Here is a 116405-nt window from a genome sequence, read left to right on the forward strand (position 1 = left end):
GGTTATTGAATCATGGGGGCAGGTTGTTCCTGTGCTGTTGTCGTGATAGTGAATAAGTCTCATGAGATCTGATGGTTTTATAAAGGGCAGTTCCCCTGCACATGCTATCTTACCTACTGCCATGTAAGACGTGACTTTGCTTCTCCTTTGCCTTCTGCCATGATTGTGAGGCCTCCCCAGCCATGTGGAACTGTGAGTTAATTAAACCTCTTTTTCTTTATAAATTACTCAGTCTTAGGTATTTCTTCATAGCAGTATGAAAATGGACGAATACACGAATTATATTTGCAAAGATGTGATTTCCAAATTAGGTCACATTCTTAGGTTTTGGGTGGACACAAAATTTGGGGGGACAGAATTCAACCCTCTACACTATACCATGAGATAGGCCTGTGAGGAGGGCTGGCTGGAAGATGGACAGCAGTTTCACAACATATAGTGGCTAATCCCAAGCCAGGAAGAAACCACTGTAATTGCAGAAATGCAGCATGTCCTTGGAACTGTCCTCATCTGGCTAGGCATGGCCCCTCTGAAGGTTCCTTTGCCTTGGCTGGTGGTGGCTGGAGGAGAGGAGGCGATGGTGTGTGGGCAGCCAGAGGGGCTGCTGAAGTTAGCCGCACGGCACCAGCATTAGCTCCCAGATCATCACACAGTTCTTGGAGGTATGAGGAAACCGAGGCACAGGGAGCATAAGAAACTTGCTCATAGTCTTAAACTTGCAGGTAGTAACTGACTGGGAGCTAGCTGGCTCCAAAGTCTGTGGTCCCACCCACTCTGATACCTGGCTGGAATCCCATCTTTACCTGGGGAACGTGGGCACATAGCGAGCCAGAACCTCGGTTTCCCAGGGCATAGGAGAAACTCCAGGAGCTCAAGTGAAGCTGGACCAAACTCACTCCATCCCTCCTCGAGGATGGATTTTTCTTCCACTAGTAAAAGGGTGAAAAGATGCACTTTGGGAGGGTGAAGTGGGAGAATCACTTGGGCCCAGGAGTTTGAGATCAGCCTGGGCAACATAGCAAGACCCCATCTCAAAAAAAAAAAAAAATGAAAAGACTTGCCACCTGACAGTCTGGTGAAGGTGGCAGGCGTCTGGCTTATCTTTTCTGAGCTCAGCTCTACCATGAGAGGTTGGACTGGGTCACTCCAACCCACAGGGGACCATGGAGACAGCTTGTGAGAGAGCCCTAAAGTAGAAGGGAAGATGAGGGATTTTGAGGTGGAGGCTTCAGTGAAAGAGAAAAGGATTTCTGGGCTTGACTGTGGTCCCCACCCCATGCAGCAGGTGGTCCCAGAAGGCCGCAATGGACAATAGGGGTAGGGGAGTCACAGGAGAGTGGACCTATTTTTATTTTATTTATTTTATTTTATTTATTTATTTTTTTGAGACAGAGTCTTGCTCTGTCGCCAGGCTGGAGTGCACAGGTGCGATCTCGGCTCACTGCAACCTCCGCCTCCCGGGTTCAAGCAATTTTCCTGCCTCAGCCTCCTGAGTAGCTGGGATTACAGACATGCACCACCACGCTCAGCTAATTTTTGTATTTTTAGTAGAGACAGGGTTTCACCATGTTGGCCAGGCTGGTCTCGAACTCCTGACCTCAAGTGATCCACCCGCCTCGGCCTCCCAAAGTGCTGAGATTACAGGTGTGAGCCACCACGCCTGGCCTATTTTTATTTTTTAATTTTTTTGAGATGGAGTCTTGCTCTGTTGCCCAGGCTGGAGTGCAGTGGCACAATCTCAGCTCACTGCAACCTCCACCTCCTGGGTTCAAGGGATTCTCATGCCTCACCCCCCTCCCCCCCCAAGTAGCTGGGATTACAGGCGTGTCCCACCACACCCAGCTAATTTTTGTATTTTTAGTAGAGATCACCATGTTGGCCAGGCTGGTCTCGAACTCCTGACCTCAGGTGACCTGCCCACCTTGGCCTCCCAAACTGTTCGGATTACAGGTGTGAGCCACCGTGCCCAGCCGGACCTATTTTTAAAAGCATGTTTATATAAGGCTGACTTGAGGGATGACATTTAAGCCAGTAGAGGCTTGAAATACAAAGAGAAGTGGAGGCAGGCATTTCAGGCACAGGAAATAGCCAGAAGGCCTTGAAATGGGAAGACCTGGGCTATTTGAGGAAGAGACAGACAGACACTCGTGTGGCTGGAGCTTTGTGCGGCAGCAGGCAGAGGGTGTGTGCTGAGGACAGACGGGAGTCTGAGTGTATTCACAGCACACCTGGGACTCCTCATCTGCATTTTAGAAAGCTCTCTGGATGCCATGTGGGCAATGAACTGTGGACAGAATCCTAGCCAGGCAGTGACTGCAATAGTCCAGACAGCGGGGACGGACCTGGGCCAGATGCTGGCTTGCGGGGTGGAGGGATAGGCGCATTTGAGGGGTGTTTTGGAGCTCAAGATGGCAGACATGACTGCTGATGATGTGAAATTTTAGGACTGTGTTATTGGAGAGGCCTTAGAGATTTGAATTTTACAGCCAGAAGCAGCCAACCCAGTGGGATTGCCCATGTCCGCCCAATTTCCCTGAACTCCCCTTCTGGGTGAAGAAGGGACTGAGGCCCGGGAAGGGTAGGTGCTTGTGTTGATCTGTCCAAGGAGCAGACACCAAATTCGCTTTCAAGGAAGTGGAGCCCAGGGCCGGGCTATTTTCCTCTTTTCCACAAGGGACACTGTTCACATAACCCACCCTCCTTCCAACACAGGGATACCGTTCACTCCATCGTGCTTCGTCTCACTCAGCCTCAGCTTGAAGCCCTCTGGCAACGGGGAGCTCATCACTTTGTGAGCTCAGCCCTAGACACTTTTCCCAGTCAGCCCTAGGCAGGCACCTCCTCCACATGTGGAATCAAAACCCAGCTCTATGGTCAGGCATGGTGGCACACGCCTGTAATCCCAGCACTTTGGGAGGCCAGGGCAGGCAGACTGCTTGAGCCCAGGAGTTCAAGACCAGCCTGGACAACATGGTGAAACCCTGTCTCTACAAATTACAAAAAATTGGCCAGATGTGGTGGCACGTGCCTGTAGTCCCAGCTTTTCAGGAGGCTAAGGTGGGAGGATCATCTGAGCCCAGGGAGGTTGAGGCTGCAGTGAGCCGAGATCGCACCACTGTGCTGCAGCCTGGGCAACAGAGTGAGAACAAAACCCCAGCTCTAGGTGTGCCCTCGGCCCCTCCAGGCAGCCTGTGTCCTCTCCCCAGGATTTAAGATCATGCCGCTCTTGTTTTGGGCTTTTTCAGGACAGTTAACTCTTAGGAAGAGGGGACCTCCAAACCTCTAAGTCGCCAAACCACCGCACCGCCCTGGGTGGAAGAAACCGCTTCGGCAGCAGAGGAAACAGCAGCTTCGCAGAGCAGCCTGGCCCCAGTGGCTACACAGGGTCTGTCTGGTCTCAGCTCTGGCCTCTGAGTCATTAGCGTTGTTTTCTTCTGAGGCCAGGGCTTCAGATTAGTCAGGGGCTCCTGTTTCCTGGCTGATGAAGCAGGTGGAAGAAACACAATCTGGCCGCCTAGAGGCTGCATGAAGCTCGTGACCCTGCGGGGTGACTACCGGAGCTCAGCTGGGTGGGACCAGAAACCACGTCTGGGCACTCCTGAGTCACAGGCTCAGAAGCCTTCACCTCCGCCTTCAGGCTGGCCCTCAGGCTTCCCTGCTCAGAGGCAGGGAATTGTGCAGCTGGAGTTTCATTTTCCAAGGTAACGTAGGGTTTTTATACTGTGCTAAATGAGAGAATGGGAAATGGAGCTTGGGTTGAGATGCCCACAGTGTAACACAAGCCTGCGGCGGGGGAGTCGGTTTCTCTGGGCGAGTACTTTTTTTTTTTCTTTGAGACATAGTCTCACTCTTTCACCCAGGCTCCAGTGCAGTGGTACCATCTCGGCTCGCTGCAGCCTCGACAGCCTGGGCTCAAGCAATCCTCCCACCTCAGCCCCACAAATAGCTGGGACTACAGGCATGTGCCACTACACCTGGCTAATTTTTGTATTTTTTGTAGAGACGGGGTTTCACTATGTTGCTGGATCAAATGACGTAAAGGGTTGAATTATGTACTCCCAAAAACATACTTGAAGTCCTAACCACCAGTACCTCAGCATGTAATGTTATTTGGAAATAAGGAGGGTCTTTACAGATGTAATCAACTTAAAATGGCACACCCTAAAGCAGTATGACTTGTGTCCTTCTAAAACAGGGAGATGTGGACACACGTAGACATGTATGGGGGGAGGATGTTGTGGACACCCAGGGAGAAGGTGGCACCAACAAGCCAGGGACGCCAAAAGCTGGGAGAGCCTGGAACAGATCCTTCCCTTGTGGAAGGAGCCAACTCAGCCAAGACCTTGATATCGGTTTGTTTTGTTTTGTTTTGTTTCTCAAGACGGAGTCTGGCTCTGTTGCCCATGCTGGAATGCAATGGTGTGATCTCATCTCACTGCAACCTCCACCCTCCAGGTTCAAGCAATTCTCCTGCCTCAGCCTTCTGAGTAGCTGGGATTACAGGCACCTGCCACCACACCTGGGTAGTTTTTTGTATTTTTAGTAGAGACAGGGTTTCACCATGTTGGCCAGGCTGGTCTCCAACTCCTGACCTCAAGTGATCTGCCTGCCTTGGCCTCCCAAAGTGGTGGGATTACAGGCATGATCCATAGTGCCTGCCAAGACCTTGATTTTGGACTTCCCACCTGCAGAGCTGGGAGACAGCATGTTTCTTTGTCTAAGCCACTAAGTTTGTGGTGCTTTTTTATGGCAGTCCTAAGAAACCAATTCTGTTTAGGTTTTTGAGGAACTGCCAAATCACTTCCCTCCACAGCTGCACCACTTTCATTCCCACCAACAATGTAAGAGGCCGCCAATTTCTCCACATCCCCGTCAAAACCTGCTATTTTCCATTTATTTATTTATATTTTGAGTCGGCGTCTTGCTCTGTCGCCCAGGCTGGAGTGCAGTGGTGTGATCTTGGCTCACTGCATCCTCTGCCTCCCAGGTTCAAGTGATTCTCCTGCCTCACCCTCCCAAGTAGCTGGGATTACAGGCGCCTGCCACCACGCCCAGCTGATTTTTGTATATTTAGTAGAATTGGGGTTTTGCCATGTTGGCCGGGCTGATGTTGAACTCCTGACCTCAAGTGATCCACTCGCCTCAGCCTCCCAAAGTGCTGGGATTACAGACGTAAGCTACCATGCCCAGCCTTCCTTAAAAAAATTTTTAAAAATTGCTGTCCTAGTAAGCATGGGGTGGGCTCTCACTGTGTCTTGATTTGCATTTCCCTAGTGAGCGCAGTGCTGAGCATCTTCACTGGCCATCTGTACGTCTTCTCTTATTTCTTATTTTTTTGAGATAGTCTCGCTCAGTCGCCCAGGCTGGAGTGCAGTGGTGTGATCTCGGCTCAATGCAACCTCCACCTCCCAGGTTCAAGTGACTCTCCTGCCCCAGCCTCCTGAATAGCTGGGACTACAGGCACCCGCCACCACGCCCAGCTAATTTTTTGTATTTTTAGTAGAGACGGGGGTTCACTGTGTTAGCCAGGATGGTCTCGATCTCCTGACCTCATGATCCGCCTGCCTCAGCCTCCCAAAGTGCTGGGACTACAGGTGTGAGCCACCACACCTGGCCCCTCTTCCTCTTATTTGTATTTAAGTCCCCAGTGCACAGCGCCCTGTCTGGTTTGCTCAGTCACTCCGTTTGGATGTGTGAGTGGATGGAAAGCCCTGGCCTTGGGCTTCCCCACCGCTTTCATTCAGTGTAGCCGGTTCATTAGGAACGTTACAGCAGCCCCATCCCGTTGCTTCTCAGTGGGCTTAGAATAAACCTGAATTCCTCACACAGTCGTCATGGGGGCTCCCCCGCTCCCCACCCACTTCACTTCTTACTATTCCCCTCTCATGATCAAGGGAGACTATGAAATATAGTGTGCACATGGGGATGTTTTTGAAAGATACACGAGGACAACAGACATCCACTGGGACTGTCTTAAGCACACCAGGAGGGGAGGTCAGCCTGGCCATTGCTCTCAGCCACACTGGCCCTAGTCTGTCCTTGAGCGTCTCAGCTCTTGCCCGTGTGGGGCTTTTCACAGGCTGCCCTGGAGCCCGGATGGCTGTTCTCTTGCTTTTCTCCCTTCTGGCTCTTTCCTGGCCTGCGGGTGTCACCTCCAGCGTCTCCTTCTCAGGATGCCTCTGCCAACATGCCTGTCTAGGGGAGACCTACCCTGTCACCCTCTCACTACTCCTTGCCTATTTTTTTTCATAGCATGGATCACAGTTTAGGATGATCAGTTCATTGCTTACCTGCTTTTTGTCTGCTTACTCTAGACTGTATTTATTTTTTATTTGAAACGGAATGGAACCAGCATGTTGCCCAGTGCCTGACAAAGTTAGATGACAAATCAATAGCTGTTGAAGGGATGAGTTACTCATAATGGTAAGAAAGGCACTGTCGGGTGGCTGTACAGATGACAGCTGGGAACTGATCAAACTTGTCTGAAGATCCACATTCTGTGAAGAGCAAACTCGCAAGCTGGAAAATATTAAACCAATGAGCAACGTTTGGCTCTCAAATTGTACTTTAACCAGGGCATGGGTTGGAATCATTGTCAATGGTGGTCATTTCTCCCTTAAGCTGTTGTGAAAATGGGTTTTTACAGCTCCTGGCTTCTTTCTTGTAGTTACTCATCCCCCCCCACCGCCATTCACTACCACCCCCACAATCCACCTGACACCTACCCATCCACCCACCCACCCACCATTCCAACCAATGTCCACACACTGTGCACCGTCTGCCTACCATCTAACCTCCCACCCCCTCCCGCACCCATGAAGCCAGCACACACCCACCCATCCGTGGCACTTGGGCGTGGTCGCGTGGCCCCACAGGAGGCTGAGTATTGCCAGTGGGGGGAGTGGTTGGCTTAGGGGAGCTCCCCTTCAAAGTGTCCAAAGATGAAGGTTATATGTGAATAAAACAATGAGGAGAGATACCTGAGATTTCTGTCCAGACCTGGTGATTTGGGGACACAGGAAGGCCCAGCCACAGAGGCAGGCATGGTTATTCCAAAGATCAGCCTGTGCCTCTATCTGCCTGGACCCAGTGGTTCTGTGCTTGACAATCTCCCACCCAAGGGGAGAGTCGTAGGGTGTCAGAAAGGGCCTCGAGGACGCTGCTGCTTTCACACGCAGCCCTTGCTTCTTTTTTTTTTTTTTGAGACAGAGTCTCGATCTGTCACCCAGGCTGGAGTGCAGTGGTGTAATCTTGGCTCACTGTAACTTCCACCTCTGGGGTTCAAGCAATTCTCCAGCCTCAGCCTCCTGAGTAGCTGGTATTACAGGCACACAACACCACGCCTGGCTAATTTTTGTATTTTTAGTAGAGACGGGGTTTCACCATGTTGGTCAGGCTGGTCTCAAACTCCTGACCTCGTGATCTGCCTGCCTCGGCCTCCCAAAGTGCCAGGATTACAGGCATGAGCCACCACCCGGCCAGCCCTTGCTTCTTTCTTGCCACCAGAAGATGAAAGAGAAAGTGTTTGGAGCCATAGAATGTTGAGCGTTACCAGGGCCTTCAGCTCCAGCCAATCCCTCCTTTGCAGAGGAGGAAGCCTGGGCCAGGGGCTACTGTTACCAAGGCCAAGCACAACCTTAGAGAGGATGCGATTCTGTTGTTTCATGGGATGTCCCCTTCTCTAACTCCGTAGTCTTTGGGAGATCACCATGCCTGCGTGCCATTTAGCTGGTAGTAAACGGTTACTTTCTTTGTGTCTTTTAAAGTTTTAAACGCTTGCTACAGACTAGGGAATTCTTTGTGTCTTAAACACAAGGGTGCTAACATCTATTGAAGAAGTCACACCAATGCTGTCAGGGGTTTTAATTTGCACTGGCTTATCTTATGCCTGGAGAGCCCCTTCTGGAAAAGTCTGCAGTCAAAGGGAAGCCAGAGCCCTAGTTCAAGGGAGGGAGGTTGCTGAGAATTAGCCAGGTGGTTTAAGCACCCGGCAAGCCTCAGTAATGGAGCGTGATGTATAACCCTGGGCTCTCCCTGCAGCCTCTCGGCATATCACTCACACCTTCTAGGCTGTCCTGTTGAGACTTGTGCCTGCTCCTGCAGAGCGCTGGGGCCTCTGAATGTTATTTCTCCTGCCTGACAAATCCAGACTTTCCCAAATTCAAAAGCACACCTCAAAAGAGAGATTACTTTATCGACGCCCTGGCAAGTACATTTTCCACCCCCACCATCCTGCCAAGTCCCCCATATTCTGCTATGGATTTGGCTTTTCACAGACTTATTTATTTAGTCCATTTAGAAAAACTGTACCTTTGGAGATAAAAGGTAGGGTAAAGAGAGGAAATAACAGTGGGAATACAGAAAAAAACAAAAGGCAGTGACCAGCATGCGTTAAAAGTCAATAAAATGCGGCCAGGTGCAGTGACTCACGCCTGCAATCCCAGCACTTTGGGAAGCCAAGGCAGGCGGATCACTTGAGGTCAGGAGTTCAAGACCAGCCTGGCCAACATGGTGAAACCCTGTCTCTACTAAAAATACAAAAATCAGCCAGGCATGATGGGGGGCGCCTGTAATCCCAGTTACTCTGGAGGCTGAGGTGAGAGAATTGCTTGAACCCGGGAGGCAGAGGTTACAGTGAGCCAAGATCACACCATTGCACTCCAGCCTGGGCAACAGAGCGAGACTCTGTCTCAGGGAAGAAAAAAAAAACCAATAAAATGCCTATTTGAAAGGGTTCTTCTTTGGTTCTCTTGTAATGGATTGACTGAGACTCCCCTCTCCGCAGTGCTAATGCTCAAAGGGAAAAGTGTCTTTACAAGCAGGCCCCATTTGCAGTGATATTCCAGAAGGCAGATGCCCCGGCCTGGGTATGTGTATGTCTGTGCTTCCTGGCCAGCTGCAGTTGAGGCTTCTCCTGCATGCATCTGTTATTGGTCCCCAGTTTTCTAGCGTGGGGATCAGAGGTGGTATCAACTGTTAGAGGGTTGGGGCAACTCTTAGAATTATGAATTTTCAGCCAGGCACTGTGGCTCATGCCTGTAATCCCAGCACTTTGGGAGGCTGAGGCGGGTGGATCACCTGAGGTCAGGAGTTCCAGACCAGCCTGGCCAACATGATGAAACCCTGTCTCTACGAAAAATACAAAAATTAGCCAGGTGTGGTGACAGACGCCTGTAATCCCAGCTACTCGGGAGGCTGGGACACAAGAATGGCTTGAACCTGGGACACAAGAATGGCTTGAACCTGGGAGGCGGAGGTTGCAGTGAGCCTAGATTGTGCCACTGCACTCCAGCCTGAGCGACACAGCAGGACTCCATCTCAAAAAAAAAAAAAAAAAGAATTATGAATTTTCTTTTTTTTTCTTTTAAAAGTCATTCTTGGCCAGGTGTGGTGGCTCACGCCTGTTATCCCAACACTTTGGGAGGCCAAGGCGGGCAGATCACCTGAGAGATCAGGAGTTCAAGATCAGCCTGGCCAACATGGTGAAATCCCATCTCTGCTAAAATACAAAAATTATCTGGGCATGATGGTGCACGCCTGTAGTCCCAGCTACTTGAGAGGATGAGGCACGAGAATCACTTGAACCCAGGAGGTGGAAGTTGCAGCGAGCCGAGATCCAAGATGGCACCACTGTACTCCAACCTGGGCAACAGAACGAGACTCCATCTCAAAAAAAAAAAAAAAAAAAAAAATCATTCCTTGCCAGACCAGCAATTCAGGCAGGTTACGGCAACAGGAGAGGATCCCACAGCTTGCTGAGCTTTGGGGTCATCTATAAATCTGTTTGCTGCTAATTTTCCTGGCACTTTGGTAGGTCAAGGCCGGCAGAGACCAGACTGGCCAACACGATGAAACCCCGTTCTACTAAAAATACAAAACAAATTAGCTGGGTATGGTGGCATATACCTGTAATCCCAGCTTCTTAGGAGGCTGAGGCATGAGAAATGCTTGAACCAGGGAGGCAGAGATTGCAGTGAGCCGAGATCACCCCGCTGCACTCCAGCCTAGGCAACAGAACGAGACTCTGTCAAAAAAAAAAAAAAAAAAAAAAAATTAGAAGGAGCCAGAAGCTAGACCTGGAATGCAGTAATGTCAAGACAGCTAATATTGGTCTCCTGGACAAATAATAACTGATCAAGTAAACTTTAAGTTGTGGCTTAAAAATGACACCCCACTATGTATGTGTGTGTGTGTGTGTGTATATATATATACACACACACATATATATACACACACACACACACACATATATGTATATATAAGTGAATACCAGATAGTTGAAAGATTTAAACATAAACTACTTCATGTCTGTTGCCTCATGGTCACAAAGTGGCTGCTCACCTCCAGCATCACGTTTTTTAGGCATTGTTAAAAAGCTGCTAAAATGACTTCCTCGAAGCCTTGGTAATTTCCACTTATATTTCACTGGCCAAGATCTAGCTGTAAGGGAGATTGGGAAAAACGAATGTCTTTATGTGGGTACATAGCTCACCCCAAACAATACTGGAGTTTTTTAAAGAAAAAATGATGGAAGGGATAATAGGTATACAACTAGTAGCATCTGCCCAGTGTCTCACTGACTAATTGTTGTAAGATGTTGGGGGAAGAGAGAAACAATGACATCTGGGCTCTAGGCCCCAGGGACTGGAAAGCCAATGACACTGTCTACTGATTTGGAAACATAAGGTTGGGAAATCAATACTTCTCTTTTAGCCATATTCAGTTTGAGATGCCTGTGAGATTTCTGAGTAGAGAAATCAAGGAGACAGTGGAACATGCATACCTGCAGCTCCAGGATATACAGATTTGAGAGAGCAGCATATGAATGAAATTTTAAAACCATGGACTGGATGACATCACCAGGCAGAGAAGAGGAGAAAGTCTAGGACAGGCTGGATACAGTGGCTCATGCCTGTAATCCCAGCACTTTGAGAGGCAGAGGTGGGTGGATCACCTGAGGTCAGGAGTTCAAGACCAGCCTAACCAACATGGCGAAAACCTGGTTCTACTAAAAATACAAAAATTAGTCGGGCATGGTGGCAGGCACCTGTAATCCCAGCTACTTGAACCTGGGAGGCAGAGGTTGCAGTGAGCCAAGATCGTGCCTCTGCACTCCAGCCTGGGCGATAAGAGTGAAACTCTGTCTCAAAAAAAAAAAAAAAAAAAAAAAAAAAAAGGTCAGGACAAAGACCTGGGTCTGGAGGGAGGAAGAGCAAACGAAGAGATTGCATCAGAACCTGCAGTGTTCCCCCAAGCCCCAGGAGGAAGGTTTCCAGGATGAAGAAGTGGTCAAATATGTGACTTGGCTGCTGCCACTGTGAGTAAGATAAGGATAGAAAACCAGCTGGTGGTTTTGGCAAAATACGGGCCATTCGTGTCCTTGATAAGAACTTTTACTCACTGTCTGGTGGACGTAGCCACTCCCTTAATGATGCACACTTGACTTGTCTATTTTTTTTTTTTTTGACCCCCCTAGATCCCATAGACTGAGAGTTGTATCTTTTTTCTCTGCTTTTTTGCTAATGAAGGCAATGCTACAATGAGAATCTTGTGCATATATGTTTGCAAACCTGTGAAAGTATTTCTTTTGGATAAGGCCTAGAAACCATTGAGTCAAAACATATGCATATGTTAAATTGTAATCCATATCGTCAGATGTCTACTAAATAGTTATACCGGTTTACATTCCCACCAGCAGTGTTTTTGAGTTTTAGTTTCACGTAAAATTGTATCTTTGCTAATCTGGTAGTTGAAAACTCTTGTTAACTTCATTTGAACTTCTTTTTTTTCCATTGGATATTTGCATTCATATTTTTCCCCATGTTTCTTTTCAGTTATTCTTTTTTCTTTTCTTTTTTTTTTTTTTTTGAGACGGAGTCTTACTCTTTCATCAGGCTGGAGTGCAGTGGCGTGATCTCGGCTCACTACAACCTCCACCTGCCGAGTTCAAGCGATTCTCCTGCCTCAGCCTCCTGAGTAGCTGGGAATACAGGCACCTGCCACCACGCTCAGCTAATTTTTGTATTTTCAGTAGAGATGGGGTTTCACTATGTTGGCCAGGATGGTCTGGATCTCTTGACCTCGTGATCCGCCTGCCTCGGCCTCCCAAAGTGCTGGGATTACCGACGTGAGCCACCGCACCCGGCTCTTTTTTCTTGTTGATTTATCAGAGCTCATATATATACATATATATTTATATATACACATACACATATATAATTTTTTTCCAGTTTATGGTTACCTTTTGATTTGTAAGTGGTTTTTCTTGCCAACTTTAAATTCTGTATTTATTACATAGTTAAATTTGTCAGTTTTGTTCTTTTTTGCTTGGAAAGGCCTTCATCACCCCAATATTATAAAAATATTCATTTTCTTCTATGTTTTATAGTTTCTTTTTAAGATCGAATATTTGATCTCCATAGAGTTATTCTGGTATCAGAAAAGAGGTTGAAAGCCAGGCTTTATTTTCCAAGTGGTTAGCCAGCTGTTTCAACACCATTTCTTGAACAATTTATTTTTCCCCAATCAATTTAAAATGCCACTCTTATTATTCAATGAATATCCACATATTGGTGGCTCCATTTCTGAATTATTTTTTGTTCCATGAGTCTACCTATGAATTTGTCTACTGCTGTACCAGTACCGTACTGTTTTAATCACTGTAGCTTTATGTGTCGGTTAGGAAGCCTTTCTGTTGCCAGTGCTGGAAAATCCATCTTAAACTGGTTTACGCACAGGGCAATGTATTGACTCAAATAAATGAAAAGACCGGGAGTGCTGAAAGTCACCAGGATCCTTTCTTTTTCCGTCACTTGACTTTGCTCCCAAACTACGCCAGAGCCTGTCTCTTTGAAGGTTCAAGTCCAGCTGCCTCTCTCTGGCTGCTGCACGAGCCCTGTTGGCTCTTATGGGCATTAATGGGATCACAGGCACATCCTGGGGCAGGCCTGAGTCAATGCCAGGGTGGAGTCAGCTTCACCCAAAGTACTTGGGCTAAGAGGGAAAATGGGGTCCCACGCAGGGAAAGTGGGTGTGTCACCGGAATGGAAGGTAAGAGCCAGTAGTAGCTGGGCAGTGAGACCAAAGGATGTCTTCCATTAGTGAATCACTGTCGGTCCCCTGCAGACCATGCGTCCCTTGTTTCTCCTCATTTCCATAAATTCCCTGGCTATTCTCATGTGTTAATTTTTTTTTTTTTTTGAGATGGAGTTTCGCTTTTGTTGTCCAGGCTGGAGTGCAATGGCACAATCATGGCTCGCTGCAACCTCCACCTCCTGGGTTCAAGCGATTCTCCTGACTCAGCCTCCCAGGTAGCTGGGATTACAGGTGCCTGCCATTACACCCGGCTAATTTTTGTATTTTAGTAGAGACGAGGTTTCACAATGTTGGTCAGGCTGGTCTTGAACTCCTGACCTCAGCTGATCCACCCACCTTGGCCTCCCAAAGTGCTGGGATTACAGGCGTGAGCCACCACGCCCGACCTCATGTGTTAATTCTTACATTTGAATTCAGAAAATAATTTTTTCAAGTTCTAAAAGAGAAAAATGAAAGCTTATATTCGATTGCATTGGATTTATAGATTGATCTCAGGGAAAAGGACGCCCTTACAGTACTGAGCGTATTGAGTCATCCTATCCAAACGCATGGGCTACTAAAAATACAAAACTTAGCTGGGTGTGGTGGTGGATGCCTGTAGTCCCAGCTCCTCAGGAGGCTGAGGCAGGAGAATCATTTGAACCTGGGAGACAGAGGTTGCAGCCAGCCGAGATTGCGCCACTGCACTCCAGCCTGGACAACAAGAGTGAAACTCCGTCTCAAAAAAAAAAAAAAAAAAAAAAAAATCACGATTTAGTTCTTCTTGAAAAACAAAGTAGAAAGATCACAAACTCGTTTTATCGTTTTTTTAAAAGGCAGGGGTCGGGAACACAAATAATAAAATTAGGATCAAGTAAGGGAAATAATTACAAGACAATATTTAGGCAACCTGTGCTAATTAAATGGTCTTCTAGGAAAGTATGTCTTACTAAAATTGACCACAGAAAAGATGGAAAGGGTTACTTAGTAATTTTGGTAAAAATGGAAATAGTTGTCAATGAACGATTCCCCCACAAAGACTTCACATTCAGATGGTTTCATGGCAATTCTGCCAACTTTTTGTTTTGAATTTCCAGCTTTTACTTTAAGTTCAGGCGTACATGTGCAGGATGTGCAGGTTTGTTACACAGGTAAATGTGTGCCATGGTGGTTTGCTGCACAGAGCATCCCATCACCTAGGTATTAAGCCCAGCATCCGTTAGCTACTCTTCCTGGTCCTCTCCCTCCTCTCACCCCTCACCCTCCCACAGGCCCAGTGTTTGCTGTCCCCGCCCCCACCCCCAGCCCCTCACCGTGTGTCTATGTGTTCTCATCATTTAGCTCCCACTTATGAGTGAGAACATGCAGTATTTGGTTTTCTGTTTCTGTGTTAGTTTGCTAAGGATAATGGCCTCCAGCTCCATCCATGTCCCTGCAAAGGACATGATCTTGTTCCTTTGTATGGCTGCATAGTATTCCATGGTGTAAATGTACCATATTTTCTTTATCCAGCATCTATAAGGAACTTAAATAAATTTACAAGAAAAAAACAACCCCATTAAAAAGTGGGCAAAAGGCTGAGCATGATGGCTCATGGCTGTAATCCCAGCATTTTGGGAGGCCAAGGCGGGAGGATCATTTGAAGTCAGGAGTTCGTGACCATCCTGGGCAACACGGCGAAACCCCATCTCTACTAAAAATACAAAAATTAGCAGGCATGGTGGCATGCACCTGTAATCCCAGCTACTCAGGAGGCTGAGACAAGAGAATCGCTGGAACCCAGGAGGTGGAGGTTGCAGTGAGCCAAGATCATGCCACTGTGCTCCAGCCTGGGTGACAGAGCAAGACCCTGTCTCAAATAAATAAATAAATATTGATACAAATGCTAAATAAAACATTAGAAAATAGATCCCATAAAGATAAATGTACACCATAAATGAATTTATTCAAAATCCATCCCAGAGGACTCAGTAGTTCAAAGGAGAAAAATAATACAAGCATCACAAGATGAGCCATTGAGACATTTGATAAACTTCCACCGCCTTTTCTAATCGGAAAGAGAAGGCAATCGTGAAGAAGTTCTTGCCTTCTACTCCAGTGACACACCCACTTTATCTTCCTGGTACCTTCTATTCCAGTGACACACCCACTTTCCCTTCATGGCACCTGTTTCCCTCTCAGCCCAAGCACTTTGGGTGAAGCTAACTCCACTCTGGCATTGACTCAGGCCTGCCCCAGGATGGGCCTGCGACCCCATGAATGCCAATAAGAGCAAGTGGGGTTCACGAAGCAGCCAAAGAGAGGCAGCTGGACTTGAACCTGGGAAGAGACAGGCTCTGGCTTAGGTTGGGAACAAGGTTGAGTGACAGAAGTTAGAAGTTCTTTATGCCTTTTTTTTTTTTTTTTTCTGAGAAAGAGTTTTGCTCTTGTTGTCCAGGCTGGAGGGCAGTGGCGCAATCTCGGCTCACTGCAACCTCCGTCTTCCGGGTTCAAATGATTCTCCTGCCTCAGCCTCCCGAGGAGTTGGGACTACAGGCATCTACCACTATACCCAGCTAAGTTTTGTATTTTTAGTAGAGACGGGGTTTCCCCAGGTTGGCCAGGCTGGTCTTGAACTCCTGACCTCAGGTGATCCGCCCGCCTTGGCCTCCCAAAGTGCTGAGATTTCAGGAGTGAGCCACCGTGTCCAGTGATAAATCATGAATTTGCTAACAATTCTTCTGTTTTCCCTTCTGTTTCCTTTAAGTTTTGTATTAATTTTTCTAAGTCCCTCCTCCCTGCAGAATACTGGGTTCACTTTTGCTTTCCGTGAAGTATTTAAGAATATAAATATCATTTTGCCTTCAGCTTTGACCTTGTCCCATGAGGTTTTGATATATAATATCCTCATTATTGTAATTTCCTAGATAGGCTGCAGTTGTAGTTTTATTTCCTCTTTAAAATGAGGAAAAACAAGATTTTTTTTACATTTCCGATAGGTTGAGTATTAATTTTCTTTTTGCTTCAACCTTATTATTTTTAGTTTTATTGTAGCTTGAGAACGTGGTTTCTATTTCACTTCTTAGAATTTATTGAGGTTTTCTTTGTGATCTAATATATTGTAAAATTGTGTAAGTCTCCTATTGTTTTTGAAAAGACAGTGTATTCTATTTTCTCTTTCCTTTCAGGACACAGAATTAGACATACATGTACAGTGTAAGATCAACCTTGCCCATCTTCTTATTCAGACCCTCTGCATCTTATTTTTTATTTTATTTATTTATTTTTGAGACGGAGTCTTGCTCTGTCGCCCAGGCTAGAGTGCAGTGGCGCGATCCCGGCTCACTGCAAGCTCCACCTCCTGGGCTCATGCCATTCTCCTGCCTCAGCCTCCCGAGTAGCTGGGACTACAGGCGCCCACAACCACGCCTGGCTAATTTTTCTATTTTTAGTAGAGACAGGGTTTCACCATGTTAGCCAGGAAGTTCTCGATCTCCTGAATTTGTGATCCACCTGCCTCGGCCTCCTAAAGTGCTGGGATTACAGGTGTGAGCTACCGTGCCTGGTCAGCCTCTGCATCTTTTTTACCCGCTTACTTGATGATAGGGACTGAGAGAAGTGAGTTAAAATATCCTACACTAATATGTTACTGTCCTGTTGCAGATCCTGAGAAATATCTTTTCACTGTGGATCATGAGGTTCATAATCAAGTGATCTTTTCGTATAACTTACTGAGTTTTTCTTGAATTCAGCTTTCTCAGATGTGACTATTATACACTTTCCCTTGCTTCCTTTTTATTCAGGGACCATCATTTATTTAGGTACCATCATATTATTTTGCTTGTAATTTGACTTTCAGCTGTTCTGAACCACCTTGTTTTAATATATCAGCATATATTTAGAGTTATCTTTTTAAATGTAATGCGAGGCCGGATGCGGTGGCTCACACCTGTAATCCCAGCACTTTGGGAGGCCGAGGCGGGCGGATCAACTGAGGTCAGGAGTTCATAGGCCAGTCTGGCCAACATGGCGAAACCCCATGGTGGTGAGCGCCTGTAATCCCAGCTACTCGGGGGACTGAGGCAGGGAGAAGTGCTTGAACATGGGAGGCGGAGGTTGCAGTGAGCCAAGATGGCACCATTGCGCTCCAGCCTGGGCGACAGAGCGAGACTCAGTCTCAAAAAAAAAAAAAAAAAAACAAGTAATGTGAGAATTTTTAGATTTTATCAAGCTTATTTGACTATATTATAATTGATTACCTCTATCTAAAACTCTCTCTGTGTATGTAATTTTAGTACTTTCTTGCTCTTTCTTTGGTTTCTATCTTTTGTTATGTTTTTCTCTTCTTTGAATTCAGAAGGCAGATAGTCTTTGGGGTTCTGCTAGTGATTACTTGCACAACTTTTTTTTTCTTTATTTCTTCTAAAAAAATAAAACCGAGATACATGTGCAGAGCGTGCAGGTTTGTCACATAGGTATCCGTGTGCCGTGGTGGTTTACCACACCCATCAACCCATCCCCTAATTCCCTCCCCTCACCCTCCACCCCTGACAGGCCCCGGTGTGTGATGTTCCTCTCCCTGTGTCCATGTGTTCTCATTGTTCGACTTCCACTTATGAGTGAGAACATGAGGCGTTTGGTTTTCTGTTCCTGTGTTTGTTTGCTGAGGATGATGGCTTCCAGCTTCATCCATGTCCCTGCAAGGGACATGATCTCATTCCTTTTTATGGCCGGCTACTTTCGCAACTTTAAATAGTATCCTTAAACCTATTTTTCACAATGTATGAAATTCAGTAACATAACCATCCCTCTTTATTTTCTCATATAAAAGATGAGAAAATGGGCCAGGTGTGGTGGCTTATGCCTGTAATCCCAGCACTTTGGGAGGCTGGGGCAGGAGGATCGTTTAAGCCCAGGGGTTCAAGGGTGCAGTTATCTATGATTGCACCACTGCACTCCAGCCTGGGTGACAGAGCAAGATGCTGTTTCAAAAAAAAAAAAAAAAGAGAGAGAGAGAAAATGTACTCTTGGAGCATCTATTTCTCCATTTCCTAATTTTATTTACTTGTTCTGGAGTGTTTGTCCTACTTTATATCATTGTCTGTTGAAAATAATGAAATAGTCCTCTCTTTCCCAGGAATTACAATATTCTTGTAATTAGAGCTTCTGCATTACTTGGATGTAATTTATAGTTAATAGATTCAATGCTCTGTGCTGATTTTTAATCATATGACTTCCTCATTTCTAATTTATTTATTTATTTATTTATTTTTAAAACAGAGGTGAGGCCTTGCCCTCAGACCCAGGCTGGTCTTGAACTCTTGGGCTCAAGCGACCCTCCTGACTCAGCCTCCCAAAATGCTGGGATTACAGTCATGAGTCACCTCATCCAGCCTAAGTTAATTATTTTAATCTTATCTTTAAAATAGATTGTGTCTTCAAGTAGATTTTTTGAATCTTATTGAGGTATACTTGCAGTATACTAAATTGCATGTATCTAAAATGTACAACTGGATCAGTTTAGGTTCACACACACCTATGAAACCATCACTGCAATAAAGAGAATAGCTATTTCCATCTGAGGAAAAGCAACTCTCTATATGGAGGATGGACAACCCAAATATCTAATGTACCGCTAATTTTATAGACCTAAAAATACAATAGAACAAAGGGAATAGAAAAAAATTAAAAGCATAATAAAAACAGAATTTCCTGAAATGAAGGAAGACATAAATGTTTACATCAAAGAAGTCCTTCATTATAATAAAGAACTATAAACTCTGAGTGAAATTTTTGAAAGACAAGCTTAAAAAGAATATGGCAAAAATAAAGTTATATGCTAAGAAAAGTAGTCTAACTTCAGATTTCTTCTTTTCTTTTCTTTTCTTTTAGAGGCAGGGTCTCAGTCTGTCACCCAGGCTGGAGTACAGTGGCACCATCTTGGCTCACTCTAGCCTCGACCTCCTGGGCTCAAGTGAGCCTCCTACCTCAGTCTCCCAAAATGCTGGGATTACAAGCATGAACCACTGTGACTTGCCTTCTTGGAAATTTTAAATGAAAGAAGAAGATGGAATAATGCCTACTGAGGACTATGTTTGAGGGGTGTTGTATGACCCCGTTTTCCATACCCAGCCAACTTGTCACGTGACAAGTCCACAGAAAGATATTATATGGCCAGGAATCTATGAACTAGTCTGCCCTAAAATGTACCTGACTACAGCTAACATCATATCACATGATGAAAGACCGCGTTGTTTTCCCCTGAGGTTGGCAGTAAGTACACTCACTTTCAATACTTCTGTTCCCCATGGTTCTGGAGGTTGCAGACATGGCAATAGGTAAGGAAAAGACATAAACATAGGAAATGACAAAATATAGAGTTTTATGTAAATGGAACCATATGGTAGTTACCTGGGGATGCGGTGGAGAGAGGGAGAGGTTGCCTAAACTTGTGGGTGATAGAAATATTTATCTTAATTGTCAAAAATAATATGGGAGAAATTTCCCTTTCCTGTCTTCCTGAGCACGGCTGGAATCATCCCCTTAGCATTTACTCTGCAAAGTGGCATCTCACCGTCTCTTTTCTCTTTAGATCTTTAGTTGTTTGAGTGGTTGCCTTAGTGTTTGGGAGGAGGACGGAGGCTGTGGTTTCTGGAAACTCCGGCCCTTTGGCTTCTCTCTGAATGTGTTGACTCCGTGGGAAACTGGCTGTTCTGTGCATGTGGGGGTAACCTTTGTATTTCAGTTTGTTTTTCTGCATTGGTGTGAGGCAGTCACTTCACTGAGGAGTTGAGCTGGAGTTGTGCCTTGCAGCCTGGCCTGGAGACTTCTGTTGTGTGTGTGAGCGCTTGTTTTTATCCAACAGTCGCCGCTTGCCTGCAGCTGCGAAGTATGTGTGTGTCTCCAGATCTCCCCGGTTGAGAAGGGAGGGCCTCTCTGAGGAGTCGACATTTGAGGAGAAACTTGAATGAAGGAAAGGAAGGAGCCATTTGGAGATTGTGGGGAAGAGCATGCCAGGGAGAGGGAACAGCAGATAAGGAAGCGCAGGGCCGTGGGGGCTTCGTGCTGTTTGGCCAAGAGCCTCTTCCTCCTGTCTCGCTGGTCTGCAGCGGGAAGAGTGTCCGAATGAGCCCACTCATGCCTTTAGCTCTTCTAGGCCAGCAGGGATTTCAGGGTTGCAGGGAGCCCTTCGGAACTTCCTTCTCTTCCTGTGACGACCCTCACCGTGCTCCCAATCACATGTCTGTGTGTATCCCTGGTGTGTTCTTTCTCACTTACACCCAGCCAGTGGCCTTTGATGTTTATGACAAGAGGCCGAAGCTCTTCGTATTTTCAGATGAAATGGAGTTTTCTTTCTCATGGAACTCAGTTATCCATCGTCCCTTTGTCCTTTTGCTCCTGAGAATACATGTGTCTGCTCCATGCTGCGCCAGCCCAGTCATGGAACTCAATGTTTCTGCAGTTTCCCTCCGAACATTTCTAGTTGCCCAAAGGCATTCGTGGTTTCACAAATTTTACTGAAGGTTTAGTATGGAGACGGCAGAGAGTTGCATCTTGTACTCCATTGCAAACAATGGAAAATCCTCCTTCGATGCTACTCTGTAGGTTACCCCTAGGTTACCCCTCAGTGGGTGCCACCCCTTAGAGATCGTTCTCACTCTGGGAGTGGTCAGAGAGGAGCGCAGGGCTGTCCATGTCCCTCCCACATGGCTGCTGCCTCCTCCTTCCTGACTGCAGCCTCGGGCTGGGAGCTCCCGTCTTCCTCCCTGGTCACAGCTTGGGAAATCATCTCCTATTACATGTTTTAAAAATTGAGGTGAAATTCACATAACATAAAATTAACCATTTAAAAGTGTACAATTCAGGCGTCCAACATGGTGAAACCACGTTTCTACTAAAAATATAAAAAATTAGGCGTGGTGGTGCACACCTATAGTCCCAGCTACTTGGGAGGCTGAGGCGGGAGGATTGCTTGAACCCAGGAGGTGGAGGTTGCAGTGAGCCAACATCATATGACTGCACTCCAGCATGGGCAACAGAGGGAGACTCGGTCTCAAAACTAAATAAATACATAAAAGTGTACAATTCAGTAGCATTTAGTACATACACAATGTTGTACAATCACATCTATCTAGTGAAAAATATTTTACTCTTGAAAAATGTCTTAATCATCCCCAAAGAAAATGCCATATTTCATTAGGAATTCACTGTCTATTCCTCTCCTCACAGCCCCTGGCAACCACCAATGGGACTGGGCTGATGCAGTGGGGCACACACATGGCACATGGGACATCTGTACATTGGACTATTATTCAACCATTTAAAAAAATGGGCCAGGTGCTGTTGCTCAGGCTGGTAATCTCAGCACTTTGGGAGGCCAAGGAAGGAGAATCACTCAAGGCTGGGAGTTTGCGACTAGCCTGGGCAACATAGAAAGAACCCATCTCTGCAAAAAAAATTAAAAAATCAGCCAGGTGTATGGTGCATGCCTGTGGTCCCAGCTACCTGGGGGGCTGGGGTGGGAGGATAGCTTGAGCCTGGGAGGTCCAGGCTGCAGTGAGCCACATCTCGCCACTGCACTCCAGCCTGTGTGACATAGTGAGACCTTGTCTCAAAAAAAAAAAAAAACAACTCTGTTTTTGAGACGGAGTCTTGCTCTGTCACCCAGGCTGGAGTGCAGTGGCATGATCTCGGCTCACTGCAACCTCTGCCTCCCAGGTTCAACCAATTTTCCTGCCTCAGCCTCCTGAGTAGCTGGGATTACAGGCACCCACCACCACGCCTGGCTAATTTTTTTTTTTGTATTTTTAGTAGAGATGGGGTTTCGCCATATTGGCCATGCTGGTCTTGACCTGCTGACCTCAGGTGATCCACCCGCCTTGGCCCCGCAAAGTGCTGGGATTACAGGCGTGAGCCACCGCGCCCACCAAAAAAGGTAGTTCGGATCTGTGCTACAACATGAATGAATCTTGGACATTATGCAACTTCATATAAATGCAGTCACATAATATGTGGCCTTTTGTATCTTTTTTTTTTCATTTAACGTAATGTTTTCTTGGAGGTCCAGCCACACTGCGGCATGTATCAGAATGCACGTGGAGAGTTTACTATCTCTGTATGGCTAGACCATATTGTGTTCCTCCATTGGTCTGTTGATGGACATTTGAGTTGTTTCTTCCTTTTGGCTATTGTGGGTAATGCTGCTATGAACATTTGTGTAGAAGTGTTTGTTGAGTTCCTGCTTTCACCTGTTTTGGATATATTCCTAGGAGTGGAATTGTGGGGTCATTATTGCATTTTAATTAGAAGGACTCTCTACTTTCTGAAATGTGTTGGTGACATCATTGTCTGTGGCTTTTTGAGGATTCCTGTCCATCATTTCACATTTTCTGAATTCTCCAGTTTCACCTACTTGAAGGTCTCCCATAGAACCACTCATGGACTCCAAGGTGCCTGTTGTGAAGGCCTTGACCCCTCTCACATGCTGCTCTTGTTTTGCACTGAAATACTAAATAAGAGGAACAGTGCTTTGCCGTTGTCAGGGGCCGAGGGGGAAGGAGGAGACAGAGATGGGGTGAAGCTGTCCTTTTTTTTTTTTGAGGTGGAGTCCTGCTTTGTCACCCAGGCTGGAGTGCAATGGCGCAATCTGGGCTCACTGCAACCTCTGCCTGCCGGGTCCAAGTGATTCTCCTGCCTCAGCCTCTCGAGTAGCTGGGATTACAGGTGCATGCCACCACACCTGGATAATTTTTTGTGTTTTAGTAGAGATGGAGTTTCACTATGTTGCCCAGGCTAGTCTCGAACTCCTGAGCTCAGGCAATCCACCTGCATTGGCCTCCCAAAGTGCTGGGATTATAGGCATGAGCCACTGTGCTTGGCTGAAGCTGTCATTCTTTAGCTGCCATTGGACCCTCCCTTGCCAGCAGAATCAGAGTCATTGCTGCAAGACCAGTGACCTGGAGCAGCCCTATGAGGGAAGGAAGGTCAGTGCTACCACCTGTGGCTCTTGGATCAGGCAGAGGAGTCTGATGAGAGTGTCATCTGCTAATCGGAGTGTGAACTTGAGCCTGCAAGAGGGTGGAGTCTATTATAGATGGACAGGGCAGCTAAGGAGCCCACTGCTCCTGGGCCTCCCAAAGTCTCCTTCTCGTCCCATTGCCCTCATCCCTGTGCTCCATTCTTCCTCCTCCAGACTTCATGCTCTAGGAAACCAGATTAATTTTGTAGTTAACCCAACCTCCAAAGGCAGCTTCTGGGCTGAGGCCTCTCCCAAGGATGTTCTTGGGTTGTGTAGGCTGCCAGGTGGTTCTAGACTTAAGTCTATCTCAGAGCCAGCCCCTGGTTGTCCCTTTTCGTGCCCTTTCCCCTCCACCCTCAGGCAGTTGAGCTTGCTGAGGCATCAGGCTCTATACCTTAGTGGGAGTCAAAGCTGGTTTGCTAGCTTTCCAAGGAACAACTCCAGCCTCCTGCCTTCCCTGCATCCCCCTCCAATTAAAATACAGACCTGGGTCGGCAGTGGCTCAGGCCTGTCATCCCAACATTTGAGAGGCCGAGGTGGGTGGATTGCTTGAGGCTAGGAGTTTGAGACCAGCCTGGCCAACATGGTGAAACCCCGTCTCTACTAAAAATACAAAAATTAGCCAGGCATGGTGGCGCAAGCCTGTAGTCCCAGTTACTCAGGAGGCTGAGGCATGAGAATTGCTTGAACCTGGGAGGTTGGAGGTTGGAGGTTGCAGTGAGCCAAGATTGTGCCGCTGCACTCCAGCCTGGGTGACAGAGTGAGACTCAGTCTCAAAAAAACAAAACAAAACAAAACAAAACACAGACCTGAAATTTAGCTGGGGCTATGTCTGGTCCTGCACATACAAGAGCGAATGACGTGGACAGTCTCTGAACTCAGACCCTAGAGTCTAATGGAAGATTCAGAAAAACGTGTGTTCCAATTAATAAAATACTTACACATTCTGAGAAAAACTGTGTGGGAAATGAACAGTGTGCTGAGATAATGACTCACTGGGATGTGGGGGCTGCTTTGGGTAAGGAGCCAGTCACTCCTTCTATATGATCTGTATTTAATCCTTCCTTCTGGAGTTTTTTCAGGTCCTTTTTCTTTTATGTTCAGAAATTTCATGAGGATGTATCTTAATTTTTTTTTTTTTTTTTTGAAACGGAGTCTCGTTCTGTCACCCAGGCTAGAGTGCAATGGCTCGATCTCGGCTCACTGCAAGCTCCGCCTCCCGGATTCACGCCATTCTCCTGCCTCAGCCTCCCGAGTAGCTGGGACTACAGGCGCCCGCCACCACGCCCGGCTAATTTTTTGTATTTTTAGTAGAGATGGGGTTTCACCATGTTAGTCAGGATGGTCTCAATCTTCTGACCTCGTAATCTGCCTGCTCGGCCTCCCAAAGTGCTGGGATTACAGGCATTAGCCACTGCGCCTGGCCAGGATGTATCTTAGTTCTTAATGTAGATCTTTGTTCGTTCATTCAATCTGATTCTTTTTAAGCCCTTTCAATTTGGAAATTCAGGTCCCCTTTTAGTTCTGGAAAATCTACTTCAATTTTTTTTTTTTTTTTTTGAGATGGAGTCATGCTCTTGTTGCTCAGGCTGGAGTGCAGTGGCACAATCTCAGCTCACTGCAACCTCTGCCTCCTGGGTTCAAGTGATTCTCCTGCCTCAGCCTCCCAAGTAGCTGGGACTACAGGCATGCACCACCATGCCTGGCTAACTTTTGTATTTTTAGTAGAGATGGGGTTTCACCATGTTGGACAGGCTGGTCTCGAACTCCTAACCTCAGGTGATCCGCACGCCTTGGCTTCCCAAAATGTTGGGATTACAGGCGTGAGCCATTGCGCCCAGCCTATTTCAACATTTTTAAAGATAATTTTCGCTCATCCGTTTTCTGTATTCTTTTCTTTTAGGGACTCCTACTTGTCAGATGCTCCACCTCCTACAGAGAAGTTCTGTGTCCTTCATCTTCTGGTGCATGGTTCCCTTTTATTTGTGTTGTAATCTTTGTTATGCTCTAGATTGTTTTCTCTGCTGTATATTCCAACCCTTTTGTTTACTTTTAAAAAATGTATTTATTTTATTTTAAACTTTTAAATATTTTATTTAAATTTTTTAAATTTAAGAGACTTTTCCATTTTCTAAGCTTTTCATAGCTCACTGCAACCCTCACCTCCCGGATTCAAGCAATTCTCCCACCTTAGCCTCCCAAGTAGCTGGGATTACAGGCACCCGCCACCACGCCTGGCTAATTTTTGTATTTTTAGTAACAATGGGGTTTTGCTATCTTGGCCAGGCTGCTCTCAAACTCCTGGCCTCAAGTGATCTGCCCGCTTCGGCCTCCCCAAGTGCTGGGATTACATAGCATTCTATTCTTATAGACAAAATGTGACCTTGAATTTTTCTGAGAATAGAGATTTTTTTTTTAATTTTTTTAGACAAGGTCCCACTCTGTCACTCAGGCTGGAGTGCAGTAGTGCAATCATGGCTCACTGCAGCCTCGACCTCCTGGGCTCAAGAGATCCTTCCTCCTCAGATCCCAAGTAGATGGGACTGCAGGTGCAAGCCACTACTCCCGACTAATTTATTTTTTGTATAAATGAGGGTCTTGCTGAGTTGCCCAGGCTGGTCTGGAACTGCTGGCTTAAAGTGATACTCCCAACTTGGCCTTCCAAAGTATTGAGATTACAGGCATGAACCATCACACCTGGCCTAAATTGAGATTTTCTTCCCTGAATCATCTGTTTCCTCTGGTGTCAGGTGTTTTCTCTTTGTTCGTCTTTTCTCTCCCTTTCATGATGCAGTATTTCCTCAAATGTCTGGTGACTCTTTGGTGTGTGAGGCAATACAGAGGCTGGCAGGGAGTGTTGCTTACATAAGCAAGGTTTGTCAAAAGGGGGGCTTCCCTTTAGCCAGAGAAAGTAGGAAACTGGGTTTACCCCCAAGGATTTCTCAAATGCCAGAAGTAGAGGGCTTCGTGGGGAGGTGCCAGCACTTGTACTACCCACCTTATAAGTTTCTTTCCAAATGGTTTATTTGTTTTTCTGTTTTGTTTTGAGACGGAGTCTCACTCTGTTGCCCAGGCTGGAGTGCAATGGCGTGATCTCGGCTCACTGCAACCTCCACCCTCCCAGGTTCAAGCGATTCTCCTGCCTCAGCCTCCCAGATTCAAGCGATTCTCCTGCCTCAGCCTCCCAGGTAGCTGGGATTACAGGTGCCTACCACCATGCCTGGCCAATTTTTTTTTTTTTTTTTTCCATAGAGATGGAGTTTTGCCATGTTGCCCAGACTGGTCTCGAACTCCTGAGGTCAAGAAATCCTCCCACCTCAGCCTCCTGAGTAGCTGGGACCATAGGAGAACATCACCATGCCCGGCTAATTGCTTTATTTGTGGAAACTGACGTCTTGTTACATTGCTCAGGCTGGTCTTGAACTTCTAGGTTCAAGCAATCCTCTCACCTTGGCCTCTCAAAATGCTGGGATTACAGGCCACCATGCCTGGCTCATTGTAGTTTTAATGGGAACCAGATTTGATTTTGGAAAAATAAAGGCATGAAATGTTCTGCCTGGGTACTATGGAGCAATTTGTAGTTATTACCAAGGTGAATGCTATTTTTTCTTTTTCTGAGATGGAGTTTTGCTCTTGTTGCCCAAGCTGGAGTGCAGTGACGCCATCTCGGCACACTGCAACCTCCACCTCCCGGGTTCAAGAGATTCTCCTGCCTCAGCCTCCCCAGTAGCTGGGATTATAGGCATGTGCCACGACACCTGGCTAATTTTTGTATTTTTAGTAGAGACGGGGTTTCACTATGTTAGCCAGGCTGGTCTCAAACTCCTGACCTCAAATGATCCGCCTGCCTTGGTCTCCTAAAGTGCTGGTTACAGGCGTGAGCCACTGTGCCCGGCCAGAATACTAAATTTTATAACAGAAGTATCTGAGGGGCTATAAATGGAAAAAGAGGATACCGCTTCCACTCAGAGGGTTGTCTGGGATGTCACCACCATGCACACATATCAGGAGGGAGCTGGGAATCACTTGCCATCCAGGTTCAAGGTCATCCAAGTATAGCACTGGATGTTCCCATTCTCACAACCTCTTCCCCATTCTGGGCCTTCACTGCCTCCAACTCATGTCAGCAAGATCATGATGAGCTCCTACCTAAGGCGGGCCTCAGCTTCCCCAGATACCTGTTGAAGCCACTAGACCAAAACTCTCCTATATTTTCCGGGCTGGTCAGTCTTACCTTCTGGCTATGTCTTATGCTGGTTGGGAACTTACACAAATGCTTTATTTTGGAAAAATGCCTGGGATGACAAAAAACAAATCCGAGACCTCCCCAGAGCTGGAGGCCTTGGAGGCTCCCCGGCAGGAGCTGGTGGGCTCCCGGCAGGAGGGAGAGCTTGAGCCAGTCAATCATTTACCCAGCAGGCATGGGGAAGGTGGTGAGCTTTTCAATAGAAAGCCCTCAGGAGAAAGGAATTAAAGTGCGTATTGTGCTGGGCTTTCCTGGGGTGAAGCTGGCAGAGCAAGAAGTGAGGCGAGGAAGAGGCAGGTGATTAGCCCCCGGAGGGGCTGGGCCTTCCCTGATTTATGGGGTGACCCTCACTGGCCTTTCCCAGGCAGGAAATGGGCTGTTTACTAATGCCTTCCCCCTGCCACACACCTGTGAAAGCCAGTTGGTAGTATTTTAAAATAATTTACTAGAATGAAGTTTCTGTGTTTTCCTTTGGATAGTTGCCCAGTAACTGGCTTTGTGTTTTTTATTTTTTAAAAAATGGCTTAAAATATGCAGGATCTTAAGCTTCAATATTTCTGTTTGTCTCTGTCTTTGTCTCACTATCTGTCTCTCTCTCATACACACACACACACACACACACACACACACACACACACACTCACCTGTGTCTCAGGCAAGAAAGGGGTCCTCACCCTAGGAGATGTAAGATGGCTTTTCTTTAAATCATGGAAGTCTTAGTTAATTCTTTTTAAACTAATTCGCCGCTGGCTCTGGGGCTTCTCTGCTTTCTCCTCCTTCCTGCCACAGTGACCTTAAGCCACAGAGCATTGCCAATTCTAATTTTGTCTAAAATTGGTGCTTCTGGCAGAAGAAATGTGCTGTTGGCTTGCCTTTGAGCTTTGCCTGCCTCGGGTTAGCAAGGCCTCGGTCAGGGACTCTGTCTCCAGTCTACGCAGCATGCAAAGACAGCCATGCTACCTGCCCTGACAGGGGCATCTGATGCCAGGTGAGGAGCCACCCATTCTGTTTGTAAGAGATGCAAAAACTGCCTTTGGGGGAATTGCAATTCATTCCCTTCAAGGCACTGAGATGGCCCTTACAGTGCACAGATGAAAAACCACTGCCAACTTAGCATTGTATTCTAGGACAAATAGGGGAAGGCTCACTCTGAGAATGAACGATGGGCCCAGGTGCTTGCTGGCCTCAGGAAAGGTGCTCAGCTCCACCTCCTGTTCTGCTGCCCTCTCCTCCCCTGAGACCCACACACATGAAGTCCTATTGGGTCTCCATGTAGCTCTTAGGAACTATTTTACTAAACTGTTGCTTATATGCAGTAGGATATTTGAAGTTCCAGTTGCATGAAAGTTTTCTCATGGTGAAGGGACTTTACGGGCATCTTCAAGTCACGCGAGCAAATGCTTTACTTTTCTCAGCCCCAGTTTTCCCGTCTGTGGAAGGAAGGTGAGGATGGTGCTGACTTCTTGTGTGGCTGTGAAGATCAAAGGTGGTAAATCTGTGCTGTTGATTGCTCCCTCCTCCTTGAAACAGGCTCTGCCCTTGGCTTCCAGGACGCTGCTCTTTTGGTTCCCCTTGCCCCCTGGGCATTTCTCACCTGGCTCCTGTGCTGAATCCCCCGGCCTGTGCTAGCTTCTATATGCCACTCTCTCTAGGGCTCGGCCCGGTCTCTCGGGTTCCTCATCTATATTCACTTCCAGTGTGATCTTTTCTAGTTGCATGGTTTAAATTCCATCTCTGGGCCAATCTCTCCAGCTCAGGGCTGTCCCTGAACTTATATATCTAAGTACCCACTCAACTTCTCCACTCAAGGCAGCTCACACCAAATAGATGAGAGCAAACTTGATCTACCTCATCAACACCCATTCTTTCTGGAATCTTCTTAATTTCAGAAAATGGTAATGCTCTTCTTCCAGTCGATCCAGTCCCAAGCCTTGGCGTCATCTTTAAAGCATCTTTCTTTTTTCACTCTGCATGCCTGGCCATCAGGAAACCCTATCAGCTCTACCTGCAGACCCATCCCCATCTCTTCCCACCTCTCCACTGCCACCACCTAGTCCAGACCCACATGGAGTCTACCTGCCTGGATTGTCACCATCCATGCTTCTCCTTCTGCCTGGCAGTGGGGGACAGGGGGACTAAGGCAGGGAGGCAGGATGGCATTGTGGCCAAATGTGGGACTTTGGGGCCAGGATTTTTGGGTGCAAATTCTGGTGCTGTCTTTGATTTATTACTATCAAGAAATTGATTGTTATTATACACATTTCAAATTGTGCTGTAGTTTTCAAATTATTTCCATTCAGGACCACAGTGGTTGACATGAAAGTGGGATTTCTGGGACATTTCAGAAGCCTTTGATTTCAAGAGGCTAAATCTATGAAATCAATTAGGGCGTGTTGTCCAAGAGGGGAAACAGGTGCTTTCAGTATAGGAGGGGGCGGCTCCATCTCGGGAAACAGCTTCCCAGAAATTGCCTGGGAAAAAGGTTACTTTTTCTCTAGGGTCCTACAGGGTGGAAGATTCCAGTGCCTATTTAAAGGGAGGGATGAGGAGCACTGGGAGCTCCTAGGCTGTGAAGGCATCAGGCCTGGCAATCAGTGGGAAACCAGGGCGACCCCAAGGACTGAAGACCGACGCCCCCTTCCCTTCTAAGTCTAGAGCCTCCCTTAGTGCTGGGCCCCTGAGACCCCCTCAATGCAGGGGTAGGGGACCAGAAAACATGGCTGACTTTAATTTACATTTTTTCCCCATAATGACTTTAGATCTCTCTGGATTGGAGCCAAATTTGATTTGATTAAGAGAAATAAAGAAATGCAGCATTCTTAATCCATAAGAGTCATGCTGTAAATTTACGCCTATAACAACGGTTTTCTGGAACACATGAGTCAGACTCATGTTCCCTTTTCAGTCTGAAATGTGGGGTTGTGCATTGTACTTCCACAAGGAGATCATGCTTGTGTTGAAACAACCTTGGTTAAGAAATCCTAGTCCCAAAGATTTGGGTGGATACAGGCATCTCTCATGGCCAAGGTTGTAATGTGGCAAAGAGGGGCTCAGAGGACCCGAGGAATGGCGAGAGCCAGAGAGAAGGGAGAGCCGGGTGCTGCATTCTTACACCTGTTTCCTGAGTGTGGGAACCAAGGTCTTACGAAGGTCAACTTCCTGTCTGAGCTGGCCAGCTTTTGGATGACGGAGCCACGCATATCCCTTCCTGTGTGCCAGTTCCTGTTTCCCATGGGATTCCATCTTGGCCCTCTGGGTCTGACATCACCTTTCATCCAATCCAGCTAGGACCCAGTTAACACAAGCCCTGTAGAGTGATGGTTCTGCCAAGAGCCGAATATGGCCACGAAGCAATTCCCTGAGTTATTTGGATATAGTCTGGACATAAATGTGCTTAGATTATAGGTCACATGTCTTCTTGAGTTAATGTATTCACCCCTTGCCTACCTGTCTGGGTTCAAATCCTGGGTCTTTTTCTCACTTGCTCTGTGACCCTGGGCAAGTAACTTAATCTCTTTGTGCTTTAGTTTTCTCCTTTGTAAAATGGGGTTAAGAATAATATTTAGCTAGTTCGGTGGCTCACCCTTATAATCCCAGCACTTTGGGAGGCTGAGGCAGGAGGATTGCTTGAGCCAGCCCAGGAGTTGGAGATCAGCCTGGGCAAAACAGTGAGACCCTGTCTCTACAAAAAAAAAAAAAAAAAAAAAAAAGTCAGCTGTGTGGTGGTGGACACCTGTAGTCTCAGCTACTCAGGAGGCTGAGATGGGAGGATTGGTTGAGCCCAGGAGGAGGCTGGACTGCAGTGAGCTGTGATTGAGTCACTGAACTCCAGCTTGGGTGACAGAGCAAGACCCTATCTCAAAAAACCAAAACAAAACAGAAAAAAAAATACTATTTATCTCACATTGGATCAAATTAGTAAATGAAAAGTATGCCTGATACATAGTAAGTGATCAATAAATAGTAATCACTATTACTTTCACCTGAGGAGGAAAGCGAGCCATATGTTATTTCAGTAGTGACAGAATTCAGAGAAAGAGTTTGAAAAAGCTATTTTTTCATGGCAGGGTGCGGTGGCTTGCTCTTGTAATCCCAGCACTTTGGGAGGCCAAGGTAGGTGGATCACTTGAGGCCAGGTGTTCCAGACCAGCCTGGCCAACATGGTGAAATCCCGTCTCTACTAAAAATACAAAAATTAGGCAGGCATGGTGGCAGGTGCCTGTAATCTCAGCTACTCAGGAGGCTGAACTGGGAGGATCCCTTGAACCTGGGAGGTGGATGTTGCAGTGAGTCAAGATTGCGCCACTGCACTCCAGCCTGGGTGACAGAGCGAGACTCCATCTCAAAACAAAGTTATTTTTTCTTTCATTTGTAACAGGTCTATTAACTAGAATAACTTCATAAAACGCTTTCTGGATGGTGCCCATCAAGCCAAGACTGATAGTATCATTCTGTTGGTAGAAAATTTTTTTTCTCCTCTTTATGGATTCAGATTTATTCCTTTTTTATAACTTAAAGAATAGATGACAACTGCTTGTTTTATCCTAAATAAATGAGGACCTCTCAGATCTCAATGCCTGGCCTAAATAGCATGGCAGATCCCAGCGTCCTCAGCTTCTCTGTGGTCAGATAAAGGCCAAGATGTGTGGCACCCACTCCTTCCAGAAGAGTCATCTGTTGCCTGGGGTCTAGAGGTTCATACAAAACAAACAAGAAACCAGAAGCAGTGGCTCATGCTGGTAATCCCAGCACTTTGGGAGGCTCAGGCAGGAGGATCATTTGAGGTCAGGAGTTCAAAACCAGCCTGGCCAACATGGTGAAACCCCATCTCTACTAAAAATGCAAAAATTAGCCGGGTGTGGTGGCGTGCACCTGTAGTCCCAGCTACTTGGAAGGCTGAGTCAGGAGAATCGCTTGAACCCAGGAGGTAGAGGTTGCAGTGAGTGGAGACTGTGCCACTGCACTCCAGCCTGGGCACACAGAGCAAGACTCCATCTCAAACAAACAAACAAAAAAGAAATATGTAAGTATGTGTACAGCTGTTCCTTCAATCCTCCGCTCTTCAATATTGCTAGGAGGCCCCTGAGGGATTTTATCACAACATAGTTTATTAGGTATAAATCAGAGCCTAAAGCAATCAGAAGAGGGCTGCCTGGTGGGCACATGTTACTGGTGTGAGCCTTGGCCAGTGGAGAAGCAGGTGCCTGACCCACTCAGGCCAGGAGGAGGCACCAAGTCAGGAGAGCATTAGCAGGCCTCAGGCCTTGCTGATTCCAGGGCTCTGGGCTGTGGGCTGCTTGGCCTTCCCTTTTGACACCAGTTCTCAAGCCTCTTGACCACTGTACTAGAGCCTCCCTGGCACTGATGCCAGGGTCTCAGCAGGCCACTCAAGCGAGCCTGGCCAGCTGGCTACCGGGTCTCTTCCCTGCACGCAGTGACTGCTGGAACCCTGACTCCCAGACCGCAGAGAATAGAGGGACTTCACGTGACAGCCCCTCTGTGTGTAGGTCTCAGGCCAAGCCCTTCCATGGAGTGAGCTGTTTCCTTCCACATTCAGAGCCTCAGGTTCGGAACAGAGGCATGAGCAGATGCTGTCCGAGGTGGGCCAAGGACATGAGCCCATGTCAATGTGAGAGCAGGCCCAGGCTCCCTGGGCTGCTGGGGTTTGTGTGTTACCATGTGACTTAGATCACTGCCAGCAGGGATCAGCAGTGTTCTCAGAGCCATCAGGCTTCCCCCAGCTTCCCAGACATTTTTCGCAGCTGCAGGAAGAGCCACAGATGCTAGGACCTGTTCTCATGGCAGCCAGGATTGGCCACCCCAGAAAAGAAGCCAGTGAAGTCCCAGTGGGGCCCTTGGGGGCAAGCGGCGCTCCTAACTGGGCTTTTTGCCAAAGCCTAGAAAGCTAAGACACCGGCCATGTTTCACTCCGTTTTTCCTTTTTTTTTTTTTGAGACAGAGTCTCACTCTGTCGCCCAGGCTGGAGTGCAGTGGTTCAATCTCGGCTCACTGCAACCTCTGCCTTCTGAGTTCAAGTGATTCTCCTGTTTCAGCCTCCTGAGTAGCTGGGATTACAGGTGCCCATGACCGCACCCAGCTAATTTTTGTATTTTTATAAGAGATGAGGTTTCAGCATGTTGGTCAGGCTGCTCTCAAACTCTGACCTCAGGTGATCCGCCCGCCTCAGCCTCCCAAAGTGCTGGGATTACAGGCATGAGCCACCGTGCCCGGCCCCGTTTCCTTCTGACTCTTGTTTTTTTACCAGTGGGGACCTATTGCTCACAGGAAGAAAACAACATCGTCCTTATTTAGTGACTTCTGGCAACTGTCTTTTTCCGAGGAAGCCCCTTCCCTTCTGCCCTGCCTCTGAGTTCAAGCCGGGATGCAGCTCCTAGTGTTTTCAAGCGTCTTACAGATGGAGATCAGCCCCGTCTTCCTCCAACATCCCCATCCCACATCGGAGTCAGGACTCCACGGTGCTGTGGTCAGCACGGCTGCACGGTCCTGCAACCCTGAGCCCCAGTGGGCTCTGACTGTGGTTACCAGCGCCTTAGGAGACAGAATAACAGTCTGGAAGCAGAAACAGAGACTGTCCATTTCATAAACAGCCACATCCACAAGGTTTATTCCTGGATCACAAACCAACCCCACTGACCAAACTCCCAAGTCACTTTATATTAAACTTGTTATCAAATCGCCCACATAAATATATATAATAAATACAAAAACAGACAGGATTTTTTTTTTTCAGTCTTTGGTATAGAGAGCTTTCTCCTCTTATTTCCCCCTCTGTCCCTGTGCTCTAAAGACATTTCCTCGCATTCACATTATTTCCTTGGATACAAAAATTGCCCAGAAGTAAACTTTGTGCTGGAACCCCTGCCTCCATTGACAGTCCCGCCGGGGACCCAGCCCACAGCAGCCCAGGGGAGAAGCAGGCCATGGGGACTCACACGTAGTCGTTCAGCCTGTACCCGCTGTGCGTGGCCGAGGTCACTGAGGGGGCCCGATTGTCTTTGTAGGCAGCTGGTGGCTGGTAGGCAGGTGCGGTGTTTGCAGTGGTCATGGTGGCCCTGGGCGGGGCCTGGTAGGGCCTGTAGGGTGCCTCGTCCTGGCAGGACAGGCAAAGCAGGGTGCCACCAATGAGCGAGAGGGACGAGGAGATGAAGCCCAGGTACAGGGCCTGGCCAATCTCGAACTTCATGCCGCTGGGCAGCAGCGGGTTGTAGAAGCTCTGCACCACGTCGTTGGTGGTCCAGGAGACGGCCACCATGCACAGGAGGCCGGCCAGGATGAAGAGGGTGCCACCGAGGATGGCAAAGGTGGTCTTGGCGGGTGTGCCCTTGGCACAGCGCGTACACTTCATCCCGATGACGGCGCAGGCGCAGGCTATGCCCGAGAGCAGGCAGGAGATGACCATGAGGGCACGGGCAGCCTGGAGGTCTTGGGGCAGCGCCAGCAGGGATCGGTAGATCTGGCACTGGTAGATGCCCGTGCTGTGCCACACACACTCCATCCAGAGCCCTTTCAGGTAGGACACGGCCGTGAGGATGTTGGTGCCCACGTGCGCCGTCCTCCGCCAGTGCGGCAGGATGGTGGTGATCAACGTGCCCACCATGCCCAGGAAGCTGAGCAGGAAGCCCAGGAGCTGCACGGCCGTGCTGGCCATGGTGCGGCTGCCTGCCTAGGCCAGCCAGGCAGCTCCCTGGGCCCTCGGGGTCACGCCGCTCCTCAGGTGCCAGCCGGAGCCCTAATGAAGCCAAGGGAGGCGGGAGCAGGGAGAGAAAGGAAATGGGTTAAAGATTATCTCATGCACTTATTTCTGTCACCGAAACCAAGTTTTTCATAGGCGGTTGGTGTGGCAATTAGCATGTTCTCAAAAATAGTTTCTGAGACTTCACTGGGTGGGAGAGTAACTGCTTTCCTGGGAAGGCGGGATCTGAAGGGATGACAGCTGGACGCTGGCCTCAGGGAAGGGTTCCAGCCACCTGCCGGAAGTTCTGCTTATGTCCACCCTTGAGCACTGCTGCTGCATTGGCATCTCCTGTCCTTCCTGGTTCATCAGTAACCAGGAATAACAGTTGTTAAATCAACATGTATTATTCATGCCTTGGACTGACAGTGCTAAGGTGTGTGCCAGCTGTGACTTAGAATATGCCCCTGGGTGGTTGTCGGGATGAGGGGTTTTCTGAAGTAGGCAACTTCCCCACCCACGTGCTCGGGCAGGGAGAGGTTTAGTTCCCTCGGCAAGTCAGATGCTGCCTTCAGAATTCCAGAGCTGGATGTGACCTAGAGATTGTCAGCTGATGCCGGGGCAGGAATTTCCAAGGTCACAGCTCCTCAGGAGCTGCTGCAGGAGCACGGGCCAGCATCCCTCCTCTCCAGCACGGACCTCCGCTCCCAACACGCTCCCCATTCACTATGCCTGCTTGTGACTGGTGAGGGCTGTCCGAGGGTGACTTTATTATAAAACAGAGGCTGCTACCTGGCTTTCAGGGATATGGGAATGCCGAGCCCTTTCAAAGGCTTTTAAAGAATTCTTAGCATACCAACATCCAGGATACTTTTTCGGGACAAGGACCCAGCATCTATATAGGGCCAGGCATATAGAAGACACTAGGGGCCAGGCACGGTGGTTCACGCCTGTAATCCCAGCACTTTGGGAGGCCGAGGCAGGTGGATCACCTGAGTTCAGGAGTTCAAGACCAGCCTGGCCAACATGGTGAAACCCCGTCTCTACTAAAAATACAAAAATTAGCCAGGTATCCCGTAATCCTAGCTACTCGGGAGGCTGAGGCAGGAGAATCGCTTGAACCAGGAAGGCTGAGGTTGCAGTGAGCCGAGATCGCACCACTGCACTTCATCCTGGGCGACAGAGTAAGACTCCGTCTCAAAAAAACAAAACAAGCAAACAAAAAAAAAACCACTAGGAAATATAGAAGGAAGGAAGGAAGGAGAGAGGGAGGAAGAGGAGGGAGGGAGGAAGGAGAAAGCAAGGAAGGGGGAGCACAGAGAAAGGAAGGAAAAAAAGGAAGGGATGAAGGCAGAAAGGGAAGGGAGTGGAAGTCTTGAGTGGACCACTAGCTTTTCTCTCCTGCCTGGGGCAAGGTAATCAGCGAGACCGGGCATTAGCAGCGAGCATTAGGAGGTCCCGGCCCTGGCTGCGCCCATCCAGTGGGCGACCTGGGGCTCAGCTTCTTTTTTGGTTCTGAAGGGAGAAAAGGGAAGCGTCTCTGCTGATGACAAGTCACTTCAGCGTCCCAAACCAGCAAAGAATCAGTAGGCAAAACCTGCTTCTTCTTCTGCAGAGAGCTGAGCCTCAGTTAAGCAGTGCAGGCTGCAGGCAGGAAAAGCGGGGCTGCAGGGTGTTGCCCATGAGACCCTGGGACATTGTCAAGAAATCCCCAGCGGGGCTCGGCGGCTCACGCCTGTAATCCCAGCACTTTGGGAGGCTAAGGCGGGTGGATCGCTTAAGGTCAGGAGTTTGAGACCAGCCTGGCCAACATGGTGAAAACCTGCCTCTACTAAAAATACAAAAATTAGCTGATCGATGGTGGTGTGCACCTGTCATCCCAGCTACTCAGGAGGCTGAGGCAGGAGAATCGCTTGAACCAGGAGGCGGAGGTTTCAGTGAGCCTGGATCGTGCCACTGCACTCCAGCCTAGGCAACAGAGCAAGACTCTGTCTTGAAAAATAAAATAAAATAAAATAAAATAAAATAAAATAAAATAAATCAATAAATAAATCCCCTACTAGATGTAAATCACTTGGTAAGTAAAAAATTAATAACTGATGCTTCCACTGGGAGTCTAAACCATCATCTTGCTAATTTAAAAACATATACTGGGTTTAAATACTTTGGCATTGTAGGGGGTAATTGGTTCTGTCCTGGTGAATGAACAAACAAAAATAAATAATAACAAAACAACGTGGTGCCTCACAGGACACGGAGTGGACTGAAGGCGTGTCCAGGTGATAGGGTTTGGATTTGTGTCCCCACCCAAATCTCATGTCGAATGGCAGTCCCCAGTGTTGGAGGAAGGGCCTGGTGGGAGGCAAATGAATCATGGGGGTGGACCTCCCCCTTGCTCTTCTTGTGACAGTGAGTGAGTTCTCACGAGATCTGGTTGTTTAAAAGTGTGCAGCACCTGCCTGCTCCCCTCTCTCTCTTCCTCCTTCTCCGGCCGTGTCATGCCTGCTTCCCCTTTGCCTTCTGCCATGATTGTAAGTTTCCTAAGGCCTCCCCAGCCACGCTTCCTGTACAGCTTGTGAGAGCCAATGAAACCTCTTTTCTTTATAAATTACCCAGTCTCAGGTAGTTCTTTGACTCAGGTTGCATTGCGAGAACGGACTGATACACCGACTATTTTTCTGCTGCTGTTTTTCTGCTGCTGCTTTGGATGACTATTTGTTCACAGCCCAGAATTTGCCACACGCACTATGCACGATGCTGGCTTTGCACAAAGCCTCTCTTCCCTCCACTCAGCAAGCACTCACTCTGTCCAGGGGCTGGGGATGCCATCACAGTCCTTGCTGGCCAGAGAAGGACCGGGGCCGGCTGTCCTATGGTCACTGCCCTGGGGGAGGTGCTGGCAACAAGGCCAAGGTGGCCACCCTGATAGGCACAGCCAGAGGGGGTGCCAGCGGACCCACCCTGCACCCTGAGCACACCGATGGCACCAGCTGACTGAGCCTGAGCATGGTTTGAACACTGACACATTTCCTAGTTTATTCCCAACAACCTAATGTGGCAGTGACTGTTACCATCCCCTTTTTACACATGGGGAAACGAGAGGAGCAGAGGATGAAAGTTCTATGCCTGGCCTGGCTAGTGTTCTTCTTGGTGTCATTTCCCCTTTAAACACTACCTGCTTCAATGACATAGGACTGAAGTTAGTGCAAGGGCTGAGGGATGGTGTGAGCGACAGATTCTCCTTCCCACAGAGATCTCAGAACAATGGCCTTGCCCCTTTTGCAGTGGTTTGGGCAGCCAGGGCAACCAACTGCCCTGCTTTGCTAGGGACTGAGGGGTTGCCCAGGACAGGGACCTTCAGGGCTGAAACTAAGACAGTCCCAAGGAAACCAGGACCAGAGGCTCCTCCAGGTGCCCAGATCTCCGAATGGCCTCTGAGATCTCTTCCTGCCCTGCTTTGAGGCTGCCTCAGGGCTGACGGCCACACAGGGTGTCCCTGGTCCAAGCATAATGGGGCTTCTTGCAGCTCTCACTGTCAAGGTCAATAATTAAGTATACAGACCCTAAAGAATGTGGCATAAAAGCCAAGCCCATTCGGCTAGGCAAGTGGACCAGAGGTTTATTGGATGTCTAAATATTTATGGAGAGCAATGATGGCTAATTTTAGAAACCATTAGGTTGCTATTTTTAAACGTGTGCTATAAGGATTTGCTAATTTAAGAAGTGAGTGTTAATGAGCCCCCAACTCCCAGACACAAGCTCCCCAACCTGCTTTCCTTCTTCCTTACCAGCAGCTGCTATTGGCATTAGGTAATAATTCAACTTCCCCGCAACTACTTTTCACTTTGGGGCCTTTCAAGGGAAAAACAACTTTAACTGAACGCATCTCCCTGGAAGCCACATAAAATTCCTCCGTGATGCTCCGGAAGCGCCCTGCCCTGCAGGGCTGTTTGTATAGGAAGGAACTAGCCCAAGCCTGGCCTCCCAGGGGGAGCAGCCCATGCAGGGCTGAACTGGTGTTCACCTGTGGGCTACCATTTTCCTGCAGCCATGTGTGTGCATGTGGGAAGATTTGCTAGAGAGATACGGGTCCAAAACAAATAGGGTTCCAAGCATCAAGCTCTAGAAAGCCCTCGACAGGCTGAGTAGTGGTGGGAAGGCAGAATCTAACAAGATGTGTTAGAGGATCAGTGCTGGGTCCTGCATTTGGGTTCACAAAACCCCAAAAGTACAATCCTGGGTGGGGAGTATGTGGCTTAGCTGCACCTGAGAGCAGGATTTAGGGCTGAGTTTCCCAACGACAGCATCTTGGAATGCTGCATTTGCAGGATGTCTTGTGTGGAGGACACAAATGTCAAATATGTTTAAGAAAACCTGCGTGACTGTAGGACTTCTCATAGCTGGAAACGTGTCAATGTGCATCGTGACTCTCCCAGAAAATGTCTCATGTGCAGCATCCGCTAAACTTATTTGAATAGGGACACCCCCCTGCACCCCCTTTACCAAAGAACAATTTGCAATGAAATCACTTTGGCACAATAACTTGGACTTGGCAATGGTGAGATAGAGTGGGTTGCTGTATTAGTTTGTTCTCATGCTGCTATGAAGAACTGCCCGAGACGGGTAATTTATAAAGGAAAGAGGTTTAATTGACTCACAGTTCTGCAGGACTGGGGAGGCCTCAGAAACTTACAATCCTGGCAGAAGGTGAAGCAAACACATCCTCTTTACATGGCAGCAGGAAGGAGAAGAATGAGGGCTGAGCCGAGGGTGAAGCCCCTTATAAAACCATCAGATCTCGTGAGAACTTACTATCATGAGAATAGCATGGTGGAAACCACCGACATGATTCAATTACCTCCCACTGGGTCCCTCCCCACGACACGTGGGGATTATGGGAACTACAATTCAAGATGAAATTTGGGTGGGGACACAGACAAACCATATCATTCTGCCCTGGCCCCTCTCAAATCTCGTGTCCTCACATTTCAAAACACAATCATGTCCTTCCAACAGTCCCCCAAGGACTTAACTCATTTCAGCATTAACTCAAAAGTCCGAGTCCAAAGTCTCATTTGAGACAAGGCAAGTCCCTTCTGCCTATGAATCTGCAACATCAAAAGCAAATTAGTTACTTCCTAGATAGGATGGGGGTACAGGCATTAGGTAAATACCCCTATTCCAAATGAGAGAAATTGACCAAAACAAAGAGGCTACAGGGCCCATGCAAGTTCGAAATCCAATAGGGCAGTCACTAAACCTTAGAGTTTTGGTCGGCTTCATCCCCAGCAGAGAGAGTATCAGAAAACGACAGAGCTGTAAAGAATTTTGAAAATCTGTGAAAGGCACTTGTGAAATGCCAGAGCTACTATAGGCGCTTCCAACTGGCTCTGGTTTCAGGATCACCAGCTCTGAAGGGAGGGGGTTTTTCTGTGTGTGTCCATATAAACTTTTATGTTGTCTCCCTCTGTTTTCTCTGAGCTATGTTTTTCTTTAAAAAAAGCAGGGTTCTGGAGCACACAGTAGGGTGCCCTCATTTTGCTCACCTCCTGGCCCACCTGGACCCCAGCTGCGTCAACTTTGGCTCCAAATTAATCATCATTTCAACAGCAGTGGCCATGGGGATCGCCTGGCCAGGACTGAGGGGTGGACGTGTTGTTTACCAGCCTGCGTCTTGACTGCCTGGGGTCCCTCCCTGGGCATGTCTGTTTCATCCTTCACTTTGTCCTATCTTCGGAAGTCCTTTCTCTAGTTCTTCAGGGTGTGTGCTGGGGCCTCTGTCAGTCCAGGCTTCTTGGAGGGGTGCGGGGGTGGGACGGGGCCACCCTATCTCACCATTGGTCCAAGTGACTGTGCCAAAGTGATTTTACTGCAAGTTCTTCTTTGGTAAAGGTGGTGGTGGGGGGTGTCTCTAGTCAAATAAGTTTAATGGATGCTGCATATGAGACCAGGCTTCTTGGAGGGGTGCAGGGATGGGATGGGTGGGGTGTTTGAGTCCCTTACTCTCCTTAACGCTCAGCAGTCTCACCTGCTACTGTCACCTCATCCCTTGCAAAATCAGCCCCTGTGATGAAAGCTTTCCTATGGACACGCATTGCTCCGTGGCCCTTGTCTACCCACCTTGGTGAAAGAAATGTCAGCCCCAGATGGGAGGGGTGGAGGTCATCAGCGGGGAGCTGGGGCACAAGCCAGGTGTGTGGTGGAAGTTTCTTTACCCAGAACTGCCCTGAGCCCTACTGTGCAGGTAGAGAATTGGAGGATGTGGCCACCAGTGCCTTTTGCCTGCCATGTGGTCTGAACGGCTCTCGAGATGTTTGGGAATGAGCCATTATATATGTTTGCCCTCAAATGCTCTGACATGATGTTGGGTCCATTATAGAAACAGCGTAAAACTTGATTTGCTTTCTGTAAACTTATTAGAGAAAAATGAAGTGCCACCTTCAAATGAACATAGTCATTGGCCCTTCAGCATTGATGTTCAGCCACTTAAGAAAATGTCTGGTTCAAAAACCTGAATGTCCTCACTGTCACCCCAACCAAATGGCCTCTTCATTACTGTTTAGCTATTTCATAAATGCTTTAGGCTGGAGATGGTGGCTCACACCTGTAATCCCAGCATTTTGGGAGGCTGAGGTGGGCAGACTACCTGAGGTCGGGAGTTTGAGACCAGCCTGGCCAACATGATGAAACCCCGTCTCTACTAAAAATACAAAAATTAGCCAGGTGTGGTGATGCATGCCTGTAATCCCAGCTACTTGGAGGCTGAGGGAGGAGAATCGCTTGAAGGTTGCAGTGAGCTAAGATTGCATCACTGTACTCTAGCCTGGGTGACAGAGTGAGACTCTGTCTCAAACAAAATAAAATAAAATCATAAATGCTTGAATTTAGGAACTAAAAATAAACTCAAGGGAGATTTGGATTCATTTAGATAAGACATATTAGCAAAACTACCTAACACAGAGAAAAGAAAGTAACTCTTACGCTATGATGTATCTGCATGAAGTAACTTCAACTAGTATTACTTTTTTCTTTTTCTTTCTTTCTTTCTTTTTTTTTTTTTTTTTTGAGACAGAATCTCGCTCTGTCACCCAGGCTGGAGTACAGTGGCACAATCTTGGCTCAGTGCAACCTCTGCCTCCCAGGTTCAAGTGATTCTCCTGCCTCAGCCTCCTGAGTAGCTGGGATTACAGGCCCCTACTACCACGTCCGGCTAATTTTTGTATTTTTAGTAGAGAGATGGTTTCACCATATTGGCCAGGCTGGTCTTGAACTCCTGGCCTCAAGTGATCCACCCACCTCTGCCTCCCAAAGTGCTAGGATTACAGGTGTGAGCCACCGTGCCCGGCCTCAGCTAGTATTTCCTAAGGGCATCTTGGACACTGTGTTTCTTGATCATCTGAGAAACAAATGCATATCTTTTCAAGAAGCTTAGGGATACTTTAGAGGGGCTATTTTTAGCACATCTTCTTACGGAAATATGTAAGAATGATGAGAAAGCGATCAAGCAATACCTTGGAAAAACCACTTCATATTCATTTCAGATGGGCTATACTGTGGGGTGTTGGCTCTAAAAATAATATTTTCTTCATTACTATTCCAAACTTTCTGTAACTTTCCTTGGGTTATTTTTCAGATTGGCAGGCATCTAGATTTTAAATGTGTGAGGACTTTCTATACCATCCGCATAGAGTCTTTGATGCACTCTTTGCATGAGAGGCAGAGACGGGATACTTACATGACTACGACTTATGACTATCATGATAGTTACTGCTTGCTATTGTTATTTAGGAAAACCAATGTGAAATATCTTACTCAAAATCACACGGAAATGACACGTTCCATGAATTCCTCCTGTCTCTTTTGGATGAAGAAATAAAAATCTATTTTTTTATAACAAGAACTGATTCGAAGAAAAGTTTATGTGAATACAAATGAAAACCATGGATGCAGTTAAATGCTAACAGAGGCTATTTTCAACTCAGTAAGACTGAATGACCTATTGATTTACCGAAAACTACAAACTTAAGTCACCATGACCACAAAAATTAAAACCCTTCCCGGAGGCATTATCTCTCTCATTTCAACTCACCAAATTTCATTAGAATTCATTTAAAATGCAGTAGACCAACATTTAGAAATGAAATGAGTTTCATTTACTTAAATACATGGGTGCCTTTTCGGAGTGATTTTTCCCGACAAGACAGTCAGGCAGGTTTGCTGTGTTGCTGGTTTTTTGTTGTTGTTGTTGTTGTTGTTGTTTTTCATTTTTCAAGGTGCAGGTCATTAAAAACTTGTCATCTGAGATAAAAAAAATACTAGAAAAGTAAAACAAAACAAAAAAACAAAAACAAAAAACAATACCCCCAAAAAACCCAGGTGGACATACAAACATTTCCTCAAGCCTTAGCTGATTATTGGATGACTTATGGTTAAGTGTTCTGTGGGAACACTTTATCTAGGGGATGCGATGGATTGACCTGGTCCCCCAAAAGAGATATGTTGAAGTCTTCCCCGCTCCCAGTGCCTCAGAATGTGACCTTATTTGGAAATAGGGTCATTGCAGATGTAATTAGTTAAGATAAGGTCATATGTAAAATAGAGTGGCCCCTAAACCAATAGGGCTCGTGTCCTTATAAGAGGATGGGCATATGAAGACGGAGATAGAAAGAACATGTGCAGACGGAGGCAGAGAGTGGAGCGAGAAGTTACCAAGTCAAGGAACGTGGAGGATCGCCAGCAACCCGCGGAGAATCGCCAGCAACCCGCAGAGGCCCAGCAGGAGGCCCAGGACAGATGCTCCCTTACAGCCCTGGAAGGAACCAGCCTGCCCACACCTTAGTTTCAAGCTTCCAGCCTTCAGAATCATGAGAGAATAAATTTCTGTTGTTTCAGGCCTCCCAGGTTGTGGTGCTTTGTCATGGCAGCCCCAGGAAACAAACACAGCAGAGTAGCTGAATGGCGGCACGGGGAATTACAGAGAAAATGCTCGGCCAGGCCCCATGGCACAGGCCTATAATCCCAGCACTTTGGGAGGCTGAGGTGGGAGGATCACTTGAGCTGAGGAGTTCAAGACCAGCCTGGTCAACATGGTGAAACCCTATCTCCACTAAAAATAAAAAAAAATTAGCTGGGCATGGTGGCTCAAGCCTATAATCCCAGCTACTTTGGAAGCTGAGGTGGGAGGATGGCTTGAGCCTGGGAGGCATAGATTGCAGTAAGCAGAGATTGTGCCACTGCACTCTAGCCCGAGTGAGAGAGCAACATCGTATTTCAAAAAGCAAACCAACAAAAAAACCTCATTTGTGATTATAAGAACTGCGTCCCCTTCCAGGACAGGCATTGAGTGTGATCTGGTGGCTTCACATTTGTCATTGATAAAAACAGGCCAGGTGCAGTGGCTCACACCTGTAATCTCAGCATTTGGAAGGCCAAGGTGGGAGGATTGCATGATTCCGGGAGTTCGAGGCCATTCCTGAGCAGCATAATGAGACCCTGTCTCTACAAAACACAAACAAACAAACCAAAAAAACAAAAAACAAAGCCATGGTTAGCTTCATGTCCCACAGTGTGGAGGACAAAATCTAAGGAAAAGGTAGAGGACATGGAGAAAGAAGAATCTGGAAAGTCCCCTGCAAATTTGAAAATTCAAGTGCAAACACAATCTATAGTAAGTAAGCCATATAGTAATCAAATGACTCAGCTTCTCCAGGCTTAAAAAGTGTGTGAATTCGCTTAGCTCACAGAGAGTTTGGGGGGGCTCATGTCTCCAGCTTGTGTGCAATTGGCTGGGGTGTACCCAAATTGGTGACTGACCTTTTCAGGCTGGGTGTCTGGTTTTCTTAAGTCAACATGTCTTGATTTCATAGACCATAAAAGCCCCAAATTTGGGGCAGAGTCCAGATTTGAATAAGGTGACTCAGAAGCCTGCTGAAGCTTTACCTTGGAAATCCAGCAGAGCCCACTGGGCTCCCCCTTTAGTCAGGACTTACACCAAAATAGAAAAACAAAGCAAACCCCAAACAAGCAATAGGACATTGTCACACCTGGCTGAAAACCTTCATGAATAAGACAACTATTCTGTGAATTTCGTAAGCCTCTGAAAATTATTTACTTGAGAATTGAACTGGGGATAAATTGCAGTGGTTAAAATGTGGTGTCAAATGAAAACATAAGGCTAAGATTTTCTAATGGTAAGGAAAATACTATTAAACATGAGGTTTAAAACTCATTCTCTGTAAATTTAGCCTTTGAAGCCCAGGTGCTCCAAAGCAGTTAGTTGTTAATGATAAGAGTAAAAACAGTCATAGTTAAAGTTCCAGAGTGTTTATGATATGCCAAACATGTGCTAAGTGCTTCTATGGGCATGTAATGAACTCTTAAACAAATCTCAATATGCATTTTGCCATCTTTATTTACAGATAGGGAAACTGAAGTGTAGAAAGGTTACATAACTTGTCCAAGGTTACGTCTGGGCTGAATTAGGGAGACCCAACAGGAGGTTCTTGTGATCTTTCAGGTAAGAGATGCCAGGAGGCCGAGCCAAGGTGGTGGAAATAAAGGTGGGTGCCAGGAAGAGGTCAGTTTCTATATTCAGGTGAGGCTAGCGGGATGTGCTGATGGTTTAGCTGCGGGGTGTGAGACACAGGTGCCTAAGGTTATTGTCTTGGGCAACTGGAGGAATGGAGTTGCCACTTATTGAGAGCTTGAAGAGGGTTGGAGATCTGGGTTTGGAGGATGTGATGATCAATTTTTTGTGTCAACTTGGCTGGGCCGTGGGGTGCCCAGATATATGACTGAACACTATTCTTCATGTTTCTGTGAAGTTAGTCCTTGGACAAGGTTAACATTGAAAGCAGATTGCCCTCCATAGTGTGGGTGGGCCACACCCAGTCAGGTGAAGGCCAGACTGGAACCAGAAAAAACTGGTGTCTCCATCAGCTCAGGCTGCCACAACAAAATACCACAGACTTGCTGGATTAAGCCACAGAAATTAATTTTCTCACAATTCCGGAGGCTGGAAAGTCCAAGACCAAGGTTCTGGCTGCTTGGATTCCTGGTGGAAATTCACCTGACCTCTTCTTTGCACGCAGGCAGAGAGAAATCTTTCTCTCTTTCCCTTCTTTTTAGAGCACGAATCTCATTGTGAGGGCACCCACCCTCATGACCTCATTGAACCCTAATGACCTCCCAAAGGTCCCGTCTCCAAATACTATCACATCGGGGCTTAGGGCTCCAGCATAGGAATTTTGGGAGAATGCACATGTTTAGTCCATAACATGCAGCCTCCCCTGAGCAAGAAACTCTCTCCAGCAGACTGTGTTTGACCTTTATTTCCAACATCAGCCCTTCTCAGCTCTATAGCAGGCTGCCTTCCAACTGAAACTGCAGTGTCAGTGATCCTGGGTCTCCAAACTACTAGCCCACCCTGCAGAATTTTATTTTATAGATGGGGTCTTGCTATATTGCCCAGGCTGGTCTTGACCTCTCAGGCTCAAGTGATCCTCCCACCTCAGCTTCCTGAGTAGCTGGGACTACAGGCATGTGCCATCACGCTTGGCTAATTTCTAAAAATGTTTTGTAGAGATGGAGGTCCCACTATGTTGTCCAGCCTGGTCTTGAACTCCTGGGCTTAAGCAATCCTTGGCCTCCCAAGGCTGTTGGAATTACAGGTGTGAGCCACTGTGCCTGGCCCACCCTGCAGATTTTGGACTTGCCAGCCTTGAGAATCATGCAAGCCAATTCCTTAGAATAAATAGATCTCTTTCTATATAAATGCACATCCAATTGGCTCTGTTTCTCTGGAGAACTCTGACTGATACAGAGGATGAAGGGCAGAAGAGAGGAATTTTCTTTTGGACTTGTTCAGTTTGAGATGTCTGTGCCTACCCACCTGGGGATAACCATGGTTGCATATGTAAGTGCAGAGTTCAGGGAGGGACTGAACTGGAGGAGTCTGTTTGTGTCACCACCGCATGGAGATGGGATTAAAATATGGGATGGAGTCTCTTAGGAGGGAACGTTAGATAGAGAAGAGCAGGGGCTCCAGGGCTGATTCTAGGAACCCTCCAACATCAGGGGAGGGATGAGGATAGAGGTAGGAAGAGGAGCCAGCCACGGGCTGTAGGAATGGGCGATAGTGAACGATCGACCCAGAGGAGACTGGTGAGGGAGGACAGAGCTCCATGTTGGAGAGAGCAATCTACTGTGTCAAGTCAAGTAATCTGATAAATCAAGTCATCTGATTGCTGAGAAGTGATCGCTGGATTAGCAACATGAAGGAAATTGGAGACCTTGATAAGCTCAGTTTCGGCGGAGTTGATTGGAGTGGGTTCAAGAGAGAATAGGGACAGAGGGACAGGAGAGAATGAGCCCAGAGAATTCTTTCAAGAACTTGGACCCTCCAGGGGAATCAGGAAATGAGGCAACAGTTTTAGGACGGGGTCCAGGGCCCATAGACCTCAGGATATCTGTCAACTCAGCTAGGAAAAAAAGTGACATCTTCTATTTCATCTACCTCTCACTGACAATTAGCATTTCCTTCAATCCTGAATGGAGGCAGCCACCTACAGCAATATGACCAGTGCCTGTGCCTTAATCAGCAATAGAGACCATGATATTTTGCATCGCATTACAGGCGTTGCAGATACCTGCAAAGGACATTTATCACTGTAACAATTTCAAATGGTACTTATAAGATGCTTGCTAGACCTCATGATGTAATGCATTAATAAGGAAGGTCATCCATTACTAGGAACAGAATTGCACTAAAATATTTTGATAACTATGTTTTACTATAATTCACTTCCTTTATAATCCTGCCTGTTATGTGTTATATTACACATTTAAAAGCATTGTGCCGAGAAGAATACATCAGCTTCGCCAGATTGCCAAAGGAATCCCAGGCAATCCCCATCCCGCCACCCAGAACAACACCGATAACAAAAAACAAAACCAAAAGAGTTAGAAACCTCTGCCAGTGGGATGTGTAGGCAAGAGAGGACCCTTGTTTTGCTGTTGTTTTGAAGATGAGAGACACGGAAGCATGTTTGCATGCCTGAGGAAATGGTCCAGCGAGGAGGGAAACATCTGTAGGGGCAGTAGGGATCCTGTGTGCACATGGAGAGACCAGCTCTGACCGGCATGCAGAGAGCTCACTCCAGAACGGCAGGGGAGGCAGGAGCAGGAGGCTGGGGGAGATGTCAGTGGGCAATAACGCATGTTCTGAGTTTGCTCTAAGTTTCTCAGGGAAATAAGAAGCAACATGATGTCTTGAGACAGGAGATGGGGGAGGAGGTGTGGGAGGCTTGAGCACAGAGGAGGAGACCACGGTCATCCAGGAGAATGACAGCAGGCCTGGACCAAGTCAAGGGGTCAAGTGCTGGTCAGTGCCGGGTGCAGGTGGGGCAAGTGGTCCTGCGGGTACCATAGACTATCACGCCGGACAGCCTTTCCCAGCACCATCAGCTGCACTGTGAGGGTCCCAAGTGGACAAAGGGGTGGACTGGACCTGGTGGGGATTTTCCTAGGGGAAAATGATGAAGGCAGACAGCCAAGGGAAATATGCGTGCACACAAAGGTGTGGACATCATGGCGGGCCGTGGAGTCAAAGCTGGGATGGAGGGACATTGAGGACAATAGAGAAGGTCTGTTCATCCTGGAGAAGTCACCTGGATCAGTGGCCCTCCACCCTCCTGCTGTAGCTTCAGCCCTTGGAGATCTTTAAAAAGATCCGGATGCCCTGGCTACCTCCAGAGATTCTGATTCGCTGACTGGGGTGGGGTCCATGCATGGGAATTTTCTAGCTCCTCTCCCGCACTCGGTGATTCTGATGTGCAGGCAGGTTTGAGAACCACTGGCTTATTTATTTCATTAAAAATTACTTTTCACTCTGTTGGCCAGGCTGGAGTGCAGTGGCGCAATCATGGCTCCCTGCAGCCTCGACCTCCTGAGCTCAAGTGATCCTCCCGCCCCAGCCTTCCGAGTAGCTGGAACTACAGGTGTGAGCCACTGCACCCAGCCCCGCTGGCTTCATTGATTTAACTTTATTTTATTTTATTTTATTTATTTTATTTTATTTTTTTGAGACAGAGTCTTGCTCTGTCACCCAGGCTTGGAGCGCAGTAGGATTACAGGTGCACGCCACCACACCCAGCTAATTTTTGTATTTTTAGTAGAGACGGGGTTTCACCCCGTCTAGGCTGGTCTCAAACTCCCGACTTCAAATGATCTGCCCTCCTCGGCCTCCCAAAGTGCTGGGATTACAGGCATGAGCCACCACCGTACCTGGCCTGATGTAACTTTTAAAGGTCCTATTAGGAGCTTTAAAGAGTCCAAAACGGTTTAACAGAGAGTCATAGTTCAGATGTCTGTTCTGCTGGGCCTGCCTGCTGAGTGCAGGCTCTCTTTGGGATCTCCTGAGATGGAGACAGGTGTCCCTGGCCTGTCCCTGGAATATTGTCTCACCTACCCATAAGGCTAGGCTCTCCCACTCCCTTTGCTTGAGATCCTCTTCTCCAGCTACAATCTTACCTTCCCTCATGTGGCCCTGCACCCTTGCCTTCTGCCATCTAGAAAAAGTGGTTAGGGGGAGGTTCTTTATTTATCTTGTTACCTTCTGGCTCTTACCTTCCCAGAGCCCCACGGAAGCCTGTTCTTACAACCTGGGTCCTCTTCCTGGGACCCCAGCCCACTGTGGGCAATGAGCCTCCCTCATTGTTAATCTTGGCCAAGAAGTTACCCCGCAGGCATTTATATTCTAATGGATGACTTTTTTTTTTTTTTTTTTTTTGAGTCAGAGTCTCACTTTGTCACCCAGGCCGGAGTGCGGTGGCGCGATCTCAGCTCACTGCAACCTCTGCCTCCCAGGTTCAAGTGATTCTCCTGCCTCAGCCTCCTGAGTAGCTGGGATTACAGGCGCCTGCTACCATGCCTGGCTAATTTTTGTATTTTTAGTACAGACCAGGTTTCACCATGTTGGTCAGGCTGGTCTCTAACTCCTGACCTCGTGATCCACCCGCCTTGGACTCCCAAAGTGCTGGGATTATAGGCGTGAGCCACCGCCCTCGGCCCATGGATGACCTTTGAAAACAAATCTCCTCCTGGCCCAGGCCCCAAAGGATACACTCACAGTGGTGAGAATGATTGGGTCAGTCTTCCAGAAAAGCCTGTGATACTTTGATATAAAGACATTTAGAATTAATTGGGTCAGGTATGAGATTTCAGATTGCAGAAATCCTTGTGTAAGCAAAGGCCTTGCAGATAAAGTAGTGCGTGGCAGGTGTGGCTTAGTCTTTAGACATACACACAGTGGCCAGGTTGTGCATTTGCTCTGAAGAGTACCAGGCCCTGTAGGTTACCTTTGCCTGCCCTCAGGACTTGCTAGATAATTTGCAGAACCCAGTGCCAAATGAAAATACAGAACCCCTTGTTCAGAAATTATTAAGAATGTCAAGATGGCGTCTGCAGAACATCAAGCCAAGTGCAAGCCCGTCTGAGCATGGGGCTCCCTGTAACTGCACAGGTCACGTGCCCATGAAGCTGGCCCTGCCTGTTATGGACATGCTGGGAACTGGACATAGGGATTTTCCCCCCTTAAAACAATGAGTGCATCGAGTTAGGATGTTGAAAGGAACAGAGACACTCTTGCAGTGTTCTGTAGAATCGAAAATATGGTTTCATATGTTTACTTTACCTTCATTTAAGTGTAGCCCTGATGCCTCTGCGAATATCTGCCATGGAAGAGCCTTTTGAAAACAAAGCTCTTGCTGGTCTCCAGTGCCCAAGAGTGGCCGCCGGTGGAAACAGACCTGGTGTTCTAAATCTCAGTTTTTGTTTCTTTCTTCTTCCAAGAAAGCTGTAGACGAGCATGTGCACTTCCAGGCCTAGAAAGGAACAGCTGCCTCCAAGTGGCTTGCCTCTTTGCACAAGGGGCTCAGCTCAGAGCTTCCCCTAAGCCTGGCAGGTCCCCCTGGCACTTCTCTTGGGAATCAAGTGGACAAAGTGAGTGAATGAGCCTCAGTTTCTCCTGTCTTTCTTTTTATAGAGTCACCCAACAGAGACAGATAAAGGAGGTGGTAGCAGCTTAGGCCCAGGAGCCCTCTCAGCAAATGGCCCGGAGTAGAAAATTCCCCACACGATGTTGCTGTTGGTCACCCAGTGAAAAGTCCTTGGCCCTGGCAGCCACTTGTCCTGCAAATGGTGCGAGTGAAGAATCCACAGATTAGCTGGAAGGAGGAACGTTTGAGTTTGAAAACGCCAAGAATCATTCCTGAACTGGCAAGGCTGGCCACCTGCATTTTAAAAACACATTGGTACTAGCCTTGAAAACAGACTTTTAGACTTCTTACTCTGCGTAATGAAAGATCTTTTCTGATATATAGGCAACAGAATGATTTTTTTAAAACAATAATGGACATATTCCATTTTATTGATCTTTACCTAAAAACTAAAAACTAACTGGAAAACAGGAAATATTTAATAGTGACATTTTCATAGCACCAAAGGAAGAATCTACGTGTCTTCCTTTTTATAGATTTTTCTGTAGATGTCTTAAGAAGCATTGAACCCATTATACAGATGGGTAAATAAAACACAGTAAGCTTGAGATATGCAAATCAGATTGGAGCCAGATAAGGATGGGGGCTGGCGCTGGCTTCAAGTCTGACTAATCTTGGGCAAGCTGCTCAGCCTATTACTCACTGTCTACACAGGAATGACTGTCTACATAGGAATAGCTCCTCCGCAGAGACATCTAGAAGATGCTGAGATAATATATGTAAAAACTGACAAGCCCTTTGGGACAGATACCAGCAAATGCAAGGCGTATGCTATGGAAGTTTTATCATCCTAACAGATAAGCCCGTCCCCAACTCCAGTGAGTGACTGAGAGACACAGGCATGAACGCTGAGCTCAGACGACAGCATCTTTTCACAGCAGACCCGGGCCCAGCCCCTGGAAGCACACGATGATGAACTGTCCTCTGGTTTCCCAAGACTTCAAAAATGAAACCCAGTGATCAAGAGATGTTTGGCTTTGAACACTGCAGGAATGAAAGCCAGCACTCAGTTAAAGCCAGTGAGGACAGCACTCCAAGGTTTGGGGACCGTCTCAGGACGCTAATCCTGGTTCCTTTTCTATTTTGCCTGGGTCCCTCCTGCCCATCCTGGGAAGCCGTGGCAGCTGTTGGGGATGTGGGGCCCCAGGTAACTGAAGGATTAACTCACGTCTCAAATTGCATGGCATTTCTCCTCTTCAGCACCATTTTTTACCCTTTTTGAGAGAGATCTATCACTTCCCCCCATCTCCTGCCATGCCAATATGTGTCTGTGTTGGAGGGCAGGGGTGTATTTAGGGAGCAGGAGAATGTTCCCAAGTCTGGAAACTCGGAACAGTCTGCCTGGCCCTCTTTGCAGAAAAATGAGGGAGTCCCAGCAGACAGAAGGGGGCAGTGGCGCTGAGCTCCCCGAGCTGACCTGTGGCCTCAAAACACTGAACAGATTCAGTCCTTCCTCCCAAACAGGCCTGGTAAGCGATGAAAAGAGTTCTGCCCAAACACTCAGGAACTGGATTATTGTCGTTCCTGGCTCATTAGGAGCCTGGCTGCCCTCATGCCAGCTGCGTGGGGTCCTCTGGAGGCCACCCAGACCAGCCTGCAGCTTCCTTTCCTGTAGGGGCCAGCACGGTCCCTTCCTCTGGAGAACGCTCGGACCCCTGGCTGCACGCACATCTAACCAGCAGGGCCTCAGGGCTTCCAAAACAGATGACTGTCAACCCCAGCCCTGCCCACCCCACATCCACAGCTTCACCCCAAACTCACATGCAGAAAACCTCGAGTCCCATCTTCCTGTTCAGGTCCCTTGCCAGCCGGAGCCGCTCTGGAGCCTGGCTGGACTCCAGCTCCCATGTGCAAGAGGACTCAGCCGGAAAGCTGCCACCCTCCTGCCTTCCCTCTTCTGCCGACCAGACACTTCCAGGACGGAGTATTTGAGAGAAAATTGTCTAGACAATTACAGTGTTCCTTAGAACGGCCTGTGTGGGCACACGTGCCACTTGGTTAGCTAGCATGAGAGGAGGTGGCTTGGCCAGAGCAGACATTCAAGACCAACCAGAAATGTCATTTCTGCACTGTGGAAAAAAAATGCACGATACACCTGAACCTGGGCATCTCCTTCCTAACACGCCCTCAGGATCAAGCCTCCCCTTCCCAGCCTGGCAGGGTTGCAGGGCGTCCATAGTCCAGCCTACGCCTGCCCAGACTCTCAGCTCCGGGTCCATTGGCTGTTCACACTCACTTCCCTGTGTCCTGGAACTGCCTGATTGTTGTAGATTACTAAAAATCCACAGCTCATTCCCTCCTGCGCCCTGACCACCTGCCCACAGCGACTGTGTGCTCCTCTGAGCCACCACCTGGTAGTGGTCCTCACACTGCTTTGGGCTTTTCTGCTGTTGAGTAACTCAGCTTCTCAGCCTTTAGGCTGCTATGGGCCCTAGATGCATGCTGGTCGATTCTGATCAACGAGCAACTGCTTTTGTTTGTTTGCTTTTTTCTACAGCTGCAGCTGTGGGTGATTGAGATGGTCTGTTGGTGGAATGTGGAGCTGGACGGGTCAAGGAACAAGTGTGGACAGAGGGACAATTTGCTACGAGTTGGAGATAAGAGATATGGCATACTGTGAAACCAGTGCTGACAGAAGAAGGTGACTTTCTTGGAAGGTCAAGACACTTGCTTGTCAGCGATGTCTAGGAGGGCTAGGGAGAGTTCTGCTGGAAGTGAAGGCAGCACCTGAGGGTGGCTGAGGGAACTGGTCAGGGCTGGGAACGCCTCCAGCCCTTTGAGGAATGATTCGGTGATTAAGAGATGTTTGGCCTTGAAAATTGCAAGAATGAAATCTCTTGGTGGGAATGTGTAGCCGAAAGCCAGCACCCTGAGTGGCTCCAAGGTTTGGGGACCCTCTCAAGGCACAAATCCCAGTTCCTTTTCAATTTTGAAAATCATTGTGGGCGATTCTGCAATTCAGAAGTGTGCTGAGAGCCACGGATTTAACATGACAAGAATTTCCACCCCTTCCTCACTGAGCCCACCGCACATGCTCCAGGGCCAGGGACTTCCTTGGGCTTCTGCGTGTCTTCCACAGTGTGCATCAATCCGCCGGGCTCTGGTTGGTGTTTTAAAAAAAAGATGCAGCAAAGGAATCTGGTGTGGACAAACGCCCTGGGCATGGACCAGAAGCCTGGCCCCTGTGTCCCTGGCAATGGGACGGTGAAGGACAGAAAGACAGCATATCCAGTAGTGTCAGGAGCTTGGAGCAGGCATTCGGAAGCATCTGTTAAATGTTATTGATGGAGGATTGACATAACCCACACCTGCATAGGTTTTTTGTCTTTTTTTGGAAGTGAACAGTCACAAACAAAAACAACTTTGGTTCAGGTCATTTACAGGCCCAGATCCTCTATCCTTAGAGGTTTCCCACCAGATATACTATTTTACCATCCATGCCAGGCAAGTTACGTAAAACCACGCAGAATTTTACCTGACAACGAAATAGACCTTTTCGTTAGATCCTCCACCCCACCTAAAGCAGTTACACAGGCTGAAATGAAACTGTTAAAGGAATGAACTAACTTGGAGATAGAATCATCGCCTTTGCTGAACATCATTTTAAGAATATTGGAATATATAGGGGTACCAGCATAATAGTAAAATGTGCCCATATTATCTATAATTTTATGCTGGGCACTTTTTAGAAATTATTTTTTATAACTTTGTCTTTGAGAGGATTTGGCTACAAGTTCATTACATTTAGTTTACAACTGGCTTTGATTTCTTGGCATTCGTTGTGTATTATTAGGAAACCCCACAGACAGAAAATGTAAACTCCAAATTGCTTTAAAATATTATGATAGTTTTTAGGGATGTTACACTATGACAGTGAATGAAATGGACATAACGTTCTGTTTTGTAGATATTTCGTGAAATCTTTATTAGTCTTGATTTTCTTTGGAACAAGTCATTCCTGTTCTGGGCTGAAGCATGAAAATTCCCTGACCTGTGACCCTGGCCCAAGGCTCCTCTTGGATAAAACAGTGTTTCCTGGACCAGAGGGCAAAGTCACAGAAACATGATGTGACGAAATCTAAATAGAAAGGTATTGATTTGTTCTTCGTTCATCAAATAGTTATTGGACTCCAGCACGTATGAGTAGCAGGGAGCCTGGCTAGCACTACACCTTCCCCTCCTGCCTCTCAGAGTCAGGGCCACAGGCACACACAGAGCGAGGGAAAATGAGGTGGTAGAGAGGCTGGTCCCGAGGCTCCAGCCCTTCTCTCCCAATCCTCTCCCTGACTGGGCAGGGAACTCTTCTCTTGGCTCCTCCAACTTCCATCAACGTCTGCCCTTGGGTCTGGTTTTAAACTCTAAGGTGTAAATAAATGACTCATAATGGCTCAACATTTTGTCCCTCCCAGGAGGTACTTTTAAGTCTAAGGAATAAAGATTTAATAGTAAAACTTCGAATGCCAATCGGGGGTAAGTGAGGATTTGGAAGAGGAAGGTCTTGAGCATTTTCCTAACACTCCTAAAATCATCCCATTGAGTTAGGGCAGCAACTATCCTGATGGGGTGGGTATGATGGAAGTTAGTCAGTGTTTCAATAGATGGATGGATGGATGGATGGATGGATAGACTGACGGATGGATGGATGGACGGATGGATGGATGGATGGATGGATAGACTGACAGATGGATGGATGGATGGATGGATGGATGGATGGATGGATGGATAGACTGACGGATGGATGGATGGATGGATGGATGGATGGATGGATAGACTGACGGATGGATGGATGGACGGATGGATGGATGGATGGATGGATGGATAGACTGACGGGTGGATGGACGGATGGATGGATGGATGGATGGATGGATGGATGGATAGACTGACGGATGGATGGATGGATGGATGGATGGATGGATGGATGGATAGACTGACGGATGGATGGATGGACGGATGGATGGATGGATGGATGGATAGACTGACAGATGGATGGATGGACGGATGGATGGATGGATGGATGGATAGACTGACAGATGGATGGATGGATGGATGGATGGATGGATGGATAGACTGACGGATGGATGGATGGACGGATGGATGGATGGATGGATGGATGGATGGATAGACTGACGGATGGATGGACGGATGGATGGATGGATGGATGGATGGATGGATAGACTGACGGATGGATGGATGGATGGATGGATGGATGGATGGATAGACTGACGGATGGATGGATGGACGGATGGATGGATGGATGGACGGATGGATGGATGGATGGATAGATGGGTAGATGGATGGATAGATAGATCACCTTTATTCTGATCTCAACTGGTCTTTGAAGCTTGATTCATTTTTTGATTTCTCACGGAGCCAGACTAGGGTCTGACACATTAGGAAGCTGGCGAAAGTTTGTTGACTAAACAAATTAATGAAGGGAAAATTATGTATGCAGAGATGCCTGGGGTTTGGGTTACCGTTTTGGGTCCCCTTTGATTTGAGTGACACACATGCTGACAACTTGAGTCTGAAGTTAGTGGATCCTTAGCTAACTTGCTAGAGTAAAGTTGTGGTAAAACTTGACCTTGCTCTATTCATCAACAGCATATCCTGTGAAAGTCACTACGCTTCCATGAAAACCTTGGTGCTAGGCCTGTGATATCTTTGCAGAGGTCTGACCTAAGGAGACTGTGTCAATAGTAACAACAATCGCAATGGTCCTGAACACAAAGGCAGCATTCTTTGTGTGCTAGCTGTGGTTTTAAGCATATTACATCTATTTACTAATTTAATCCTAAAACAACCTTTGCTTTAGGTACTCCTATTAACCTCATTTTATGGATGGGAAAATAGACTGTGAGAAGTGAAATCGCCCGCCCAAGGTCATACACCTGTAAGTGGTGGAGGCAGGGTTTGAACCGAGCACACTGGCCTCACCTTGTGGGCTCCTACCACTACGCTGTCTCATGTTACTACCCTGTATCCATCTCCAGAACGAGTTGGCAGCTGCAAGTTCTCCCCAAGGCCTCACTGCAGCCCTTGCATCTCAGCATCAGCTCCTTGCACGGCCAGGTGGTGTTGTTTCTGACTCGGGGTCTGCATCTCTCTCTGTGCCGCTGGGTTCAGAGGCCCTGAGGAGCGAGCCCGGTCCAGTGCTAGCTTCGCAGCTCACAGCCCTTGGGCAAATGTTACAACTGGAGGGCTGCACAAATGCATCATGTGGTTTCAAACCATGGGTCTCTCTGAGTAGGAATTGCTGGAATGGGCCTCAGAAAGTTCCTGACCCTTTGTGTGGAGTCACAGGGTCTGTGTCCAGTGAGGCCTAGAGGCCACGTGAGGTCCAGAGAGAGAAGCACAAGGCAGCTGCTGAGGCCTCATAGGAACCACGCAGTGAAGGAACCAGGGTTTCTTCTTTCTCCATGGCAACTAGGAGTGCAGGTCGGCCTCGGAAAAGGATCCTCCATCTTTGGTTAAAAGAACGGTGAGCCCAGGTTTGGTAATGATGTAGCTGTGTGAGTTGATGGATGCAAAGTGCCCAGCGTGGTGCCTTATCCATCGTAGGTATTGCCGAAGGAGAGCTTTTGTCATCCCTTCCTGGAGAGGGGTGTTGTGGTTTGTGGGTTGAGACCTTTTGGATTCCTGGCATTGACAATGGCACTATTTGGGGTGGGGACCTTCTTGTTGGAGGAGTCTCCTTCCCTCCCTGCTGGTGGTATAGGCAGGAAAAGAAGCCAGGAACTAGGCCAATTGCAATAAAGAAAGAAAGAAGCAGCTTCTGAGCCTCTCTTGCCCTGTAAGGAGCCAAGGGGGACAGGGCCAGATACGGACCCACTGCAGGGATGGGCAGTCTCCGCCCTTCACTGAGGAGGACGCAGGACTTATGGCCCCACTGGGGGGCAGGGATACAGGAACCTAGACTGTCCGTGCTCAGACACGGTCTGGATTTAGAACTGTAGGCCTTGGGGCCGTTTTCAAAAAATAGACCCTTTCCTTAGGAAAATCCCACAAAACTGCCCCAAAGACGAGTGAGGTAGGAAGAGCATGAGGCTCGGATTCTATTTATGCATGCATGTCCATTAGATTCTGGATTCAAAAGCCCCATGTTCTTGGGTTTAAGATTGTACTTTCTGACTTGAACAGTGAATTGCAAATTCAGACTTAAGAGATGGTTACTTTTCCACCAAGAGAACAGCCCCGAAACTTGGCCAGAGCATTGGTGTTTTGGTGCTGCTGTAACACAGCGCCACATGCTGGGAGGCTTGAGACAACAGACATTTGTCTGTTGCCTTGCAGTTCTGAAGGCCAAGAGTCCAAAACCAAGACGCTAGCAGGGCTGTGCTCCTCTGAGACTGGGTAGATGCCTTCCTGGCCTCCTCCAGCTTCTGGTGGTGGCCAGCAATCCTTGGCATTCCTTGGTTTCCAGCATGACCACTCCAGTCTCTGCCTTTTTCATCACATGGTGGTCTTTCTGCATGTCTCTCCTCACATGTCGTTCTCTTCTTATAAGGACACCTGTCAGATTAGATTAGGGCCAATTCTAAGAAGCTTTTTTTTTTTTTTTTTTTTTTTTTTTGAGACAGAGTTTCATTCTCTCTTGCCCAGGCTGGAGTGCAATGGCGTGATCTTGGCTCACCGCAGCCTCCGCCTGCCAGGTTCAAGTGATTCTCCTGCCTCGGCCTCCCGAGTGCTGGGATTACAGGCATGCACCACCATGCCCGGCTAATTTTGTATTTTTAGTGGAGGCGGGGTTTCTCCATGTTGGTCAGGCTGGTCTCAAACTCCTGATCTCAGGTGATCCTCCTGCCTCGGCCTCCCAAAGTGCTGGGATTACAGGCATGAGCCACTGCACTGGGCTGATTAGGGCCAATTCTAATGGCCTCATCTTAACTTGATGACGTCCACAAAGTCTCTGTTTCCAAATAAGGTCACATTCACAGGCACCAGAAGGTAGGGCTTCAATACGCATTTTGGGGGACAGACTTCACCCACTGACAGCCATATGTGTTCCTTACAGTTGCCACTATTTCTATGACTTGGAGCGAGACTGTGATTTTGTTTTTCTTTTTTTTTTGATGGCATCTTACTCTGTCACCTAGTCTGGAGTGCAGTGGCGTGATTTTTGGCTCACTGCACTCTTTGCCTCCCAGGTTCAAGCGATTCTCTTGCCTCAGCCTCCCAAGTAGCTGGGATTACAGGCATGCACCACCATGTCTGGCTAATTTTTGTATTTTTAGTAGAGACAGGGTTTCACCATGTTGGCCAGGCAGGTCTTGAACTCCTGATCTCAAGTGATCCACCCGCCTCAGCATCCCAAAGTGTTGATATTACAGGCGTGAGCCACTGTGCCTGGCCAAGGCTCTGATTTTCGTTAGGATCAGACGGATCACTTCTGTCACCAGCGATACCTGAGTACAGGTTAATCAATACAGCAAGATGTTGCACTAGTGATCGCAGCAGTCAAGTTCATTTCCAAATACAGAGTGAAAGCAAGGTGCCTTCCCAATCCTCTGCTCTGTCCTGTTTTCTGTCTCGGGACACCCTGTCATCCTCAGACAAGTGACAATGAAGTGACAGTAAAGGCAAACCAAGTCACTGTCCAAAAATTGCACCACCTAGCTTGGAGAGCCTCTCATTTCCCATCAGATATGAATGAAAGATCAGATATAAACCTGATGGGAAATGAGAGGTTCCATTTCCTTTTTTTTTTTTTTTTTTATGTTGCCAAGCTTTATTTAGGCTGTAATGGTTACAGATAATACACATCTAACCCTATATTCTCTGCGTCCCATGCAGTCCCCTGAGCAGGCTCAGCTACCCTTTCCCTCCAGTCTCACTTCTTGTCTTCCTCCTTCTTGTCCTTCTTGCCATCCTTGGTGGCCTGGGAGGCCAGGGAGCCCACAGCATTTCAAATGGCTTCATTGTTGGGATCCACACCTGGGAGGTTCTCCAGGACACTCTGAAGGAACTCAGGATCCTGCATCACGTCGTAATCCTCCTCCTCCTTGGCTGGCTGGCAAGTGTCCATGGCTGAGCTGGCATCAATGTCTGCTGATTCCGCCTGGCCAAACTCTGCTCCTGTAGGGACATCTGCATGACATAAGCAATCCCCTCTTCCTCAGTCACACTGCTTAGGTCAGGAAGTCCGGTATGGCCAAACTCTTGTTGGCTAATGGTCATCTTCAGCAGGGCCTCGTCTGAGCCTTCAGTCCCAGTTATAGCAATCCTGGCCTCAGCAGCAGAAGCTGCAGCTGCTCATCTGGGCTCCTCATCCTGCCGCTGCTGCTGCTCCTCCATAGAAACTCGAGGGCCAAGGCCAGCTCAGGATCAGCACTGGGATCTACTCCAAATTCAAAGTCACTGGCACCGAGACCTAGCATGGCACCCCCTTCCCCAGCCAAAATAGGAGAACTGATGAGAGCATCAGCCAAGCTGGGCCCAGGAGGCACTGCCACCAGATGAGAACCGCTTCCATCTTTGCCATTCAACGTGTTTACAAAGGCTGTCAGCTTTTCTGTGTTCACCTCCTCTTCCCCCAAATTTATCATGTCAACATTTACTGTCTCCTTCTTGAGGAATTTAGCCAGTTTCACCAGATCCTTCTCATTGTCTTTGGGCTTCCCACGAAGGCAATGATGTGCGTCTTGTGATTCTTGCCCCGTCGGCGCTTCAGAGCCAGATGGGCCATGTGGATGCCAGTGCAGAAGGTGATCTTGCCCTTGGGTTGGATGGTGTGTAGCTTGGACAGGATGCGGCCGGTGTCTGGAGTGAGTGTGGTCAGCACTTCATAGTCATTAGCCAGTGTGATGAGGGCCATGTTGTTCTCAGGGTTGCTGTGGATTTTAATTTTTTTTTTTTTTTTGAGACTGAGTCTTGCTCTGTCACCTAGGCTGGTGTGCAATGGCTCAATCTCAGCTCACTGCAACCTCTGCCTCTCGGGTTCAAGGGATTCTCCTGCCTCAGCCTCCCAAGTAGCTGGGACTACAGGCGCCTGCCACCACACCTGGCTAATTTTTGTATTTTTAGTAGGGACGGGGTTTTACCATGTTGGTCAGGCTGGTCTTGAACTCCTGACCTCATGGTCTGCCTGCCTTGGCCTCTCAAAGTGCTGGGATTACAGGCGTGAACCACCGCGCCCGGCCTGCTGTGGGTTTTGAATGACATACTATGTTGACAGCGTCTTGCTGGGCCTGCAGCCGGGTGGGGAAGAAGTCCTCATTCCGCACATACTCACTGTTGTCCACACACACCATAGCGCTTTCCAACACCATCCTGCCACCCTCCTCCCTCCCATTTCTTGAAATAATCCTTCATGTATAACTTGGGTTAATAGTGCCTCATAGTCTACTTAGAAAGAATCAGATAGAATTTTCTTTAGTAAGGAAATTTCGAAATAGAGAATAGAAAAGTTAATTGATGGCAATGTATTTAATAGCGAAGATCAGTGAGGAAATGAATTAAAAAGGTTCCTTTTACACTCTTCTTCTCTGAAGCTAGGTACACCTTAGTTCATGTTGCAGCTTCTTGGGTGCTGTCAGTTCATAGTCGGTATGAAATGGGAAGTTTCTGAAAGTCAGATGACACATTTGTGAAATGCAGCCTCACTGTTATCTACCCGGCACCCATCATTTAGCTGACAACAATTTCAGCAACAGGTATTTCAATGTGGTCCTGCGTTTGCTAATTGCTGGTGTGTACTCAGGACACCAGAAGATTTAACCTTTTGGATGAGACAGATACCAGTAACTTCCCAGCTGAGCTTCCCAGGAACGAACTGATGAGAAGTGACATCCAAAAAACTGTCTCTTAAAATATAAAGAGATCAAAAGCATGAAGTAGAGACTCAAACAGGTGTGTGCACACTCACATTCATAGCAGCATTATTTGCAATAGTCAAAAGGTGGCAGCAGGCCAGGCGTGCACTGAGAGACGAATGGATAAACAAAATACGCCGTAACCACACAATGCAACATCCAGCCGGAAAAAGGAAGTTCTGACACAGGCTCCAACACGGATGAACCTTGAGGACGTTATGTTAAGTGAAATATGCCCATTGCAAAAAGACAAATACTGTGATTCTCCTTCCTTCCTTCCTTCCTTCCTTCCTTCCTTCCTTCCTTCCTTCTTTCCTTCCCTCTCTCTTTCTTTCTTTTTGAGACAGAGTCTCGCTCTGTTGCCAGGCTGGAGTGCAGTGGCGGGATCTCAGTTCACTGCAACCTCTGCCTCCTGGGTTCAAGCGATTCTCCTGCCTCAGCCTCCCGAGTAGCTGGGATTACAGGCGTGCACTGCCATGCCCAGCTAATTTTTGTATTTTTAGTAGAGACGGGGTTTCACCATGTTGGCCAGGATGGTCTCGATCTCTTGATCTCGTGATCCACCCTCCTCGGCCTCCCAAAGTGCTGGGATTACAGGTGTGAGCCACCACGCCCGGCCTGTGATTCCACTTTTATGAGATACCTAGTATAGTCAAATTCATAGAGACAGAAGGTAGAATTGCGGGTGCCAGGGGCTGAGGGCGGGGGGATGGGGAGTTACAGTTTAATGGGCACAGACTTTCAGTCTGGGAGGAGGAGAAAGCTCTGGAGAGGGATGGTGGTGGATGGCTGCACGATATGCGTGTACTTAATGTCACAGAACTATGTACTTCAAATGGCTGAAATAGCACATTTTACGTTATGTGTGTTTTACTACAATAAAAAATACAGAAAGAGGCCGCGCACAGTGGCTCACGCCTCTAATCCCAGCACTTTGGGAGGCTGAGGTGGGCAGATCACCTGAGGTCCGGAGTTCAAGACTAGCCTGGCCAACACGGTGAATACAAAAATTAGCTGGGTGTGGTGGCATGCATCTGCGATCCCAGCTACTCAGGAGGCTGAGGCAGGAGAATCACTTGAACCTGAGAGGTGGAAGTTGCAGTAAGTCGAGATCAAGCCACTGCACTCCAGCCTGGGCAACAGAGTGAGTAAGACTCTGTCTCAAAGAAAAAAATAAAAAATAAATAAAAAAATATATATATATGGAGAGAGAGAGAGAAAGAGAATGGGGGGCGGGAGAGAGAGAGAAAGAGAGAGAGAGAGAGAGAACATCCAAAACTGATACTAGCCATTCTGAATTGGACTGTCCCATCAAATGTGGTCTTGCAGCTGTCCACTTGTTTAGGAGTAAGGAGTTTTATTGGAATAAATGTTCTCAGATATTAGTCAACACAGTACCTCCCTCCCTTCTCAGTTCCAGCTGATGCTGAGACACCAGTGGCAAATCTTGATCCATGCCCACCCCAGGAGGATGAGCGACAGTCAGGATTTTGGGCCACAACACATGCAGCTTCCTGCAGTGTCCTCTTCTCCAGGGTGTGCTGTGGGAAGGCCTCACCAGCTTGGGCAGGGGCTCGGCTCTCACGGGATGAGGCAGCTGAGTAGCTGACGGCAGGGCCTGGTGGGGGGCCGGGGACGACGGCAGAGTCATCCACTGCCACTCTGGACAAAGGCCAAACCTGTTCTGGATGCCACCTAGTTGCTGCCCTCTTAACCTGACCCTCTGGCCTGCCTCAGGCCTTATAATTTCCTAAGCACGTCTGCATAGACTGTTATTTAGTCTTGCCAATGACCGCAAGGGAGCTGTTATCACTGCCAGGCATCATGTCCAGTCCTCACGGCTGGCCATAGGAAGATCCAGGCCTCACCTGGGCCTCCCATCCAAGCCCCAAGCTCTTTCCTCCCCCAGTAGCCAGCCAGAGCCACCAACCCTCCCTCAAGCCATCAGAGGAAGCAGCTGTGATGAGCACTGAGCCCTCAACCAGGAGCCGTTGAATGAACAGGTGTGAATCTCGAACACAATTTTCTGCAAGGTCTTCTTCTCCACTCCCAGGCCCAGCTGTATTTCTTACAGCTGCGGGATCAGGAAGACTTTGCTGCGGCCTCGCTGGAAGCACCTCTTAGATTGCCACGGACCAGGCAGCCTAGAGATGAGGAAGTCAGAGGCTCCAGAGACACTCAGATATCATCAGATCCCCTCCCAAAGGGAGAAGAATGCTCTGTTTTATTTTATTCTATTTAACTTTGTTAATTTAATTTTTAGAGGCAGGATCTTGCCCTGTTGCCCAAGCTGGACTGCAGTGGCGTGATCTTGGCTCACTGCAACCTCCACCTCCTGGGTTCAAGTGATTCTCCTGCCTCAGCCTCCCAAGTAGCTGAGATGACAGGTGTGCACCACCATTCCAGGCTAATTTTTGTATTTCTAGTAGAGACGGGGTTTAACCATGTTGGCCAGGCTGCTTTCAAACTCCTGACCTCAAGGGATCCACCTGCCTCGGCCTCCCAAATTGCTGGGATTACAGGTGTAAGCCACCATGCCTGGCCAAAAAATTTTTTTTACTTATAATTTTTTGTAGAGATGGGGGTCTCTCTATGTTGCAGAGGCTGGTCTCGAACTCTTGGCCTTAAGAGACCCTCCCACCTGGGCCTTTCTCTGACTGTTCAGTTTGATACACGTGGAACCAGGTTTGCTTGCACCCTCCTCACCGCTTCTGCTTTCCGCTCCTCCCAAACACATGAACATATTCAGATATGCATCAACGTGCACATGTGCCAACACGTGTGGGCACACACATGCAAGTGCACAGACAGACAGACACACACACACCCCTGGACACACACACATTGTTTTCTCGAAATGACTTTTGGCAGCAGCAAAGCCAAACCTTTCCAAAGGCCGAAGAAAGGCCTTCATTTGCATCACGTTAACTTGGGAGGCTGCATCTCCTCCGTTGTTTTTAGTACAAAACATGAGTCAATGGTTCAACCCTCACCCCAGCAAACTAATTAGGGTCAATGTGATTAAAGAGCTCAGCTCTGGTGCAGGAACTAGGATCCCCAGATACCCTGAAGAACTTCACTCACAGTCTCTTTCCTAAGGTTTGTGCCCTAAAACAAGGCACTGACTCACTGTGTTCAGCTCTTAATAACCTCAAGAACCTCCCTTCCCAGCTGGGGTCCTCTTCCATAAAGGGGTTACCAGAAAACAAGAAGCAACACACAAAGCTTTCAAAAGCAAAATGGCGAGGAATGTAGTGTGTGTCAGCGAGTCAACAAAAATAAGAAAGGGGCCTGATGTCAAGCTTAACACGATCATTTTAATTTCCGCGTACTTTTTGGGTCTTTTCATGTTGGCTTCATGGAAATTTATGTTTGCTGAGAAGACTGTATTTGCTACAGAATCTCGCTGTGTTCATTTAGCCTGGTAATAAAAACCATCTGCCTGAAATCCTTTTTGGAACAAGGAGGGGTATAAGCAAATAAGCAAATGGTCATAAAAGATCTGGAGAAGGGTGGGGCTGTGTCAGGAAAGTGGGGAGCCTGGAGTACATGCCTCAGGCCTGGCAACTGTAGGAGGCCGGGGACTACTGAAGGTCCTGTGTGAGGCTGTACAGCTTTCCCAGTAAATATGGTGCATGTTGGGAGGACAGGTGCATGTGAACAGGCCGCCTCTCTTCCCAGGCACCCGCTCTGGGCTGGGGTCTCACCACTGGAGTAAGAACGGTATCATGATGCCTTAAGTGAGGAGTCCTTGACGTGGGTTGAATAGTGTCCCTGCAAAACTCACGTCTACCCAGAACCTCAGACTATGACCTTCTTTGGAAATAGAGTCTTTATGGGTGTGATTAAGTTAATATGTGGCTGACTGCGGTGGCTCACGCCTGTAATCCCAGCACTTTGGGAGCTTGAGGTGGGAGGATTGCTTGAGGTTGGTAGTTCGAGACCAGCCTGGGCAACATGGCAAAACTCTGTCTCTAAAAAAAATGCAAAAATCAGCTGCAGGGCATGGTGGCGAGCACCTGTAATCCCAGCTACTTGGGAGGCTGAGGTGGGAGGATCTCTTGAGCCCGGGAGGTGGAGGTTGCAGTGAGCAGTGATTGTGCCACTGCACTCCAGCCTAGGTGACAGAGCAAGACCCTGTCTCAAACAAAACAAAACAAAAAAAAGGTAAAGATGAAGTTATACTGGCTTCCAATGGCTGCTGTCCTTACAAAAAAAGGATAGGCACGGAAGAAGGAAGACAGCCACGTGACGACAGAGGCAGAGACAGGGATGATGTGACTACAAGCCAGGGAAGGCCAAGGAGACCTGGAGCCACCAGGGCCTGGGACCAGAAAGGAAGGGGCCTCCCCTAGAGCCTTCAGAGGGTCATGGCCCTGCAGGCACCTTGATTTTGGATTTCCAGCCTTTGGAGCTGTGAGAGAATGACGTTCTCTGTAGGAGGAAGCTCTCAGAGTCCCCCTCTTTGCCTGGGAGCTCTGAGCCACTGTGTCTTTGTGGGGAGAGACGAGTCAGACAAGATCGCAAAGAAGCATCTCAAACTCTTGGCCTTTAAATCAGGCATTGAAGACCATGAGCAGGACAGAACCAACCCTGAGAGGATACTGTTGAGCACGTGTTTTGTTTACCGGTTTGTTTTTCTGCTCCCCCCGGGAGGAGGTCAAGCCTCCTGGACTCAAGGAAATAAAAGGGCAGCCTCCTGGAGAGCAGCTGTGAGGGGCTGTGAGAGGGGCCTTCGTCCTGTCCTGGTCTCTGGGTCTACCCCACAGTTGGGGGTGTCACCACAGGAGTCCTGAGCTGGGGTCTGTGAGTAGAGAGGGCTGCTCTTCTGCCTTCCCTGGGAGGCAGGGCACGGAGGAGAAATGGCAAGACACATTAAGCTTTCTTAATGTGGGTTCTAATAACATAGATTTTTATGTTCTCAGCAAGACAGTGTTCTTGTAAGCCAGGCGTTGGTAAGAGATAATCTTCAAGGTTCCTTTAGCTCTGATTACCATATAAAGACCTGGGCCTGCAGGTCTGATCTTTGAGGTTCTTATAATCCAGAAAACTCAGGACATTGCATGCCAGTGTCAGCTTCAAGGAGCAAGGGAAGCTCAGTTCTTCCAGTCCTGGGGCACGAGGAGGAGGAGGGAGGGCGAGGAAGGGAAGCCTAGCGGCCGCACACTTGTCATAGTCTCTCTCGCAGCTAACATTGTGGAGCGGGAGCCTCTGCAAAATGGGCTTTTTTTCTGCCCCCTGCTTGGAATCATTGGAGGAGGCCCCATTTCAGAATGGGAGTGTGGGTGGGTACTGAAGGAACACACGTGGCTGAAGGAAGGTGGGATGGATGAGCACACGCTAGGATTCCTCACAGCCTTCATCTCCTCCATGGTGTGGAGGGGACCCAGGATCCTCATGTGTTCCCAAAGCAGGTATAGAGTGGCTGGGCACCAAGTCCTGGCTGGAAGCCAGTGGATGCCAAGAGCCCACTTTGGCGAGGATGGGTTGGGAATCCCACTAGATCTTGGGGGGATCACCATGGTGGACTTGCTCACACGTGAGAGCCCCCAAGAGCAGGACCTCAGGATCTTCTGCGGGGACATCAACTGGATTCGCAAAGAGCCCACCCGTGCTGGGTGGACACCTGCTGGGCAGCAGAGGCTGATGTCGGACTAGCCTCTGGCACAGACCGGGAGACCATCCTCTCTCCCAGGGGGACTGTGAGATTTCCTGCACACTGGTCGCCATGTAGGATATGACGCCAGGGAAGAGAGAAACAGGACTGACGAGAGTGGAATCTACAAACAAATATTTATCTAATAAGGCCCATTTCAATCAAAGAAGCTTGTTTCAAACAGACAGGGCTGAGAGGATATTCCTAACAAACTAAAGTCCCCTGGGCTGGCCGTGGGAGAGGGTCTCACGAGGAGGAGAACTAAAGAAGCTCTGTGGTCCCTGCACACTGGCATGTTCGAGAGAATCTGAGCTGTTACTGCCTTGGCACGAAAAGATGATTGTTAGGGCCTGAACTGTGTCCCCTCCCAAACTGATATGTTGAAGTCCTGGCCCCCAGTGCCGTAGAATGTGGCTGTACTTGGAGATGGAGTGTACAAAGAGGCGATTCAGTTAAAACGAGTTCGTACGGGTGGGCCCTGACCCAATCTAACTGGTGTCCTCCCAGGAAGGGGAGACCACTTCACAGGCACATGCAGGGGGATGACCCTGGGATGGCACAGGGACAAGACAGCATCTATAAGCCAGGGAGGGGGCCTCAGGAGAAATCCACCCTGTGGGTGCCTTGATCTCGGACTTCCAGCCTCCAGAACTGTGAGACAATAAATGCCTGTTGTTTAAGCCGCCCTGTCTGTGGAACTTTGTTACAACATTCTTGGCAGATGAATACAATGATTCTGCTCAAGGACCACAGGTCTTCCTGTGCATCCCCGTAGACGTCTGTATCCAGACGAGGACCACACAGGAGGCCTGGATGTTCCCAAACTTCCCTCAGATGCCTGCTGTTACCTGAGTTCCCTGGGTGGAGGAACAAATCCCCACACACAGAAAGGGGAACCAGAGGCCCAGCACGGTGCCTCACGCCTGTAATCCCAGCACTTTGGGAGGCTGAGGCTGGCGGATCACCTGAAGTCAGGAGTTCGAGACTAGCCTGACCAACATGGTGAAACCCCTTCTCTACTAAAAAATACAAAAATTAGCTGGACGTGGTGGTGGACACCTGTAACCCCAGCTACTCAAGAGGCTGAGGCAGGAGAATCGTTTGAACCCGGGAGGCGGAGGTTGCTGTGAGCCGAGATCGTGCCATTGCACTCCAGCCTGGGCAACAAGCATGAAACTCCATCTCAGAAAAATAAATAATAAATAAAGGGGAACCAGAAAGTCTGATTGGATCAAGTTTATCCTGAATTGACTGAATTTTGTTTAATTGTCAAGTTTAAGAACTCCATTATGGGGTGGGATGAAGGCTTGAGACAGAAATCATATTCAGTTATGGAAAAGGGAATCTGAAATTTTTTGCTACCCATTTGAGTTTTGGAGTCTCAGGAAATCACACTGACTTAATCAAAAAAGCAGGTGCTGCCATGCACATTCGATCAATGCAGATGCTGATGTTTACAATGAGCAGTTGCAGCTTCCCTCCTGACAGCCTGGAGCTTGGGGCTAGAGCCCCTGGCCCACAGGCTAAGAAGCAAGGGTGATTTTACAATGCATGCACTGAGTTAGAGAGTGTTCTTACCCCACAAAGTTCTTGTCCACTCAGAACCTCAGAACGTGACCTTATTTGGAAGTAGGGCTGTAGGTGTAATGAGTTAAGATGAGGTCTCAGTGGATTAGGGTGGGCCCTACACCAATGCCACTGGTGTCCTTATAAGAGCAGAGGAGACACGGGGAAGAGGGCTATGTGAAGACTGAGGCGGAGATTGCAGCTGTAGGGCAGGGAATGCTGGGGATGGCCAGGCCCCACTGGAAGTTGGAAGGGGCAAGGAAGCCTTCTTCTCTAGAGCTTCAGAGACAGCATGGTCCTCTTGGCACTTTGATTTCAGAATTCTGGCTTCCAGAACTGGGAGTAAATTTCGGTTGTTTTAAGCCATCGAATTTGAAGTACTTTGTTACAGCTGCCCTAGGATGCTAATATACTGTGTTATAAAAATCAGGGTTTCTGCCGGGAGCAGTGGCTCCCAAAATGCCTGTAATTCCAGCACTTTGGGAGGCTGAGGAAGGAGGATCATTGGAGTCCAGGAGTTTGAGATCAGCCTGGGCAACATAGTGAAACCCCATCTCTACAAAAAAATACAAAAATTAGCTGGGCATGGTGGTGCACACCTGTGGTCCCAGGTACTTGGGAGGCTGAGGTGGAAGGATCTCTTGAGCCCAGGAGGCTGAGGCTGCAGTGAGACATGATCACACCACTACACTCCAATTAGGGAGACAGAGTGAGACCTTGTTTCAAAAAAACAAAAAAGTCAGGGTTTCTAGAGCCTGTGCTCTATCTGAAATGATTTAGAAGCCTTTCTTCTAGGGACGAATCCCTCCAAATTTAGAACCAGGCAGGAGATTTAGGCACAAGAGCATCCCCTGCTCCCCCTTCCTAGTCTAAATCAGATGACGTGGACCCCTGAGAGCGAATGCTTGCAAATCACTCAGGATACCCGACCAGCCAATGGAGAAGAAAGCAGAGGAAGGAAGGAAAGAACGGAGGAAGGGAGGGAGGGAGGAAGGGAGGAAGGGAGGAAGGGAGGGAGGGAGGGAGGAAGGGAGGAAGGGAGGAAAGAAGGGAGGGAGGGAGGAAGGGAGGGAGGGAGGGAGGGAGGAAGGGAGGAAGGGAGGAAAGAAGGGAGGGAGGGAAGAAGGGAGGAAGGGAGGGAGGAAGGGAGGAAGGGAGGAAGGAAGGGAGGAAGGGAGGGAGGGAGGGAGGGAGGAAGGGAGGAAGGAAGGGAGGAAGGGAGGGAGGGAGGAAGGGAGGAAGGGAGGAAAGAAGGGAGGGAGGGAAGAAGGGAGGAAGGGAGGAAGGGAAGAAGGGAGGAAGGAAGGGAGGAAGGGAGGAAGGGAGGAAGGGAGGGAGGAAGGGAGGGAGGAAGGGAGGGAGGGAGGAAGGGAGGGAGGGAGGGAGGAAAGGAGGGAGGGAGGAAGGGAGGGAGGGAGGGAGGAAGGGAGGAAGGGAGGAAAGAAGGGAGGGAGGGAAGAAGGGAGGAAGGGAGGAAGGGAAGAAGGGAGGAAGGAAGGGAGGAAGGGAGGAAGGGAGGAAGGGAGGGAGGAAGGGAGGAAGGGAGGGAGGAAGGGAGGGAGGGAGGAAGGGAGGGAGGAAGGGAGGGAGGGAAGAAGGGAGGGAGGGAGGGAGGAAGTGAGGAAGGGAGGGAGGAAGGGAGGGAGGGAGGGAGGAAGGGAGGAAGGGAGGGAGGGAGGGAGGAAGGGAGAGAGGGAGGGAGGAAGGGAGGGAGGAAGGGAAGGAGGGAGGGAGGAAGGGAGGGAAGAAGGGAGGAAGGGAGGAAGGAAGGAAGGCAGGCGGCAGGCACACGCACACAGGCTCTCTTTGCTTTCCAACAGGAAGGGGCTCAGGGTCTGTTTTCTTTTCCCTTCCTTTCAGATGGATCTTTCATATCTCCAATAACTCTTATCTTTCAGCAAACGCCAACAGGCCCCAAACGAGCTGAGAAAATATCCAACTTCAAAGGTTTTGCACAAATCATCTTAAAGGCCTGACCTAAGCCCGGAAAGCCGGAATGAAGCCCAGAAATCAGTCCTCATTTCATCGCCGTTTAGCCAAGACACCTTTCCCGTCCACAGATCACATCTGCCCCCTTCTGCCCCCGCCCAGGTCCCAACCACCTTGAGACACCTGCGTGATCCACCCTCAAAGCAATGAGTTAGGAGCCGCACTCCTGGTCCTTGGCTGGTGGCTTCAGTGTTATTCCAGGGGGCTGGGTGGGGGCACCTGTGGGGGCTGCCCTGTGAGGGCTGTGGTTTAATTTCCTTTGCTACTTTCCTTAGCTCTTCAGTCTCAGTCTCAGCCACTGAAATGTGTCTTGGCCACTGGTGGTACAGCACAGGGTGACACTGTTGTCAGCAAGAGGAAGATGCTTTTTTTTTTTTGAGATGGAGTTTTGCTCTGTTGCCCAGGCTGGAGTGCAGTGGTGCAATCTTGGCTCACTGCAACCTCCACCGCCTGGGTTCAAGCGATTCTCCTGTCTCAGCCTCACGAGTAGCTGGGATTACAGGCACCCACCACCATGCCCAGCTAATTTTTGTACTCTTAGTAGAGATGGGGTTTTGCCATATTGGCCAGGCTGGTGTCGAACTCCTGACCTCAGGCGGTCCACCTGCCTTGGCCTCCCAAAGTGCTGGGATTATAGGCATGAGCCACTAAGCCCAGACAGGAAGATGCATTTGTGAGCCGGGACAATTGTGAGTGGAAAGAGAAGAAAAAAAGTAAAATAATAATACTAATAATGCCTTTTCTCTGGTCCTGGAAGATCTATATGAACTTGTATTTTACATCTCTTGTCTGGATTTAGCTGGGAAAGACCAGTAGACCAACTGGTGGGAAAAATACTTGCACGGCAGCAGGTTGTTTGAATAAAATAGGAGATTTCCAGTCTCAGATTGGATACATGCACTTAATATCAGCAGACTTGTTGTGAGTATAAGCCTCTATAAACTGAGCACTGTTGCAGGCGATGGGGACGTGGAACTGGTAGGACTGATGGCTAAGCTATCTTCCCCTCCACCCTGGAAAAAGTGAACATAGGATCTGGCTGTGGCAGACAGCAGCCTACAGAAAGGTGGGGGCACCTCTCAGCTGGCCTTCAGCTCCAATACAGACACGGGAAAACCAGTCTCAGTTCAGGTCTGGGCCCCACTGGCTGCGTCTGCCTGGACACCATCAGCCCTGCACGAAGGTGGCCGCTGAGGGGCCCTCATGGGAGCTGAAATTCAACCAAGGCTTGATTCCTGCCTGAGGTGCCAGGAACCTGTCCCTTTCTTCTAGGTGGTTCGCTCAGCAAGGGTACTTTTTGTAATTCAGCCACCCAGATGGGAGTGTCCTCTTGCACTCCATCCATCTGGATGAAGCACCTTTATTTTCTAATTTGGCCAGTTTCAGGGCACATGACAATCACTGATATGACAGAAGGGTAACCTTTCTGAGGTTGCATCTTAGGAAATTTCACTGAAGGAGGAGTAGAGAGATGATATCATTGACCACAGGACTCAAGAAATAAGCCCAGAGCACACATCGGTTTTGCGGGGGCAATGAACCCCGCAACTGCGGGAAACTGACCTTCAGCACTTTGATGTGAATGGGGCCATTGCTTTCAGCTTTCTCCAAAGTTTTTGTTTGTTTGTTTGTCGGTCTTACTCTGTCGCCCAGGCTGGAGTGCAGTGGTGTGATCTCAGCTCGCTGCCACCTCTGCCTCCTGGGTTCAAGCGATTCTCCTGCCTCAGCCTCCCAAGTTTTTACTTGAAACCTGCATACACAAAGCCTTTTGGTTTTATGGGCTGGGTTCCTACAGAGAGTTATGAATGGAGGATTGAGTGCATTTAGGCTATTAGTAGAAAGTGATCAAGATTAGAATAGAGTGGCTTATCTGTGTTTAGAGTCTCTAAAGTTGTTGCAGGGGACTTGTTGCAATGTCCGTACCAGGGCCCCAACCCAGACCTACCGAATCAGAATTTCAGGAGGGGAGGTTAGGAATCTGTGGTTTTATGTCAGCCCCTGTTCCAGTCCACGTGACTCTTATGCATCATGATGTTGAGATTCACTGATTTAGACACATAGACAATAAATACTGATTCTTGGACTACAGAGCCAAAGACAAATCGAGTGACGTATTCTAGCTCATGGAGCCAGCTGGGCAAAGCCAGCAGGGATTTATTGCTCCTTAGATGATCAATGCTGCCACCAGGGCTGCTGTCATCTCCTGATGACGAGCAACATTTTCACAACATCAGGGGGCTGGTGGAGAAAATCAGGGGGTCTCCGGAGCAACCCCGGGAGCAGTACTGGGCCCAGAAGCCTGCCCCAGCCGCGCACACAGAGTCTACCTGTCTTCCAATGCGAGTCCCGCGAGGTGAAGAATTAGAGCATGTTGTTCATTTATAATGTTTGCTTTGCTTTTGGAAACACCCTGGGGCAACTCAGGCAAGGTTTTCAATGTGGTGTTTGACTTGGCTTAGCTGCAAAGTTCCCCCTTTTTGGTCTGTTTATGGCAAGTTAGCACATGGCCCCATATCCAGGAGCCTAACACCAGAGCCAGCAGAAATCAGGGAGCGGGCAATGAAGTGAAACATTGGGAGGGCTGGGTTGGGCTTCCCTGTACCCGCCCTCTCAGCCGGGAGCTCGCCTGAGGTCAGGCTGGGCACCAGGCCACCTCAGACTTTGCAGCCTCGGACCTGTTACTGCAGCCCGAATAACAGTGATGCCTCGGACAGTGACACGTCCCGCTGACCAACCACAGGGTCTGGAGGATAATTTCCCAGGAAAGAGATACATTCCATTCATTTTTTAAAAATTTTATTTTAAATTTAGACAGAGTCTTGTTCTGTTGCCCAGGCTGGAGTGCAGTGGTGCAATCTCGGTTCACTGCAACCTCCACCTCCTGGGTTCAAGCAATTCTCCTGCTTCAACCTCCCTAGTAGCTGGGATCACAGGTTTGTGCCACCATGCCTGGCTAATTTTAGTATTTTTAGTAGAGATGAGGTTTCACCATGCTGGTCAGGCTGATCTTGAACTCCTTGCCTCAAGTGATCCACCCGCCTCGGCCTCCCAAAGTGCTGGGATTATAGGCGCACGTCACCGTGCCCGGCTGATACATTCCATTCTTTAGCTCCCTCTTTCTTACATATTTTCTTTTCTTTTTACAAAGTCAACCCACTTTCAGTAGGAAGTTGCCGATTCTTTTTCATGTTTACTTTTGAGTTTCAAATAGACACCGCCTTATATTTTAATAAGACTTGCTATCACTGTGCCAGCCACTCCATTTACATCATTTCATTTCATCTGCACAGAACTCTACGCAGGGGGTATGATTAGATCGCATTTAATGATGAGAAAGCAAACTCGGAGAGCTTAAATCAGCGGCCCAAGGTAGCCCAGCTAACACCCGGGGGGTGCGGCTCAGCCGCAGGTCTTCTCAGCGATGTGGTTGCTGTCTGCCTGGCTAATGGCCTGCCACATCCTGAACCCTTCAATGTCACCCTCATCTTTCCTTCTCTGCCTTGGAAGAGAAAAGGATGATGGCTTATCTGAGGGCTGAAAGATTTCATCCACATCAAGCCCCATTTGCATGAAATGTATCTGCCCAGTTTATATCAGCAACATGAAGAGCAAAGAAAACTGCCTGTTTATATTGCCACATCTGCAGGGCATTGAAATACATTATTAATGGGAGTTTCAGTCAATATCTCACTTTTTTTTTTTTTTTTTTTTTTTTTTTAGAAAAGCGAAACCATGATTGGGTTACATTAGTGTGAGTCGTAGAAACCAGGTTAAATCTGACCTTTGGGACATGGAGACGGTCATCTGACCCAGGGCGGGTCACATTCAAAGAGCACAGACAAGGTCCCCCTGAAGTCAGTGAGACATTTGGGCCTGAGACTATGAAACTGAACTAGAACTTATGGGCTTTAGGGAACAAGCCCAAAAGCTCCTAAATTTCCTCCTTGAAGGAGGAAACTGTTTTTCTTCTAGATATTCTGCTGCTTTGACAGGTACGCCACCCCCTGACTCCAAACTCACACGTTCAACCCAGTGATGGGTGGCGACTGGGAGGCTCTGTTAGTCTCTCTTTTCAGTAGCCTGGCCCTAAATTAAAGGGCCCATGGTTTTCTCTAGTTGAACACACCCCAGGCTCCCAGCCAGCCCCTGGCCCTCGAGAGGGGTTGTTTTTGATGGCAGGAGGGAGATAAAAGTGAATGTATTTTAGGATCTTGTTACTAGGCCACAAGGAAACACTGGATGGAAAGTCTTATGAATTTGAAAAGACCTTTTTTTTTTTTTTTAAATCAAATCCAAGGAACCCAAAAGGCGTTAAGCTATTGTTTAAACATAGACCCAGTGCCCAAACCCTGCACACTAGTTTGTAGAGGTTGGAAGAGGCAGGATGGAAGGGGTTAATGATGCTATTCTTTCTTGAATATTCTGTAACACACCACAATGAGCCAAAAGCAGTCACAGGGAACCGTCATGAGGAGTAGCATGTTTTTACCTATGTTAACTCCAACATCCGCAATAGCTGAACCTTAGAATTATTATCCGAATTGTGCATACCAGGAAACAACAGATTTGATGAGTTTAATAACTTGTCCAACATTACAAAGTTAGCAAGAGGTAGGGCCCAGAAATGAACAGGGTCCTTTCTTCTGCAAGCTGGCTCCCATGAAATACTATTCTTATGCCTGTTGAGGTCTGATGTGGTATCACATTATACTACTGGACCAGCTAGGGGGTCAAGAGCATTATGCCATCTCTGTAGTATGCTTAGGGGTCAGTCCTGAAATGAGCAGAGTTCACTTTCAGCCATGAAAAGGATATTCCGAGGAACTGATATCTTAGATTGCTTTCTTTTAGTGCATAGACATCACTTGAGAGGCTTCATGTTACTGAGACATCTTGTAAACTTTACAGCTACTGTTTTACACTTCATCAGCATTCCTGATCTTATTATGGTGTTCACTTCAAATAATGTTGGGCATGTAAGAATCAAATGCAAATTGTACAGTATTTGACACGGATGTCTTTAGGAGCCAATATTTCCTTAAATATCATGGTTTCAGTGTTATCCACTAATGCTTTAATAGATAGAGTTTCTTTGCATTCATAAATAGTAATAAAAATACGAATTGTCTACTATAAAACCAAACACTTATATTTCCCAACTACTAAAACATCTATGTAATCTTGAATCCATCTGACCTAAAGGAAAGAAAATGTTCTCAACCCAGGCTACACATTAGATCACTTGGGAAGCTTTGAAAAATTCTTAATGAATGGGCCCCACTCCTAGACCAATTAATTCAGATCTCTGAGAAGTGTGGTCTGAGAACTGATGGTTTAGAAAACTGTACAGACAGTTCTAACATGCAGCCAGCTTGAGAACTACTGGGTTTAGACAAGAATGGATTTTTTTGTTTTTTGAGATAGAGTCTCACTCTTTCGCCCAGGCTGGAGTACAGTGGCATAATCTTGGCTTACTGCAACCTCTGCCTCCTAGGTTCAAGAGATTCTCCTGCCTCAGCCTCCCAAGTAGCTAAGATGACAGGTGTGCACCACCATTCCGGGCTAATTTTTGCATTTTTAGTAGAGACAGGGTTTCATCATATTGGCCAGGCTGGTCTCGAGCTCCTGACCTCAAGTGATCCACCTGTCTTGCCCTCCCAAAGTGTTAGGATTACAGGCATGAGCCACTATGCCCAGCTAATATGGTTTGGCTGTGTCCCCACCCAAATCTCATCTTGAATTCCCATGCGTTGTGGGAGGGACCTAGTGGGAGGTAATTGAATCATGGGGCCGGGTCTTTCTCACGTTGTTCTCCTGATAGAGATCTGATGGTTTTAAAAATGGGAGTTTCCCTGCACAAGCTCTCTCTTTGCCTGTCGCCATCCATGTAAGACATGACTTGCTCCTCTTTGCTTTCCACCATGATTGTGAAACTTCCCCAGCCACATGGAACTATGAGTTTTCCATTAAATCTCTTTCCTTTGTAAATTGCCCAGTCTTGGGTATGTCTTTATCAGCAGCATGAAAATGAACTAATACACCAGCCAAGAATGGATTTTTAAATTAATGGAGTTAGGTCTGATTAATATCAATGCATTAATGTATAAATGTCTACATTATGCATTACAATAAACAGTTTTGAACATAACACAACTAAAATATATGCAATGAATACAATACATACAGTAAGTCATTAGCTTCCAGGTATAAGTAGATGCTCAATAAATATTACTGAGTTACTGAATGAATGGCATCCTACAAAGTTTTATATGAAAAATTATATTTTGATGAAATTAAGATGCCATCAATTGTAAGATGTAGTATCACTGATAAAGAAAATAGATTCATTAAATTATGACATGCTATCTAGTATGTCACACCCTAACTTCAAAAATGTTAAAAAGCCCAGATGTGGTGGCTCATGCTTGTAATACCAGCACTTTGGGAGGCCAAAGTGGGAGGATCACTTGAAGCCAGGAGTTCAAGACCAGCTTGGGCAACATAGCAAAATCCCATCTATATGTAAAAATAAAAAAATTATCTGGGCATGGTGGTGCACGCCTGTAGTCCCAGCTACTTGTGAGGCTGAGGTAAAAGGATCACTTAAGCCTAGAAGTTTGAGGCTGCAGAGAGTTATGATCGTGCCATTGCACTCAAGCCTGTCTCAGAAAAAAAGTTAAAAACAAGAAAAAAATACAATATTTTGAAATTACTGTATTCTCTTTTTCTGCTTAGTCTAGGCCAACTGTTATACCATTAACTTCCACTAGATGCCGCTGTGACCTGCTACTTCAGGTTCCGAAAGGCAATCTGAAAGCCAATTTTCTCCAAGGATTTAAAATTGAAATAATTCACCCCCTTTAAAGACAAAAGATATTTTAACCACCTCATATTTTAGGGGGTTGTGGCTCATTCTTTCTTTGTGTTAAGACCTATCTGAAGTATCTCATGAAGTGGACAATTATTTAAAAAGGAAACTGAAAAGTTTTAATGGCTTGATGGAAAACAATTGCTTCCCTTTTATCCACATTCCCAAATTTCACATTTTGCATGTAACTCATGACTAGTCTGCAGTGGGTTATAGAGAAGAGATGGTAACACTGATAGGAAGGCTGATGTTGACTTCAATGAAATAAGAAGTAAAACTTGAAGGAAAGAGTATGACATCTTCCGATTTGAAGACAGCAGATCATGGTACCCTGTACCCATGAGTCACCGCTCCCAGAGATAGGAAAAGCTGGGTGGAAAAGAAAATTTGGGCTGATAGGACTGGGTCCTGAGCTTGAAGCCAAGCCCAGTGTTAACCCTGGGCATTGACCCAGGCCCTCCCTGACTGAAAATCTGGAAGATTTTCCCTGCTGGGTGAGAATCACTTTTTCAGCAAAACAATACAAGCTTTAGGGCCAAAAGGAAGCCCATGAAGCTTCCAGAGACGTGCTTAGAGCAATGCTGCTCAAATTCTTACCAATCTCCACTATATGAGAACAGAAATGGACAATAAGTATCTCAAAACTTATATAACAAATTGAAACAGTTTTACGTCTGCTAAATCTAATAAAAAGAAATCAGGATTGTATTTCATATGTCTTTGTTTCATATTTCATTTTTCCAGTAATTCAATTCTTTTAGTATTTTACAAAAGTATTGGTCCATAATAGATTGGAATTTTTAAAAAAATAGCCCTTCAGCCCAGATAGCTTTTGAAGCACTGCAGAGAGCCCACCCCAAGCTGCTGGAGGAGGCAATTCCAGGACGATGAAGCCATCACACTCCTGAATAATGTTCTAGTAGACCAAACAGCTAAGAAAGGGCTGAAGAACAGGAGCACTTAGATGATAAAGGACAGGATGACTGGAGAGCTAAAAAGAAATCCTAAGAACAGAACACCTCGGGGAGTCCCAGCCTCTGAACCCACAGTCAGCAGCTCACCAGAACCTAACATTTCTGCAAAGGCTCAGAGATTCCACCATTGCCACTCCCAGCAGCTCGCCTGCCCAATGTATAGACAATCAGCCTAGCACTGACTTTGGGACAAGAAGATCTCAGGTGGTTACAGTGAAAAGAAAATGCAAAACCATTCAGGATTGCCCAAGTCTGACATATTTAGCTTCAGAAGAGAAACACACAGAGAGGTCCATTGTTAACCCCTTCCTGGTTTGATCCACCCAAAGCCAGCTGGCTTGGATGGAGGGGAGGCGTAAGGCACTGTGGACTTCCATTTATGGGTAACTGTGAGCTGGCTTTTATCTTCTCCGAAAAATGCCCTGTTACACTAGCATACTGTCAGTGCCTTTTTTGGATAGCCATTTGGTAATATCTATCAAAATGTAAACTGTGAATACTCTTCAACTCAGCTATTTCTCTGCTAGAAATTCATCCCCCAGTTATACTCCTAAAGTAAGCAAAGACATAAATAATACAGGATTCAATACTCTCTGGCTCTTTCTGAGAGAATAAAACTGGATAAAATGTAAATGTCCTTTATAAGAGATTAGTTACATAACTACGGTACATCCACACAGATTAGTATGCACCATTAAAAGATTAAATGCTTCTGCAGTTACTAATATGCAAAGAGTTCCAAGACACAATGTTAAGTGAAGGAAGCAAGTTGAAGTGCAGTGTGTACAGCATGATCCTATTTGTGTAAACAAGAACAAATGCAGTCAGGTACGGTGGCTCATGCCTATAATCCCAGCACTTTGGGAGGCCAAGGCAGGTGGATCACCTGAGGTCAGAAGTTCAAGACCAGCCTGACCAACATGGCAAAGCCCCATCTGTACTAAAAATACAAAAATTAGCTGGGTGTGGTGGTGGATGTCTGTAATCCCAGCTATTTGGGAGGCTGAGGCAGGAGAATCGTTTGAACCCGGGGGGCGGAGGTTGCAGTGAGCCGAGATCGGGCCACTTCACTGCAGCCTAGGTGAAAGACCAAGACTCCGTCTCAAAAAAAAAAAAAAAAAGAAAAGAAAGAAAGAACAAATGCATTTCTGTCATGCAGAGAGACCTTCTGAGGGCTGCACAAAAAGCCGTTCACAGCGATCACCTCTGGGGGGTGGAGCCAAGGGTCAAGGTCAGGGAGGACTTTCATTTTTAACTTCACACCCTTGTATGTGGTCTGACTTTTTAAAAAGCAAAATTGTTATCAATTTAATATGGAGCAAGGTATCTATTGCAGAGTATCAAGAGTTACAAGAGGCCAGGTGCAGTGCTTCACACCTATAATCCCAGTGTTTTGGGAGGCCAAGGCGGAAGGATTCCTTGAGGCCAGGAGTTTGAGACCAGCCTGGGCAACATAGCAAGACCCTGTCTCTAAAAAATAAAAATAAAAAATTACCTGAGCATGGTGGTGTGTACCTGTAGTTCTAGCTACTCAGGAGGCGGAGGCAGAACTGCTGCTTGAGCCCAGGAGCTCGAGGCTGCAGTGAGCTATGATCACGCCACTGCTGGAGTGCCTGGGCAACAGAATGAGATGCTCCCTCTTAAAAAAAAAAAGCACTACAGGAAATGGCAGCAAATATCAGTCAGCCAAAGACACAACCTGACACAAGCGGCTGCACAAAATAGTAGTTGCCCTTAAGCTCAAGGGACATCAACAAGGAAAAAACACACAATTCCCAGTGTTCTCTCAACCCATGGCTGTGTATATCTTTTAGTGATGAGCCTTGGGGACCCCATAAAACCCAGAGGAACATGTGGCAGAGGACCCAAGGCTTCCAGGGATTGTGGCCATCACCAGGTGAGAAAGCCCAGAGACAACCACTTGAGTGTTTAATTACTATGTGAAAATGGAATGAGAGGGAAGGAAATTGGGTTTGGTTACTTCAATAAAAAATGGTTGACCGGACGTGGTGGCTCACACCTGTAATCCCAGCACTTTGAAAGGCCAAGGTGGGTGGATCACCTAAGGTCAGAAGTTTGAGACCAGCCTGGCCAATGTGGTGGAGTCCCGTCTCTACTAAAAATACAAAAATTAGTTGGGTGTGGTGGCACGCACGTGTAATCCCAGCTACTTGCGAGGATGAGGCGGGAGAATCACTTGAAACCAGGAGGCAGAGGTTGCAGTGAGCTGAGATTGTGCCACTGCACTCCAGCTTGGGTGACAGAGTGAGACTCCATCTCAAAAAAAGAAAAAGGTTGCCTGGCCCTGGTTCATAAGTAGAGGGAGTGTCTTGTGTCTTGGGAACCAGTAGTATGGTTAACATTTACAAACGGGACACACACATTTCCTGTTTAATTCCACCCTGCACAGTGCTGATTCACTATGATACCGTTGGTCTCAGAAACACTTTTCTTAAAAGTTGTATATAGTTACCACATCTATACACATAAATACAAATATACACACATATATGTGTATACACGCACACACACATACATATCACACTCTGTGCTCTCAGCCAGGGAGAGCTGGGGAAGGAGATTGTCTTTGGAGCCCTTAGCACATTACACTATATTACAAATGCTCTTGGCCGAAGAGTATTTTCAGTGCTGTCCTGAGTTGTGTTCTGCAAAATGCACTGTTTACTCCACTGTGATCTTCCTTTCTGCCACTCATTTCATGTTCTAGGGAACAGTTTTGACTCGCAGTTATGGGTAAAAGGTGTTTGAGTGATTGTTCTAGACTCACCCTAAAGAGACCAAGGAAGAATATTATGCCAAGTGTCAAAAAGCTACTTTCCAGGCAGCTCAAGTTGCCTTCATGGAAATGATGAAGGAAGCAGAGGGTGAAGTTTAAGGACAGGTGGAAATCCTTGACAATCCTATCGGGCATCATTAACAGCACTGTAAGGCTGGGAGAGATGACCAAGGGGATTTGAAAAGAGCATTAGGGTAGGAAGCAGGAATTAAGCTTATAAAGACCCATAGAGCACGCAGTCCTTCTATGTCATGGCCTATCTGACAGATGCGTTGGGGGGCCCCGGAGAGCCAGGAGTAGTGGGCAGAGGGCAAGCAAGCACAGAGCCACCCTCTACAGTGGGCAGAGGGCAAGCAAGCACAGAGCCACCCTCTACAAGGACACCGGAGCACTGAGGCCATTGCTCTTGGGAAGAAACCACCAAGGTTTCTGTTAGCCAGGGTGGGCCAGCTGAATGTCTGCAACATCACTGAAAACAGTCACAAGTTGGAGAGACAATGGTCTTTTTTAGCACTCCCCTTGGGGGAAGCAGTGTGGGAGATGGAAGGTTCTGGAGTAAAGGGTTATACCTCGAGGGGCTGGCTTCAGGACATTGTCCTGTGGGTCGGTAGGCGTCCTTAATTGTGGGGCTTTTGTTTTGCTGAGAGGAGGCTGCAAGTTTGAGGCAAAAAATGAATTCTCTGGAGGTAAAGAAGCCGCTGAGGCTGCTCCTCTCTGGCCCTTTCTTCCTGCTGGGCCTTTCCTTTATTTATTTAGAGTACTCAGCCTTTCCTCTAGGTAAATATTGAAAGAATATATAAAAACCAATAGTTTAAACAGTGTCAAATTATTATCCTGTCTCCACCTGGCCCTGGGCACGGCTGCGGTGTGTATTGTGCTAGGTTCTGACTCTCTTTGGTTGAGCAGGAGACGGCCCTAGCGCCACAGGTGGAGATGGCTGCCCACCTGCTGTGAAGGCACTTCCGGTGTCCGCCATCTTGGGAGCAGCTCAGACCGGAAACCACAGGCTGGAGAACGCAACTGGGAATGGAAAGCAGGAGTGGCTCTTTGTGTTGCTTTGGGCTGAATTAGGAGAAGGGTAGATGTTTGGAGGTGGTGTTGGCTGCAGGGAAGAAGGAGTTAGAATGGGATGAAAATTTTTGGCCCAGAGAAGGGGAGCAGTGGTTGTTGGCTGAGGCATTTATTGAAGGACTCCCATGGAGAAGATACATATGGTTGGGGGCAGAGTCCCTGTTGAGAAGGAGTGCTGCCGGTTCCACACAGAAATTCCTTCTCCCTGACAACCGTAGATGTCTTAGCAGCATTGCTTTTATTTTTTATTTATTTATTTATTTTTGAGACTGGGTCTCACTCTGTCACAGGCTGGAGTGCAGTGGCGCGATCTCTGCTCATTGCAACCTCCACCTCCCGGCTTCAAGTGATTCTAATGCGTCAGCCTCCCGAGTAGCTGGGACTACAGGCACACGCCACCACACCCAGCTAATTTTTGTATTTTTGGTAGAGACGGGGTTTCACTGTGTTGACCAGGCTAGTCTCGAACTCCTGACCTCGTAATCCGCCCACCTCGGCCTCCCAAAGTACTGGGATTACAGACGTGAGCCACCGGCGCCTGGCCCAGCAGCATTGCTTTTAGACTGACAGCTTAGAAACCAAAAGTCTATTTACTGGCCACCTACACAACCTGTCAATCCCTAAACAACCTGAAGGTTTAGGGCCCTACCATAGACACGCTGTAACCCATTAAGAGGTCCAGCCTTTGCTACAGCAAATGGTGTAAACTCCCACGGCCCAGTTATGTCCAGGGCTCAGTTGGGTTTTCGGCCTCCTTATCCTCAAATGGGGAAAGCATAGCTCTGGGCCAGTCAAGCGCTGAGCTGATCCAAGACATTCTTCCACCCGCCAGACTGGAAATACCGGAAAAGTGGTGGCAGCTGCCCTCAGAGGCAGTGTCAGTATTTTCTTTCCTTTTGGCCAGTTCCGTTTCGACTAGAAACTGGAATCATAATTATAATGCTACATGTTTACAGATTTTAACTAATTGATCCCTTGGAGTCCTCTTTTGGGGGAAAAGCATTCTACCCACCTCATACATCAGGAAAACAAGAGGCCATATGGTTTGGCTGGGCTGGGTGGTCTCTGGTGTCAGTAGGAGAGTGGAGACTGCGGCTTCAACAGTTCTTGACTTCCTGGCCTGTGTCCAGATCTCTGGGCCTTGCAGCCCCTAGAAAGGTGACACATGAGAAACCGAAGTGGACCAGACCATAAACTCTCAGGAGCAGTTACCTCTAGAGAGGAGGGCAGGCCTCGTGGCCCTGCCTGTGCCTGTTTCTCTTGGAGGGACAGGTTGGAGAGGAGGAAAACCCCTTACTACAGGAGTGTTTCACCCACCTTTAATTACCAGTTAAAACAAAACATTCTGTAATGAAAATTCCCCTTGAAAGAAACTCCAAGTTGCTGTGAAGGTTTCATCTTTCCTTTTTGAATCGCAAGGTCTGCAGCCATATAATCCAATGTTGGTCTGGAAAAATATCTGGCTACAGAAAAACCCACATGGGGTGTTGGGGACGCCAGTAAAGGGCAGGAGGTTGGATCTTGTACAGTAGCCCTTAGCAAAATCCTTCAGGTCAAGCCCTGGCCTACTTATTAAGAACCCTCTTAACCCTTTTAATAAGAGGTGGATATGTTTTCTTCTGATTCTACCTTCTCTATTGCCAGCAATGTTTGTCCTCAATAAATTAATGTGAGTTGGTGGTGGATGTAGAAGAGGGGAGAAGGGAAACCTAGTTCTCCAATGGTCATGGCTATTTCAAGATAAGGGAAGTGGCAGAAACACAGAGGGAGGCCGGGGAGCCTCCAACCCCAACAGGTGAAGACACACATAGAGGCGTGCAAGTCAGCAACCAAATTCAGGCTGGGTTCCCAGAGGGAAATGTTTGTGTTTTTTCTAAGTGAGCAGGTGTAGTTAAGCACACCCTTTTCACGGTGCGTTGAAGCAGATTTCCTGCCCTGTTTTGAAGCACAACGTTGCCATCTCAATGGGTTGTCCTTCTGAACCCATAATAGCTGTTTACTTAGACCAGATCCCATATTGCCTTGTGTCATTGTCCAATTTTCCTGTGTGGGTTTTACCAATTCAATTGTAGATGTCTTAGTAACAGGGACCAGAATTTTTCCATAATCAATAGTAGTTTAAATGATTGAACAAAAAGTTTCCTCTTGTGTGCAATCAGCTGAGGAACGTAAACTAATTTCAGTCTCATTCCTAGTGCCTGATTTTTCTTCCGTCATTCTAGGTTTCCTGTCTGGCCCACACTTCGAGAGTCCTCCCTGCTGCAGGGAGCACATCTGTGAGCCATGTGTTTCCTTTCTTTCCTCCTGTACAATGGCTAATTTTTTTCTTAGCTACTACAGGAAGCCCAGCAGATTCAGATGTACAAGAAGCCACACCAAGACCTAAGATGATATTCACTGATGTTATCAGCAGGTTGATGCCAACATCTGCCTAGAGAGTGGTTACCCTGAGAAGTTTATCCCAGTTCTAAGTTTGGTTGGTCTGTTCTGAGGTGATAGCCTCATATTGAAATAATTTCTCCCCACCAAAGGGTCTAGAATAGGTTTATTTGTAATCTATTTTATGTAGCTGTGACTGCCTTAATACACCTCAAAGGGTTATTAAGAGTGTGTGTCTAGGCATGTGGGTAACTGTTCCAGCTCAACAGTCTGTGAACACCATTAGTAGCCCTTGAAATGGATCTCCAGGAAGTGCTGACTGTTAATGACTCTGCCCTGATGCTCCTATGTGAGCAGAACAAAGAGATAATGTCTAAGTTTGCAGGTAGCTGAGTGCTCTAAATTGATGACTAGCTCAGGGAGAGGGAGGTGCTGTGCCGTCCTAAGCCTAGAAGACATCGCCAAAGGAACAGTGGGAGATTAACAACTCTCCCATGCTAGGAGGTTGACTTGCCAAACTGATGGAAGAGTGACAAACTGATAGACTGTGGTGCTGTGTCCCTTCTACGAGCTGAGGGAGGGCTTCACCTGAGGCAGTCATAAGTGCTAAGAGAAGATTTATGTGGTAAGGGAGAGGGAATCTTTCCAACAATAGCTATTAATTGACTTTCATTTTGTAGAAGAATATTGGATTAAGTGTTTGGAGATAGGAAAAGTGTGGCATGCTCTCAGGATGTTTGTAATTTACTTGGGGAGATAAGGCACATGATTGAAAAGCTAGTTAAAATACAAGACAATAGAATATCCACTCTCCGGAATAATATTCAGCCATTAAAATGGATGAATTGGATCCGTATGTACTCAGACTTGAGCGGGAAAAGGTCAGTAGCAGAACAAGACACCATCTATGTAAAAATTAAAGCAAAGCACACAGATGTGTGTGGACATATATGTGTATGCATGTGAACATATCTGTGTATGCCTGTGAACATATGTGCGTATGCACACGGCTGAAGGGGGACTGGAGGACAGCATGTGGAAAAAGAGCCAGAGGTTCCTCCTGGGGAGGGAAGTGAAATTGGGGAGGACGGAGAAGGGCACCTTTCATATTTTTACCACACATACTTTTGTATTGAATACATTATTTAGAACAAGAAAGTCTTTCTATATTTCTTATGTAAAAAAGGAAAAGAATGAAAAACGTAGCAACAAAGCAAGTACATGATCGATGCCAAGGGGTGACCCTAAAGGTAAAAGTGGTGGCGTAGTCTGCCCATCACCTCACAAACTCTGCTGCCGCTCCTCTTCCTCCTTGTTTACAGAATCCCATTTTTGCTCAGGAATCTACCTGCCTGTGTCTCACGAGATATCTGGAAAAACATAAAATCATGGTGGTCCCATCCCATCCCATCCCTCTGCAGTGATTTGTGGCACTTGGTCATGTGATGCCATCAGGGCCAATGAGATTGGAGGGACTGTCCAGGGGGCTGCTGAGTAAAGCTTCTTTGCTCTTAAAAAGAGGAACAAAGAAGCCAGAGGACCACTTTTTCCTTCAACAGGATAGCACCGTTTCTGGATGTGATGACTGGCAATGCGGCAGCCATTTGAGCCTTAGGGAGCTATCCTGGGGACCAAGCCAGACTCTGAGAATGTTGGTAGAAAGATGGAAAAGCCTGAATCCTTGAAGATATTGTTGAGCCACTGAATCAACCTACCCTGGAGCTGTCCTAGCTCAGGACTTCAGCTCCAGTGACAGAACACATTTTTCTTTTTGTTAAAGCCAGCTGTGGTGGGGATATCTATTACCTTCCAACTCACATGCCAGTCACAGGAAGCCCTGTTTGTGAGGCTTCAAGCCCCTCGGGTGCATCTGAGGGGAAGTTTGAGTCCTCAGGGACATGCCCTCTGGGAACAAGAATGAGAAGGGGTCATAAGCCCTCTGTGGCTGGGGAGGCAGAGAAGTCATCCTGAGCTAGGGTCACTCTTTGCCCTGGCACCTCAGTGGGTGAGAGGAACTGCCAGGGTGAGGTAGGGAGATATATTTAATACAAGCAGCCCCTCAGTCTGGCCCCTGGGATATTTGATACGAGTTCTTTCTTTCTTTTTTAAAATTGAAACAGGGTCTAACTTTTTCGCTCAGGCTGGGGTGCAGTGGCACGACCTCCGCTCGCTGCAGCCTTGACCTCCCGGGCTCAAGCAATCGTCCCATCTCAGCCTCCCCAAGTACCTGGGACCACAGGTTCACACCACCATGCCTGGCTTATTTTTATTTATTTATTATTTATTTATTTATATTTTTTTGTAGAGACAGGGTTTCTCATGTTGCCCAGGCTGGTCTCAAACTCCTGGGCTCAAGTGATCCTCCTGCCTCAGCCTCCCAGAGTGCTGTGATTACAGGTATGAGCCACTGCACCCAGTCTACAAGTTCTTAACAGAATCAGAAGGCGTAGCTGGGAGATAAAAGACCCATCACAGCTTCGTGATATTTGGAGGGAAGTTTTCTTCCTTCAGAGCAGAAAGCATCACTGCTGTCATGGGGGAAGAATATTAGCAGCCTCATGGGAGCTGGAGTGAGGCTGGAGTTGGGACAGTGGCCAGCCTTACAGAGCCATGGGTAGGTTGCAAGGGCTGGGCAAGCAGAGCCCCATGGCCGTGCTGTGGTGGGGAAGAGGCAGGTAGGGGGAAAGCCCACTGCAGGTGTTTCCACAGTGCGCCAGAAGCAATGATGGTTTCAATTGGTTGGTAGATGAGTCTTCCTGAATTAAACTCCACTCATCCCAAACTGGTATTGATTTAAAATATCTTAAACTGGGATAATCTCTTGCAGTATGTTGGAGCTGTGCCCCCGAAGAGAGAAGGGGAAATAAAGTCTTATTGTGAGTGTGTGTGTGTGTGTGTGTGTGTGTGTAGAGAGAGACAGGAGGGAGGAAAGAGGAGGGCATGGGAAGAGAGGAGAGGAGAAGGGGGAGAAGGGGGAGAAGGGGAGAATGAGTCCTCATTTAACCTGGTGCTGAGGAGGGGGTGGCTGGTTTCTGCACTGAGATATAGCTGTTTCCTTCTCTTGCCTTGCCTCCAGCTTGAAATCAACCACTTCCCTCATTTCCTTGGAATGAAGTCAAGGAAGGCTTGCTTACTCTTACAGTGCAAAACCCGGCCCCGGGTCTTCCCACTGTGATCTACTGAACCCTAAGGTCACTCAGAACGACTTGAAAGTGTTTCAGGGGCCATAAATGCTCAACTCAAATCTCATTTAAAAATTTTCCCACTTTATACCTGTTAGGATAGCCTGTATCAAAAACCAAAACCCTTGAAAACAGCAAGTGTTGGTGACTGTGTGGAGAAATTGAAACGCTTTTGCACTATTGGGGATGTAAGATGGTGCACCGACTATGGAAACAGTAGGGAGGTTCTTCCAAAAATTTAGCACAGAACTACTACATGGCCCAGCAATTCCGCTGCTGGATACATGCCCAAAAGACTGAACGCAGAGACTCAAACAGTCTTTGTACCCCAGTGCTCATAGCGGCATTATTCACAGTAGCCAAAAGGTTGCAACAACTCAATGTCCATCGATGGGTGAATGGATAAATCAAATATGATGTATCCATATCATGGGACATGATTCAGCCTTAAAAAAGTAATGAAGTGGCCGGGCCTGGTGGCTCACACCTGTAATCCCAGCACTTTGGGAGGCTGAGGTGGGTAGATCACCTGAGGTCAGGAGTTGGAGACCATCCTGGCCAACCTGGTGAAACCCTGTCTCTACTAAAAATACAAAAATGAGCTGGGCATGGTGGTGGGTGCCTGTAATCCCAGCTACTTAGGAGGCTGAGGCAGGAGAATCACTTAAATCTGGGAGTTGGAGGTTGTAGTGAGCCGAGATCACACCATTGCACTCCAGCCTGGGTGACAGAGCGAGACTCCATCTCAAAAAAAAAAAAAAAAATTTCTACTTACAAAACTGTAGTAAGAACAGGACACTCGGGTACTAAAAACACACACACGGCCCACCTGTGTGCTAAGCTGGGTTTCCCTTTTACCTTCTCTTTTTTCTTTTTTTGAGACAGAGTCTCACTCTGTCACCCAGGCTGGAGTGCATTGGCACGATCTCGGCTCACTGCAACCTCCGCCTCCCGGGTTCAAGTGATTCTCCTGTCTCAGCCTTCTGAGTAGCTGGGATTACAGGTGTGCACCACCACGCCAGGCTAATTTTTGTATTTTTTAGTAGAGACCGGGTTTCACCATGTTGGCCAGGCTGATCTCGAACTCCTGACCTCAGGTGATCCACCTGCCTCGGCCTCCCAAAGTGCTGGGATTACAGGCGTGAGCCACTGGGCCCGGCCATTTTCCCTTCTCTTTGTGCTCACCTGGGAATCAAAGTTCTCCCAGCATTTTCACCAGGGAGTTTGCAATTATTGCAACTATACCAGTGGCTAGGAAGTTTGTATCTCTTGTATGGATCTATTAAAATTTCAGACTTGATTTTCTCCACTTACATAAAGTTGCAGGAATACAGCTATAACATGCCCTTATCACAGCCAAAAGAGCCAGTTGTGGATAAACAGCTTGAGACATGCTGATATTATCTTTGTCATTGATTGTAAAGTTTTGATGCTTCTTGCCTGACTTTTGTTATGAATAAGAATACAAGCGACCGTTAGATATTGTCCATGGTTCTGCTTCAAAACAGAAACTTCCCTCTCGTTCTCCTCTCTCAAGCATCTGGATCAGTTTAAGTAAAGAGCATCTTGACACAGCCATCTGGAACTTCCTCTCAATTTCTGTATTCATCAAAAGGTACAAGTATTATAAATCTGAACTTGTGAAATAAAATTTTACCAACAAAGTACTACATTTGTTTCAGACATTGAGGTTTCCATCAGATTTGAATTCCAAAAAGTTTCTGCTAAAAACAAAAAGTTTGAAAAGCACTGTATTTGCTCAATTCCCAATTTGGTTCAGTTAAAAGAATGCTCATTGAAGATTTTGTTCAATTCTTAGCTGGACACACAGTACATTGGTGAGAGATAAGATATAGGAAAGTTAAATTCTGATTGTCCTTGAGCTAAGAATGGTTTTACATTTTATTTTACTTGATTTTATTTTGGCTTTTTGAGATGGAGTCTCACTCTGTCACCCAGGCTGGCTTGCAGTGGTGGAATCTCAGCTCACTGCAACCTCCGCTTCCCGGGTTCAAGCGATTCTCCTGCCTCACCTCTGAAGTAGCTGGAATTACAGGCGTGCCCCACCACGCCTGGCTAATTTTAGTATTTTTAGTAGAGACGGGGTTTCGCCAAGTTGGCCAGGCTGGTCTCAAACTCCTGACCTCAAGTGATCCACCCACCTCGGCCTCCCAAAGTTCTGGGATTACAGGCATGAGCCACCACGCCTGGCCTGGTCTTTACATTTTAAATGGTTAAAAAAAATTAAAAGAAGAATATCTGATGATGTGAAAATTATATGAAATTCAAATTTCAGTGTCCGTTATATAAAGTTTTGTTGGAACACAGCCACATTCGTTTGTGTACTCTCTCTAGCTGTTTTCATCCTATCACTATAGTGCTGAGTAGTTCTAACAAAGGCCATAGAGTCCCAAAGCCTAAAACATTTACTGTCTGGCCCTTTACAGTAAAAGTTTGCCAACCCTTGCATTAGACAACGACCATATCCATGTGAAGTCTGAACATCAAAACCTGAGAAGTTCACCTTCTTGATGTTGCCAATCTTTTGGCAACATTACTGCAGAGTTAGGCAGCCTACATCAGTGGTTCTCCAGCCTGGGCAAACCCAGCTCCCAAGAGGGTGTAGAGAAACGTGTGGGCACAGCTTTTGTTGCAATGACAAGACTCGCCATGCATATTCAGTAGGCAGGGACTAAAAATGTTAAATTTCAGGCAATGTTGGATACAGTCCTGCACAATAGAGCTCAAGGTGTACCCTGAGAAACAGGGATCCAGAGAATTGCTGTGATTAATTTTACAGGGCAACTTGGCTAGGCCATGGTGCTCAGATATGTGGTAAGCTGTTATTTTGGATGTTTTCATGAGGGTGTTTGGGAGGGGATCAACATTTAAATCAGCCAAGTTGAGGTAAAGCAGATGGCTCTCCCTAACGTGGGTGGGGCTCACCCAATCAGTTGAAGGCAGGAATAGAACAACTTCTGACCTCTTTGAGCAAGAAAGACTTCTGCCTGCAGATGGCCTTTGGGCATCAATTGCAACTCTTCCCTGAGCCTCTAGACTGTTGCCTACCCCATCAGATTTGGGACTCACTATGGCTCCACAATTACATGTCAATTACGTAAAATAAATCTCTCTCCACTTACATACACACACACACACACACACACACACGACCTGTTGGTTTTGTTACTGGGGAGAACTCTGACTAATATAATTACCCCAAAGTTTCAGTTTCTGGTCTGAAAGTGATCTTCAGTCCACTTATTCCTGTGCTTTGCAAATTCTACCTCTTTTTCAAATTTCAAAATTCAGAACATTTCAAAAATAAGTTGACATTGCAAATTTCATCTCATCAAATTCTAAAAAAAGTTCATACTTCTGGCCGGGCGTAGTGGCTCATGCCTGTAATCCCAGCACTTTGGGAGGACGAGGCGGGTGGATCACCTGAGGTCAGGAGTTTAAGACCAGCCTGTCCAACATGGTGAAACCCCATCTCTGCAAAAATACAAAAATTAGCCAGGCATGATGGCAGGTGCCTGTAATCCCAGCTATTCGGAAGGCTGAGGTGGGGAGTCCCTTGTATCTGGGAGGCGGCGGTTGTAGTGAGCCAAGATCATGCCACTGAACTCCAGCCTGGGTGACAGAGCAAGACTCTGTCTCAAACAAACAAACAACAACAACAAAATTTACATTTCTGCATATAGGACTCTAATTCAATAAATGTGGTGTTTAATTGAACAAATGTGTATTGAACTCCAGTGACCCATTTGGAAGATGCTATTGGGGGGTGATATAAAGACAAGATATAGTCTCTGTCCCAATTTACCCGGAACAGAGAAAGGGCGACTATCAGGCACACAATTAATGGGAATACCAGGGCATTTCTGAGAGGCTGTATTACAGAGGTACAAATCAGGACCTGTGGGAGTCCTTCTCACAGGAGATCATAACTCCAACTAATGCAACTTCCCCGCTAGTAAAACCTATTTTTCTTTTTCCTTCTGAACTATTTCTCTCCCAGTTATTATCAGTGAAAAGCCATAAGCTTCTCTGGTTTCTCACCCATGTCCAGAGACAGACAAGCCGTGGGTTCAGATGCTGGTTTTTCACATCCACCACTTCACACCACGAGGACCGCACCCACTGCAGCTGCAGAACAGGAAGGGGTCATCTACATTGGTTACACGCCCCATTTTTAGCTGGATGTAGCTAATTATTTTCTGTTTAAGACTCTTTCTTGTCTTTTTAATCAAACGAAGGAACTGCATTATTACGCTCTCATTGTAAGGATATGAACCATATGGTAGTGCAGAAAACAAAATGTGAAAATCTGTTCTATCTGTTCTCATTTCCTCATCTCATTCGTTACTGCAACAAAAACCAATTGTCCTCACTTTGGGAGGCCGAAGTGGGTGGATCACTTGAGGTTAGGAGACCAGACTGGCCAACATGGTGAAACCCTGTCTCTACTGAAAATACAAAAAATTTGCCAGACGTGGTGGCTCTCGCCTGTAATCCCAGCACTTGGGAGGCTGAGGCGGGTGGATCACCTGAGGTCAGGAGTCTGAGAACAGCCTGGCCAACAGACAAAACCTCATCTCTACTAAAAATACAAAAATTAGCCCGGTGTAGTGGCACATGCCTGTAGTCCCAGCTACTTGGGAGGCTGAGGCAGGAGAATCTTTTGAACCCGGGAGGTGGAGGTTGCAGTGAGCTGAGATCGCGCCACTGCACTCCGGCCTGGGCAACAGAGTGAGACCCTGTCTAAAAAAAAACAAAAAAACAAAACAACAACAACAAAAAAACCCCAAAACAAAAAAACCCACAACCTATTGTCCAGTCAAGTCTTTTTGCTACCAGAGCAGGGGACATGCCACTGATGAGAGCATCTTCTCTGTTCCCTCCAAGCACTCAGCCCAGCATTCAGATCATTGCTCACCCAGTGCAGAGTCACGGTGCCAGGGCATGGAGTACAGATGCCAGAGCCACAGCCATCAGAGACAGTGTTTTTGTTTTCTAGGGCCCTGCAACAAATGACCACGAGCTATGTGGCTTGTAGCAATAGTAATGTATTCTCTCACAGCTCTGGAGTCTGGAAGTCCCAAATCAAGATGTTGGCAGGGCTGTGCTTCCTCTGAGGCCTCCAGGGAGGATCCTTCCTTGCCCCTCCCTGGCTTATAAAGTTTTCTGGTCCTCCTCAGCCTGTCACTGCATCTTTCTAATCTCTGCCTCTGCCTTCACATGGCCGTCTTCCCTCTGTGGGTCTATGTGTCCAAATTTCCCTCTTCTCATAAGGACACTGACCAGTGGATTGGGGCCTACACTCCTCCAGTGTGACCTCATCTTAACTTGATTACATCTGCAAAGACCTTTTTCTCAGGGAAGCTGATATGGTTTGGCTGTGTCCCCACCCAAATCTCATCTTGAATTGTAGCTCCCATAATTCCCATGTGTTGTGGGAGGGACTCAGTGGGAGATAATTGAATCATGGGGGTGGTTTCCCTCATACTGTTCTCGTGGTAGTAAATAAGTCTCAAAAGATCTGATGGTTTTATAAGGGGGAACCCCTTTCACTTGGTTCTCATTCTGTCTCTTGCCTGCCACCATGGAAGATGTGCCTTTCACCTTCTGCCATGATTGTGAGGCCTCCCAGCCATGTGGAACTGTGAGTCCATTAAACCTCTTTTTCTTTATAAATTACCCAGTCTTGGGTATGTATTTATCAGCAGTGTGAAAATGGACTAATACAGAAGCTCACATTCACACATAAGGGAGTTATGACTTGAATAGATCCTCTGAGGGGACACAATTCAAGTCACAACAGATGGAGACTCCATACTTCTAAACAATCCACCAGGAGCCACAATGGCCCCAAGCAAAAGATCATCTCTCTCGAAGGCCGGTCCTGCTCGACTATGGCACCTGGGCAGATAATGAAAACACTAACCCCCTTCAACGCTCCCCATGGACTGGGCTCACTGAGCTGCAGAATGACCCCCGTGGGGACCTAGTCCAAGGTAACGTGCTGCAGCCCAAGCAACTGCTTGCTTCAATTTGCAAGCTGTGCAGAGCAGACAGCCCAAAATGGCAGTGGCTTGGGGAAAAGCCAGACGTTCTTGAAAAGCTGTCATTTCAGAAAGAAAGAAAAAAAAATTCACTTATTTCTTGGATAGGCGTTGAGTATCAAAGATTTAAAAATTTGTCTCTGACCACAATATATCTGAAAGTAGAGGTCATTCTGTAAAGATCAGCCTCTTCCTAAATCACCAGGCTTTCCAACCAGCTCCTGGCAGGGTCCGAGGGACCCATCAAAGTGGCCAGTGGACTGCCCCAAGGGAAGCATGAGGAAAGCACGTGGCCCCTTCTGGTAACTTGGAGAGGAGTGGCAATGGACAGAGAGTAAAGCTAGGGCATGAATGGGGACATTTTATAAAGGCAGCTTCCCTCCTCTCCTGGGCTCACTGGTACACAGGAGAGGAGAGTTGGTGGCTTGCTGAATAGCCATTGAGTTAAGAAATATAGCTTCAGACATACCATCTTGTAACTGGAGCCATCCAAACCTCTACTTCTGAATGTTCCCATGGCAAAAACACAGATTTTCACAACATTCCAGGAAAATCCTGAAATTGAGTCCTGTAGAGGGCTTGGGATTGTTTTGCCAAGGAAATAATATTCCACACATTGGAGGTCCATCTGTGTGGGCAGATGTCTGTCTTGGGAATGACAGAGTGAGGCCCCAAGCTGGTGGTCACTGCTGGGAGTAGGGGCCGGGACACAGACTGGAGAAGGCAAATGGTACCATCTGATGCAGAGATAACATTGGCCTGGGGTCCTTGTGTCAGCTGATGGGGACGGAGGTCAGCAATAGAAAGAGGACTCAGGAATGCATCTATCCTTCCTGTTCCCTGTCCCTTCACTCTCAAGGAAAATGGCAGCATCGTCACGATTCCCCAAATGAAAATCACATTGGAAAATATCTAGTGTTTTATACAAGAAGGCCAGAGGCTGATATCATGACCTTAGGCTTTAGAATTTTCTATCAGCAGCAACATGTCAGCTAAAAAATTCCCTATCAAGTTATTACCTGAAGTTTTTTATGCCTTAACTTTAAAAATAAAGGTCTGCAACTCCAAGCAAAAATCTTGGATTCCTCTTTATGAATCAAACTGATCCCCAAACTGAGATCATAGCCTGCTCCCTGGCCCCTGTGCTTATTATAAAACCCATCTTCTTTTCACGTCCAATATAATCAAGGCAGCCACACCCCACACGCAGCACTCCAGGCTTACTTTCCCCAAATCCAGGCCCCACTTCATGTGAAAATGCATATTATTACCCCTGTGGGCTCAGAGCCTGTTTTGAAATAAAGCAAATAAGAACCACAGGGGAGTGACTCAAGTCCAAATTGTGTGTCCTGACTTGGCGCAAATGTTCTTCCTTGTCCTTGCTTATTAACTTTGGGAGACACTGAGCATTCCCCAGGATGCGCTGGGGGTTTGCACACAATCCTGCCCAAAGCTGAGCAAAGCCTGAGTGCCCAGCAGCCAGGAATTCCCTCCCCTCCATCCCCTTTTGGGGCCTGTTCAGCCGCCCTCGTTTTCATGAACCCCACACAACCCACTGCGTTTGGAGGACCCTGTGATATACGGCGCCTTCCAGAGAACAGGATGCAGATGCGCGGGGGAGGTAACCGGAGAACAGCGCAAGAAGATGCGGCTGTCCCCGGAGCCCAACACATAAATTACAAAGCACAATTTCGAATTCAAGGGCAAGCATTGCCATTCCTCTCTTTTCCAAACTTTGGCTTTTTTGTGCTGAAGGTAAGTTTGAGAGGAGTGTAGATTTTATCCCAAGATGACTTCTTCCCATTCCATTTTAATTATCCGCTGGGTCTCGGTGACTAAGTCATGGGCAGGGAGGACCCTTGTCTTCAATGCCCTGCCATTGGCCAGCCAAGATCCAGTGTTCACTGTAGCCATGGTCTTTTCTGGGAGCAGAGGAATTTGTTCAGGGGAAAGGGGAGAAGAGGTGGCCCACACGGAGGCAGGCAGACCTTCATGTCACTGCAGAGGCTGAACCCAAGACCAACCAGGCACTTGGCAGTGACCACCCCTCCCCACCTCCCCAGGGACACTCACTGTCCTGGCTGGACCCTTCCTGACCCTCCCAGTGTCAGGGAGCAAGCTTGATTGTCTGCACCCAGGAGTCCCAGACTTGAGGGCTACATTTCTCCCGATTGCCTTTGTGCAGAGCACACAGATGGCTTCAAATAACAGGCTGGTTTCATGCACCTGTGTTCTGGCTGTCCCAGGTTTTAGAAAGGACTGATCCATCTCCTCTTGAAACTTCCATCTGAATACACATAAATAGGGTGTATATGTGTGATGAAAGAAACACTCTTCAGCTACATGATTAGATGATCTGTGTTCCCCCAAACTTTTGCAAACAAGAGACTGCACTCTGGACTTAAACTTTCTTTTCAATAAAAGCAATCTAGGAAGTTCCCCAGTTTAGGTAGAAAGTGGATTAGGCCAGGTGCAGTGGCTCATGCCTGTAATCACAGCACTTTGGGAGGCGGAGGTGGGTGGACCACTTGAAGCCAGGAGTTTGAGACCAACCTGGTCGACATGGCAAAACCCCATTCCTACTAAAAATACAAAAAATTAGCCATGCATGGTGGTGTGCACTTGTAACCCCAGCTACTCGGGAGGCTAAGGCAGGAGAATCGCTTGGACCCGGGAGGTGGAGGTTGCAGTGAGCCGAGACTGTTTCACTGCACTCCAGCCTGGGTGACAGAGTGAGACTCCATCTCAAAAAAGAAAGAAAGAGAGAAAGAGAAAGAAAGAAAGAAAGAAAGGAAAGAAAGAAAGGAAGAAGGAAAGAAAGAAAGTGGATTCGGCACCATCCCTAATAACAGGTGGGAAGGGACTGCCCTTACTGCCCGCTCCGAGATGCTCCAGCCCTGCCGGCTCCTGGAGTGTGACCTGAGGGACACAAAGCAGCACTCTTACCACCCTGAGTGCCAGTTCCAAACACTGAATGGGGACACAGGTGACCTCAACAGCAGGACCTGACTGCTCTCTCCAAGCACAAGGAAACTTGTTTTTTAGATCCATCCCCATCAGCAGTGTGAGCTGCAGGGAATATGCATCTGGCTAAGATTTTTTTTTTTTTTTTTAATGAGACGGGGTCTCACTTGCTCTGTCGCCCAGGCTGGAGTGCAGTGGCATGATCACAACTCACTGAAGAGCCTTGACCTCCCGGGCTCCAGCGAGCCTCCTGCTCAGCCTCCCAAGTAGCTGGGGTCACAGCTGTGTGCCGCCATGCCTGGTTCATTTATTTTAATTTTTTAAAGAGACAGGGTCTCCCTATGTTACCCAGGCTGGTCACAAACTCCAGGGCTCAAGAGATCCTCCTGTCTTGGCCTCCCAAAGTGCAGGGATAACAGGCATGAGCCACGGCGCCTGGCCTGCCTCAGACTTTAACCTGCACGAGGGAATGGGGAACTCAGTTATGGCGAGAAATGAGACAGATACCGACCCTATGCCACTGACAGAAAATTCTAAAACCTAAAGTCATGATATCAAGTGAGGCAGATACCGACCCTGAGCTCCATGTGACCGTGCTGTGGGCCTAGAAATGAGGGGGATGGGGAGTGTGGCTGCCACATGACAGGCAGGATCGTATACCTACAGCCTCCTGGACCTGGGCCCAGTAGAGCAAGTGCTGCCACCTGATATTCCAATGTCACATTCAGAGACAGCCACTGGCCACTTCCCAGCAGGGCTGGTGGGCACTTGTGAGAATGGGAAACTGGACCCATGTGGAGGTGTCCTGCCTGGTATGCTCTGCCGGGCTGTGACTCACGGAGGGACTGGGGCCCTGCACCCAGGTGACATCAGAGCCCAGGGTGCCATCTTTTCTCAGCTCCTTCTAGCCCATGTTGTGGATGCAAGGCATGGGTGCCAGGTACTTTCCCCTTCCACCCACCCTTGGCTGCTGGGCCACCTTGACTGCCCTTGGAGTTCTGGGCCCTCAAGAGCCTTCTCCATCACCTGCTTCTCATGGGCGCTGCTCCGACACCCACCCCAGGTGCTCTGTGGAATGTGCCAGTCAGGGCTCCCTCACGGAGAGTGAACACCAAGGCCCACCTCAGCAAGCATGGCCAAACCACTCAACAAGCAGCCAGACACTGACGTCCTACCCAGCCCAGCCCTGTGACCTCGAGAGAAGGATAAGACGGACACCCTGACATCAAGAATGCATGGTCTCGTGTGCAGCCCAACGCAAGCGCACAGAATGAGGGGGTGTCAGGCTGATGACATGCACTAGGGGACTCTGGGGCAGGAGGGATCAGTGAGCTTCAAGGAGAAGGTGAACGCCATGCTGAGTCTTGAAGGATGAAGAGGATGGAAGGTGAGTTTCAAGTCAAAGCTAAATGAAAAAAAAAAAAAAAGAAAGAAATAATGGAAGCTGGCAGCGAGGAGAAAGAAAAGGTTCTGAGGCCAGGGTAATAGGGCAGTGGTCAGAGAGGGGATGATGATGGGGGTTGGAGGATGGCAAGGAGCCCCTCAGCCACAACAGGGGACACCAAAGATGACAGAAGAGCCGGCATGAGGTCAAAGGGAGGCCAGACAGAGGAACTTTTGGAAACCTGGCAGAGGTGTGAATGGTGACTTCCAAGCTGGTGAGCAGCAGGACGGAAAGGGCGGGTGATGGGTATGGCAGCCGCATGTGTGGTGTGCTGGGCAGATGCCCTCATGGTGAAGCCGAGGCTCTGCCATTGACCACGAGGCACCACCAACCACACTCTGACTCCTCCAGCGATACAGCTGCCCTCTCAGCAGGAGCGGTACCAAGGAGCCTTGGTATCATCAACTATCTGCTGCCAACCGGTTACATGGAGTCTTTAAAACTGGAGCTGGGTTTTAAAGACTTGAGAGGTTGAGCGGGAGGATTGCTTGGAACGTATGGTCCCTGCCCACAAAAAGCCTGGCCCCTGGACCAGAGGGAAGCGGCACGATGAAGGTATGAGTGTTTCTGTTGGCGGGTGCAGCCTCTGCGCTCTGACTTTCTCCAGCTCAGAGATATCCCTTCACCCAGGTTCGTACAGAGCCCCATGCTCTTTCCTTATCTGAGAACCACAGATTGGAATCCACAAGGAGTCTAGCTGAAGATCATTTAGTCTAGAGGGTGCAAAACTTTTCCTGGAAAGGGTCAGACGGTAAATATTTTCAGTGTTGCCGGCCACAGTGTCTCTGTCGCACCTGCTCGACTCTGCTATTGTAGTCCCAAAGCAGCCATAGACAATACATAAGTGAAATGGGCATGGCTGTGTTCCAATAAAACTTTATTTGCAAAAACAGGTGGCAGGGCAGGTTTGGCCCACCAGTCATAGATCTAGCGCTCAACACTCCCATCCTACAGATGCTGAAGTGTAGCCTCAGGAAGATGGAACTGACTTGACCAAGGCTGCATGGCTCCCAGGACCAGACCAGAACTCAGAACATCTGCTCCTCAATCTTCAAATCTCTTTTTAAATGCTATTCAACCAGCTGCTTCCTCCTGGCAAAGTGGGGTCCTGGAAAAGACCATGAATCTTATTGACTCAAGAGATCGGAAAGTCCAGTAGAACCTGCTGGGATGTTTGTGTTTTCAATGGAGTAGAGAAAACAAAAACAGATGAAGGACTTCAGCAATTTTTAAAAATGGAGTGTTCATTCAAATAAACTTTAAATCCCACCAGGCAACCACAGGCACTTCACACTCCTGAGGTAGGCCCAGCAATACCTGAGACAAATCTCACCCCTATTTAATTATCATTAATCTTCCCTCCAGGCTTTTCCATACCTGCTAAATAGCTCAATCCATCTCATTACTGAAGGCAGCTGCTAGGTATGGTTGTGAGAAATCTCATTAGCACAAATGTACTTCTGTATGGTGGGCCTGATAGGCCCACCTCCCGAGACGGGGATGTTGAATGGCAAAATCTCAGCTCTGAGGACCATCGAAGCACCGGGTTCCCCAAAGTTTTGGCCACACTCAGTAGTAAGAGCCTTTTATTATTGTCATTTTCAACTACAGAGATCATGCCCCCCAAATAAGAAGAAAGCAAACACCTTAAAAGGGCAAACTTGAAGATTCACAATAAATAGGTAACACATGAATGGTCCAACACTATGAAGCTCAACTGTTCCTCCTCTCGGACGTGATAATTTCACATGTTCAGACCACCCTGTCAGCATGTCAGATTTAAAATATTACACGTAGAATAATGAAAAATTGCCAACATCTCACCACCGTCTTTTGATTAATGAGGAGTTCCTTAGAGATTGATTGGTTTGTTTGATTTTGTTACCAGGAGTGACTGATGGCTATTTTAAAAAATACTTAGCTTAGCGCTACCCTCCATGAGATAATTTTCATATGCCTTGTGTAGCTGCGTCCAGAATAATTGGACTTTATTGCCTTCCTTCCATGCATGAACTGAAGTTCCCTGGAGAAGCAAAACAGCTTCAGACTTTGTTGCTTTAATATTTCCATGTAGATCAGCTGCTGTGTTCATGGAGAGGCTTCCACCAGATGGCCAGCCCGCCTTGAAGTGACATTCCCCATTTCCCGTCGATTACTCACCAATGGAAAATAATGTGATACGAATCCCTCATTTGGGGTAATATGTGGCCATATCCTTGTTGTACCTGCACTAAAGATAAATCGTGCAATAATTTCTCAACTGTCCAGGGAGAAAATAGGAGAAACAACAGGTCACCAGTGTTTGGCAGGAAAAGGGAATCGTTATTGGTAAGGCATTCACTGGGATATTGAAATCTAATGTCCTAATTTCTTTCTTTCTTTTTTTCTTGTTGCTTGTTCTTCTGTATCTTGGGGGGAAGAAACTTATTTTGGTTGTTTAAAACATTTAAGCTCTGGTTTTTAGGAAGAATCCGGTTTTGGTCAAGTCCCTAGATGTCTCTTCCCAAAAGCACCCATTTTGATGCTGAGGCGAGGACACAAGTATTAGTTTTCAAAAAGCCCAACTTTATCTCCTGAACAGACTCAAATGATTAATTCTCAAAGTCATTGTCAAATTTTTACTTTTAAAAATCTTAGTAATTTCTCTTTAATATTTGGTACAAAGCTGTCGGTTACTCTCAGATCATCCTTGTTTTTCAACTTCTCTGTTTGATTCCAGCAAATTCTTTTAGCTGGTCACTCTTGAATTACTGTTAAAGATAAGTAAGTAAAAATGAAAATATTATTAATAAGGTATGAATAATTGTCACTAACATTTTTTCAGCCCTTAACATGTGCCAGGCAGTGTGGTAAGGGTATTCCATGCTTTAAGTCATTTATTGTCACCGCAGTTCTGAGAGGCCAGGAGTATTATTATCATCATCTTCCAGATGTGGAAAGTGAGACAGTCCACATCCTACAGCCAGAGCAGGATTCGAACCCACAGATCTGATTCCAAGCTGTTCACCTCTGTTCGCTGGGGAAGCCAAGTGTTAGGAAACTCTTCTTTCTGGAATGTTCCATTTTTTCCCATCTCAGAGAGAAGTCAGCCCTGTTATTTCCGAGTTTCTGCTCTTCCTACCAGGCTTCAGGTCTCTGCCCACTGTGTCCTCACAGGAAGGCAGCAATAAGGAACTGGGTTAGGGTCCCTTCCCCGGTCCACAAATGTTGGGGTATGTGGGTCCCTGAGTCTTCGGTCCATGCAAGGGGCATTTGTCCCTCTCCTGCAGACAGTGATGCACCCTGGGCCGCAGGCTGGCTCTCGCAAGTTGCTTTTCCTCAGTGAAAGAATCTGCTTGTTGGAGGCACCAGAAGGTTCTTGAAGCTGCAGAAAATTCTACAAGTGGTGGAAGGTTCTGGAAACAGCTTCCTCCCTCCTCCTATCCCCCTTCTCCACCACAGGCAGCATCTGCTGTAGTGTGAGCTGCAACCCTGCCTGGCCCTCCACCAAGCCTGAGGAGGACGCGAGCTCGGCTGCGGCTGACAGCATTCAGGAGCAGAACTCCAGGCAAGGAGGTCACCTGCCCAGGAGACTACCCCCTTAGTAACTAAAGCTTTTATGCACTCATTGGTATTCATCCAGATGGCTGTTTTGGCTAGAAAGAAACACTTCTTCCTCACTAGAATTACAAATAATTTGAGCAGAAAACTACAGGCAAGACATGTTAATTATGTTTGAAAGGATGTATCTTTTGGTACAAAGGGTTTTCTTAATCTAAAAATGCTTTCCCCGATATCTACTTATATCTAATGGTAGTTTTTAGCACACAGAGTATGTAGCTTATTTTGTTCAGTCCTTTCATACCCACCTCCTATGCAGGTAAAAAAAACCCACATCTTTTTTTTTTGAGAGGGTGTCTTGCTCTGTCTGTCGCCCAGGCTAGAGTGCAGTGGCACCATCTTGACTCACTGCAACCTCCACCTCCCGAGTTCAAGCGATTCTCCTGCCTCAGCCTCTCGAGTAGCTGGGATTACAGGCACCCACCACTACGCACAGCTAATTTTTGTATTTTAGTAAAGACAGGGTTTCACCAGGCTGGCCTCAAACTCCTGACCTCAAGTGATCTGCCAGAGGCCCCCCAAAGTGCTGGGATTACAGGTGTGAGCCACCCACACCTGGCCAAAAACCGCGTAGATTAATATGTGCCCTTTGAATCAGTCTCTTCCTTAGTAACTTGCTTCAGGATCCAAGGAGTGAACCACTATGGAAATTTTTCTGTAATAATTTCCCTTAATCCTTATTTAGATTTGTAAGTCTAAACACTTACCATTATCTGACACATGAAGTATGAGCTATGGACGTTGTCTCATAATCTTTTCCTTATTCCCTATTTATATTTATTTGTTAGTCTAAAAATTAATTGTTACCTGACATATAAAATAAATGTCATGAAAGCAACTGTTTTATGCAGAACAACGTAGTGCTGTGTAGTTTTTATATTATGCTAATGTCGGAGCTAGCACTCCTGCCTCCAGCCGCCAATCCTGCTCATCGACCCCGAATAACAGACACCTGAGCGGGCACCTGCTGGGGGATGGACTTTGATAGGACGATTAGAAAGGAGCGTTTCCATGATTTGCTTATGCTTCACCCTTCCTTTCAGTTAAAGATTAAGTCTTTGCATCGGATTTCAGTTTCGAGGCAGGCCGGGAAGGGATGTGGATATTTTCTTTATTTTTTTAAAAAACAAACCCTTGTAGATAGAGTTGGTTTATTTTTAACAAGGGTAGAAGCATTGTGGGAAGCTGTTTTTCAGATTTCATTTCAGCCACAGACCGTGCTGTGCAAATGAAGACACAGCCTGGATTCTCCCTAATGAAAAGAGTGTGTCGGGGATGGGGACAGTGGCGGGGGGTGGGTGGGCTCTGAGGGAGCAGCTCCCCCTGCACAGAGATCCGGGCCACATGCAGGTCTGCAGTGACTCTGCCTTCTCTCTAGCCTCACCTTCATGCAGCACTTGCCTTAAACCAGCTCACATGCCCCACCTCAGGCAGGTCAACCAGCTTTTACCGAACACCTGCTATGTGCAGGGCAGACCAATAGGCATAAAGGAGGTCTCTGTCTTTCTAGAGATAGTCTGGTAGATGAGACAGATGTGGAAACTAATAAATCTAACAAAGGGCAGAGGCCATGTGATAACAAAGACAGTAAGTGAAACCCAAGCCACAACAGATACAAGCGTAGGTTGAGGGGATCATGGAGGGAGTGACCGATTCCCACCAAAGGAGAGGGGCAGAGAGGGCTTTGGAGAATAAACAGGTAGCAAAAGGGAGATATTTCAAAAAGTGGGAGGAGGTTGTGTTTCAGATGCACCTGGGGGAGTTTGGGAGGGAGATGGGAAATGAGGAGCAAACCTTCAAACAGCCCCCCAAAAAGAAAGAAGGCTCTAAGACAGCCTGTTGACTGAAACAACAAGATGCAAAACAGATTGTATTAAAACATAAGTTTGGGAAACAAATTATGTTCAATAAAGCAACATTTAAAATAATGTTAACCGAGGTGAAGTGGCTCACGCCTGTAATCCCAGCACTTCGGGAAGCCCAGATGGGCAGATCACTTGAGGTCAGGAGTTCGAGACCAGCCTGGCCAACATGGTGAAACCCTGTCTTACTAAAAAATACAAAAATCAGCCACGGGTGGTGGCACCTGTAATCCCAGCTACTCAGGAGGCCGAGGCAGGAGAATACTTTGAACCCCGGAGGTGGAGGTTGCGGTGAGCCGAGATCACGCCACTGCACTCCAGCCTGGGTGACAGAGTGAGACCCTGCCTTGAAAAAAAATTAATAATGTTATAGAAATTTTAGGGAAATAAATATATATATATATGCTATAAATGTTTTTTTTTTCTTTGAGGCAGTCTCACTCTGTCACCCAAGCTGCAGTGCAGTGGCACCATCTCGGCTTCCTGAAGCCTCCACCTCCTGGGTTCCAGCCTCCCAGGTAGCTGGGATTACAGGCACGCACCACCATGCTCAAATTTTTGTATTTTTAGTACAGACAGGGTTTCACCCTGTTGGCCAGGCTGGTCTCGAACTCCTGACCTCAGGTGATCCACCCGCCTCAGCCTCCCAGAGTACTAACATTACAGGCATGAGCCACTGTGCCTGGCCTATAAATGTATGTTTAAAAGGCCTCTATATATCCTCAATCAATAACAGCCTCTGGGGTGGGACAGGAGGGAATGTCCCTCCTGGTGGAATGGGGCAGGAGTGTCAGAGTGGACTTCAGTCTTTGTCTGTTTTTTTTTTTTTTAACTAAGGAAAATATATTCTTCATTATCTATGTAATTAAAATATGTTTTAAAATCTAATAAATCACCTGTTTACTTTTCACTATAACATAGGGCACTTAAGGCTATTATGTTATGTCCAATACATCTAGGTTTGATACTTCAAAGTCAAGCGGATTCTGGAGAAGCCAAAATACTGACCCAGAAAATCTAGATTCACCTAGTTTAATTCCCTTATTTTACAAATGGGGAACCGTGGGTTTCTCACGGTCTTTTTGTTGATAGGTGCAGGAAGACGTACATGAAATAATTCATGGAAAAGTCACAGTGGCCTTGAAGTTTTCCAGATAACTATGAAAAACTACGTTAAGATGCTATTTTTCAACAAAATTCATTTTACCAACCTCAAAACGTATTTCCTCTGAAGAGGATACGCACTGACAAACAACACCCGAGTGTGGCATGCTAGCAGGAGCACTAGGCTGGGAGTCAAGAGACTTAAATTCCACCCGGAAGCCACCACATGACCTTGGCATGAGCCCGTCACCAGGCTCCTCAGCCTCCTCATCGCAGCACGAGGGATTTCCCAAGCCCTCCGGAAATACTGTAACTTGACAACAATGGAGAAAGACTTTCACCCATGCGGTTGGAATGCTAGCCTTAAAAAATGTCCTTCCAGGGAACATCACACACCGGGGACTGTTGTGGGGTGGGGGGAGGGGGGAGGGATAGCATTAGGAGATATACCTAATGCTAAATGACGAGTTAATGGGTGCAGCACACCAACATGGCACATGTATACATATGTAACTAACCTGCATGTTGTGCACATGTACCCTAAAACTTAAAGTATAATAATAATAAAATTTTTAAAAAAATGTCCTTCCAACAGGTTTCAAAAGTGAGATTCTAATTTAAGCCTTGCAGGGTCTCTAATGTGAAGCCAGTTTGGTGGGGTTGAACGCCAAAAGGATAGGAAGGACTTCTCTTTCAAGAATGCAGGGAGAAAGAAAAATCAGTATTTTGACTAAAAGACAGTATTTAAGTTACGATCAGAAATATATTTGTCTAGAAATAAAAAGGCATTCCCCCTGACCCCCCATCCCTTTAAATAGTCACAGCTGGCTCTCAGGCCATATAAAGTTACCATGCTGTCAAATGACTCAACTTACAACATCTGTATTGGTGACCGACATCCTGTATCATGGGCTATCTAACCCTTTGAGTCACGACACCCCTGTTTGAGTAAGGTTTATTTTACTAGCACCAAGAGACTCCTGCGTTTAACATCTGTGGTGCTGCTCCTGAAATTCCTAGCCATAAAACAAGTAAATTCAGCGTGGTCTGAAATTCCAGAGCGTAGCCACGAACTACACAGAAAACACATTCGGTGGGGCCGGTTGGTAATGGAGTAGGGCTTAGCTCAGGCGGGGCTGCACATCTGGCTGTGCCTTCCCTCCGCAAGTGTGGGAAGAGGACCTGGGAATGCCAGGGTCCAGCCAGGCAGAGAGTGGCTGGATGGTCTGCACGGGCAGGGGATGCTCTGGACATGTGGCCAGGAGGGTGCTCCCCGCAGTGCACCCTTAGGTGCCAGGTTGGTGACATTGGGTGTGACCAACTGTTAACCACTAAACTCCATCTGTTGAAGTCCTCTGTAGGCCAAATACTCCATGTGCCTGAAGATGCTTCCAGCTTACAATTGTGAACTCAGTTTCTGTGTCCAGCATCGAGAGTTTAAAGTGGGGCGCGCCCATTCTCTGGATGGGCACGGAGCTGTTAAAATGGTGATTACGTAGACATTGGACCACGTGGGAAAATATTGATGATGAGACCACATTAGAGAAAATAAGCAAACAGAATGCAGGGTGGCAACGTCACCATGGTAATAAATTGGTAAGACCTCCTGGAACACTATGCAGCCATAAAAAAGAGCCAGATCATGTCCTTTGCAGGAACATGGGTGGAGCTGGAGGCCATTATCTTTAGCAAACTAATGCAGGAACAGAAAACCAGAAACTGCATGTTCTCACTTATAAGTGGGAGCTAAATGATGAGAACACATGGACACATAGAGGGGAACCACACACACTGGGGCCTACCTGGGGGTGAAGGGTGGGAGGAGGGAGAGGATCAGGAAAAATAACTAATGTGTAGTAGGCTTAATACCTGGCTGATGAAATAATCTATACAATAAACCTCCACGGCACAAGTTTATCTGTATAACCGACCTGCACATGTACCCCTGAACTTAAAATAAAACTTAAATAAATTGGTAAGATCTGACGTGCTTGTGCAGCTGAGGACTAGAACTGAACACAGAAAAATTGCAATAGCTTAGTTCACTGGAGTGAAGTGGCTTTAAATTTTTTTTTTTCTTTTTGAGACAGAGTTTCACTCTTGTTGCCCAGGCTGGACGGCAATGGCGCGATCTCAGCTCACTGCAAACTCCGCCTCCCGGGTTCAAGCGATTCTCCTGCCTCAGCCTCCCGAGTAGCTGGGATTACAAAAAATTTTTTTCATGCTATTCATGAAAAGTAATAATTTCAAAGACATAATCCAAGCTTTTTAGGGGAGTCTCCGGCAAGGCATGGGGGTGGCATCTGCATGCAACACACGGTTGACAGGAAAAAGGGATGATGGAAGCCCAGGACGATCCCCCCGTGGGAACCAGAGCAAGGTCGTGAACTTCAAAGCTCTTTGACAAGTACAGGATGATAAAAACATATGGGTTTAGGACAACTCCCCATCACATCTTCCGTGTGGCTGATGCCTGGCAATCCTTCAAGTCACTCTTCCATATCAACATGCCTCGTGTGTGGGGTGAGTGTGCATTAGGGAGAGGCTGGCTGATAATCACCATGGCACCATCCCATCAAGATGATGCACAGACTCCTCAGCGAGGCGCAGACCTGGCCTTATGTGCCAGACATTCTACTCCAGGGGCAAGCAGCCTCTAAATTATTTGTCACTGATACCCTGAGTGTCCCATTTTCACGATGCCACCCAGCTCTGGGTTCAATCCTGCTCTTGCTCATTCCCCTGGGCAAGGTGTCAGTCTCAGGCTGTGTAAAGAGGCTGTGTCCCCACCCCTTATATTTAAATATTGAGTGGGTTGCATCTTTCCCAGCCATACCAACAGGAAATGCAGCCATCTCCCTCCCTGAGGCCAGTGTAATCTAACCATCACAAGCCAGGAAGGGTTGTGGCAAGCCACTGATGTTATTGTGTAATTATGGCTAGGGAAGTGTGAATGATAATGGATGAAAAGGAGAGGTGGAAACAACAGACTTTGCCTGAAAATGGGACGAGTTAAATTACAGTGCATTGATTCAATAGAAAATCATTTATCCATTTTTAAAAATGCTTTGTGGGCTGGGTGTGGTGGCTCATGCCTGTAATCCCAGCCCTTTGGGAGGCTGAGGGGGCGGATCACCTGAGGTCAGGAGTTTGAGACCAGCCTGGACAACATGGCAAAACCCTGTCTCTACTAAAAAGACAAAAATTAGCTGGGGGTGGTGGCGGGTGCCTATAGTCCCATCTACTTGGGAGGCTGAGGCACGAGAATCACTTGAACCTGGGAGGTGGAGGTTGTGGTGGGCTGAAATTGCACCACTGCACTCCAGCCCAGGTGACAGAGTGAGACTGTCTCAAAAATAAATACATAAATAAATAAAAATAAAAAATAAAATACAAATAAAAATGCTTTATAAAGACCACATGGTAATGGCAAAAAGCATGAGCTATAAAATTAAGTGAGAAAAAGTACTGTACAAAATGGTATGTGAATTATGATATAAAAATACATTTAAAGACCACAAAGGAATACAAATATATAGGTATGCATACACATACACATCTAAATGACATGTATAGTCATGTTTTATTCTAGAAAGGAGATGAACAGGTGCATTTCCTTTAATGCAGAAGGGAGTCCACAGAGAGTGGCTCTGAGCAGGTGACTTAGTTGGTTTCAGGAGTGGTGAGATCATGGGGAATTTTTTCTCTGTGGCCAACAATTTCTGTAACGTCATGTATAAGCAACTGAAAAATTATTATCTCAAAGCACACGAATTTTGTATGTTTTGGCAGCACTTTCTGCAGTTCAAATGGCCATATGAAACCCTTCGGTTTAGCCAGGGGCACACCTTAGAGCAAACCCACCCCATGGGACTGACAGGAGGCAAAGTGGCATGAAAGGACAACACGGTGCTCCCCCACCCTCGGAAAGTACAGGAATCCATCCTCACTGCAACACCATCTGTAAACGTTCTGCAGGGGAGGAGAACGCAGCCGTGCTGTGCTGTTCACACTTAAGCAGACTGAAAAAGCAATGATCATAAAATGCAAGTTCAGCTGCAGCCCAGCTCTGTGGGGAGGTTGTTGGATGAGGGGGCTGTCTGTCTGGGACAGCCCCTGACTCAGGCTTAGCTTCATCCTTGAGGTCCAGCCTTGCACCTGCTCTGTTTCCTCATCTGGGGTCCAGCTGGCATCTGCCTGTACCTGAGGACCTGCCCAGGAAAGGCTGATGGAGACAGTAGGGGACTGAGGACAAGAGTGGGAGCCAGGCAGCCCACCCATCCTCAGTTCTCCCTTGTGTTAGATGCAGAAATCAAGTTACTTCGACTGAACTCATTTTGAAAATGACTTTACTCCATTCTGTGTCAATGTTGCATTCTTGGCTTTGACCTTGTGTATTAAAGAAGCAGCTCAATGAAAATGTTCCGACATTACCTGTGAGCTCTGAAAGAGGCGGCTGATTATTTTGTTGGTATCATTTGTCTGAGGCTCCATGGGACAAATTATTTTCATAATTCTAGTGCAAGTAAAGATCATATTTCCTAAAGGTGATTTTTAAACTATTTTTTCATTGACAGTAGAAAGCTGAGAGTGAAATTTTGCGTTTAGTTATATGAATGACACTAATGTGTTTATAGCACCTCTATTCCCCTCCTTCCTCCCACCCACCATCCTTCTACATGTTAAGAAAATATTTTCTCTTTTTTTCAACAGACTTTCTCTTTTATTATAAACTGCCTCAAATTCTTTTTAGGAGTAGATAAGATGTCAATAAACCTGCATAGCAACATATCTTGAGGAAATTGCCTATTGGCAGAGACACACTTTCTTACCTTCAACAAGGTAGTAACATTGCTCAACTAAAAAAAATCTGGGCTGGGCACAGTGGCTCACGCCTGTAATCCCAGCACTTTGGGAGGCCAAGGCAGGTGGATCACCTGAGGCTGGGAGTTCGAGACCACCCTGACCAACATGGAGAGACCTCGTCTCTACTAAAAATACAAAATTAGCTGGGTGTGGTGGCACATGCCTGTAATCCCAGCTACTCGTGAGGCTAAGGCAGGAGGATCGCTTAAACCTGGGAGGTGGAGGTTGCGGTGAGCTGGAGATGGCGCCATTGCACTCCAGCCTGAGCAACAAGAGCAAAACTCTATCTCAAACAAACAAAAAATAAACAAACAAACAAAAAACACACAAAAACAAATCTGCAGAGAGAGACAGAAAAAAAAATCCAGGCTGTGGGGTTGTCTATAAGACAACTCAGCTAGGCCCTTCAGAAAGTCAGTCATAACAAAAAGCATGGGAGACTGTTCTAGATTGAAATCGATAAAAAGACATAACAATGAACATACTGATCTTTGATTAGATCCTGCTTTATTTCCATTTTTTTAAAAAAGCTATAAAAGATGTTTTGGATGCAATTGGGAAAACGTGAATATGAACTGGATAGTAGATGATGCTAGAGTTAATTTTTTTAAAAATTAATGTTATGAGGTATGATAATGGTGTTGCAGATACATAGGAGAATGTCCTTGGTAGACATCTAATGAAATATTTATAGTCAAGTATCATGATCATTTACAATTTACAATTTACAATTTACCTTCTTTTTTCTTTGTTTTTCTTCTCTTTTTTTTTTTTTTTTTTGAGACGGAGTCTCACTCTGTCACCCAGGTTGGAGTGCAATGGTGTGATCTTGGCTCACTGCCACCTCCATTTCCTGGATTCAAGCAATTCCCCTGCCTCAGCCTCCCAAGTAACTGGGGTTACAGGTGCGTGCATCCACGCCTGACTAATTTTTGTATTTTTAGTAGAGACGGGGTTTCACCGTGTTGGTCAGGCTGGTCTCGAACTCCTGACCTAGTGATCTGCCTGCTTCAGCCTCCCAAGGTGCTGGAATTACTGGCATGAGCCACCACACTCAGCCTACAATTTACTTTCAAATGGTTAAGAAAAAATCAAAACAAAATGTGTGTGTGTGTGTGTGTGTGTGTGTGTGTGTACAGAGAGAGAGAAAACTGTATATGACAAAATATAAACAACGGTTAGAGCCAGGGAGAGAGTCTACAGGTGTTCATTGTACTATTCTTCTATCTTTGCTGCCTGTTTGAAAATTTTCAGTCACTTGGGTGGAGGTCTATGAAAGTCCAACACTTACAGATCAACCAGAAATAGATGAAATCTGATGGTAACTCATTTTCTGGAACCCCTAGTGTACCCCCAACAACTCAAATGGTTGGGATCAGTGTTAATGGGTTTCAGTCATAAAACTTAGCAAGAAAGAGGAAAACAATCACCACCACCACCACAGTTTTGCTGCTGTCACTCTGTGTAGGACGGGTTGCAGAACTGCGTGGCAAGAAGAGACAGCGGATCACAAGGTCAAGAGATCGAGACCATCCTGGCCAACATGGTGAAACCCCGTCTCTACTAAAAATACAAAAATCAGCTGGGCGTGGTGGCACACACCTGTAATCCCAGCTACAAGGGAGGCTGAGGCAAGAGAATCGCTTGAACCCGGAAGGTGGAGGTTGCAGTGAGCCGAGATCGCGCCACTGCACTCCAGCTTGGTGACAGAGCGAGACTCCGTCTCAAAGGAAAAAAAGAGAGAAAAAAAAGAGAAGAGACAGCATTTCAGAAGGAGTCTCTGCCCAGCGTCCAGCAGCAGTCAGCAAGAGAAGCCCATGTATGAGAATCAGGATGCTGCAGCGCTCCCTCAAGTCACCTCCATTGAAACCCATTTTTTTCCACAGTTGGAGTGGCCGATTGCTGCAGGCATGACATCTGGCCAGTACCAAGTCTTCCTAACTCTTCAGAGATCACCCCAACTCAGGAATGGGCAGACATAAGGGCATAGGGAGACCTGACCCCCAGCCAGGTCAAGGCTGCAGGAGTCCCAGTCGCGCCCCTGCCTGGCACACCCACACACACAGCTTGCTTCTCAACTAGGCCCAGCCAGCGCAGCTTCCTCTGGGCAGGGCCCTAAATGTGGATTCAGAGCTGGACAGCATCTGCTGACCCCACTCCAGAATGATGGCTGGGAAGTCTCTGTTGTAACCCACGCCAATTTAAGGGATGCTGAGAATGAGCTTTCAGTCACATATTCATTCATTTTAAAAATGTTTATGGAGAAACTTCTCTGTGCCGGGCTCTGTCTCAGACGGGAATATACGTTTGTGAACAAATCAGATAAGGCCCCCACACTCAAGGTGTTTAAGGTCTACTGGGAGACATGGCAATGAAACAAGCAAAAAATACGTGCGTGGTGTGTGTGCAGAGTGAGTGCGTGTGGAGTGTGTGTGGAGTGAGTGTGTGTGGAGTGAGTGTGTGTGGAGTGAGTGTGTGGGGAGTGTGTGGAGTGAGTGTGTGCAGAGTGTGTGTGGAGTGAGTGTGTGGGGAATGTGTGTGTGCAGAGTGTGTGGAGTGAGTGTGTGCAGAGTGAGTGTGTGTGGAGTGTGCGTAGAGTGCGTGTGGAGTGAGTGTGTGTAGTTTGTGTGGAGTGAGTGTGTCTGTGGAGTGAATGTATGTGGAGTGAGTGTGTGTGGAGTGAGTGTGTGAGGAGTGTGTGTGTAGTGAGTATGTGTGTAGTGAATATGTGTGTAGTGAGTGTGCAGAGTGAATGTGTGTGCAGAGTGTGTGTGCAGAGTGAGTGTGCGGTGTTAGTGTGTGTGGAGTGATTGTGTTTGTGGAGTAAGTATGTGTGCGGAGTATGTCTGCAGTGTGTGTGCGGAGTGAGTGTGTGTGTGCAGTATGTCTGCAGATGAGCGTGTGTGCGGAGGGAGTGTATGTGTAGCATGTGGAGTATGTATGTGTGTAGTATGTGGTATATGTGTGTAGTATGTGATGTATGTGTGTGGTATGTGTATGGTGTGGTGTGTGTGTGGTATGTGGTATGTATGTGTGTGGTGTGTGTGGAGTGTGTGTTGTGTGGTGTGGTCTGTGTGTGAAGTGAGTGTGTGTGGTGTGTGGTGTGTGTGTGTTTATACAGTCATCCCTCAGTATTCACAGGGGATTGGCTCCAGGACCCTTGAGGATTCCAAAATCCTTGGCTGTTCAAGTCCCTGATATTAAATGGCGTAGTGTTTGCATGTGGCCAACGTACATCCTCTCATACACTGCAAATCATCCCTAGATGACTTATAATACCCAACACAATGTAAAGCTATGTAAATAGTTGTTATACTGTGTTTTTATTTGTATTGTTTTTTATTGTTGTATTATTAATTTTTCCAAATATTTTTGATTCATGAATGTGGAACCTGCGGGTATGGAGAGCCAACTGTACATCACATAGGAACATATCTAATTACCAGCTGATTTGTTCCAGAAGAGAAATCAATGGGGTGCAGTTGAATGGTGGCCTTAACCTCTCCTACTGATATTGAACGCTGGGCAGCATGGCCCTCTGAAATCCCACTAGTTCCTGCCAGGACCAGGGGGGTTTGAGGAGTGTCTCTTTGAGGAAGTGGCTGTAGGTCAAGTGCTGAGGGAGGGGAGGGAGGGACTGGGGGGCAGGGCTCCAGGTGGAGACATCTTGTGAGGCACCTAAGAGTGGTGAATTCAGGGTGTGAGGAGAGGGCAGAGAGGCCAACATCAGCCAGACCTTACAGGTGGTGATAAGTAGTTAGATGTTTATTCTAAGAGAAGAGGAGGCCACAGAATTGTTGTAAGCAGTGGATGGACATGAGGTGACTTGGGTTTTAAAAGGCCACTATGGTGACTCTGTAGCAAGCTGATTGGAGGTGGGGAAGAGTAGAAGGTATTTTCACAGTCCAAGTGAGATATCACTTCCTTAAACAAGGACAGTGGCTGTGGAGTGGGAGAGGAGTGGACTGATTCCACATACACTTTGCAGGTAGAATTGACAAGCTTTGCTAATGGGTTGGATGTTAGAGTTGAGAAAAGAGGAGAAACCAAGGATAACCTCCAGGTTTCTGGTTTAAGCCAGTGGTGGTGCCAATTCCAGAGAGAGGACTTGACGTGGACGGGCTGGTGGGGAGAACATGGAAGTCAACAGGTAAGAGTTCTTCATCTTCTGCAGGATACCTCCTGCCTTTCCGTCAGTCAGTTTATCAATCTGGTACTTGTTGAGGGCTTACCATGTATTAAGCTCTGTGCATTTACCTTGACATATTTTTAAAGATGATTTGAAATGACTTGTAATAAAACTCACAGGTACAAGAAAACTACTGAAAAGGTGCATAGGTGAAAGAACAAGAGCCAAGTAACAAAAGGATGAAAAGAATCATATCTAAGTCCTAATCCTAAAAGAGACTGCTGCAACTACAAGCAAAAAACCTTAACTCTGAGTTTCCCAGGAACCAAAGCAAAAAGGGAAAGTTGAGTTTTATAAAGCCGATTGTCTAATAAAAAGAAGCATGCTGGCTTACTCAGAGAAATAAAATTTCGCCCTTATTTTCAACTTCGAAAGCATTTTTCTTACTACCTACCTTCTCTAAGGGCCAATGATCAATATAGTGGAATTGTTATATTGTCAATAACAATTTTACACAAAATACAAAAGATTTCTGTATAAAACCTAAAAAACTGGTGTCCCAAATGCCCGGTAGAATGGACTATCAAGGGCACTGGCCAGGGGCACAGGTCTGTAGCAAGGGAATACTTTGGCTTGTGTCTTACTGTCTTAGGTTTTAATAGTGTCTTTGTGACGGGTACCTTGCTACCCACTGACTTAATTACAGTTTCTTTTGTCTTAGAATGTAAATTTCTTTTGTTACCCCCCCCCATCATGTGTGTGCATGTATGTGTGGGTGTGTGTGAACCACTGGAGTTGGCTGTAGACTTTCTTTTACTTTTGCAGCCAGAGTCTCCCTCTGTCGCCCAGGCTGGAGTACAGTGGTGCGATCTCCGCTCACTGCATCCTTTGCTTCCCAGGTTCAAGGGATCCTCCTGCCTCAGCCTCCCAAGTAGCTGTGATTACAGGCACGCACCACCACCACCATGTCCGGCTAATTTTTGTATTTTTAGTAGAGATGGGGTTTCACCATCTTGGTCAGGCTGGTCTTGAACTACTGACCTCATGATCCGCCCGCCTCGGCCTCCTAAAGTGCTGGGATTACAGGCGTGAGCCACCGCTCCTGGCCGGCAATAGACTTTCTAAAACATTTAAATAAACTTCGCACCCCTTCTCACGCTGCCCGGAAAATTCTGACTTCCCTCACCTTGGGAGAGCAAGGCTCATATAGCAGACGTTGCAGACCTTGTTTAGGTCACACTTAAGATAAAGGAAGATGCAAACTCCTTTTTTTCTGATCAGGTGATCCCCTGTGACTGACGGCCGGGGAGCCCCTATGGCACCAGTCTGTAGGCTACAGCCTGAGCCAGATTCCATGCTAAAAGTCCCGAGGCTGGCAGTGAAAGAAACCCCCCGGGGCTGGAAACTCACCCCTTCTGGGCGGCTGGACACCAGCTCATGGCCGCTCTCGGGTCTGTGCGGGCCCGGCGCCCCTTCTCCCCAGGGAGCCGCGTGACTCTCCTTGATCCGGCCTCACCTCGAGCGACAGGCCTCCCAGCCTACCCCCAGCAGCCCCCGAGCAGTCCCCGGAGCGCTGGGGGACTCTGCAGCGCGCAGGGGACCAGGCAGAGACAGCCCCAGCGCGATGAATAATTGAGGCGCAGAGTGGAATTACCTCTGTGGGCTCCGGGTCCCTCCCGCAGCCCGCACCTGTCCCTGCCCCTGTCCCTGCCTCTGCCCCGAGGACTACTGCTCTTTTCAGAAATGACGCCAGTACTAGCACGTGCAAAATGCCTTGCAGCCTTGCTGGGAACACATTTGCATACTCAGTTTCAGGTTCAAATGCCTGCGCATAAAACAGGATTAAATAGCACAACCTGGCGGGGGCAGTGGGGAGCACGAGGGTCCTCCTCCCACCTGGCCGGAGGTGGGTGAAAATCCCAGCAGATTTCAACAACCCGCCTCCCACCCTACACCGCAAGTAGGTGCGCGGAGGGACTCAACTGCTGGGGCAGGGGCTGCCCTCTGGGGTAGAGG

General features: G+C 47.3%; 1 protein-coding gene, 1 long non-coding RNA gene and 1 pseudogene across 3 annotated transcripts; 1 reads left to right on the plus strand and 2 right to left on the minus strand.

Moving 5' to 3' along the window:
- Positions 1-3602: 3602 nt before the first annotated feature.
- Positions 3603-71969, plus strand: LOC129529361 (uncharacterized). Of its 2 annotated transcripts, XR_008674859.1 has the most exons (4): positions 3603-3701; positions 18946-19326; positions 53563-55155; positions 70994-71969. It is a non-coding gene; the product is annotated as an uncharacterized lncRNA (long non-coding RNA). The 2 variants fall into 2 exon arrangements; XR_010132432.1 differs by lacking the exon at positions 53563-55155.
- Positions 33945-35451, minus strand: CLDN14 (claudin 14). Its single transcript, XM_019017817.4, has one exon. It carries the CDS (start codon positions 34984-34986, stop codon positions 34267-34269), a length of 720 nt encoding a protein of 239 aa, XP_018873362.2. The 5' UTR covers positions 34987-35451; the 3' UTR covers positions 33945-34266.
- LOC101134486 (26S proteasome non-ATPase regulatory subunit 4-like) lies at positions 59766-61381 on the minus strand (annotated as a pseudogene).
- Positions 71970-116405: the final 44436 nt, after the last annotated feature.

This window comes from Gorilla gorilla, chromosome 22 (genome assembly GCF_029281585.2).
Source record: "Gorilla gorilla gorilla isolate KB3781 chromosome 22, NHGRI_mGorGor1-v2.1_pri, whole genome shotgun sequence".
NCBI classification, from domain to species: Eukaryota; Metazoa; Chordata; class Mammalia; order Primates; family Hominidae; genus Gorilla; species Gorilla gorilla.

Coding starts and splice junctions, on each gene's coding strand:
- CLDN14 (XM_019017817.4), bottom strand. CDS start 34,986: ATGGCCAGCACGGCCGTGCAGCTCCTGGGCTTCCTGCTCAGCTTCCTG.